The following is a 144,179-nucleotide window of genomic DNA, read 5'->3' on the forward strand; positions in this document are numbered from 1 at the left end:
CTGCAAAATTTTCAAACTGCTTTGGCTTTTCAAGACCAAGCTTATCATCAAACCTGATATTGATTGATTCTTCTACAACTAATGTTTCAGTATTGTATACTCTGTAGCCTTTAGAACGTTCAGAATATCCAAGAAGGAAACACTTTTGTGCTTTAGAATCAAACTTACCAAGATGATCTTTAGTATTCAGAATAAAACATACACATCCAAAAGGATGGAAATATGAAATGTTGGGCTTTCTGTTCTTCCACAATTCATAAGGAGTCTTATTTAGAATAGGTCTTATAGAGATTCTATTCTGAATATAACATGCAGTGTTTATTGCTTCTGCCTAGAAGTGCTTAGCCATATTGGTTTCGTTGATCATGGTTCTGGCCATTTCTTGTAGAGTCCTATTCTTTCGTTCTACAACTCCATTTTGTTGTGGAGTTTTAGGACAAGAGAAATCATGGGCAATACCATTTTCTTTGAAGAACTCCTCAAAGAATTTGTTCTCAAATTCACCACCATGATCACTTCTGACCTTTATGATTTTACACTCCTTCTCAGTTTGGGTCTGAGTGCAGAATTCAAAGAACACTGAATGAGACTCATCCTTGTGTTTCAAGAACTTTACCCATGTCCAGCGGCTATAATCATCAATGATGACCAATCCATATTTCTTCCCTTTGACAGATGCTGTTTTGACTGGGCCAAACAGATCAATGTGCAAGAGTTCTAACGGCCTTGAGGAAGAGACAACATTCTTAGACTTGAATGCAGGTCTGGAGAACTTGCCCTTCTGACATGCTTCACAAAGAGCATCTGATTTGTATTTCAGATTTGGGAGTCCTCTGACCAGATTTAGTTTGTTAATCTGAGAGATCTTTCTCAAACTAGCATGTCCTAATCTTCTGTGCCAGACCCATTGCTCCTCAGAAACAGACATAAGACAAGTCACCTTCTGATTCTTAAGATCTGAAAGATCAATCTTATAAATGTTGTTCTTTCTCTTGCCTGTAAATAGGATTGAGCCATCCTTCTGACTTACAGCCTTGCAAGACTTTTGATTGAAGATTATATCATAACCATTGTCACTTAATTGACTTATGGACAATAAGTTATGCGTTAATCCTTCTACAAGAAGTACATTAGTTATGGAAGGAGAGTTACCAAGACTTATGGTTCCAGAGCCAATGATTTTGCCCTTCTGGTCTCCTCCAAACTTGACTTCTCCACCTGGTTTAAGCACCAGGTCTTGGAATGTAGACCTTCTTCCCGTCACGTGTCGCGAGCACCCAGAGTCCAGGTACCATGACATTTTGCTTTTTGTCCTCTTTGCCGCCAAGGATATCTGCAACAGAAATTATCTTCTCCTTAGGTACCCACAATTTCTTGGGTCCTTTCTTGTTAGTTCTCCTCAAGTTCTGATTGAACTTGGGTTTAGCAAAATATTTAACAGGAGGAACAGCATGATATTCTTTAGGTTTGTCAGCATGATATTTCTTAGGATGTGTCACATGCTTCTTGGTGTGAACAGTGTTAAACTTCTGTGCATGTGAAGTAAGCCTAATATCATGAGCATGGCCATATTTGAACTGATCATACAATGGCTTGTATGTGATCTTCAGATCATCAACAGGTTCAAATTTATGTGAGGTATCACCCTCATAGCCAAAACCAAACCTTCTGTTTCCAGAAACACCATATATCATAGAAGCAAGATGACTTCTGCCAATACTTCTAGATAAGAACTTTCTGAAGCTCGAGTCATATTCTTTCAGAATATGATTCATGCTAGGAATGGATTTTTCTGTTTCAGAAGGAGATCCACTATCTTTGGATAGATTTAAAACTTTTTCCTTCAGTTCAGAATTTTCCAATTCCAGCTTCTTAGTTTCAAATTCAAACTGCTTTTTCAGCTTTTTGTATTTGATACTAAGATGAGCCTTGAGTTCCAGAAGTTCTGTTAAACTGGAAACTAACTCTTCTCTAGATAGTTCAGAAAATACCTCTTCAGAATCTGATTCTGATGTAGATTCTGATCCATCATCTTCTGTAGCCATCAGCGTGAAGTTGGCCTGCTCTCCTTCAGAGTCTGATTCTGATTCTGATTCAGAATCATCCCATGTTGCCATAAGACCTTTCTTCTTATGAAACTTCTTCTTGGGATTCTCCTTCTGAAGTTTTGGACACTCGTTCTTGTAATGTCCAGGCTCATTGCACTCATAGCAGACAACCTTCTTCTTGTCAGATCTTCTGTCACCAGAAGATTCTCCTCGTTCAAATCTCTTTGAACTTCTGAAGCCTCTGAACTTCCTTTGCTTGCTCTTCCAGAGTTGGTTTACCCTTCTGGAGATCATGGACAGTTCATCTTCTTCTTCAGATTCTGATTCTTCAGGATCTTCTTCTCTAGCCTGAAAAGCGTTAGTGCATTTTTTAACATTAGATTTTAATGCAATAGACTTACCTTTCTTCTGAGGCTCGTTTGCATCCAGCTCTATTTCATGGCTCCTCAAGGCACTGATAAGCTCTTCCAACGAAACTTCATTCAGATTCTTGGAAATCTTGAATGCAGTCACCATTGGAACCCATCTTCTGGGTAAGCTCCTGATGATCTTCTTTACATGATCAGCCTTGGTGTAGCCTTTATCCAGAACTCTCAATCCAACAGTTAGAGTTTGAAATCTTGAGAACATCTTCTCAATATCTTCATCATCCTCCATCTTGAAGGCTTCATATTTCTGGATTAGAGCAAGAGTTTTAGTCTCCTTGACTTGAGCATTTCCCTCATGGGTCATTTTCAATGACTCATATATATCATGGGTAGTTTCCCTGTTAGATATCTTCTCATACTCAACATGAGAGATAGCATTCAACAAAACAATCCTACATTTATGATGATTCTTGAAAAGCTTCTTTTGATCATCATCCATTTCTTGCCTTGTAAGCCTTACGCCACTGGCTTTCACTGGATGTTTGTAACCATCTTTCAGAAGATCCCATAATTCACCATCTAGACCAAGGAAGTAACTTTCCAGTTTATCTTTCCAGTATTCAAAGTTTTCACCATCAAAAACTAGTGGTCTAGTATAACCATTGTTACCATTGTATTGCTCAGCAGAGCCAGATGTAGATGCAGGTGGATCTGTTGGAATTTCACCAGCCATCTTTTACTGAAGCGTTTTTCTCTTCCTGAATCTTTTCTAAACACGGTTAAGTGCTTGCACCTTAGAACCGGCGCTCTGATGCCAATTGAAGGATAGAAAAACACTTAGAAAGGGGGGGGGGGTTGAATAAGTGTAGTCTAAAAACTTGAACGATAAAAACAATTTGCACAGTTATTTTTATCCTGGTTCGTTGTTAACTAAACTACTCCAGTCCACCCCCACGAAGTGATTTACCTCACCTGAGGATTTAATCCACTAATCGCAACAGATTACAATGGTTTTGCACTTAGCCCACGGCTAAGTCTTCTAGAGTATCCTGATCACAACCTGATCACTCTAGGAACAAATGCTTAGACACAAGCTAAGACTTTCTTAGAGTATCCTGATCACCACGTGATCACTCTAATTACAACTGCTTAGACACAAGCTAAGACTTCCTAGAGTATCCGGATCAACACTTGATCACTCTAGTTACTTACAAATTAATGTAATCAATTCTAAGAGTATTACAAATGCTTCTGAAAAGCTATAATCACAACAGTGATATTTCTCTTAACGTTTAAGCTTAATCTCACTAATATATTACAACAGCAATGTAGTGAGCTTTGATGAAGATGAAGTTTCTAAGCTTTGATTTGAACAGCATTTCAGCAAGTTTTTCAGAATAAGTTCGTTCAGGATTGGTTGACCTTGCTTCTCATCAGAACTTCATATTTATAGGCACTTGAGAAGATGACCGTTGGGAGCATTTAATGCTTTGCGTATTCCGTACAGCATTGTATTTAATGTTTCACGCTTTTGTCAACTACCTCGAGCCTTGTTCACGCTGTGTCTACTGACGTTGCCTTTAATAGCTTCCAACGTTCCTTTTGTCAGTCAGCGTAGCCTGCCACATGTACTTTCTTATGATCTGATGTTTGTGTATACAATGTTTGAATATCATCAGAGTCAAACAGCTTGGTGCATAGCATCTTCTTGTCTTCTGACCTTGAAGTGCTTCTGAGCGTGATACCATGAGAACTTCAGTGCTTCTGCTTCTGAACTCAAGTTCTTCTGATGCTTCCATAGACCCATGTTCTGATTCTGCTTTGACCATCTTCTGATGTCTTGCCAGACCATGTTCTGATGTTGCATGCTGAACCTTCTGAGACAAAGCTTCTGAGCGCTGATTTGTGCATACTCTTTATATATTTCCTGAAAGGGAAATTGCAATGTATTAGAGTACCACATTATCTCACACAAAATTCATATCCTTATTATCATCAAAACTAAGAATATTGATCAGAACAAATCTTGTTCTAACACATTCCTAATATATACTCATTTATAATCCAATCCTAATATATACTCATTTATAATCTAATCTGTTTTTCTCTCAATATAAAAACCACTAAATCCCAAAAGTGTTTGGAAGTACTTCTTTAATTTTAGATCACAACTAAAGATCTCATAGACTCTAAGAATTCCTATCTAATTTTGTTTCTCTAGAAAATAACAAATCCTTAACAGAATGATTAAAAAAAAAAAAACTTAAAGTTAGTTTATTCTTGGAGATATTTTTATATAAAAAAAAGGGTATAATAAGATATCATAGAAAAGAGAATCGTTTTTAACTTCATTTCATTTTTATTAAAATAAGTTTTTATAATCATAAGAAGTATAGGTAAATTTATAATCATTTTTTAAGTTGTTTTAGAAAAAAAAATATTAGTACAATATTGTTTTATACTAAAAAAAATTCTATTTAATCTTTATTATAAAATTAAAACTATTTTTTTAAATGCATTAAATAATTAATATATAAATCAGATATATTAATTATTTAATATATTTAAAAATAATTTATTTATAATAAAAATATGAGACAGTGCTGTTTTAAAAATATGAGCAAAATATATCAAAGTATCACCAAAGTATCACCGTACATTTACATTTTAAAAAATGTTTAATTATTATTAGGATAAAGCTAACATGTGCCCCAAAGACACATGTTAAGAAACTTAAATATAAAAATGTTGTATTAGAAAATGTAATAAACACATTAATTATCAACTTTTAATGAAAGTAATATATTATTTTCGAGAAAAAAATTGCACGTTTAGCTTTTTAACATGTGCCCTTAGCATTACCTTTATTATTATTATTATTATTCTATTATATCCAAATTGTATAGTAGTCTTTCAATCTCATATTAGATGTCCTCTCTTTGAGATTTTCATATTTTTTTTAAAAAATTATTAATTGTGATAATTTTAATGATAAACTGAATTTTATTTACTAAAACAACCTTATTAATAATAGATAATTGAAGTAGTTATTTAAATTAAAATATATTATATTTGTTTTTAATTATAAGATTCTCTTGAGTTTTTTTTTCTTGTCCCTTTTTTATAAGACGCTCTTCAACTTTTAAAGTGCATTAATTATTTTTCCGTAACACACCCATAATTATATCATTTTTTTACAATCAATAATACATATACATGTATGAAAATCAATTAATTCTCTCTCCCTAGAGATAAATTTATAAAATTGTACAAATAACATAATTTTATCTACATCTTATAGTAGTATTTAGGAATGGAGGTAGTAATAAATTAGTAGAAAAATAATAATAAATATTACATTAATATTCTAAAGGAACATAACACCTAAAAGTAGTGTTTTAAAATCGGACCGGTCATCAAACCGATGAGAATATTAGGTCACTGGTTCATTGGTTGAACCACTGAGTCATTGGTCGAACCGCATAACAAAATTGGATTAAACCGGATAACTCGGTTGAATAAACCGGTCTCTATTGCAATACTTTATACTATTTATTAAATTGGTCGAACAGGATGACTTAGTACCTAAAAAGTGTCACAACACCTACAAAATTTTAAAAATTTAAAATATCATAATTTTACATATTTATTCTTTACCTTCAAATTCTAAATATAATCCTCACTCATAACAAAATAATACAAAATATAATTTAAATAAATTTTAAATCAGGTCTAATTGCAAATCGGAGAAAATTTGTTCCAAATAAGGTTTGAATAAAATTTAATTATATTTTAATTATAAATTTTTTAAAAAAATCATGAAAACGGCGTCGTTTTGTGTGGAAAAAAACATGCATTTGAACCACCGATTTTTTAAAATCATCGGTTTACCGGTTTTTTCCAATTTTGATCGAGTTTGACCGGTTCTCACCTATTCAATAGCATACCTGATCCAACAATCAGACCAGACCAATGACCCCTCCAGTTTCCAGTCTAACAGACCGGTTCAGTCCAATTTTTATAACACTGCCTATAGGTACCGAGGAATAGAGTATTTTTTAATAGACATATTTAGGGTCCGTTTGTTTTGACTTTTTAAAAAAAATGATTTTTATAGTGTTACATAATTTTGTGAAAATTTTTTTACAAAGAAACTTTTTATAAAAACTTCAAATGAAAGTTTTGTTTAAATAGTTATTCTTAAAATGTGATTTTAGGTATTTCATCTATTTATAAGAAAAATATTGGATATCAAAATTTCAAAAAATCACTTAATTTTGAAGCTATTTCAAATAGATTTTCATGAAAATCATTTTTGAAATACAACTTTTCGAAAAAAATTTGCGATTTTAACTAAGTTTTGATCTTCTATAATGTATGTTTATGTTATAGGATGTCAAAATTAATGTTTTATTTTAGAAAATACTGTAATATTTTAAAAATAAAAAATCTATTTTCAAAAATAAAAAAAATTTATTTTTTTAATTGAAACAAACAGACCCTTACTTCAATGACAATGAACATTAAATGTAATAATGAAATTGATTTTAAAAAGTGTCAAGGTTTAATACAGAATTTAATTACGAACTACTATTACTCGATTTTTGTGAAATGGAGGGAGAATATTTTGTAATGAATAATCATAGGACATTTGGCAAGTTAGTTAGAATACCAATAAAATAAACATCAAGCTTCATAAAGCTGCAATAATTTCTCACCTGAGAGACCAAAAGCTGCTTAAGCCAGCTCCTATTAATCATAGCAATAATTTATTGATGAACTAAAAAGAAAAATAAACTAAGAGATTTGTATTGAAAAAAAAAATATGTAACCAAAAATAGAGATGAAAAAATTTAAATAACAATGTTTATAAAAAAAATTACATAAAAAACAAGGTTTTCAAAAAATTTACCAAAATGTCTAGGTTTTGCGGGACCCCGTAGAGTATACGCCAAACCATTTGGCGCATTAGTATAAAATTTTTTGAATTAGCCAATTCATTTGGCGTATGTGTTGTGAAAACTAAAAAAAAAAAAAATATCCACATTTGCGCCAAACCGTATGGCGCATACTCCTAATTTTTGTACTAATGCGCCAATTCATTTGGCGCATACTCCAGGGGGTCTTCAAAACCTAGACACTTTGGTAAATTTTTTGAAAAACTTGTTTTTTTGGTAATTTTTTTTTTAAACCTTGTTATTTAAAATTTTTTTTCAAAAATAGAACAAGAAAAAAAATAAATATTAACTTGAGAATAGAATTAAAATAAAATAATTAGTATTTACAGAAAACAATATAAAATAATGCTAGTACTATTTTATTTTATTTTTTCTAATAAAGAACAAACACACACCTATTTACGTAAAAAAAAAAAGAAAAAAAGCAAAAATGAATAAAGAGAAAAGAGAGAGAATAAATAAAAAAAACCATTCAACGCAAAATGCAATGATGACAGTCAATGTCAAAGTGTCAAGTCCAGACAGAATTTCTTTCACACTTTTTTTCACTTATCCATTATTATATTTTATTTATTTTCCACTTTCAAATTTTCTCATTTTCCCATAATTATTACTAATAATTAATTATTTATGATTAAATATCCTCATTAAGCATTAAAAAAAAGACAAAGTAGTTTGTGTCTGGTTTTTAACTATAACTACACAACACAACCAGCTTTCACTTGTTTTGTCAGAACAAGAAGAAGATATTAACCAAACAATGTGCGAGTTTCAGACACACACATTGTTTCATCAATGACTAATTATTCATTCATACTTTGGTGGAGGAGTTTTTCACTTCACTCTTAATAGGTTTGTTTATTTTCTGCTTTTATTTAATTTTGAGTTGATTTTTGTTCTTGTTTTATGTATTTTTCTAATCTGATCTATTACCTTTGATATTTTTTTGTTCTTCCCTTTAGATTTTGATAATTTTTTCTATTAGTAGTTTCATGTCACAGAAATTGAGCTCAGATATGAGTTAGATCTTGAAATATTAATAGATTTTATTTTCATTTTTAGCTTTGAGGTTGAACTTCTCATGTTGCTAAGTAGATTTAGGGTTGAAGTGATTCCGTTGCTTTTACTTTAATTTGTTCAAGAAGAAACAAATTTTGGTTAATTTGTGCAAATAATTAAATTTATTTTTCAATGTATCTATCTGCAGGTTGGAAATAGATAGATATTGAGTGGTTACTACTGGATTCATTCATAAAATGAAATCTGGATTTAAAAATGGATGGCCTTCGATCGTGCGGTTTCGTCTCAAACACAAATCAGTGACACCCTTTTGCATTTTCTCTAAATTGAAGTCAGATGGAAACAAACCTGGGAATACTCCTGTTTATCTCAATGTCTATGATTTGACCACTGTTAATGGCTATATGTATTGGGCTGGTGTTGGTATTTTCCACACTGGACTTGAAGGTTAGTTCATTTCATAATTAAGTGCTTATAGAAAAAGTGCTTATATGCATGTGTATATTACTTATATCTGTGACTATGGCGAAAAGTTATTAATTTTGACTCTAGTATTTTCTAAGATGAAGTTGTTATGTACTTGCAGTTTATGGAGTGGAATATGCTTTTGGAGCTCATGACTATCCAACAAGTGGTGTGTTTGAGGTTGAACCTAGGCAGTGTCCTGGATTTAAGTTTCGGAAGTCGATTTTTGTGGGGACTACTAGCTTAGATCCGTTCCAGATTCGAGAGTTCATGGAGAACATGTCTGCAAAATACAATGGTGATAGTTATCACTTGATTGTCAAGAACTGCAATCATTTCTGTGAAGATATTAGTTTCAAGCTAACCGGGAATTCTATACCGAAATGGGTCAATCGTCTTGCAAGAATAGGTACATTCTTTTGACTTCTGTTGTTGAAGAATAAGTGATTATGCTGCGCGTATATATGAATTCGCTTACTGATGTATCGTTTCTTGTTTTCGTTGTAGGTTCCTTTTGCAATTGCATACTTCCTGAAGCACTTAAAACTTCTACGGTTCAGCATGATTCGAACTTTCAAGAGAGTGATAGTGAAAAAAAGAGACTACGAACGGCCTTCAGTTGCTTGTCATCGATCTCGATGCCACAAATGGAAGTACCAATGTGTTCGTTGTTTCTGCATTCTCACTATAAAGGTTGCTTACCGCCGTGGCAGTTAAAGAAATCTAAAAAAGACTCACTAAAGCAAAAATGAAAAGAAGGAATTATTGTTTTCAGTCATTCAATCTTCTCTGTAAGAGCAAAATTTTCTGTCAATAGTTATTTTGATTCTCCAAGATGTTTCTATTTTTTTGTCTAGCTTTTTTCCTTGTAATCTTTGTCTGATTCTGAATTTCTGTAACATATATTGCCGCGGATGTTGCTTTTAACCAAAGACATCCCTTCTGGATTTATCATCGTTTACGCGCGAGTGTGTGTGAGTCGCCAGTTTAGGTCTAAATGACTATGTAGTTTGCGGTGCTGTGCAGCGACTGCAGATGATTGAAACTTGGTCAAGCATATACATATTTCATACCAAACAAATTGCAAGTAGGCCCTGAATTGTGTGTGGCAGGAACATTTCCTAGTCAATTAGATAGGCACCACTGACCAACACTAATAATGTCATTATTGTACAGATCATTTATGAATAACATTAGTTAACACATATGACAGCTCCTACACTTCCAAACCTATTTGGATTTCGAATTTTCGATGGGGAAATGAGGCGGCTGCTTACCAAACAAGAAAAATGAACAAACTTCTGCAGCAATAATTGTTAGAATTAAGGGCCAAGGCAAGGCCTAATCCTAAAAACAGAATAAATTCCAAAACTGATTTATCCAACAAAAGGTATAATGTTTCAAAATGAAGTTTTTTTATCTTAAATATTGATTACTATGATATTTCCGGTGTTTGATCACATGATGCTAACATGGGAACAAGGATGCTACTGCTACGTGTTTTATATATACTTTTTTACTTGAAAATTTGGACTCAGAATTTCTTCATTTGCTTGGGTTAATAATAAGATGGTTGAAAGTGATGTGCAACTCATTTGCATTAGACCCACAAAATTTGACCATGATCGTTAGTTGACTAGGATTTTCAACCAGCAGGTCATTTCAAAGGTCATTAGTCTTTGTCAGCAATATCAGCACTTAAAGACAAAGTCTTAATGTTTTTGAATATTAACTATTGTGAAAACTATAACAAACCAACGTTGTAAAAACCAGACTGATCATCAAATCGGTGAGGGTACTGAGTCATTGGTTCATTGGTCGAACCTCTAGGTTACTGGTCGAACCGCATGACTAAATCGGATTAAATCGGATAATACGGTTGAACAAATCAGTCTCTATTACAATACTATATATTTATTAAATCAGTCGAATCGGATGACTCAGTCTCTAAAAAACATCAAAACACCTACAAAATTTTAAAATTTCATAATATCATATTTCATGTTTATTCATTACATTTAAATTCTAAATATAATCATCATTCATAACAAAATATAAATTTAAATAAATTTTGAACTAGGTTTAATTGCAAAGAGAGAAAAAGTTGTTCTAAATAAAGTTTAATTAAAGTCTAATTATATTTTAAGTATTTTTTTTAAAAAAAAATCATGAAGACGAAGTTGTTTTGTGTGAGAAAAAAACATGCATTTGAACCGCCGGTTCACCGGTTTTTTTTCCAATTTTGACCGGTTTTAGCCGGTTCAATAGCATACCCAGTCCAGCAATCAAATTAGACCGATGACCCTTCCGATTCCTGGTTCGACCGATCCGACTGGCCGATTCGGTCTCAGTTTTTAAAATACTTTAACAAACTTTGAATTTTTTAAAAGCTTCGGACACACTATAAAATTTGATGTGTAAGAGAAAGAAGAATGACAACCAAAATAAATAGGTCACAAGCAATCCGCTACAATCAAGAAAAAGATAAAAGATAAAAACACAAAGAAACTTGTTTATTCAGTTTGATCAAACCAATCTACTCTAAGGATGAGAGTAGTTATCCAATTCACTATATTTTCAGAAGTTATTACAATAAATTACAAAAGAGTTACTAGCATGGTTGTTAGGATCGCACTTTAACTCCCAAAAGCGTATAATCTAAGGATTTGGGAACCATCCACCGGTCTTATTGGCATAAAGATCGTGAATATGGGAGGAGCGCTGAAAGCGCCAGGGCCGGCCCTATCAGTTTACAGGCCTAAAGCACGTTTTAAAATGAGGCATTTAAAATGTATTTTTGGAGTTGAACTCAAGACCAAAAGGAAAAGAGGCTTAAATATTACCAACTCAACTATAGTTATATATGTGACTAATGTGTCATTATATATTTTTATAACTAAATAAAAATTTTGAGGCCTTTTTTAAGCCCAAACTTTTGAGGCCTAAAGGCCTAGCCTTGGTGGCTTGGCCCTTGGGCCGGCCCTGTAAAGCGGAGAGGAAGAGCGTAATCGCGGGATCGTAAGATTCCAACGATTCAGGTTTTTTATTTTGACCTATTTTGGAACTTTTTGACCTAGCCCAAAAACTGGCTCGTTATTAAACCCTAATGACAACACTTATATTTTTAGGGTTTTGGGATTTGGAATATATTAAATATACTCTTGAGAACTGCAAACCAATTATCGTGAAAGCTGTCCAGCCACCAAAACCATTGGAACTCTATTACCTCACCATGATGATTGGGTTTCTTCTCTTCATCTATTTCCTCTATAAATTCAAATCAAGTCATCATGTTATTCTCATCTTTTCCATCTTTACTCCAATGCACCTTCCTTACAAAACAGAGTTTTTTAAAAAAAAAACACGATGTCTTCATTTCCAGTTGTTGGGGCCCCACCATCTGCATCCCCAAAGTTTATAATTTTGTCTATTTGTTGGGATCTTACAATCTGAGTTACGATCCTACGATTTACGCTTTTTCCATATCCTAACACTCTTTATTGAGATCTCAATTTTGACAACCATGGTTACTAAAAAATAGTCATCAAAATTCCCCAAAATAAACCTTATTTTATACTCAATTGTTTCTTAGTCTCTCAAATTCTCTATATATGAATCTCACAAAGTCAATGTGTTTAGAAGTGTTTTTCAATCCTCTTAGATACCTCCAAGGATTTTCCAAATTTCAATAACTCCAAAAATTTTCTTTCTGAAGTTTTCCAATAAAAACTCTCTCTCTCTCTCTCTCTCCCTCTCTCTCTCTCTCTCTCTCTCTCTCTCTCTCTCTCTCTCTCTCTCTCTCTCTCTCTCTCTCTCTCTCTCTCTCTCTCTCCCTCCCTCCCTCCCTGTATGTGGAGTTTTGAAAAATTTCGAGACAAAAATGATATATATATATATATAATGATTGCAACCTAACAAATCCTTAACAGGAAACACAACTCATTAACGAAAGGATCCAGGAACCAAAACGACAAAGCATGGTACACGTGAATCTCCTCATCTATACATGTTTCCTGATGACCATCGTCGACCCTCCTAGCTCCGCTAACTAGTCGACCTTCATTTCCCAAACCTCGTCGGTGCCATCGAATTCCCTGCTGCTTTTTGGCAAGTTTGATTCCTATAGATTTTGACAATTTTTAAACATATTTTTTTTCTTTGTTACGTGAGGACTTAAAACAAACTTATATGTAATGATATATTTGTAAAGGGCCTAGCAAAGGCGAGCGGGCTGTAGCCCTCAAGAGGGGCCATAAGAATCCCCCACATGATAATGACCCTATGGCCATCATTGTGCAACATCGCATATGGAATATCAAGCGAGTCTAGATAGATTCTGGGAGCTCTGATGATGTCCTATTTTGGGATGATTTCTATAAACTTCAACTTGATCCCAACGAGATCAAAACATTCAGGGGTTCACTAATAGGGTTGTTAGGCAACCAGGTACAAGTAAGGGGCCATGTGACCCTAGAGATGACATACGGTTAGGGAGCAGACGCTAAGGCAATTGAAGTCAGCTACCTCATTGTATACGCCTTGTCGCGCTACAATATCATCTTGGGCCGACCCGCAATCAATGCATTGGGGGAGACTATTTCCACCTGGTATCGGATCCTAAAGTACCCATGTTTGAAGGGCAAGTCGGGACAATTCGAGGAAACCAGCAGACCACTCAAGAGTGTTAGGAGAGCAGCCTGGAGATGGATATGGAATAGCTCGCCCTTATGAGTGCCCCTTCCTGAGGCGCTAGATGCAAACATCGATTTTTAGGATCCCAGACTGGGAGCGGACAACGAGAGACTCACACCCACCGAAGACTTGAAGGAAGTCAGAATAGGCCCATATCCCCATCAGGTGACAAAGATAAGTACTTCGTTTACCAAGGAAGAAAAACACGAGCTAGTTGACCAACTCATTAGAAACGTCGATTTGTTCACCTGGGCTCCCCTTGACATGTCTGGGATACACACTAAAGTGGTGTGTCATCATCTCGCTGTCAACCCTTATGCCAAGCCAGTGGCGCAGAGGAAGCAGAAAGTTGGCGAGGAGAAAATAATTGCCACTGACGAGGAAGTAGGCAAGCTATCAAGCGCCGAGTTCATTACGCAAATAAAATATCTTACCTGGTTGGCCAACGTGGTGTTGGTGAGGAAAACAACGAACAAGTGGCGCATGTGCGTGGACTTCAACGACCTGAAAATCGTCTGACCTAAGGACCTATATCCACTATCAGATTTTGTTTGCCTAATCAATGGGTCCTCCGACTACCACACATTGAGCTTCATAGATGCCTACTCTAGGTACAACCAGATTCGAATGGAACCCATGGACACCCCCAAGAACAACCTTCATGTCGAATCACAACAACTACTTCTACAATATCATGCCCTTCAGCCACAAAAATGTGTTAGACGAAGACTACGCTATAGAAAGGGGGTGAATAGATCCCAAATAAAGTTTTCTGATTAAAATTCTATTTTAAAATATTTTCTATGACAAACGAAAGCTAATCTGGATTTATACTCGTCTATTCTGAGCCGTAATTGAAAGAATCTGATACGCGTAGTAAACCGTAATGTTGTAATGTAAATGTAACATAAATGATGAGAAAACAAATCAATATGTTTTTCTAAAATACGTTTGAAATACTTTTGTCACAACTAATTTTATCATATGTCTAGCAATATAAATAGTTTCCTAATACTATTGGCTACAATCATGATATCTACCTTTAGTTCTAAAAAACAATTTAGAATTAAACAGCTCGTCAACAATTCATAATGTTAAAATCAAATGATATTTAATAATATAAAACTTATCATTACAATGAATTGTACTCAACGAATTACATGTCTCACACAAGTTTAGGACAAATTCATCTAAATGGGCATAATCTAATGAAACAAACCAATCATTTTAAGAGAAATCATGGCAAAAGAAATAAAAAGAAGCAAAATAACATTACAATCAACCAACAAGAATGACTCCTTTGATGAATTATCTTCAACTCCCAGGCCTACTTGTCAAACCCGCTCCTTTGAGTCCAAGGAACAAATACTTTCACAAAGGGTCTTTAAGTACACAATCTCTAATCTCCACTCTCACTACAACGAATTGGGCATTGGAGTGTTAACCATGCATGTACCCCCTTTGATCCATCTCACCAGAGATTAGCAACACTAATTCAAGATCAACGTCTCCAATTCAAGAGGCACCGCGATCGCAACCTCAAATCCACAGTGTTGCATCGCTGAATCGCTTAGGAAGTTTTTCCCGCCATAGTTTCCACAATCCTCTTTATTGATCGATTTTTTTACAATTCTTCAAAATTTTATTAAAAGATTAAAAAAATACACATGGATAGAAATAAGAGCTCTTACAAATAATGTAAAAAATATTTAAAAATATGCAATGATTGACCGTCATCACCCACCTTTTTTTAGAGTTAGGTAATGAATAAAACAATCTAGTTCAAGCAAAAATTTTAAATTTAAGATGTGTTATCGATAACAACATTTTAAGTTTGGGACGAGAGTCTTAAACTTCTTCTTTGTAAGTCTTTGTAATAGATAAATAAAGTCGATTCAAGAGATGAAGAAGAAGAGATTAATGAACATTTAATATATATATATTTTTTTAAAGTAACAAAGCAAAAGACTTGTGTCCTTTTCAAGTTGAAACTTGTCAAACAAATAAACCAAATACATTCCTTTTTCTTGTAAAACCCCAAAAGTCCAAAAGTGAAAGCATCAACATATACTAAACTGCTAACTGTTTAAGCTTAACCTATCATCATGGACCCTTCACCCTTTACTTAATATATTACTCAATCTTTTGCGCGTTAAACTCTGCACTTTCACAAACTAATATAAGCTTAAGAAACAAGGTGCATTCCTCCGCAAAACCCTCTTTTATTTATTTGTTCGTGCGTGCAAGTCATTGATTCATAAATCACAACATTGCTTCGTATCTCGCAAGTAACCACACTTTGTAACTTCCAATTCCATCCTTTTTTTAACTCACTTTCTATATTTCTCTTACTTTCCTTTTTTACTAAATGCTAATAAAATCGATTTTTGCTTTCAGCATTTCTCATTTTCTCTCCGGAAAGCTCTCAAAGGTATCAACTTTACTCAAATCTCTATCTGGGTCTGCTTCATTTCAATTGTTCATCAATTTTATTAAATAGGGTTTTCTTGTTCTTATTTATGGCAATTAGTTTGTTTTTTTTTTAATGAATTTGTTTTTGTAAATGTGTGTGAATGGCAATAGAGTGCATTGATTTGTTGAGTAGATCATAATTTAATTGCACTAATAAGTGATCATAATTTCAGCTTTCACTTTACCATTAGGTGAAACTTGTAGTTTCCATTCATAGTTTTAAATTACGGATGCGGATGTTGCGATTGCGATCGTTGCGATGCGCAATACGGCCGTTGTGGCGTGGATTTTGATTGAAAAGAGTTTGAATTACACGGTTAAAAAACACTTAAAGTTAAAATTTTTAGGAAGTAAATTGAGTTTTAGGGTTTTGAATTTTGAGTTTCGATAAAAATACTTGAAGAAATATGTGCGGAGTTGTGTGATGCGGTTCCTAATGTGGAAGGACGCGTAATTTCTAATCACACCATAATTGCGGTTTGATGTGGTTGCGGAGATTATTGCATCAGCAATATTGCGTCCGCAATTTAAAACCATGTTACGATTTCTCGAAATTCGGAAGTAAATTGAGTTTTAGGGTTTTGAAATTTGAGTTTCGACAAAAATACTTGAAGAAATATGAGCGAAGTTGTCTGATGCGGTTCCTGATGTGGAAGGACGCCTAATTTCTAATCACACCATAATTGCGGTTTGATGCGGTTGTGGAGATTACTGTATCAGCAATATTGCGTCCGCAATTTAAAACCAAGTTACGATTTCTCGAAATTCAGAAGTAAAGAGTTTTAGGGTTCTGAATTTTGAGTTTCGACAAAAATACTTGAAGAAACATGAGCAAAGTTGTCTGATGCGGTTCCTAATGTGAAAGGACGCATAATTTCTAGTCACACCATAATTGTGATTTGATGCGGTTGCGGATATTATTGCCCGCAATTTAAAACCCATGTTATGATTTCTCGAAAAAGTGGTTCTTATTTCTTTTTTGTTTTAGTCGTCTGGCTTTCGGGGAAAGAGGTCCTGGAAACTCGTTGTTCAGCTGGTAGCTAAGTAAAACTGGTCAAAGATTGTTTTAATCAGGATTTGTGGTGTTCAAAGTGGTTCTAATTTGAAATTGATTATGCTTTTTTTGCTTTATGTTGTAATCAGGTTATTTAATTTACAGCAATGGGAGGGCGTATGAGTAAGAAGACCCCTGGAACGCCGTCTGATATCAACCTTAATGCTGATATGGTAACTCAACTGAGGTCATATGAAGCTGCCTGCAAGCTTGACTCAGATTTGCAGTCATTCGACACTAACCTTCAAGCTCGAACGAATCAGGTCATCAATTCTCTTGCAGTTGGAGTTGAAGTTCGATCTCTTTCGTTTGATTCACTCAGACAAGTCACTGAATGTCTTCTTGAGATGAATCAGGAAGTTGTCAAGGTAATCTTAGACTGTAAGAAAGACATATGGGAGAGTCAAGAACTGTTTGAGCTTGTTGAGGAGTATTTCGATAATAGCTTGAAGACTCTAGATTTCTGCAACGCTTTAGACAAGTGCCTGAAGAGAGCTAGGGATAGTCAGTTGCTCATTCATCTCGCTCTTCAAAGGTTTGAAGAAGAATCTGTGTCGGGAGACAATTGCTATGCGAGGACACTAGAGGAGCTGAAGAATTTTAAGTCTGTCGGTGATCCTTTCACAGAAGAGTTCTTCCAAATATATCAAGCTGTTTATCATCAGCAAGTACTCATGCTTGAGAAGTTGCAACTCAGAAAAGGAAAGGTTGATAAGAAACTGAAACAAATTCGTACTTGGAAGAAGGTCTCGCTTATCATATTTGTTGCCACGGTTGCTTCTGTGTTAATCTGCTCGGTTGTAGCCGCAGCCGTTGCTTCGCCGCATGTTGCGGCTGCTCTAGCTGCTCTTACTGCTATACCAGTCGGTTCAATGGGAAAGTGGATTGATTCGTTGATGAAGAACTATGAAAATGCATTGAAAGGACATAAAGAAGTTACTATCGCATTGGAAGTTGGATCCTATGTAGCTATAAAGGATTTGGACAATATACGGATTCTAGTTAATCGACTTGAAGTTGAAATTGAATCCTTAAAGACGAATGTGGATTTTGCCATCGAGGAAGAAGAAGGGGTGAAAGTTGCAATAGAGGAAGTAAAGAAGAAGGTGGGAGTTTTTATGAAGAATGTCGAAGATTTAGGAGCTCAAGCTGATACATGTAGCCGTGACATTATAAGGGCAAGGACGGTGGTTCTACAAAAAATTGTTAAACTTCCGCACAAGTGAAGACGTTTTCCTGTATTGTCAACCAGTATTTGTTGTTGTGGATTTAATCTATTCCCGCATCTTGTGAAATTTATTGATCTTGAGTTATCATGGATCCATGCAAACTTGGGTTTTTCTGTTACAGTACAAAGCTGACTTTTATTTATTTGGAATGTGTTGGAAGCTAAAACTTTTCATTATTTTCAAGACTTTAGGGTGCTTCTGTTTGCAACTATATTTTGTAATATAACATCTATTTGTGTTTAGCTTCTTGTTTGTTTATAAAACTATCTCTTTCTCTTGTTTATTATGTGTTCTCATCTCTCATCTAAATGCCTCATCGATCTTCTTCATTTCTCTCCCCCTCTGTCGATAATTAACTATTTTGAAACTGAAAAGAAAAAGAAAAAATTGTCACACATTCTACTATTTTGAAACTGAAAAAAAAAAGGAAGAAAAGAAGAAAAAAAAAGTCGTGGACGGCAGGATTCGAACCTGCGCGGGCAAAGCCCACATGATTTCTAGTCATGCCCGATAACCACTCCGGCACGTCCACTGATGTGTAAAGATTCTCTACCGTTTCATATTTCTCCATATGATTCAGCTTAGTAAGTTAAAATGGCTTAATTAAGAGTTAGTTTGTTAAAATCTTCTCTCTGTTTTATGATTGTATACTGCAATATGAATAGGAGGCAACTGCATCAATTATTAGTAACTCCAACAGTTTTAGGAATCAAGAGATTTCAATAATACAGAATTCCCATAAATCATGATGTTATTTTGCTGTTTGAATTTTAGACCTTATTTAATAATTTCTCTAGGTGAATGCAAACTTGAGAACTCTTTGTGTGACCTGCCATCATGATGTTACTGCAGTACAATGTGCTGAACGATGCATTATAAGAGCTGGGACTGTTCAAAAAATCTATGAACCATAGCGAACTGCCAAACTGAAGTTAAAATAACCAAACCGAACCGAACGTTATTGTTGAAAACCAAAACACTGAACTACCGTTGAGAATCAAAACATGAAAATTGAACTCAAATTGTTGAAGCTCCAAAGATGAAGAACTCTAAATTCCCAAATCGTTGAAGTTCATCACCCTAATTCATATTTCATTCGCGACGTTCCTTTCCCTCTCTCAGTCGCATTTGCGTCTTCATTACCAAATCATAAGCTCCCCCCGTGCCGTTCCACTCCAGTTCAGCTTTTTCAGCCATCTCTGTACTGTGTTCATTTTCATCCTTCAAAGGTTCATAGCCGAAGACCGTGAACTCAAAATCAAAATTGAAGGTAATAAAAGGGTTTCTTTCTTTTGTGTTTGGATTCTCTTTTATTGGGTTAAGAGTGTATATTTTGTATCATATTTGTGTTTGGTTACTGTGATTTTGGAGGTGTTTTTCCACACCCAAACTTAGTTTATTTGTTTGGAGCTGTGAATTTTGGTTTGGTTTGTTCCATTATGATGAATTATTTGAGTTATATAGTTGTTGTGTGAATTTGATTTACAGTCCCGTTTGACATCTTGCCTTGCTATGATTGTGATTGTTTTGGACATCAATGTATGAATTAGGTTCTGGAGTACTATAGCATACATTCTATGAGATTTGGTATTGTTTGTTGTGGATAGCCTTCAATCAAATTAATATTTGACAGTAACTAATTTACTTCTATAGTGTTAGTTCATGCAGAAATATGAGATGGTAAATACAGTGTAATTTTATTTGTTCCCAAAACGATATCATGTACATTAAACTTCCTCTGTGCATATTTTTCATGAAATTGTTCCCGAAACGATATCATGTACATTAATCATTTTTATGTGGTCAGAGATTACAGGTTATTCTTCTTAGATTGTAGCGTATGTGATTTGATAAATGAAACTTAGTTAATGTGAAAATAGGAATTAATGAAAAAGTGTTTAAAAGAAGTGTGTTTCATTCTCAGCTAACATTTAATTGTATGATAAATCCAGATGCTATAAGTTTTAGTGCAGAAGGTTGCAATTATGAATTACATGTTTAGAAACAAACAATCTTTCCATTTTAAACATTATATCCTTTTGTACCTTGTTCATTCTTGCAATGATGAAATATTAGTCCTAATTTTGTTAATTGTATATTAGTTTACTGGAAGAGATTTCTAGGAAGAACACATTTTTAGCAGTAGCTCAAACTGGTGTTAAAATTTAGAAACATGCTAAAGCATGAGAAAGAAAAGAACAAATAGGCATGGTTTCAATTATTAGTAAATTTTTAACAACTGAAACATTAATGGGTTGTAATGATAATCCAAGAAAGAGGTGTAAAGAAATTGACAAACACAAACAAATACCTCAACAACAGGAACTTTGGACTCACCAGCTGACATTACACTGGAAGTAATGGCTATTTTTTCCCCTGACTCTTCAGCTATTTTCATAGGAAATTAAGAGACATTATCAAGCTTCTACCTAAGCCTTTCAACATAATTGTTTTGCTCTTGAAAGTCTCTTTCAGACTTATTACATTCATTCTGTAAATTAATTAATGTATAATTTCTTCTTATTTTTTCCTCTCTGCCACTTCTGTTTCAACTGAAATCTGAATGGTTTACCACCCTACATGATTAGTATTAATTATTGTACTCATTTGAAATATGATGCAATGAAAGTAGCCTCAACCTGCAAAGTATCCTTTGAGATAAATTAGTATTTAGTAACCATTTGACAAGCTTGTTTCTCAGCATTTGATATCAATTCATTTTCACGCTTCAAAATTAACAACTGATAAAGCACTACAATGAAAAATTCGAATAATCCATAATCTCCCTTTAATCTTGAAATCTCTTTCAATTGATGATTACCTGATGTTCATTTTATTTCTTAAAATTGTAGACACGCCACCGAATGAGGATGATGAAGATAATATTTTCCGCCACTATAGTCAAGAAACTGGGCATAAGTCTGATCCTAAGACTGAAATTGAATCATATCTACAAGAAACACGGGTACCATATGTTAAAGCAGTTGAGTTTGATATCTTAGGTTGGTGGAAAGTCAACTTAACTAATATCCTATTTTGGCAAGCATAGCTCGAGAAATGTTGGCCACTCCCGTCCCTAGTGTAGCTTTAGAATCTGCTTTCAGCATTGGTGGAAGGGTTGTTAGTAATTATAGCGTTTGTTTGCACGCAAGGTAAAACGAAAATCCATCTCCTTATTTTCTGAAGAGAACCTTGATGAGATCCATCAATTAGAGCAATGTAAATCAATTTTATAATCTTTTTTATATTTATAATTTTCCAACTTATTGAAGATGTGTTTTCTACTTTATACATTGAATAACTAATGCATAAAAAAGAAAATATTCTCTTTTTAGATACATTGAATAACTAATGTATCTGGACAACATACTGTCTCGATACATTATTTATTCAATGTATCTAAAAAGAAAATCTTTTCTTATAAATGGGACCGGAGGTAGTATTTAATTATATTTGTCATATTAATAAAAACCACACCTAAAGAATTATACCTGAATTTTGTTTTTTTAAGTACCCATTGGGGATAGGTAAAATCGCCATCCCTGTTCAATTACCATCACATAATTTATTTGATAAATTATAAATATATTATGATTAAAAATGACAGTATAGAATTATAATTAAAAATGACACCATGACAGTATAGAAGTATAATTAAAAATGATCACGTCATATACAAAATTGCAAAGAGGATCAAAGAGGATACATCAACACAAAAGGATTGGTCTACAGGTAGAGAGCAGCCATGGCTATGCAAGGGACCTCTCTTCTTGTTCCATCTGTTCAAGAGTTAGTAAAGCAACCCATAAACAGTGTTCCAGAACGATACCTTCAACCAAATCAAGACTCAATTATTGTATCAAACACAAATTCTTTACCACAAGTTCCTGTTATAGACCTATCTAAATTGTTGTCTGATGATGAATCTGAGCTACAAAATCTTGACCAAGCATGCAGAGAATGGGGTTTCTTCCAGGTTCATATTGCTTATCTATAATTTCTCTCTTAAAAAAATTAATTTATGAATTATAAGATATTTTTGAAAATTAATTTCAGCTGATTAATCATGGAGTGAGCCCTTCAATTGTTGAAAATATGAAGATAGGTGTTGAAGAATTGTTCAACCTTCCAAAGGAAGAGAAAAAGAAGTTACAACAGACACCAAATGATATGCAAGGGTTTGGTCAGTTGTTTGTTGTATCTGATGAACAAAAGCTTGAATGGGCAGACTTGTTTTACATTAACACTTTCCCATTGGAATCAAGGCATCCACATCTATTTCCTACTATTCCCAAACCATTCAGGTTTTCTAACTTTCTCAATTTATATATGTTTTAGCTTAATTACATATTATTATGATTGCTTAATTAATTATGTTTGTAATTAAAACAATTTGGTTGTTTCGTTATAGAGATCATCTCGAGACTTATTGCTTAGAACTGAAAAGAACAGTTGTGAAAATAATTGGTAGTATGGAGAAAACTCTGAAGATCAAAACGAACGAAATAGTAGAGTTATTTGAAGATGCAAGTCAAGGAATGAGAATGAATTACTACCCTCCATGTCCTCAACCAGAAAATGTTATTGGATTGAATCCGCATTCTGATTCGGGTGCCCTTACTATCCTTCTCCAAGTCAATGAAGTGGAAGGCCTTCAAATCAGAAAAGATGGAATGTGGATTCCTATCAAACCTCTCCCTAATGCCTTCGTCATCAACATCGGAGACATGTTGGAGGTAATAGACAATAAATTTTTCACAAAATACTACAAATTATCGGTCATCTCCTATAAGTTAACAGAGTCTTGTTGGGACTTGGGATTGAATTGGTGACTCTATTGTTGATATTTTAAATCCTTTTGCAGATATTAACCAATGGAATTTATAGAAGCATTGAGCATAGAGCAACCATTAATGCAAAGAATGAAAGGATATCTATTGCCGCGTTTAATAGACCTCAAATGAGCAAAGTTATAGGACCAACCCCAAGCCTTATAACTGCTGAAAGACCTGCTATGTTCAATAGAATTGGAGTAGTTGATTATCTTAACGGATTCATGTCACGCAAGCTACAAGGAAAATCATACTTAGATGTTGTAAGGATTCAAAGAGAGACTGGTAAATAAATAGTTAAATTTTAGAGGAGCTTGCAAGAAAAGAAAGAAAAATATGTATAACTAATCAATAAATAAAAGTGGCAATCATGCTTTAAGTTAGTTTTATGTTTGCAGGACATATGCTACGTGATAACACTGATAACATAGCGTGGAATAATATCAAAAGTGAAGTATCTGATAAAAACCAGCAACATCAAACAAAGAGAAAATATCTGGATGGTTTATGTTAATATTTGGGATGCTTAGCATACTTTGTAAACATAAAATAAATTTCTGTTACTTTAATATTTGGGATGCTTAGTCTGTAAGGCTTAAGAAAAGTTAGAGGGAATAATTTAATTCTTCACAAAGATAAAAGAGAGATGAGTAAAAATAACGCAGATCACAAATTTCATAAGAGAGTACTATTCAACTTATACTCTCTTACAAGTACACTACAATAGGATCAAGCAAGTATCAGAACAAATGACTCACTTTTTCTCTAAAGTTTATTATGTTTGATTTCTTTGCTAAGAAAAGAAGAAAAAAATGGTCAAAATAAAAACAAGAAAAATAAAACAAAAACAGCACCTTTAATTATTCGTGTTCAGCTAGCAATTTTTGATTGGTTTGATTCTCCTCACTTATTTCATAAAGAAACAGAATATAGCATATATAGATTCTAAGTTCTAACCACTATGAACACACCTCTCTCCATGACACACGTTGCAAGATATTCAAGAATTTATTTTCTTAAATTTAATTTTCATAATGGATTATTGGTATTCTAGATGAAGATGCAAGTAGATAAGGTCAAGCTAAAATTTCTCTGGGAAGATATATTGTACCTAAAAGGATTGAAGAAGGAAACTATAAATTAAGGCAAGGAATTTATTCCACATCCTTTAAAAATTTTATGGTGGCGTGCTAGTCACTCCATATTTATATCCTTGGTTTTGAGAATTTCATTCTTTGCGTCATTATATAGCAATTAAACTGTAATTTAGATTAATCATATATGAATTAATTAAAACTTATCTAGATAAAGAATAATGTATTATCTAAGTTAAAGAAGACTCGTATATATTCTTATGGGCCACAATATACTTTAGGACAAATATTCTATGATACCCCATTAATAAAAATAAGTTGTGAGAACTGGTATCTGTGACTTGATAATAAAAGAAAGAAAAATAGAAAGCAAAAGAGTTTTAATAGACCAGACAAGTGCATTTTAAAATTGTTAGTATGAGAATTAATATTTTTTAATATAACATATACTTTTCTTATATTATTATTTCTTTATAAGTTTCATTGAAATCTTGATATTTTTATTAAAACTTTTGAAATAAGATGAAAAAAAAACAGACACATTTGTTTTTAACGGCAAACAAATATATATATATATATATATATATATATATATATATATATATATATATATATATATATATATATATATATATATATATATATATATATACCCATACAATATTAAAAATCATAAATTGTTATGTAACTAACTTTTTTTCAATTAAGTAAGTGTTTTTTACAAGTCAATTAAATTAATTTCAAAGTTATGAAAAGTGAAAATTTTAAAATTTATTTTTATAGCAAAATTTAGTTTTAATCTTTAAAATTGTTTTAATTAAAATATTTGTTTAAATATCAGTTAACAATTTCTTACGAAAAAATATCACAGTAAAATAAATCAATGAAAATAAGATAAAATTATAAGTTAGTGTAAAAATTAGGAATTTATGCAATTGTATCGAACTACAATTATGATGTGATTTAAAATTAGTTGTCCTTCCATATTAGGAATTACAATTATGATGTGGCCTTACGGAGGAGGATGATTGGCATATATTTTTCGGGTGCTCGGAAACTATCTCATGTTGGAGGGCTGCAGGTTTGTTTGATTTTGTTGCACCTCTCCTTCATCGTCATAATGATATTAAATCCCTTATTTTCTATGTGTGTAGTAAGGAGGATAGGAAGGTGGCCGGGAGGTTTGCGTGTATGGTTGAGATGTTATGGAAGAATAGGAATGACTTCGTTTGGAACAATGAGAAGGCGTCTAGGCTTGGGTGGTTAGCCTATCATAAGTGGCAAGAATGGTTTTTAGCTCAAAATTCTCAAGTTAATGAGGCTGCCCCCCTATCAATCTTCATTGGATTCCGCCTTCATCTGGTTGGCTCAAGTGCAATGTCGACGCGGGTTTTAACCGCAATCAAGGAACTACTAATAGAGGTTGGTGTATCCGGGATAGTGTTGGAAACTTTGTTAATGCGGGTGTGGCTTGGGATTTTGGTTCTTTGTCCATTCTTGAAGCGGAGGCTTTGGCGTTGAAAGAAGCCATCCAAGGAGCCTCAACTCTTCATCTTGACCGGATTGTATTTGAGAGTGACTCACAACAAGTTGTACAAGCAATACACTCCAATATGTTGGAAGGTTCGGATTTTAGTTTTATTATTCGTTCTATTAAGAAATTGTTACTCGATTGTCCAAATTTCGAGGTAGAGTTTGTTAAGCGTCAAGCGAATATGGTTGCCCATTGTTTAACAAAGGCGGCCAATTCTTGGTCTCGACGTAGTTTTATTGATTATTTACCTCATTGTATTGCTACTATTTTATTGAATGAAAGAAGTTAAGTTTGCTTTGGTCCGAAAAAAAAAAACATTATCCAGGTTTCTTACTCAAAATTCAAAATTTATAGAACTCAAAACTCAGTTTCCTACTAAATCTTTTAACACTCAGAATATTGTCAAAAATGTATTTCAAACACCTCTCAATCCAAATTCAGTTGCAACAAACACAATGCACATTACAGTAAGTGTAATGACCACAATCACAACATTCGAAACCAAAATTGTGTCTGCGATCCTATTGCAATTCAGCGTTATGATTTATAATATAACTACACTGTGTAAATTTTAAATATATAGTCCTTTTTAAAATACAATTTAAAATCAAATTTTCATCCTACCATAATTTCTTTTAAACCGAATCTAAGTCCTATTTTTCAAGAGTACATTTCCTCTTTCCAATTGCTTGAGCCATAAGCTAAATTTGATTCACCACATCCTATATAATTCATATAACAAATTTTCTATTCTCCCACATCCAAATAAACAAATCCACACCATCCTCCCCTTCTTATCATCCAAAACAATGTATTCTATTGCCAAATTCTCTCACCATAAAGACACAACCATGAACACCACAAAAAGATACAACGAAATATCCCATTTCAGCCACTCAAAACACAAACTAACATTCCAATACTCCGATTTCCCATTCAAATGTGATGGCTGCAAAGAAATCGGCATAGGCTCACGTTACAGCTGCAACATTTGTGACTATGATCTTCACATGCATTGTTCCATACCTTCTCCTTCTCTTTTCCATCCTTTCTACCCTAAATGTTGCTTCCAATTCCTCTCAAAGCCCCCGGGCGACATACCCCGTTATTGCAACGCCTGTGAAAAGAGTGTCACTGGTTTTGTATATCACTGCTTTTCGTGCGGTTTTGATCTTCATCCTTGTTGCGCAAAGCTTCCAATGATACTCGATGATCATGGTGAAATGAAGTTGTATCTATATCGTAAAGTGAGTTCGTCGTGTCAGCGTTGTGGACAAAAAGGGCGAAGTTGGAGTTATAGGTAAGAATGAATCTGCTAAAAAACGCGTTAAATCTTTATTTATTTTTTTGCATTTGCAACATAATTTCTGGATCCGTCGCTGATTACAGGTCGTCGTGCAAGAAGTATAACCTGCATGTAGCATGTGTGAGGGAGATGATTGTGGAGAGTTGGCATCAGATATACGTTGGAAGGAGCAACGGAAGAACAACAGCAATGGTTGAGACAGGTATTCCTTTGAGTTTGAAGAATGGTCTGCACACTGCAAAAAATGGTGGCGGGAGAAGCAAAAGTAAGGCGAGGAAGTATGCTGAGATGGCTGGAATGGCTGTACAGATTGCTGTGTCTGCTGTTTTAGGAGATCCAACGGTTCTTATTGCTGGGATTATGGGGTCATTGATGTCAAGAACTTGATCTTGTGGTGGATAGATGTCTCAAGAATTCTCACTAAACTCTATGGAGAGTATGTATTGTAGACCTTTGAAAGTTATGAGTAGAAAAAGTGATTGTAATCATAGAGTATATATAACAATGACTGTGATTAGCACTCAAAGTATATATACCTTCAAGGCCTTGTCACTAAGTTTAATTTGATCTTAAGATAACTCGGTCGTTCTCATGAATCTACTCGGTCGTTTCAAAATGAGTGAGCTTTTATATGCATATTAAAGAATCTGGTTATCGACTCGTTGGCTATTGATTCTAAGCCAATTGAATCGATGACTTCCCGTTCTTGTTTGATCCGGCTTAGGGACGAATAGTAGCCACGATGCTAGATTGTATGGTCTATTACCAAATCATTAAGGTCATAGGGCAAACAAGTGGCTTTCCAACTTATTCTTCCACATAGAGCAAGATCCATCCGGTCCTGGTTGAACAACCAACTTCTAACTATCAAAACTAACTCTAAACTGTCAATGCAGCTAATTAAACTATGAACTTAGATTAATGAAGTTTACAAATAATACTAGTAGTACTCCGCCCTCAAGCTTAAGGTGGTTGCAAGCAAACCTTGAGTTTAACTATAAGGTCACCAAATGTTGCAGCTTCTAAAAACTTGGTAAGTGTATCAACTATCTGAAGTGACACGGGAACATGTTGGACAACAAGCATCTTGGATGATACTTTTTCTCTCACAAAATGGATGTCCAACTCAATGTGATTCGAATGAGAATGAAAGACAGGGTTATGTCACAGATGAACAACACTAAGATAAGGTAAAGAAAGAAATGCATGGCTTAGATAGGAAAAATTCTAGCCACAAAAATTCAGTAGTGTATGCTAGAGTTCGATATTCATCTTCTACACTGGATTTAGTAACTAGCTAGAGATTTCTTTTTGGAACTCCATGAGATTAGGTTTGGATTAAAGAAAATGCATGAGTGAGAAGTGAACTTTCTATCATCAATGTCACTGGTCCAATCACTATCACTATATGTTCTAAGAGAGAATTTGTTAGGAACATTAGAAGGAATCAAAGTGAAGCCATATTTGACTGTGCTACTAGGTATCTTAGAGTTCTTCAAACAACACTCAAATGTGTGGTAAGACGAGAGGCCATGAAGTGACATACCTTGTTTTAACTAAATGCAATATTAGGTATAGTTTAGGTAACATATTGTAGGCCACAACAATTGACCTTTAATCACTAATGGAAAAAGAACAATATAATTTTAAAATTTACACCCGATATACTAAAAACGGGTGTAAATGAGAAGCGAGGTGGCACTTTGTGTTATTTTAAATATTATCAGGTTACAATATACACCCTATTTTCTAAAAACGGGTTTAAATTAAAAATATTATCATAATCAAATCTCTATTACTCCTTTTAAACTAAAAAACGGGTGTAAATTATGTAAACTAAACAATTTATTTAATTTAAAACTCAAAATATTTAATATATATGACATACTAATAGATAATTTAAACATTATTAATAAATTAATGAAGAAATATTAATGGGTCATAATCTAAATATATTAATAACATAGTAACAAATAGTATAGTAACAAATAGTGTGAATAAAATAATCCAGATTCATCACTGTTCTAAACCTTGATTCATCGCACAATGTTCTAAACCCCATATTCATCGCATTTCACAGAAACCTTTTTCACCGAAACTCTTCTCACCAAAACTTTTCGCTCATTTCACAGTTCACCATCACCATCGTAGTTCACCACCGACAACGAAGCTGAGGAAGTAAGTTTGAGAAGAAACTATCGCTCATTTAACAGTGACGAAAACGAAGCTGAAGAAGTTTGAGAGGAAACCATATCTCATTTCACAGTGACGACGACGAAGCTGAAGCTGTTTGATCAAATTCCCCAACTAAATAACCCAAATCGAACTTCATCGTGACGGCGGCAATGTGGAATTGCTTCACGTTTCTGATGATCACTGAGTCGTGTGCGAAGTCGAAAGGATTTGTAGAAGGTGAAGAAGTTCATTGTTGTGCTACGAAGTGCTGTTTTAAGTCGAATTCCTTTATGGCTACTTCGTTGATTGATCTGAATTCGGCAAAGAGTTGTATTGAAGATGCTTTTAAAGTGTTTGGTGAAATGCGTGAGAGTAGTGTTGTTGGGGGAACCGTTAAAAAGTCTTATGACCTTAATGAATACTTTGAATTGTTTTCAATCTTATCAGATATATGGAGTGGAAACATGCAGCCCGTGTCCGTCGATTAATTCTTTCCATGAGTTCCGATTCAACTAGAAACTATAATTTGAGTTTGAAGATAAGATTATACCCGAGAAAGTAGTTTCAATTCAAGAGAGTATACCCGAGAAAGTAGTGAATGTTTTGTGTGGTAAAGAAGTTGTTGTTGTTGGAGATAAGATTATAGTGAGTGAGTGAGTGAGTGAAACTATGGCTTCTTCTTCAGCATCTATTTTCAAATCATCATCTCTTTATTAATTTAGGTTAATTCTTGTTTGATGATTTTGTGTAGATTGGAACAAAGCAGTGGTGTTATTATGATTTTGGTCCAAAAGCTGTACCTCCACTTATATGTCTTCCTGGAACTGCTGATGTATACTATAAACAGATTATGTCATTATCCATGAAGGTATACATCGCACTGCGCGACAAAATATTGTTGTCGGATACGCGAGTTAGCTAGAGTTCGGTTTATTTGTTGGTTGTATGGTTGTGTATGCTTTCAATGATTAACATTGCAGTGTGATTCTAGAAGGAGTTTCTAAATTGTTCATTAAATGCAGGGCTACCGTGTCATATCTGTAGATATACCTCGTGTATGGCATCATGCTGAGTGGATTCAAGCGTTTGAAAAGTTTTTGGATGCTATTGATGTACACCATGTATGAACTTCTTAAACTTCCTTTGTGCATTGTACTGCTAATTTTTCATGTGTAGACTCTTTCTAAATATATGCAAATTGTTTGCTTTTGGAGCCATTGTGCTTGATATGGTATAAACACTCATACCAGTACTCTTTTTGTTGAACAAATTGAGCATTTCATTTAATGAAAAATCTCTTTATTTCTAGTTTACAGCTAGTATACAGATTTATTTAGACTTCCCTTGAGCTTTTAACAAATTTTCAGTTATGTGCATCCTCTGATGTTCAAATATTAGGGGAAAAGATATTTTTCCTGGGCACTTTTATGATTTTGCAAGGAGTTTTAACATGTTATAACTTTGGATATTGAGTAGGATGTCTATATAACACCTTCGCCCTGTGGAGGGACTGACTCCTAGACATTTTAAAGATTTCTCATATGCTATAGAGGTTGAATTGTCCAAACAACCCAAGCCCAATTGAAAGTCTAACCTTAATCAAGTGACAATCTTGGAGAGTTAGCCCAAGTATGGAATTGTACAGAGTTTTAAGAGTTTCTCTGGATCCGCTACTTAAAATTGCACCATTAGTTAGGATTGGTCATCTATGTTTCAAAAATATTTGGCCCGGAAGCCAGGTTTGACTAGGTGTGTATTTATCGGTCTCTATGTTTCATTCAGCCATTAGTTAGGATTGGTCATCTATTCAATAGTGTATGAAGTGTATTTAAGGGTATTTTATTCTTCTAGACTTGATAATGGTTGTATTAATGTCTGAAGCTTTCTAAACCTGAACACTTTTTGATGTAGAATGACTGATGACGGAGTGCAGACACGTGCTCATTTGGAAGCTCAGTTGGCTTCTTCTTTGGCTTTGGGATCCCCCAATGAATATCGCCAATGCTTATTGTCGTATGTACGCCTTCTTGCAAGGTATTATTTCTTGTATTTTTTCTTTTATGAGTATTAAATTATTTTAATATCATGATAACCTCTTATGAGAGGGATGGTGCTCAACTCATTGTCATTAATCTTCAAGAATATTTATTTATCAAGAAGTGTGCATTTGTTCAAACTCAAGGCAAGGGATTGTAGTTAGCTAGATATAAATATAGTTGTATATATTTATTTTTTAACTATCGAATCACATTCTGTGGTCTGTACTCTGTATGATTTTGGACTATTAGCAAGCTAAACAAAGATTATAATGAAATAATTACAGAGAAGCGGATGAATCTTGATTACGAGAAGTCTGTGAAAGTTTCCTTGGACCTCCAACAGGCATGACTGAAGGAGCATCATCGGATAAGAATTTGGCATGGGATCCTGTTGTGCTTGTAAGACTATTTTTTATCCATACGCATAATGAATTCATATCCTATTTTCTGCTTAAAATAAGTCAACCTAAGAATGGTGGAATTGCGCAGCATTAGAGCTAAAGTTTTTCCTGCGTAAGCTGTGGGATTGCACATGAAATGGTTTATGAATATGCATTGTAGCAATGTAGAAATATCCATTGGCTGATCAAGTTTCGAATTTGGATGTTTACAGGGAATGAGGAAACACAAGCTCCTTATTGAAGACATTCTTCCAGCCATGGCATCAAATAGGAAAGTCCAGAGACTGCTGAACGAATTCATGGATCTCGTATCCGAATACGAAATTACTGATACTAATCACGATCAAAGAAATCCAGTATTACTCAAGACAGCTTCACCTATCACCAATCTAATAGAGAGTGGTCAATTACCGACATACGTAAACGATACTCCTGAGGATGCAATGAACAGCAAGGATAACAATGCTCGGATGGTAAAGAGTCGCAGAAATGAAGCAAATGAACATGATCAAATTGTTCAAGATACACCAGATCAGTAATGAGGTTCTTGAGTCTTTTTCTGGTTAATTATTTTGGAGTTTGTTATTCTTATATAGGATTTCACCAACATGGGGTGTTGTTAGAAGTGTCATGGTTGAACATTGAATCTACTTTAACATTTACATTCTGTTACATATATATTATTATGCTTTAGAAATTCTACTGTGTTGCTCAACACTTGAGTTCTACTCTATAGCTAAGTCCGTTTTACAGGCTACACTTGTAAGGTAGCAAAAGTTTATATAGTAGCTGAATTTATGTTATTCACATCATGGGTGTCTTTAAAGCTTTGGGTGATAATCGTTTTCTTTGTGATTTTTTCATAATATCTTCGTGATTTGTTACCCTCTCGTAGTGGCGCTTTTATCATAATATCTTTGTGATTTGTTACGTTTTTAAAACATGGCGTTTTTTGAGAATTATATGAATTTTTATCGAATTTTTGGAATTTTACGAGTTTTTACAGGATTTTTGAGGAATATGAGCTTCTTAATTACTAAAATAGGGGGTAATTAAGAACATATTTACACCTGATTTTTATTAAAATAGGGTGTAATTAAAACATAATTAAGCCCAATTACACCCGATCTTTATTAAAATAGGGTGTAATTAAAACGTAATTACGCCCAACTACACCCGATTTTTATTAAAATAGGGTGTAATTAAAACGTAATTACACCCGATTTTTATTAAAACAGGGTGTAATTAAAAACGTAATTACGCCCAATTACACCCGATTTTTGTTAAAACAGGGTGTAATTAAAAACGTAATTACGCTCAATTACACCCGATTTTTGTTAAAAATAACGGGTGTAAATTCGTTAGACATTTCTCACCCTGTGGATATACACCCGATTTTTATTAAAAATAATGGGTGTAAATTTAATAAAAAACGGGTGTAAATTAACATTTTTGTACTAGTGAATAATGAGGATCTAAGAAAGTATCAATACCATGTAAAGTTTGAGAATGTTGAGCATTGGTGTGGGAGCTCCATTAACATATGACATGCTGGCTCTTACTTGGAGGCCTTTAATGTACTTGGTCTTAGATAAGAGAAAGGAGTCTTGGTCATGATATCTAACTTCAATGCTTAAGAAGTATTCAGGTTTACCAAATTTTTTTAAGGCAAACTCGAGATAGAGTTGGTGAGATCTTGAACTAGCATGGAAAATGAACCAACAATTAAAATGTCATCTACATACACCAAAGCATAAATGATGATGCCTTGATGAGAGTAATTGAAAATAGAATGACAACATTTTCTTGACACAAAACCAAAGTGAAACAGGACTTAGTGAAGCTTGTCATACTATTGTCATGGTGCTTGTTTAAGACCATAAAGCGCCGTATGAAGTTTCTATGATCTTTTTTTCTAAAATCATCTTCTTTCTGTTTGTTCATCATTGCAATTATGATGACATCTCTTTGACTAGAGGATTTCATGGTGACACTTATGACAAGAGGAAGAACTCATAAATTAAAACATGTATGAGATGTAAGAAGTGAAGAGAGGTATACCTATTTATAGTGTGCCATTTAAGGATTTGAGCGTGTATTTCTGACAAACATTCAATGTAGATTGTGCTGATAAAAAAACAAATCACAGTTTTTCCTTTTTAAGACTCCCAATCGATTGGCTAAGTGATCTAATCAGTTAGATACTTAGATATATGATTTTCTCAGGATTTTATAAAATTTTCATTAATACTGAGATTTGATTTGCTTGAAGTGCAAGGTAAGCTTGAATTTGATCTGAAAAGTCTCTGTCTACTTTTTCAATCGGTTGTCATTACGTGCTAATCGATTAGATTTACATAATTCAACCTCCTTAGTGAATGTTAGACCTTAATTATGTTGATTTTTCTCTTTTCAACACTTTTGCTAAAAATACTCTAATACTCATCTTTATGAATTAGAAAATAAATCTATTTATATAAGCAAAATTTTAAAATTATTATTTTAAGTAGTTAATCGATTTTTTTTAATTATTTAAATCATAATTGCACATCAGAAAACTATAAGAAAACTACTTAGCTGTAGCTAAAGCTAGTTTTTCATAGCGAAATTGCACATCAAAAAACTATAAGAAAAGTTTTCCAAACATTACCCACATTTTATTTGTGGAAAGAGCTAAATTTGTTTATATTACTTGAACTAACCATTAAAATCGCCAATGGTAAAAAGTTTCTTTTCACATTTAGTCATAAAAAAGACATTATTTTAATTTTTTATAAAAATTGAAATTAAATAATAAATTTTTATTTAAACAAAAAATATAATTAGTTATTATTTTTATTTCACACATGAAGACAATATGCACAGCGAAAAAACATGATACTCTTCTTATATATCAACAAAATAAAGGAAAACTATGGATATTGTACCAAGGAATTTGTGCCATTAATTTGCCGTGTCCCACATAGTGTGTAATTAATGTTGCACGAAACATTAAGGCTAGCACAAGAAATTAAGTTGGAGTATATATAACCCGTGTGCGAGCTTCACAAAAAGATAAGGGGTAGGACTATAAACTTTTTTAATTTAATTTCTATCTTTTATCTAACAAGTTTCACATATTTTATAATTTTAGTCTTTCAAAAAAAATTATGTTTTATATTTGTCTTTACAATTATATTATTAAATACTTGAATCTTTATGTTTTATGAAGTGTATTTGGTGAGAAAAAATAATCTTATATGTAAGTGAGTGGAAATTTGAAGTTTTAAGTGAGGTAGTGATTTTAAGAATTTATGTGTGTTTGGTTTCAGAACCAAAGACTTTTATTTATAGGCACAATTTATGGTTTGAGGGGGAAAAATAAGACTATTTGGTGGATTCAAACTCAAGTTGTATAATTTTGCTTGTTTGTGAAGAAATGAGAAAGTTATGATCCCCATGGTGAAGCACAAGCTTTAAACATGACTTAGGGTGGTTGTTCTGCACATCAGGGAGTTTCTTGTTGGATTTGTGTTGCTTTTGGTGTAGAGCAAACAAGTTAGAGGCTCAAGACAAGTTGAATTTGTGATTAAAGCTTCTTTACAAGAATGGAAGTCAAGCCTTTATGCCTAAAATCAAATGATCTTGTGAACAAAGTCTTAATCACTTGAATAATGGCTCAAAAGTGTGTGTAATCTTCTGATCATAGGGAGATTTACAAGCAAGAAGGTCTACAATCAAGGATTATGCAGATTTGGATCTATTTGCAACTTAGTTCATGCCTTGCAAAATGACCTATAATTCAAGAATGGAAGTCCAACTTCATCCCTTCGAAACTCCTAGCTCACAAATATTATGGAGGAGTTCTAATATTTTTTAGAAAGCCTTAAACATCATCTACAACTTTCATATTTGGTATTTTCTCAAATTCTCAAAGGATCGTGATGAAAAGTGGTCTCAAAGTCACTTACTTTTAGAGTTCAAAACTGTTTTGTAAAATTTTCCAAGTGTTGGAGAAAAAGTAGGCAACTTCATGACTCCATAACTTAAAATTCATTCACTTCTGAAAAAATGCTCACATAGACAAAGTTGTAGATCTTGACTTTTTCTTTAAATGAGGCTTTAGAGCATAAAATTTGGCCAAGTATTGAGGAAGTTATGGTCTTTCAAAGTTGAGCAAAAACATGTGTTTTCTTCATGAAAAAGTCAAAACCCTAATTGTTGACTTTTGAATCTTTGATTATTTTTCTTGATCAAATGAATTTAATAATCATATATTCATGATTTTGATCCTCAAATGTCCATGGTTGACCAAATTTCTCAAAAGTCAAAGCTGATCTTGAATAGTTGACTTTTTCTAAATGAATTAATTTCTTCTAAGCATCAATGGAATCAAGATCTTCTAACCAAATGGATGTTATGGGTGGATTATAATGAGACATTGGAGATCCTTCTATCATGATTTTAGCCATGGAGCCATGCTTTAACCAAAAGTCAACTCCCTCAGAGAATTAGGTTAAAAACCCTAATTGTGTACCAGATGAATTTGAAAGGTGTTGATCTTGAATTGAAACACACTTGGGCTTGGATATTAATGAGAAGAATCACTTGAGCATACGAGAAATATTGAGCTCTTTTGTGAGCCTCAAAATCCTAATTTTCCCGAGTTTCTTAATCAATTACCTATCTTGGGAAACAAGCAACAAGCAAACACAATCTTTTTGTATATTTTCTGGTTAGTAAATGATGCATGAATAATTATGTATAATGATAATGATGATGATGATCACACTCTTGGTGCTCAATTCAAGATGAGGTGGGATCTCAGGGTCAAAAATTGGGGTACTGTTAGTTACCAAATTGTGTTAATATCTTGGGTAATTTTAGGCAACTTTCAAGTCTTTTTGTGATTAATCGTAGTATTTTATTATCATTTTATATATTTATAATCTTATATTTATATTATTGTCAAATAGTGCTTATCTTTGCAATTTGTGTAGGATTTTATAGTTTTTTTGCTAGATAAATGGAAGCTTGGACCATGGAAAATGAATGGAAGATACTCCAACACCAAAAGCCAAGGATTGCTGGAAAAAGGTACCGCGCTAAGCGCGGTTTTGAGGAAATTAGAGAAGTTTCTCATGGATAGCTAAATCTCTTTTGTATCAAGATAAGATGTAATCTTCCTAGCCTTTTTTATGTTTTTCTTGTGAATATACTATGTATGAACAAGTGATGATCAATATAGATGGTTTAGTTTGTTTATTAAAGCTTTTCTTTGGTATAAGTGTTTGAGACATCAATGTTTGTATCTAGACCTAACTTTATCATCTATCAAACTATAAATTGCAGACATGAATTTAGCGTTTGATGTTTACTTAGTATCGGTTTTAAAAACGTTATTTGTATTGTTTATACGGTGGAGAAATCGTCGGTTAAACAATACGGTAAATCTAACTATATCGTTGCGGACACGGACGATATAGGCGTCGATACGTAATTATATTGATCGTTACCAAGTTCATATACGTATATTTATAAGGAGACATACAAATTTAGGTCGATGAAATCGAATCTTGATACATTTTCTTTAACTTAGAACTTTCATTAATTTACTCTTTGCTACTAAAGTGATTGAATGATCTTTTGCAAACCCAAAACTAAAGTAACATTAACTCAAGACAAAATAGGCTATAGAACGGCGGTGATATCGCAATAATCCCTGTGGATACGATATAAACGAAAAGTACACCACAATACTCTTTCAACAGGTACAACAATTATCATGACAATCTTTGCTTCTTTCGTCTTTGTGCGATCAAGCAGATCATGAATATATTTGTGTTGACTTCGAAATTATCCTTGATTAGTGGGAATGACTTCAACACCAAGAAAAAATGAATGGATCGTAAGTCTTTGATGGAAAACTTAGTGGCTATTGTTGAAATACACTTAGTAATTTCTTGATCCAAGGTGTAGACTTTGACATCTCCGTTGAGGTAAATGAATAATGATGGATCAGATTTGGAGCTGGAAAATCCATAAGAGAGTAATAAAGAATATAAGGTGTTGAACCAAGCCCGAGGGGCCTGTTTTAAGTCATACAAGGATTTCTTTAACCGACAAATATGGTCAGGGTAATCTGGATGATGAAATACTAATGGTTGTTACATGTATATTGTTTCTAGAAGTTTACCATGCAAGAACACATTATTTATATCCAACTGTCGAGTGTGCCAATGTTGTTGAATGGCCAATGTGAGAACCAGTCGAACTGTCGAAGGTTTAACCACAGGACTGAATTTTCGATCATAATCTAGTCCAGGACGTTGATGAAATCCTTTCGCGACTAGGCATTCCTTGTATATATCAACGGAACCGTCTGAGCGGCGTTTTACTCAAAACACCCACTTACATCCAATGATCTTAAACACTGTGTTATTGGGAACTAGATCCCAAGTTCTCGGTTGCATTAATGCGTTGAATTTGGATGCCACGACAACACTCCATTCAGAGGAAGCCATTTCTTGTGATACACATGTGGGTTCATGCGGTGATAGTAAAGGATATTTTATGACCAATAAATATTTTTTGTTTGGCTTATGTATATTATGCATGGACCATGTGATGGGTCTTGAAGATTCAGAGGATGATGTTGATATGAGTTTCAATGGTGGTATAGTTTGTAGTGAGGATGTCGTTGTGGGTAAAGGTGATGGTTGGTGTTATTTGAGTTTGAAGGTGTAACTTAGTGTAATAGAAATGGCATGGTTAATATTAGAGCTTCTTTGATGGGATGAGTAGGAGTCATATGGTGCTGTAATGTGAGGGATCGGTAGCATGGAATTAGGAGTTATGGTTTTAGATGTGCTAGGTTGATATGGGTGAGCCAAGATATTAGGGAGTGAGAGCCCTGAATGTTGCAACAGTAATGAAGGTGAGAGTTGAGGGTTTGGGTGTGAGAAAGGGAATTGGTCTTCAACAAAAATAAAATGGCGGGATAGATGCATCCTTCGAGTGGCTCGATCTACACAAATGTAAGAGTGATATTGTGTAGAGTAACCAAGGAAGACACATGGTATACTACGTGGGAATAATTTGTTTGGAGCATATGGACGTAGCCAATGATAACAGAGACACCCAAACACTTTAAAAACTTTTTAGGATGGAAGTTTATTGTGAAGACATTCAAAAGGTGGTTTATCACAAATTAAAGGAGTGGATATTCTGTTAATGAGATATATAGAAGTTTGAAATGCATAACACCAATATTTTGATGGAATGGAAGCATGACTTAATAACGCAGGGGTTGTTTCAACAATGTGTCGATGTTTACGCTTGGCCAGTCTGATGTGTTCCGAGATGTATGAACTCAAGACCAAATATGCACGAAATCTAGTCCCTTTTACAATTGACTAGCTTTAAATATTATATAGGGTTTTGAAAACCCTCTTGAATCTCAATCTAAGGTGGGATTCTTCCGTAGCTTCTTGATCCACTTCTACATTATTTTTTTTACAAAGATTCCAAATATTATTGGGGTGTTACATTGATAAGTGACAGGGTCGACCTTACCCGTTTAGAGTTCTAAAGTAAATTTTAAAATGAGGTCTTTAAAATATGTTTTTTAATAATAGTTTTATGGTTGCTGAGTTGAACTCAAGACGAAAAAAAATAGATCTAAATTTTACCAACTCGATTACAATTATATATTTGACTAATGTGTCATTATATATTTTTATAACCAAATAGAAAAAAATTTAGGCCTTTTTTAAAACTCAATTTAAGGCTAAAGTTTTAGTCTTAGCGGCTTGGCCCTTGCGCCGGCCAATTCGAGATATATGACCGTTAAGTAAAGTAATCAACATTGATTAAGTGCGACATTTAATTGTATTTTATAATAGTCCATAGAGTTCAAAAACATAACCTACAAATAGAGGATTTTCCCCAACTAACCTTTATCTCTAAAGCCAGAGTGATACGTAAGTTTTGACATAGTCATATTCATTTTGATAAACAAATAAATACAAGGTGCATCCAGATGTTTTTTTATATCACCAATTTCACCACACAACTTAAGAAAGCTTGACGTAGTCGTTTTGACAAATTTCCATTCTGTAATCATACTCATTTAATTAGTATTGGTTCAACCATATAGTTGACTATGGTCACTTAATTTACTGGATTTTAATTTATTGTAATAGACGGCATCATAACATAACCCACCTAATATTAAATTTTGTTGCACCAATTCACAACTGCATGCATCCAATTTTCCACCTCAACTCAACTACTAAATCGTAATATTTCTTTTCATTTATAATTATCTGTTTTCTATTCAATATTTGATTTTTGCTTTTGTTTTTTCATTCACTTTTTCCAATCAATTGTTACCAACTTGTGAAAATTTTAATGTTTAAGAGTTTATGTAGTTTAATTAGTAAAAAGAAACCGGTGTATCCAGAATGAAAATATTTCTTTCTGGCCGGCATTTGGCTAAGATATTTTCATAAAATAAAATTAAACACAAATTAGGCACTTAACAAAAAACATATTCATCTTCATCAATACCATAACTGGTGAGTGGTGACAAATATTAGCTTGATATCATGCATGATTTAAGGGTGGATTATTGGGCAGCCAAGTGGCTTAACTTTCAACTGATAAAATTAATATTATTTATCAAAATATTATTATTAGATTTATTTAGTGAAATATTTCAGTGAGATAGAATTTAATAAATAATAAATATTATATGTAAAGAATAGAGATGTTAATTTACCTCTATTAGTGGGAATTCTCGTGGGAATTTTCTGTTTGGAGTATCAAAGACAGAGATTTTTTCTCTTACGGGGACTGAGATGGAGAACAAAGTCTCCTCGAAGGCACTTCGGAGACGGGGTGACGTAAATACCCCCACGTGGAGTTCCCGCCCGCCTAAAATAGCATAATGTCTTTAATTTATATATAATTTTAAATTATTATGTAAAGTATTATGTAAAGGTTATTTGTCATTTCATATAATTAATCTTATACATAAATTTAAAATATACATGTATTGTTGAGATCTAAATGGTTATTTCAAATTTTTTTAGTTTAAAATTTTGGTGATAATGACATTCAGTATTATAGATTAAGTATTATTAAAATAATATATTTATCACCAAGGAATTATTTCTAAATTTTTTTTGGATAGTTTTTGAAGCTTTTACTATTAATTTGGTTTAGAATAATACATAAAAAAAAATCATGTTTATGGATCTCCGCAAAAACCTTAGGGATTTGTGGGAACCCGCGGAGATCCGCGGAAACGAGGATGGGGGACAAAATCCTTCCGTATCAGGAATCCGAAACGAGAATGGAGAATAGATTCGAGGGCGGAGATTGTGATGAGAATGTATCTCCTGCCCCCAAATCTATTTTAAATGCAATATTAATTCTATTTTGTTACTTATAAATATTAACAATATAATTACTTATAAATATTAACAATATAATTAATAAATAATATTAAATTATATTGTTAATATTTATAAGTAACAAAATAGAATTAATATTGCATTTAAAATTAAAAAAAAAAAAAAGATAACATATTTTAAAATAGCTTACTCTTTCTAGAACAAAACCCATCCAAAAAGGAAAGAAGGCTCTTCTAATTAATGTTGGCACTTAAAGGGATGGACTAATTAATGATATCACTACTTTTGTTTATACTAATAATAATAATAAAAGAAGAACCAAAGTTTATTGACTTTATGTTTTTCATTTCTGTTTCTGATTTTGTCGTTAGCTTTTCAGCTTCACCAAACTTTTACAGCCCTTTTAAATGCTTAGAGACAGTTGAACATTGATCTGAAAAACATGCAAAATCAGTAAGAAAAATAGACACACAAACAGATGAAAAGCATATTAAAACAGCATTGAAAAAAACTACAAAAGTAGTCTTAGAATTTATTTCTCTGTCTCTACTCAACTACCTTTTATTTATTACTAGTACAACTACACAGAGATATAACTATAACCTCACTTGTGAGCTGTGACTTGAATCATAATCATCATCATCATCATCACAGTTCTGAAACATATACCTTTTGCTGCAGATTCTCTTTCACTTTGAGTTTTCACTATGTCAGAGGTTTACACTGTCAAGGTTGAGGAAGGAATGCCTGCTACATCTGATGGAAAGCCATCTGTAGGCCCTGTATATAGATGCATTTATGCTAAAGATGGTCTTTTGGAGTTGCCTTCTGGTTTAGAGTCCCCTTGGGATTTCTTCAGGTCACTGTCTACTTTGTTTTACTTGTTATTTATTGAGTTTGTAAGAAGCTAAGAGTTTCTGATATGCTAGTTTTATATATGGATTTTGAGCTTTTCTTAGAAGTTTTATGTTTACTTTGACAGGGATTCTGTTAAGAGGAACCCGGACAATCAAATGCTTGGAAGACGTCAAAAACTCGATTCTAAAGTACCTAATTCATCTTCATTGTATTTTCAATTCCACGAGTTATTTGTTATAGTTTCAAGAGTTCAAAATATTTAAATTGAATTTTCAGGCGGGACCATATTCATGGCTCACGTATAAAGAGGTCTATGATGCTTCCATCCAAATGGGATCAGCCATGAGAAGTCGTGGTGTCAATCCTGTGAGTTTTCACCGGTTCCCGCTCTGAACTTAAATATACGCAAAAATATAACGTGCATGTATTTAGCCGATATTGGGACACGTTAAATGTGAAATTTATGATCTGACTAATGATTTTATGTCACTAGGGAGATCATTGTGGCATATATGGTGCCAACTGTCCTGAATGGGTCATTGCAATGGAGGTATAGTACTTGGTTTGTAATTGAATCATCATTCTTATTATATTGATTGTTTTTGTTGATTAATAAGAACTAATCTGATTCAATTTTCCTATTTTGCAGGCTTGCAATTGCTCTGCAGTAACATATGTTCCATTGTATGACACCCTTGGTATGTGTTTTTTGCCTTCACGGTTGTTTGTTTAGATAACATATATATTATATTATAAGCATAATTTCTATAACAAAACATAAATAAAGTCAAAATGTTTTCATATACAAGTCATGAACAGTTTTCATAAGCTATCTTGGAGAGCTTGTGGAAATAAACCAAAAATAGCTTGTGAGACAAACAACATCATAGTTGTCATAACTTTAACCTGTGTTTATGCCCAACAGGTCCTAATGCTGTGGAGTTTATCATAAACCATGCTGAAGTTTCAATCGCTTTTGTTCAAGAAAATAAAATTCCATCTGTATGTTCTAGTTCTTTGATCTCAATGTTTTCACTATTGCAAGACGGAAAATCTAACACATTTAATTGTTCTACTGTTAAATCTTCTGAGAGAGACCAAAGAATCTGTCATATTTTTCCATTCCTAAACTAACTTTTGTTTCCACAGATTTTGTCATGTCTTGATCGATGTTCTTCAAATCTTAAAAGTAGGTCAAGCATTACTATCTTATTTACACTTAGTCAAGTTTTAAGGTTATTTTTTACGATATTTAATGCAAACTAACCTGTGTAAATTAATGTTGTAGCTATTGTGAGCTTCAGAAATGTTTCAGCCACACAAAAGAAGGAAGCTGAGGAATTTGGCACATCCTGCTTCTCCTGGGACGAGTTTCTCCAGTTGGTAAGATATTTTCAGCGTTTTAAATTATGGTTGCAGTCGCGCGCTTACTAGGAAAGTTCATGGTTCGATTCAAGAAGAAGCAAACTCTTACAACAGTTCGCTAAAACTGAACCGATAAGCTTGTTTACAACTGCCTATTGCTGTGCAAATAGTAGCATGAACAATTTTGACTGGACCAGTATTTTTCTTTCTTTCTTCAGGGAAGTTTAGAATGGGATCTACCACCAAAAAATAAGACTGACATTTGCACAATAATGTACACAAGTGGAACAACCGGAGAACCGAAAGGTGTCATTATTAAGAATGAGGCTTTCATGTCTGAAGTGTTGTCTATTGATCAAATTATCATGTTAACAGACAGAGTGGTAAGATAACCAGTTTTTTAAAACTTCAAGGATTTCAGATTAAACTTCTTCATATTATCTAAAGATTGATACAATGCATGAAAAAAACAAAGTTGAGTTTTCTTTAGTGATGAAACCATATAGTAGTGACAGGAAATATTCTACATTGTAATATTTGTAGGCTGCAGACGACGATATATACTTCTCCTTTCTTCCCCTGGCTCATGTATACGACCAGATAATGGCGACCTATTGTATATTCAAGGGCTCCTCAATAGGATTTTGGCAAGGCGTAAGACTTTGATTTCGTTTCCAGTTCATTCTTTCCAAGTCTTTTGTTTCAACTCCTAATATGTCTTATAAAATTTTCTATTTTAAATCATGCAGGATGTTAGATTCTTGATGGATGATGTTCAGGCATTGAAACCAACTATATTTTGTGGTGTTCCTAGAGTTTTTGATCGTATTTGCTCCGGTAAGACACCAATATATTCTTCTCATCTTTATAACTTTCTTATACTTGTGTAACTATATTATCCAAGAAGCACTAACTATATGCTTTTCACATGAAGGTATCAAAAGCAAAGTTTTATCTGCTGGATCAATCAAAAGTGCATTGTTTCATTATGCATACAACTAGTACGTTTACAACAATACTCTTTTGAGTGATTTAGTTATATGTTAGTGTGTAAACTAATCAAGAGTTCATTAACAGTAAGTTAAGTTACCTAGAAAAGGGTCTTCAACAGCATAAAGCAGCACCTCTGTTTGATAGGCTTGTGTTTGATAAGGTAAACTACCTGTTTTAGTGAATTCTTTTCGCTAAGTTTTTTTCAGTCGCAACTAAAAAATATCGGTTTTATTGGTAGACAAAACAAGCACTCGGTGGACGCGTTCGCATCCTATTATCAGGAGCTGCTCCATTGCCTATACATGTGGAAGAGTGTTTGAGAGTCACTAGTGGATCCACATTATCACAAGGATATGGTATATGAATAAATGAATCTTCTTCCTAGCAAAATGTTGTGACTTGTGATTGTGTGTGACATATTAATCTATTATTTTTTGCGTGTCAGGTCTTACTGAAAGCTGTGCTGGGTGTTTCACATCGATTGGCGATGTGTTTTCTATGATGGGAACAGTTGGAATCCCCATGACAACCATTGAGGCCAGACTTGAATCTGTACCAGAGATGGGATACGATGCACTTTCCAGTGAACCCCGCGGAGAAATTTGCCTGAGAGGAAATTCATTGTTCTCTGGTTACCACAAGCGACAAGATCTTACTCAAGAGGTTATTGTCGATGGTTGGTTTCATACAGGTATATTGATTTATCCCTAGTAACTAACTGAGGCACATATGAAACCCACACTGGCTCCAAATGCAGTATGTTAAGATATGATTTTGATATCGTTGCAGGCGATATCGGAGAATGGCAACCAAATGGAGCCATGAAAATTATTGATAGGAAAAAGAACATCTTTAAATTGTCTCAAGGAGAATACATTGCTGTAGAGAATATTGAAAGCAAGTATCTGCAATGCCCTCTTATAACATCGGTATGCTTCTATACCGAAGCAAGAATTCTATTGGATATAAGTGTTTAAGGAAAGTTCATTTATAATAAATAAAAACATTTCTGTGTTTTCAGATTTGGGTATATGGAAACAGTTTTGAGTCATTCTTGGTGGCTGTGGTGGTTCCTGAAAGAAAGGTTCTTGAGGATTGGGCAGTAGAGCATAACTTTACTGGCGACTTTAAATCTGTGTGCGAAAATTTAAAGGCAAGAAAATACATTTTGGATGAGCTCAGAAGCACTGGTCAGAAACTCCAAGTATGTATTATATATGATTTTCTTATGCTATGCTGCTTATTTTTGGTAGTATATGATGCATGATGAATGTGTGTGCTAGCTACATCTGACATGAATGAAACTCTTTCAGCTTAGGGGATTTGAGCTGCTCAAAGGTATTTATCTGGAACCATCTCCCTTTGACATAGAGAGAGATCTAGTAACTCCAACATTCAAATTGAAGAGACCTCAATTACTGAAATACTACAAGGTAACTTGTTTCATTTTCTATGATTAATATGTCATATTTATTAACTTACTATTGCACTTTATGCTTTTCTTAAATACACTAATGTTACTCTCTGCAAACATTACTTGGCAGGATCAAGTTGATGAACTTTACAAGGAAGCAAAAGGAACAATGGCATGAGCCATGTGATGCAAAATCTATTTGGTTTTATGTACATTTAATTATATTGATTAAAGTGATAATAATCTATTAATATAGTATAGTAGTATGTTAAAACAGCAATGTAATTCTTGTCAGTTTAATTAAGTAATAAGATCATTTCTATGAAATGTTAGAACCTTCTCCAACTTAAACAGCAATGAATGCACTTCCAGAAACACAATGGTGTATGATCACACAGCATAGAAGTACAATGATTTCCACATGTACAATATTCAATTCGTGAATACAAAAGAAGATAAGAACATACAGCAATATTAACCATTTTCTTAAGGATTAATGAAGCCAAAAAAGTATTCAGATAATATTTCACTTCATATTTATACACATACAAACTATAGGGACACGTGTCAGTCCCTAAAATCAGTTTCGATCAAATGAACAGCGTAGAAGCCAAATGGTTACACTTACATTGACTAAATACTAATTTTTCACTCTATCATTATCCCTATGTAGTGATATAGAGAACCAGTGTCCAGATGGGATAGACTAATAGAAGGATTATGCCAACTGTATTTGATATGCCATTAGCTTTTGTGAATGAATCTCTAAAACCACCAGAAGCCCGAATATGTTCTTGCATCAAATAACATGCAATGATAAGGCACACTACCACCCCAACTGCGTTGCTTCTAAAGGTGTTTGCAAATAGATCAGGCGCAACAACAAGAAGAAGAATCAAAGCAGCAGGCAATTCTAGCCAATCTGCGATAACCGTGACGAAAGATTAGAAATTATTCCGGGGAAAGTGTTTTGTAGTTTTCTTTCTTTTCCCATTTTTCAAGTTTGAAAGGATGTGGAACAGTTTGAACTGATAAGTTTCTACATAACAGCAAATATGCTGACATAGACACCATTATAATGTGCATCAAATAAAAAAGAGCAAGAATACTTTCTTTGAAATTGTACTATACCAGGAAAATGTTTTGGAACGAAAAGCCGTAATACAACAGCAATGAGAGCAATCCATCTCCCAATCTCTCCTCTGTGAAGTGAGGAAAATAAGTCACATGATATGATACCAAAATAAATTAAAAAGCAGAAAGTTTAGTATTGAAGAAATGTGAATGGTATTGGTAGGGAGTTAGTAATAGTAAAGCAAGAAAAGCTAACCACCTGAAGATGGTGAAAATCAATGAAGGCAGGCTGAAGAAAATGTAAGGAATGAGTAGTGATGTGAAAATGTTGGTCTTCCAGTTTGTACGATCCAAAATCAACAAATAACTGCAGTGCACAAATAAAAAATTACATCAATAACATAAAAAATAAAAAAAATCCCTCTTGAGCAAAACAGTTTCTAGCAACTTTACTCTAGACACAAACATCAAACCTAGCTTTGGAAGACAAAAAGGAAAGCTAAAGTAACCGTTAACATGGACTAAAATTGAACTCTGTTGAGGCATGACTCATATTCACTAATAAGTGGACATACGCTCGAACAAACCTGTAATTAAGACAGCATTGCATAACAAAAAAACTACATTATCTCTCTCATCGTCTCCGAGGATACATAGGCACATTGGGAAGAAATTTGTGATTAATTGTTCTGTTTGATTTAAAAGTTGTAGAATTCCTACATCCTCTCCCCCTTGGTGTCTCAAATTTGAGAGGAGGAAGGCAAGGAAGAAACTTTGCAAATCCATAGTAGTTGCATGCAAGACCACCCATTCATAACAAGATCAAAATTGGATTTTCTCTTGGAACTATCATCTTCTTCCTAAATTCTAAAGTTGTTACAAGAACTTGGAGAGGATTGAAGCATAGCAGAACAAGTTTGGAGTTAGGGTTGCAAGGAGCAAGAGAAGGAAGTCTTGACAAAATCTCAAGATGCATGGAACTAGAAATTAAACATACAAGTGAAGAACAACAATTGCAACCTCCTATTCTCTCCCTCCATTGACCTACATAGAGATTCGGTCACTATTTTGCTCATAACTCATGCTACATAAGTCTTTTAGGAGTGAAACTTAAACCATTAGATAATAGTAGACTGAATTTATCATAAACTATGAAGCACGGACACTTGGAAACACGTCATTGACCTTTACACATTGACACCGATACTAATTTGAAAAAATAAATAAATTAAATATAATCACAAGTGTTCGTGACGGTTCCGGAAACCGACACTAACAAACCAAAAGAAGTTGCCTAGTTCTACATTGGGATCTACAACTACAATTTTAGCCTCAATATAATGACAACAAATCAATTTAAAAAGTGAAATAAATAAAATGAATGAATCAAAGAGAAATGAGAGGAGTGCTGATTACATACATAGCAGAAATGGAAGCTATGAATTGGAGGACGGAGATTCCAGAACCAGAGACACCAAGCATGATGATGACATGTTGAGTGAGGTTATCAGCAGCCACAGCAAGGTCATTGAGATCAGAGGTAATCAATTTCGCTGTTGCTTCATCTTGAAAATCTGTCCTCATTGCCAAGTAGTTCTTCGTCTTCCACATTGGGAACTCAGCAATGGCAAAGATGGAAACTGTGGTTCATAACACAGGAAAGAGATCTAGTGTTTTGTTGTTTACTGTGAGGACTCATAGGATCACGACGTGGAAGTTATTAGATTATGAGCTGGCGTCTCTTATTTAATTTTGGGTTAAATATCTTTGTAGTAGCTATAAAATTATCAAAAATGTTTTTTAATTCTTATAAAAAAAATATTGACTTTTAGTCCTTGTAAAATTATTTTTGCACGCAATTTTAGTCCCTTTATAAGAACTAAAACTGAGTGCAAAAATAATTTTATAAGGGAGTAAATGTTAATATTTTTTTTATAAGAACTAAAAATCAAAATTGAGATATTTATAGAAAAAAATATATATTTAACCCTTTAATTTTACTTTTCTTAAATATTTATTTCATTTTTATATCTATAGTGTAACGATAAAAAAAAAAAAACTAGTACTAGAAGCCTGATTGGTTTCCTAAGGACAGAAAGAGTGGGAGAACTCAATTCTCATAAATTCAAGAAATTTTGTTAAGAGAAGGGAAAAAGAGACAACTCATTGCCTACTATTCTCAAAAAATGAAGTATCTGAAAGGAAGAATATATCATCATGAACATGACTAGAAGCATGTTAGTAGAGAAAGGAATACGTAAGATATTTTGGCCTCAAAATGTGCACTAAGCAAATTATGTTTTGAATAGAAGTCCTAGTGCAGCCATACCAAAGACAACTTGTGAGGAAGCTTAGCACAAGTCAAAACCATCAATTTAACAATTCAAAATCTTTATACTAGATGCCCAAAGAAGGAAGTTTGATGACAATAGCATGAAGTGCGTCTTCTTGGTAGGCAGTGATACATCCAAGGCAATATCTGCAAATACAAGCAGGGATGTGGTGTTTGCTAAAAATGAGAAGTGGACTTAGAATAAAGAGAAGGAAGTTGAAGGTGTGGAGTTTGGTATTGATGAAGATATAGTGAAAACAATTATCACTACTACAAAAAACACATCTAACGTCAAATGCGAAATATGTTTGATCTCGGCTACGCAAGCGAGGTAACGAAGGGCGTCATGAAAAGCTATCCCTTATCACCCCGGTTATTAAAACGCCGAGGGGTAAAGTTAACTGCACGTGAGTTTGATTTCCAGCATCAGCATTTTTATTATTTTTAAAATTAAACGGCGCGCCTAATATTAGCACTCGGTGTTTTGAAGAACCGAGGTAATAAATCAATATTCGTAACAAAAAGAGAACAACAACAACAGTAATAAAGAATAAGAACAACAACAATAACAACAACAACAACAACAAAAACAACAATAATGGAGAACAACAACAACAAGAACAAGAATAACATCAATGACACAATTCTATTATGAACCAAACAACCAACAATGTACACATCATTACATCAAATTATGCACAAGAAGGAGTGGGAGGAATATCAAAGAAGGGAAAAAGAAATTGATAAGTGCCAAAATATACTTATTTTGTGTATGTAAATAGTGGCACTTATCGATACTTTTGTTAATACCGTTTGAATAATTCCCCGTTTTGTGTATAAATACGTATACTTTGTGAATAGTTGTATTTTCATATACTTTTATACCATTTGATAGTTTTTCCTTTGTTTTTATAGGTATTCATGCTTATTGGAGCCTTGAGGAATAAAGTGTCAAAGGCACGGCTTCGATTTCGCAATTTTGGTGAAAGCCCGCTTAGCCACCATCAAGCGGACTTCCATAGGCTCAAAATAAGGATGATCAAAATCATCATTTTGGTTTCCACTCATTCATTATTGGATATAGCATTGAATAAGCTTTCCAACGCTTCGAACCGGGCGCAATTCGGAGTTACGGTTCTCAACTTATGGCAAAAACAAGATTTCACTTTTGCTGTCAGCCGCTAAGCGGGAGTACCTCCGCTGAGCGACCATGACAGATATCAGCTCGTTAAATAGGGGTAAAAATCATATTTTTAGGTTATGTTTTGGGGTAATTGTTCCCAAATCATCAAACCTTCATTCTTAGGGTAGATTAGCTTAGAAAACAACTTCAGAGGTTGCATTTGGATGATCGGAGGTGGATTGAGCGTCGAACGGAGCTGACAAACCGGGAGATTTTCGGTTCATTTCTCTTCTTCTTTGTGTATTTCTCTTTGGTTGGGTTTTGTTTGTATATTTACTTGAATCTTATGTATATTTACCGATTATAATGTTATATTTAACTTGCTTTACGAATCTGTGTTGATGTTATCCTGGATTTTTGCTCTATGCTGGGGATTTGGGGTGCTTTAGAGATAAACTTCTTGAATCCTTATCTAGGATGATAATCTGTTGGCTCTGAACTCTAGAGATAGATTTAGAGCTAGCATTCACCGATTGTATCTGTACTTAATGCTTTCGTGTTTGAGCGGCGCGCGAGAGATCGCTGATGCGAGAACACGGATGTTCTCGTGACTTCGCGTTAGAGATAACCTTAGTTGTGAGATGATCTCGTTTGTGCTCCAGAGATGGACGCTTATGTGAGAGATACGTGATAACATAGATGAGTATCGTAGGTTGAGTATAATGGGTTGGTAAGTGTATGTTTGTGAAGAGTGAATATATTTACATTCCTGATAAGTTATTTCTCTTCTAAGAATGTGTTTATTCTTTTCCTGTATATATCTTTGTTTACTTTTTGCTCATTCAATCCAAAGTTCGAAACCGTAGAAACTGTTGAATGGCATCTCTCCATCTCTGAGGACGATAAATCCTGGATCAATATTTCCAACTCTTTTCTGTTGCTTGCCTTATACTGCATTCAACAGAAATTTGAAAAGACAAAAAGATGTAATCATTCAACAACTCGAGGTAGTTAGTCAGCCAGAATATCTTTCCAACTTCCAAGATAAGAAAACATGGGGAATTAAAGAAGCAATAATTAGAAGGAAACTTGACATGCGTGAAATCTTTTGACTTTTAGACTTTCAAATATCAGAGAAGATGAAGAATCAGAAGAATCAATATAAAAGCGAAACAACGTCATCCAGAGAAATCAGAGAAGAGAAAGAATCAAAATGAGTATTTTTGCTGAAACTATATCCAAGAAAATCAAAGAAGAGGAAGAATCAAAACAGAAAATGAGTATTTCATCAAATGTTGAGAGAATAGAAGTTGTTGTGGCTATAGAGGTCCAAGTCGTTGAAAGAGACCCTGCTACCGAATCTTTCAGACCCAAGAGAGCTCTTAAGAAGAGGAGATCAAGAAGAAAAAAGGTGAAGAAGTCATTCATCATCGATTATGATGATGATGATGAAGCAGATTATACTTGGTCAAACTTTGTCTCACCCAGAGGATTTAGATGTGATTAATAAAAAAAATGACCTTTTTGTAATTTTATTTAATGAAAGTTTTACTCTATGGTTTTTTATCTGCCAGCTTAAGGTTACAACTAATTTAGGGCTTTCACTCTATGGTTTCATACACACTAATCTATCAGCTTTCATCCTGATGATATATCCTACTAAATCTGAATAAAACCAAAAATAGTTGCAGCAAAACAAAAATAAAGGAAATGCTTCATACACAAAATCTAAAACATAAAATGTTATCCTAATCTCACCCCCACTTAATTCCTTTGGTGGTTTCTTAACAGATACACAATCAACGATCCTTTGAGGGACAAAAGATCATTCTTCGATGGCTATCAATAGTTTTAAATCCAGAGACATAAGGTGTACGTACATGCAATTCTTCCAATATGCATAATTTCCATCATTGAAAATATGGGCTCTATTGTATGCTAAATTCAAATCATTTTGCACCATATTCAATAACTTTTTAAATTGTTAAACATTATTAAAAGAACCTACTCTCGATGCTAATTGTTGGTTTGAATATGGGTAATTTGTCTCGATGACAAAAAAATTCCCTTCTTTTTTGTTTTAGAAATTAGATTAAGCGAGCGAAAAAGAATATGGTGAAAATTTTGTTTTAAAGGTTATGTGCTATTAGAAGAATATTCTTGCAATACACCTACACCAATGATTTGAAATGAAGATATAGACAATATAATGAGTAAATATTGAAGCTTCAAACAAGATGTTTGATGAACTTAACAATTAATCAATTTAGAGCAATTCTAATTTCAATTCTTTTTTTTACAAAATAATCAATAACATGATTATTTAGAAATCCTATTCTAATCAAACCTAATCTTATACAAATTAAGACTATGAGTGCAATAAACCTACAAAGCATGTAATTCTAGATTAAGCGATAATTCTATAAACTAATGCAAGCATGCAAGAAATCTAAACGAGAGGGTGAGAGGAGAGAGTGCACAATGATTTATATTGGTTCATTGATGTTGTTCTCATAGAAACCTAATCCAGTCTATGATGGTAAACCATTAAAAATTTGTTCTTCCACTATATTCCTTGATTTACGTTTCAGTTAAAATAATTAAATTGAAAAAAAGATAACTCAGAACAATTCAATTTATCTTCTTTTTGCTTCTTGATTAACCTTGTCTACAACAAGCTCCTCAAGCACTCGTGATCTTCACTCGATCACCATTTTCAACCTTTGACAAACTTCAACTTTGAATGCTTACTGATCTTAACTCAATCCTAAGCATCAAACCTTGAGTTCTTTCCCTCAACCTTGACAACTTGTTGATCTTCACTCGATTTCAAATTTCAAGCCTTGAGTACTTCTTATTGAACAGGTTGACCGATGCACGAAGAAAAACTCCACACCTATGTAGAAAAGATTCCTTTTTTTTTCCTCAATAAAGTTCACCTCTTGAATTTCCTCAACATCAAACACCTGCTATGAAATCTACACAAAATCCAAAATGCACAATAAGAACACTAATGGATTCTCACCGTACCTTATCATACACACAAACAATATGATATGATAATTCTCCATGAAAATGTTAAAGATGGAGATTTGAGAGAGAAATGAAGTTTTAGTATCAAAGCTTTTTCGCACAGAAAAATATTTGATCTTGTTCTCATAAAAATATGAGAGATTCTTGATTTTCCAAATGAAAAAATTTATTTATCTGTGCATGAGATGATGCAAAAAATGAGCTAAATGAATCAATTCGAATGTGGAAAATGAATAGGATCAAATCCAATTTAAATCTATTCAAATCAGCATTTGAATCAAATCAAACCATTTTTGAATCGATTCATTTCTTCCTTTTGAGGCGGATCAAGCAAATGTATAAATTGATTCCTGCAAAAAGAACAAAAGAGACTTTTGAGGAACTTTAATGAATCAGATCAAGCCATATTTGAATCAATTCATCAAACCTTTTGAATCAAATCAAATCGTCCATGAAAATTTCTTTGTATCAATTTAAATCGTCTATGAATCAATTCAAAATTTTCATGAATCAATTCAAATCTTATATGAATCAATTCAAATTTTTCGTGAGTCAATTCAAATCGTCCATGAACCAATTCTAGTTTCTCGTTAATCAATTCAAAATTTCCATTTCAACCTTTAATCGATTCATCCAATCTTTGAATCCGATCATACAAGTTTGACTTATGTCAACACTTTATTATATGCATGAAAACCCTATTATTTGTATGTATGATGAGAGATTGAATGAGAAACTAAAAAGTCACGATAAAACTTAATATACAAAGGCACAAAACAAAGAAATAGCTAATAATGCGCTTGAAGTTAATTTCACTATACTCAAAGATATGGAGTTGATTACAAAGAAATGTTTACATATAATAAAGTGTCTCACCTAGCCACATATGTATATATAATAAAGTGGCTACATATGTGGCTAGGTGAGACACCATAAGAAGTGTTATAGCAGTGTCAACTATCAGAGAGGATGGAGTGTTTACCAACTAGATGTAGATGTAAATAGTGCTTTTCTCAGTGAAGAATTAAATGAAATAGTCTATGTTGAGCAACCTTTAAACTATGTAAAGAAAAGAGAAGAAGGCGGGGTCTATAGGCTACATAAGGCTCTATATGTGTTGGAGCAGCCTCTAAGAGTCTGGTACAACAAATTAGAGAAACATTTTGAAAATAAAGTATTTTTCAAGTGTTGTCATGATCACACATTGTTTGTGAAAGAAGACAATAATGAAAGTTGTTCATAATCACCCTATATGTGGAGGATCTTATATTCGTAGGAAATGGCAGCAACATGTTCAAAGAATTCAAACAATCCATGTTGAATACTTGGCAAGTTTGGTATGATCCAAAGAAATCTTATGTGCATTGTCGTCTTACCAAGACCTATGATATCAAAGCATGACAAAGGAAATAATATGGATCATGTTGAGTTCAAGCAAATTGTGGGAAGTCTAATGTATCTAACTACCACTAGGCCATATTTAATGTTTATAGTGAGCATGATAAGCAAATAAATGGAACATCACGTTGAACCCCACCTAATAATTGCCAAAAGGATTTTGAGGTATTTGAAAGGAACAATTGAGTTGTGAATAATGTACAAGAAAGGTGAGCATTCCGATTTAGTGGCTTACTCAGTCAGTGACTATGGAGGAGATGTAGATGACAAAAAAAATACTTCATGTTATGTGTTCATGCTAAAGTTTAGTGTTGTGTCTTGGTCATCAAGAAATTAAGGCCCTGTCTACAACTAAAAGCTGAAATCATATATGCAACTTATTGTGTGTCAAGGCATTTTGTTGCGTAGAGTTTTAGATAGCTTGAGTCTAAAGCACATTGATATAAGGTTTCACCTTCTAAAGAATCTAAGTAAAAAAAATATGAATTGATGTTCTGTACCTCACAAGACCAGATAGCTGATATAATGACAAAGCCTCTAAAGTTTGAATTATTCTAGAAGCTCAAGAAATTACTTGGAATTTGTAGGATTTCAAAGAGTGCTGATTCTTATTTTTGATGTTGTGTTGTGATTCTATTTGTAAACCACTTGTCTAAATAAGAGAGGGAATTTTAGTTGTAGACTTTGTTAAGTTTGTTAGAATAACTTAAAATCAGTTAGGATGGTTATAACTCATTTTCAGTTGGAAGTTTGTTAGGTGTATAAATCATATAAATGCCACTGGCCTTAATAATAAAATCATAAGTTGCCGTTAATGCATAGCTTCCTGTCTTAGCAAAAACTTGCATTCAACAAATGGAATATCATTTGTGTAGAACTCATAGTAAAACATGCACTTTTGAATGCATCATTGTAACTTAAAAGCATAATAACTTGTTCACAAATTATTTCATAAATATCAAACAAACTTTTACAACATTCCACTCATAATACTAAATTCAGAAGAAACAATCCAAAAGGAAAAGAAATAGGAAATAGAAGAATTACAAAACAAGAACATTAAATACAATGCAATAACACAATTTCAGATAGTAGAAGCCTTGGTGAGTGAAGTAATGGTAATAGAAACACCAACAACAGCTTCTTTAGTCTCAAAAGTAAAAGTATCATAACGCAAGAAAAACTCAACCAAGAACAATCTACACAAAAGCACAACAAGATTCTTCCCAGGACACTGTTTATTATCCACAGAAGGCTCATCTGTTTCTTTCCCATTCGACCACAAAACATACTTCAACAACTTTTCACCTTCTCCAACAAACCTCTTAGGAACAAAAACCTCAGCATCATCGAAAATCTTAGGATCCTTAGTAGCAAAAGATTGGTATCCAAATAACATCTCACCCTTCTTAACTTCAAAAGCAGCATCATGACTCTCCACAATCAAATCCTCTCTTGCTTTTGCATATTGATATCGAACAATCGGCTCAATCCTCATGGTTTCATAGACAACAGATTTTACTAAAGGCATTTTTTCCAATGCCTGAATTGTTACTCCTCCTTCTTGTTTTACGACGGTTCTTATCTCGGTTGCGAGTTCTTTGTGTAGCTCTTGGCCGCTTAAACCAACCAATTTGAAGAGTGTTGGGAATTGATTCTTGAATCCTCCGTATGAATTGAAACAAGCTATGAAAATGAGCTGGTGACATGCTTCGGATCTTTTCAATCCTGCTTTTTCTGCTTCGTTTAAAAGTGTTACAGCTGAAGAAGAAAATGCTTCGTAGAGCTTCTTGTAAGAGGAGCTGACCAAACACGTCGTAATATAGTTGATGTTAGGATGCAATATCTTTCAAATTTCAATATAATCAAAATAAAATTTAAATGTTATTTAATAGTCAATGATTATGATTAACTAACCGTTTAAACTATAATAAACGGTTAAAATCATTAAATTTTATGGATGTAAAAGTCATTGATTACAACGGTTAAATCATTAAAATATTTGATGAATCGACTATTATGGACAACATTTAGATTAGATGAATCAACCAAAATTATAAAATTTAATGAATACTATTTTTTTTTACTTTATACCACCGGTTTAGTCCGGTTCGGGGGCGAGTTCTGGCATCAAGTGGTTTCATCCCCCTCCCCCTCCCGATCACAGTTGCGGGGATCGAACCGCGATTCTCCCTACCAAATCCAGCGCCAATCACCACTGGACCAACTAACGATTGGTTTTAATGAATACTATTTAATAACAATAATATAGTTTCATTTGCTAATAACATTTATTTTAAAAAATTATCATTCATGAGAGATAATTATTTTATATTTCTTATTATAATATTTATTGCTTACTATAAGAGGTAAAATAATTAACAAATATGTTTTTATCTTTTTATTGCAATATTTTTGAAAAATAATTTTTACAAAATAAATCCTGTAAATTTAATTTGTTAATAATGAGATAATTATTGATATTTTAATGAAATGAAAAAAAAAGTTTTTTTTTTTATTATTTTCTAAAATCCACATCTTTAGTTGACATTTTCTCTTATCTCAATGACAATGATTCAATTTAAGAGATTACATATTTTTATTAACAAAACTAAAATTAAGAATCAATGTAATGTCAACCTCTTAAAAATGTTTAAAAGAAAGATCTTTATCGAATTTTATACATGCTCATCTCTGAAGCTGTGCAAGACGGACTATCATACATGGCCTCAAAATTTTCACAGTTAAAACGTAAATAAATAGGACCTCATAAATCTTTGTTACTAATAAATTGTGATTAAATAGGGCCTCTAATATTTTTGTCATAGCAGAACTATGATTAACCTACATAGGGCTTCTAAAAACTTGAGACGACTTTGATTTTATATATTTTGAAAAATATAAAATAAATGTAATATTTTATTAAAATATATTAAAAAATAGTAATATTTATTTATTGTGCCTGATCTATATTAAAAAGATAAAATAAACTATTTACCCGAAGGTCTTATGAAATGAACAAAAAAAAAATTGAGTAAAATTATATGTTAAAAAAAAAAGTAATAATCTCACCTTGTCAAACAAGCAGGAAAGGGAAGAGTACGTAGCAAGAGATCTTCAAGATAATTGAAAATCTTTGGAAGTTTTAGGGTTTCAATTGGAAAAAGTTGAAACAGAATCCATGTATCACTCATTTTAGGACCTTGAGAACCAAGTTTAGTTTCAGAAGGATCCTTATTATCACAAAAAAGCCGAAACATGAAGTTAAACGAAGCCACACTAAAAATAGTATTAAAATCCGCTTTACCACTTTTACCAGAAAGCCCTTCTTCAATCTCATTAAAAGCTTCAGAAAGTATGCTTCTAAAGAGAGGGACAAATGAGTCTTTTCTCAACAAAAGTTGATTAAGAAAGAAACCTTTGATAAGAGCATGGTTAGGTTCAGTCGTGTCTAACTGTGCACACACACGGTAGCCACCGGTGAAGTTTGTCGACGGCATGAAGGTACCGTCGAAGACGTTGTGTTTCTCGACTTTTTTGTTGTCGAAGAGGATCGGGAAGGAAGCTGCGTCCAAGAGTGCAATGACTCTTGGGTTAGAGGAAATGAATGGACCTGGTGGCATGTTGGTTCTGAAGATTGTTGAATTGTATTTTTGGATTCTTGTTGAGAAGAATTTGTCTCTTCCTTGGTTGTAGAAATAATCGTGGCGATCGAAGATCGGCCCGAAGAAGGGGAGGCCATAGCTGCCAGGGATTTGTTTTAGTGGGAGGTGGTTGTCGTTGTTCTTGGTGGTGGAAGATTGTTTTGGTTCTGATGATGCCATGTTGATGAAACTCTAAATATTTTTTTATATGTTAATTGGTTTGGTTATGCTATGACTTATGGGGTATAGTTGTTTTTTTTATATATAGTGGCAGTAGTAGAAGTATAATGATATTTTGTAGCTTATTTAAAAGAAACATGTTTGGCATGAGTCTATATATCATAAATATGTCATATCATTAAGTTTTTTTTTAAATAAAAAAATGGTTTAATTGGATATATGGGTGGTGATTGGTTGATAGTGTAAAAATATTTTACACTGTGAGTGCATCACTCCTTTTCTCATATCTTAATGAGAAAGATAATAATACGAAACATTAGGTATTAAGTGAAGTTTTAGGAAAAAAATATATAAAAGTAAAATAAATTTTTTATATAGTTTTTTAAATTTAAAGACAAATTAGAAATAACCAGAGATTCACATACACAACTGTGAATATTATAGAATATTATAATTAAAATTTTAATAATGACGTTGAACCTAGTAATATTGTTAACCTAGTAATATTGTTAGTAATATTGTCGGTTGAATTAAGATTTGTTGATCAATTTGTATATAGTTATAAGATAAACTAAGGGAGGAGTATTATAAGAGACGTGACTGTGTTATCAAGAGAGAATTTGTCCCCTCCATCAAGTAGTAGTATATTCAATATATGTATTGCAATTTGCAGTCCGGTGTCCGGTGAAAAATGGTTAATCAATTAGTATAATTGTAGGAAACGATATCCTTGTGTTGTCACCGTGTGGAAAACGATTTCCTCTCAAGTAGTATATTCAATATGTATTGCAATTTGACAATGTATCTGAAGACAAGTAAATATCCAAAGCTACACGTATAAATGAGAGGATTTGGAGTGCATGATAATGATATTTGTTGACAAAGCACAAGAAAAAAGAGAAATGACTAAGAAATACAAGAGTTGTGTATTATTAATTCAAATGATAAGATTATATTATTATAGATAGATAGATAGATAGATACACTTTATATTGTAACAATTGTCAACTAAGATTTTTTTATTAATTTTATAATAAAATTAACTAATTAATAATTATTTATAACAAATATAACAACTAATAAGGGATACTTATGAATAGGGGTGGAAATAGGCTAGGCTAGGCTAGGCTTTAGAAGGCCTGGGCCTGACCTACGATGAATTTAAAAGGCCTAAGTCTGGCCTAAGGCCTATCATAGGTTTAGTTTTTTGGCCTGGCCTGGCCTTTTTAAAAGCCTGGTCTGGCCTGAAAGCCTATTTAAAAAGTCTGTATCTCATTAAAGTTTTTCAATTAATCTATATAACTTAAAAAGTCTTGTAGGTCGGCCTATATATACATATATAAGTGAACCTATTTAGCATTTGTTTTATATATATATATATATATATATATATATATATATATATATATATATATATATATATATATATATATATATATATATATTAAGGTTTACTGTTTAGCTTATTTAGCTTTTTTTTTTCTAATATATGCATACGTGAACCAACTTATTTAACATATTTTTAATATATATGAAAATATAGGTCGGCCTATAAGGCTTTATAGGCTTTTTTAATAGCCTAAGCCTGACCTATTTAATAAAATAGGATTTTAAAAAAGCCTAACCTTGCCTCTTTATTAAATTGGCCTGGCCTGGCCTAGGCCTATGTAGGCTAGGCCGTAGGCCCCTGTAGGCCGGTCTGGCCTATTCCCACCCCTACTTATGAATAAGAATGGAGAGAAACTCTCCTTTCTCTCTAACACGTTTGGAGTATCAGCAAGTTCAACATGAACTCTTCTACAACATCCAGAAATTAAGAAGACAAGGATGGATGGAAGCAAGTTACTACACGAAAGCGACATCAAATTTCAAACAAAAGGCGTTGGGACAATGTAGGAAGACATCTGAAAGTTGTAGAAGAAGATGATAGGTGTACGTCAACATTCTTCTTTATGGCGTTCCCTGATGATCATAGGAAATGTACGAAGAGTTTCAATATTTTGGAGATATTTATGAGGTTGGCATCTCTTCAAAGCGTGATATTAGAGGAAACTACTATGGTTTTGTTAAGTTTTTTAATGTTAAGGATGAAAATCTTCGGGCGATTAAACTAGACAACATTTTCTTTGATAGGAGAAAGCTCTTTGCTAACCTTCCAAGTTTCCAAAAGAGACGGGAGAAGGTGCATAGATATAATAGGATACCGGTTGAGGAAGTCAGGAAAGTTCCTTTTCAGTATAAACATTTCAACAAGAAGGAAGGAAAATCCTTTGTAGAGGTAGTAAAAGTGGCCCATGCTCCAGTTGTTACACCATTGTTTACCCAGAAAAATGGTAAACAAGCGCTAGTTTCCTTTTTAAAGGTTACTTTTGCGGAATCAACTAGAATACTCCAGGACTAATTGCTTTATTTTGTTATATTATGTGTATCTGGTTTGTATTAAATGCAACAGTAACTTTAAAATAAAAGTAAACACTGAAATTAAAGGCTTTAAAGTAAATCAAAGCAATAAAAAAAAGCAGTAAATGTGCACTGAAAGATGAGATATAACGTAAAATGATTGCATTAATTAAACTGGTACGCATACGTACATTCCAAAGTTGCACTCGTTACTCATTTTTGCACAAAGATTTGAGTTTACTTGTGTTTATGTAGAAAATGCGAACCTCTAATTATTCCTATGGAACTTGCTTAAATAGTAAAAATAAAATAACTACTACTAACGGTCGACTGGTTATCAGTCAACACGTGTCTTCGACATGCAATATCTTCAATTGTAAGACCTCCACGCGTCCTGTAAGAACTGCCAGAAAACTGCTTGAAACTGCCTCTTAACTTCTAATACCTCTCGACTTCCACTTCAGTTTCTGCAGCAAAATTCTTAAGTCTTCGCATACTTCTGATCGAACGCTGAAGCCTCTGATCATCTTTCTAGTCGAACAGCTTCGACTACTAAGCATTACTTAGTCGAACCACTTCGACCCAAATGGCAATGTAATTATTTAATTGAGGCCCAATTACCAATTTAGGGCCTTTTTACCAAATTGAGGCCCAATTACCAATTTTGAGCCCCAGTTGCCCATTTGTTGGTAAGTCGAAAACCTAGGGTAACAAATTGCCCCCCAAGCGACTTCTTTCGACTGACTTTAGGAAAGAGAAAAGATGGCGTTTCAGTTCTTTCTTGGGTTTCGACTTTTGTTAATTCCCATTACGCCATGATTACATTTCATTTTCCCAGGCACTAATTATTACCTAAACACTAGGTTAGTGGGCTATAACTGCTCCCAGCTTGCTTGTGTCAGTTTCCAAGATATTTAATACGACCTTTGATTTTCTAACTTCCTTTCCCACGTTTGTCTTGCTGAAGTAACTACATATTCTCTATATATATAGCCTCATTCCTTCCATTTCCTTTTGCATTTCCCTACGCACAACATCTTAAACATTTTCATCCTTCAATCTTTGTCTTCACACCATGGCACAACCTTTAACAAATGCCAACATAAGATCCTGCATCAAGAAAGAATTTAAACTTTCTGAAGAAGAGTTTGATGCGAACCACATCAATGTTTGTGCTCTTTATGCTAGTCAGGGACTTGAATTTTATCCTGAAATTTTAGATGGTAACATCTATCCCTGCATGCTGATTGAATTCTGGAGATTTGCATCTTTGCGCATAGATCCAGAAGGGAGGACTACCATAACCTCTAACATTCGACGGGCTCATGTCATCATCACTCTCTCAACAATCTCTGATTTGTTGAAATGCAGCAATACCGGTGAAACTTTTGATGACAATATTTTCGACATGAACACTTCTAATATGTTAAGGGACCTCATGGACAATGATCCCTTTTGTGCCAAAGTAATTAAAATTTGGCACCAACGTTTGGTGGGCAACTTTCGTCCACGCAACCATGATGAAAATAGCATCATGGTGGAAGACTTGGAATTCATTTCCTACGCCCTTCAGGGGAAGAAAATCAACTTTCCTCTATTGATTTTTAAGCAACTTGTGGAGGCTGTCTCTTTGACTGCCTCCCGTCAAGGAATGGTGACTCATCTTCCTTATGGAAGATTTTTATCCTACCTATTTCTCAAGCAAGGTGTGGTGAGGAAAATGCGCAAGACTGGACGCATGGATATGTTCGAAGCCGAAAGTCTGCCTCTATTATCCTTGGAAGACATCGACCGAAGAGTTAACTAATATTGGATATTTTAGTGGCTTTGGGTTTTTTTTTTGTAATGACTGCGCATTTTATGAAGGAACTTTTTGTAATGACTGGCCAAGTTTTGGCCATTTAATATAATCTCTTAGTTTTTACTCTCTTATGTGAATTTCTTTAAGCATAGGTTTATATTTTTTCAAATATTTACCATTTATCCTCAAGATTCGACCATCTGAATTTAGTTCTTCAATTTCATATGCATTGTTTGAAAACACTTGCAAAATTTTAAACGGTCCTTCCCAACTTGGGGACCATTTACCCAATAACTTATTCCTTTGATCCATGGGCAGAATAACTTTCCATACATAATTACCTACCATGAATGTCTTCTCTTTGACTTTCTTGTTGTAAGCCTTCGCCACTTTTTCTTTTTGTCTTATTAACCTATCCAACGCTATTAGCCTTTCTTCGTCTAATTCTACTAATTCATCTAACATCATATTCCAGTATTCGTCAGACGAGAGACTATTTTGTCGTTGAATTCTTGTCGACTGTAGATGAATCTCTGCAGGCAATACAGCATCATGCCCAAAAGTCAAACGAAATGGGGTAGTATTTATTGCTTCCTTTGGTGACGTCCGACAAGCCCAAAGGATTTGGTCGAGCGTTTAATGCCAATTTCTTGGCTTTTTCCCCACATGCTTCTTTATCAAATTTATAATAACTTTATTAGCAGCCTCGACTTGACCATTAGCCTGAGCATAATACGGAGTGGATGTTAGCAATTTAAATCTTGTCTCTGCTGCAAAAGCTTGCATCTTTCGACCAACAAAAACTGATCCTTGATCAGTAGTAATAGTTTCTGGAATCCCATATCTATAGATAATGTGTTTTTGTATGAAACTAATCACTGCTTCTTGATCAGCATTAGTTAGTGGGATTGCCTCTATCCATTTAGTAAAATAATCTATTCCTACTAAAATGAATCTTTGTTGCTTAGAAGATGCAGGTTTGATTTCTCCTATTAAATCCAAAGCCCATCCTCTAAAAGGCCAAGGTTTGACAATGGCATTCAATCCACTGGCTGGAACATGTTGAATGCCTGAAAATTTCTGGCACTCTTGGCATCCTCTTGCATATTCAATACAATCTTTTAACATTGTTGGCCAATATAAACCTTGTCTAAACAACAACCACTTCATCTTATGGCCTGATTGATGAGCTCCACAAACACCACTATGAACTTCTGACACAGCCAAATATGCTTCAGCTTCACTTAAGCATTTCAACAATACACCCTCGGCTGTTTTCTTGTATAAATCATTTCCTAATATCACATAGTTTAGAGCTCTATATTTAATCTTTCGATCAGTTCCTCCGACTGGATTATTTAGGTATTGGACCAATGGGTTTCTCCAATCAGCATCAGTCATATTGTCGATGGCAAAAATTTCCAAGGCATACAAATCTTTACTTTCAACTTTACTTTCAACATTATCATCTACCCCCTCAAATTTTGACGTCGACAATTGACCTAACTGGTCTAATACTTCATGGGTTTCTTTATTCTTGATCTCGACCATATCTTCTAACTTGTCTTTAGAAACTCTATACCCAGAAGCAATTTGTGCCAATTCATTGGCAATGCAATTGTTAGATCTTGGTACATGCAAGATCTCAACATGTTCGAATTTTTCTAATAAGCGTATCACAATTGCATAATACATTATTAGATTTTCTTTGATGCATTTATACTCTTTTTTGATTTGTCGAATTATTAGCTCAGAATCACCTCGAATCTCAACTCGTTTTGCCCCTAAATCTATTAGGGCCTTCAAACCAGTTATCAAGGCTTCATATTCGACCTCATTGTTAGAGCATACTTCTTTCATTTTATAATGGAACTTTGTTGGAAGTCCTTTGGGAGAAATAATCAAGACTCCAATGCCTGATCCATTTTTGTGACTAGAACCGTCAAAAAACAGTTTCCAGTTAGTTCGTTCGACTTGATTTACAGACAATTCGACTAACCCATGGTCGACTATAAAATCAGCCACAACTTGTCCTTTCATAGCTTTTAAAGGGACATATGTCAAAGAAAATTCAGTTAGCGCTAAGGCCCACTTACCAATTCGACTATGCAAAATTGGTTTAGACAACATATGTTTAATAATATCAAAATGAGAAGACACATACACATCAACAGGCTTTATATATTGCTTAAGTTTGTTACATGAGAAATACAAGCATAAGCATAATTTTTCAATATCATTATACCTAGTTTCAGCATCTACTAGGGTTCGACTTAGATAATATATGGCTCTTTCGACGCCATTATCATCTTCTTGGGCCAACATACTCCCAATTGTCGAGCCTGATGCAGCTATGTATAACTTCATACTTTTTGTCCTATTGGGGGGTAACAAAATAGGAGGCTTAGTTAAATAAGCTTTTATTTGGTCGAATGCCTGTTGATGTTCTTGTTCCCATTTGAATTGATCTTGGTTCTTGAGTTTCACAAGTGGTGAAAATATCTTCGTTTTGCCACTTAGATTTGAGATGAATCTCCTCAAGAAATTAATCTTCCCCAACAATGACTGGAGTTGTTTCTTTATTTCTGGCGCCTTTAGTTCCAAGATTGCTTTCGTCTTATTTTGGTTTATCTCAATGCCTTTCTTGTGAACCACGAAGCCTAGGAAATCCCCTCGCAGTTCGAATAAACTTGCTTTTTAGCAATCTTTCAATTTCTATTTTGATTTTTTCCATAACCTCTGGCGCAAATCTTCTAGGAAGCTGCTTGATAGGTTTCTTCCCTGGGTTTAGTGGTAGTCGATGTTCCACCACATGTCGACTTAAACCAGACATTTCATTGTAATCCCATGCAAAACAATCTTTGTATTCTTTCAAAAGTCGAATCAACTTGGTCTTTAGGTCACTTGTAAGCCTTGTACTTACATAAGTAGGCCTTTTAATGACTCCATCACCTAAGTCAATTTCCTCAAGAGGATCTTGAGCTTGCATCCTTTTTACCGATCCTGATGGATCCATTTCGAAACCTAAAGGTTCGTCATCGTATATCCCGTCAAGTCGTTCGACTTGGTGATCGACTTCTTGATCGTTTTCATTTTTTACTATCATGGCCTCAATCGTCATATTTTTCTCTAGTTCGGCTTCTAAAGACGCTTTTTCTTTGTTTTCGGCCAAATAGACCGTTATTCGAGCCAGGTATTCTGACTTAGTGGTCATCGTCTTTGATTGTTGTCCTCTGCTCTGGAGGACTTTCATGGTTCAATGGTTCATTAGGATCTTCTTTATTCCAAATGAAACCATAATTTGGGTCTAAGTTCAGATACTTAGACACACTTTCATCAGAAGGATATACATCTTCTGCTTTGTAGCAAGGAGCTACATTTGACAAATGCTGGTCGAAGTGTCTGCGACCACTTTCAATTTTGTAATAACTTTGGTCGGCTTCAATATTCTCCACTATACCATCTGACCTCCAAATGGCCACACGCTGATGTAAGGTGGAAGGAACTGCCCCAATACCATGGATCCATTCTCGACCCAACAGCAGTTTAAAATTTGCCTGCGATGCAATCACCATAAAGACGGTTGACCTGACAGACGAACCAACAGCTAGTTTTACTTGAATTACTCCAAGTATTCCACTTGTCTTGCCCTCATAATTTGACAGTACCATATTATGGGGTCTTAAGTCTTTATCAGACTTTCCCACTTTCTGAAGTGAAGAATAGGGCATTAAGTTTACAGCAGCCCCACCATCGACAAACACTTTGTTTATTGGAACACCATCCACTTTCGCCCTTATGAATAAAGGCTTCAAATGATACATCATTCCTCGACCTGGCCTCTCGAACACAGCCTTTTGCTCTTCTACCACCCCTTTTCCCATTACATAGTAACAGACAGGTGTTTCTTCCACATTCTCGTCAGGAAGAAAATCATCTTCGTTCTCAGATACCTCAGATACTCTGTCGAACTCTGCTGGAAGTACAGAGACAATTCCACAGTCGATTAGCAACTCATCTGACTCTATGTCAAAGTTGTCGTCGACCTCTTCGTCCGACAGTGGAGAATATTCAGGCTCTTTCCCCGTATTGAGAGCCGGAGCATCATCATCAACTAGTTCTTTGATGAGTTTCTTTCCTAGGATCATCCCAGCAGCTAATCTTTCATTTGCTATTTTAGCCTGTTCTTCAGTCAACTTCCTGTGAAAAGGTTTTGACTGATAGTGAGAAAATCCTGCCTGCACCATTTTCGAACCTTCTTGTCCATTCTTGTGGCTTCTTTGGTAACGTCTCCACTGCGTTCGAGTCATGGGGTTCTTTCCTTTGTAGTTTGGAGATATGTAATCTTTTCTTTTAGATCCACTATCAGTCCAAGAACCTTCAGCATTGGTTCCATCGCCTTGAATCTGCCATTCTGGACGTTTACCTCTGAAGTTAATGGGTTTCACCCATTTGTCTTCAGGGACATCCGTCTTGGGACGGAAAGTCCTTGGTTTTTCAAACATCTTCCTGTATTCTCCAGCCCTACGACCACTGTTTTCTCCTGTATACATGAATTGACGATTCTTGCCTCGACGAGGGTCGAACCACACTTTGTTTGCAGCATCGACATTGAAAACAGCATCACACCTTGGGCATAATCCAACTTGGGAGTTGTTATTGTGGCATCTCTCAAGGAATTTCAAAAGACTTTCTTTTGGTTCAGGATAAACCAAGTTCAAAACTTTGCCATCAGTAGCGCCGTTTTGCTTTCTAACGAAACCATCAGTAGTCTCGACCATTATCACATCAGCAAGCTCAGTATAGTGAGCCTCTTCGACTTGCAAAGGATCAGTATCAACTTGCATTGATGACTTTGGCTTTTCTCCAAACTGTAACCTTCCTTCTTTCAAAGCTTTTTGCACTAAATCCCTGAAAAGGACACATTGAGAAGTTTTATGACCCAAGAAATTATGAAATTTACAAAATCCTCTTTTTTTCTTTTGTTCAAGAGGAGGATTTTTAAGTCGTAACCTTCCTTCTTTCAAAGCTTTTTGCACTAAATCCCTGAAAAGGACACATTGAGAAGTTTTATGACCCAAGAAATTATGAAATTTACAAAATCCTCTTTTTTTCTTTTGTTCAAGAGGAGGATTTTTAAGTCCCGGGGGTACTATGATTTGCCCATCAGAAACCAACAAATCAAATATTTCATCACATTTTGTTATATCAAATGAATACGTTTTACTAGAAAATTTTTTATTCTTACTTTCAACCAGATTTTTATCTTTTGAAGGTTTAAGCAATTTACAGATATATGGTGGCCCTGGCTTTAATTCAGCCACGTTGACCTCTCCCTCTTCGTATTCACTGTCGCTATTAGAGTCGAACTCACTTGTAGTAACATAAGCTATTTTTTCTTTCTTATGATATTTACTAGCTCTGGCTTTTTCAGCTTTTAGCCTTTCGACTTGGCGTACTCTATCTGCCAGTTGTGCCATATCTCTCAAATGTTGGGTGTCTAATTTCTTCCTTATGGAATAATCTAACCCACCTGCAGCCATTTCGACTAACTCATGTTCAGGAATTTGTGTAAAACATCTAGCTTTTAGTAACCTAAAACGGTTTAGATAGTCATCGACTGGTTCTGTACCCTTTCGTCTAACTCCAGCTAATTCTTTCAAGCTGATTTTCGACTGTCCCATATAAAATTGTTCATGAAACAATCGTTCTAATTGGTTCCATGAGAACAAAGATTGGGGAGATAAGGTCGTGAACCAAGTAAATGCATTTTTCGTTAAAGAACTTGGAAAATACTTCATCTTTAGATTTTCATTGTTTGCTATTTCTCCAGCCTCTGTCTGGAACCTAGCAATATGTTCGACCGTCGACTCGCCAGTCTCACCAGCAAATTTGGTGAATTTTGGGACTTTCCACCCCCTAGGCAATTCTGTTTGCCTTACATATTCTGACAACGGGGAAACAAAATTTGGTCTATGCAAACCTACATTTATTCCATTCTGAACTAAAATTTGTTCAACTACATTAGAGATATTATAGTGTCCAATATTGACATCTTGCTGGATGTTCCTAAGAACCTGGTCAGCATCTTGATGCCTTTGTACTATTCTAGGGATCTCTGGCTCAATTTGATCTCCTTGTCCTATAGGTTCGACCCCTCTCACATTCGACCCTTGAGTAGTCGAAAGGTTTGGTTGTGGGGGCGCTCCAAAGAAATCTGCAATTCTGGCCATTTGTCCCGCCAATATTTCATAAATTTGATTCGTGTTATTTATCATGGGAGTAAAAACAGTTCCCATTTGTTGAGTAAGGGCATTCACCATTTCATGATTACTTTCGTCCATTTGTTGTCGAATTGACAACATTGACGTAGTACTTAAAGATGGCAAAACCTGGTGATTATATCCTATGCCTATAGGTCGACCCCCTGGGTTTGATGTGCTTGTAGCCATCATGCTATCAGAATATAATGAAGGATTTGTATGCAAACCTTGCATCATAGACGTGGGCATTCCAAACTGAGGGTTAAAACCTGGTGGAGGCATCATTCCATGAAACGGCGGTCGTAATGGATTCAACGGTGACCGTACATTCGTTGGTGATGATACCATTATTGCTGCCGTCGATCCACCAGTATTTGTTGTTCCCACTGGGGATGAATCTGCGGCATTTTGCGGTGTTGCTCTGGTTAGAACACCTCCTTGATTTCCAGAAAGATCAGAATTATTTGTATTAACTTCAGCCATGTTAGTTAATTTCCGACCACTTCTTAATATCATACATAACTATTGTACTAACAAATATAAAACAAACAGCAATTGACGGGTCCTATTGGGCGTGTCAATTTGTTTACCCAGAAAAATGGTAAACAAGCGCTAGTTTCCTTTTTAAAGGTTACTTTTGCAGAATCAACTAGAATACTCCAGGACTAATTGCTTTATTTTGTTATATTATGTGTATCTGGTTTGTATTAAATGCAACAGTAACTTTAAAATAAAAGTAAACACTGAAATTAAAGGCTTTAAAGTAAATCAAAGCAATAAAAAAAAGCAGTAAATGTGCACTGAAAGATGAGATATAACGTAAAATGATTGCATTAATTAAACTGGTACACATACGTACATTCCAAAGTTGCACTCGTTACTCATTTTTGCACAGAGATTTGAGTTTACTTGTGTTTATGTAGAAAATGCGGACCTCTAACTATTCCTATGGAACTTGCTTAAATAGTAAAAATAAAATAACTGCTACTAACGGTCGACTGGTTATCAGTCAACACGTGTCTTCGACATGCAATATCTTCAATTGTGAGACCTCCACGCGTCCTGTAAGAACTGCCAGAAAACTGCTTGAAACTGCCTCTTAGCTTCTAATACCTCTCGACTTCCACTTCAGTTTCTGCAGCAAAATTCTTAAGTCTTCGCATACTTCTGATCGAACGCTGAAGCCTCTGATCATCTTTCTAGTCGAACAGCTTCGACTACTAAGCATTATTTAATTGAGGCCCAATTACCAATTTAGGGCCTTTTTACCAAATTGAGGCCCAATTACCAATTTTGAGCCCCAGTTGCCCATTTGTTGGTAAGTCGAAAACCTAGGGTAACAACCATCGAAAGTGATGAAGCGGAATCTAGTGTACCAAGTTCCAAAAAGTGAACTTGCCAGGTTTAGAAAAGCCTTCGTTGGTATTGTTGAAAAGGCAAACATAACAGATCTTTAACTCGGTGGGGATGTTTTCTATTCAGATGGCACCTTTGGTGCAAACTATAACACCATAAATCCCGAACATATGAATTATGTAATATGCGAAAAATACAAAGATACGAAGTGGAGCTACATCTCAACAAACATCTTCAAATTATCTCATTGTAATACGGTGAACTGACTTTTATAATCGAAATGTCGCGGATAGCAAGAGTCGCCACCGACTTTTATTTTATCCAAACAATATTCGGAAAGGCAAAAAGAAACAGAAAAAAAACCTTTTTAAAGAAATCTAAGTTCGGGGGGTAATTTATGCAAAGGGAAGGTGTAAGGCACCCTTTGCATCCATGGTTTTCCATGGGCTCTTAATTGCTTTGCTTGCTCGTTTTCAGAAAAAGTAGATATAGGGACTTTAGCTTGTGAGTAAGCGTTGCCCTTTTGAAAAATTATGAGAAAGAATATAATAAAAAGGTTTGAGCATTGCAAGGCAATTAGGGGCAATTACCTTAAACTCAGATGATAGGTCTCTTTTTAGCCTTTCAGAATGAAAAGGGTCTATCCTTGCCATAAGAGGGCAGGAAGCCTTTCGTTTGGAGGTTGAAGGGTCATCGAAGCATCCTTTGCCATAAGACTGTCCCATGCCATAGAGGGGCAGGTAGCCTAAGGCAAGGATCAGAATAAGCCATTTTCGTAGGCAGCCAGAAGATACCTCAGCCTTTTTCCGTAGGCAACATCCGAGGGTCGAGGTCATTTGTGTATCGAAGGCAGCATCATTAGGGACCATGACCTTTAATCGAGGCAACATGGCTGAGGTATCCTCATATTCGAGGGACGTGGCTTATTCTGCAAAAACACAAAGGCAACAGGCAACAAGGCAACAGAGAGGGTTACCCAAAAAAGCGTGCGTGGGTGAAACAATCACGTGATTCAATTCGGATATATTATCTTGTGTTTAGTTATTCTAATTGATTCAGAGTTGCACTCCCTAAATTACTAACCACGCAGTACATAATAATATAAAGCAATAAAGGGGGCGGGAAATTGTAACCAGCGGAGGAGAGGGGAATTGTAACCAGCGGATCCCTTAATAGGGTTTGACACAAGTAATAATAATAAAAGGCATAAAATAAAATGAGGTTTAGGGTTACCAATGACGTAGCTTTGGCAATTGATAAACCTGACAAGAAAGAAGAAACAGAAAATTGAAGGTGAGTGCATAATCGGCTCGAGGGCAGACTTCGTTAATTAAGAAAAATAAAATAATGAATTAAAGGTAAAACAGAGAGAATGCACTTAGCTTTGGTGTTTGCCCGATAGGGTTGAGGGCAAGGGTTTGTCAGAAACATTGACTCTAATCATTAGAACAGACAAGGAAACGGATAAGGCGTGAGTGTATTATTAATTCGAAGATAATCAGGGTTAACGTAAATAAAATGAAAGAAAAATAAATTAATAATGAATAAATAGGGAATACTTAGCTTCGATTCGAATTTGATCTGATATGGTTGTTAGGCGCCTTTAGGATTGACCCTGAAACAAAGCAGAAAATAGGTGAAGGCAAAGCAAACCCTAGAAGTAAATTAATTTAAGTATAATTAAAATTAAATAGAATAGAACACTTATCTTTGAGGTTTGTTGAAGGCGCGCACTCGGGGCGAATCATGTTGCTAACCCTGATCATACACAAAAGAAAAATAAAAATCAGTGTAGGGCGTGATCTTCACGAACCCTAATTAGGGTACGAAGTTGAATAAAAGAAAATAAATAATTTAATTAATTATTGGTCTCGCGACCTAATTAATTAAATCGGAATCAGGAAAATAATTTGAATGTAATAAATATTTTTTAGGAGATTTTTGGAATTAAAATAAGGAAAATATGAATTTTTGAAGTAATAAAAGTAATTGAATATAAATTAAAAATGATTTAAATAAATAATTTTTAAAATAAAATATTTAATTGTTATTATAATTATATTTTATAAATAAAATTTTTAAAATTAATTCAGGTAAACAAACAAATAAATATGTATAAATATAAATATATAAACATAAATATATAAATATAAATATATAAAAATAGAAAATTATGTAATTAAAACTAAAAAACATTAGAAAACACTCAGCTGGATCGTGTGTGGCAGGCGCTGAAGGACCATGGTGCACGCGCAGGTTCAGGCTCGTTGGATGGAGAGATGAAGAGATCTGATGGTCTGGATCGTGAGGATGCATGCTAACGCGTGTTGCGTATCGCACTGGATCCAATTCTGGGGGAAGTGGGAACGCGCCAAAATTGTTTCAAATGAGCCACTCACTTGACGACACGTCATCGTCCCTTCCACCCAAAACCTGCAACAAATTATTTTACACCGCTTTTGCAGGGGGCGCTGTAAAAAGCTTATTTTCTACACCTGCGAAAACAGCGAATAGGCCCAAAGACATACAAAAATATTTCGCGAGGGTACCATTGCATTCGTATGACCCTCACGAATCTAACTATGGTCCTGATTTATTCAAAAGATACCTGTATCAAAAAGCCCTAAAAATAGCTTCAAAACCCTAGTATGGCATATTGATCATAACGGCATAATAACGCACATAACTATCCAGAATCGATCATCACACATAATAGAACACAAATATGCAATTAAAGTTGACTAAAGATGCATGAATTGGCAAAATCGAACGAGTTTAGAGAAGTGCAAACCGAGTTGAATAGGGGACGATTCTGAGTGTGTTTCTTGCGTATGAGTGATGGAATCGACTCAGTGATGTCCAGGGAAGGTCCTTGAACGGTTGACTCCCTTTGAATTGCCTTGTCTCTCAAATTCGAATTTGAGATTTTCTTGGTTTTTTGGAAGCTCGGATTAGGGGTTCTTAAGCTGCCAAAATCTCCCCTAATGCTTTGTGTTTGTTGTGTATATATAGGTGAAGAGATTAGGTTAATAATTTTGAGGAGGATCTTGATGAATCCTTGATTGCCATTTAAGAAAATTTGATTGAAAATTTCGGAAAATATGTTTCTTGTTTTGTCCAAACTCAATCTTTTCTTCACATGCTTGCTTTGCACGAATTTTAAATGAAAATTGGAATATCTTGGTGATTAATGATGATTGAATTTGAAGAGAAAACCAATCTTTCCAATTTTTTCATTTAATTGATTAAATATATGATTTTAAATGAATAAAAATTCAAATAAAATCAAATATTTATCATATTTTCGTGGCAAATAGATTTTGGGCTCTAAATGAGTTATGGATCAAGATTGAATCAAAGTTACTTAGGCCTATTTGCAAAAATATTTGGATTTCTTCACATTTTTCCCTTCAAAATGGTTCAACTTTGACAAGGCCTATCTCCCTCAATTTTTGAGGTATGGAGGTGTTCTAAGACATTCTAGAAACCTTAGAGAGTCCTCTAACCAATGTCTTCGGTCTCATATCAAAATCATTTTCCATTTTTATTTTATGACCTTTTGAAAAACATGTCTTTTTGTTGACTTTTGAAAAGGACCTATAATGTATGAAGCCATATCTCTTAAACCATTGACCTATGGGCTTTGATTCTTGGACCATTGGATAGAGGAATGAATTCCCTTCAAAATGAGCTTTGGTGGGATTTTTTCTGATGAAATATGAACATTTGGTGAATTTTCAAAGTTTGGTTGACTTTTTCAGTTCATGCCCAAAATAGTAACTCTTGACTTTTGACTTCTCTGATCTTTCCTTGCATCATCATGATCAACCCTTGATCAAATGATGATTTTAGGGTTATGAGAATGTTGTTGACCAAATATCTTGAGTTTTGACTGTATAATGACTGTTTTGCCCTTGGGAGTCGACTGTTGACCTAATCAGGATTTGAGGGACTAAATTTGCTCTATTTGACTTGAAACTTTATATGGAGATACTTTGGGATGTTAGTGACCCTATGGAACCACCTTGAGCCATTGATTCAATGATTTTCCTCTGAATTATTCAAACCCTAGTTTAGAACTTCTGTGTGGGAGACTGTGTTTTGGAGCTTTGTCTTTTGATTTGGTTTTGTGTATGAAAAATAGCATGGGCAAATTTTGGGGTATGACAGCTGCCCCTGTTCAATTATCTTAAACCTGAAGATGTAGAGTGGTTTGCGCGCCAGTCGGTATCTGAAGGTGGAAGATGATTGAACATAAGAATACCAAGAAATTTGCCCTATTTGAAGTAGGGACTTTTGTCGGAGATGGGCTTGTGGATGCCATCTGGTGGTTGAATTTTGAGAAGATGTTGTTTGCGCGTTGACCGTGTCATTACCGTTCGTGGTAGATGAATTAGATCCTTGGGAATTGATCGTGTCAGTATCGTTCGTGATACTTGAATTAGATCTTGGAAAGATGATCGTGTCTTCATCGTTCGTGATGATAGAATTAGATCTGAGGAGATAATCGTGTCTTCATCGTTCGTGATGATAGAATTAGATTCTCTTGTCGTGTCAGCACCGTTCGTAGTGATTGAATTAGACTGGGAAGGCCAGTGATCGTGTCCACACCGTTCGTGATGATAGACTTAGACCTCTGAAATTTGATCGTGTCAGTACCGTTCGTAGTATCTGAATTAGATCTTCTGTCGTGTCAGTACCGTTCGTAGTAGCTGAATTAGACTTTGAAAGTGATCGTGTCATTACCGTTCGTGGTAAATGAATTAGATCTTCGAGCGTTGATCGTGTCAGTACCATTCGTAGTAGCTGAATTAGATCTTGGAAAGTTGGAGATTTCGTTCATTTGTCGGTACCTGTATTCTGAAAAAGGTAAGGTTAATCTTTATGCAATGTCATGATGCATGGGTTACATAATGAGTCTCTCAAAATAAATGAGAAACTTTGCATGTTATGTATGAATTTTTATGAGGTAATGCATGCAAAATATGTTTATGACATATGATATGTGAATATGATTTATGTTGTCTTGATTGAGAAAATAAATCTCTATGTCTTCGTGATTTTGATGTTTGATCTTATTTGAAGATGCTCAGCTGGGGATTTATGATTTCTGCTTTGGGATGATCAGTAGCTTGATATTTCCTGATTGGGGATAAAGAGAAAACAGGGATGTAAACCGTGTTGGGGAGCCATGCCTTTGTTGTTGGAAGACGTCTTCTTAGTGATTGCTCTGTGGGAATACGATCCTGTGAACCCGACTCTGTGGGGAGATGTGGGTGTCTTGAAAGTTGCCCCCAGTATTATAGTAACTACCATTTGATTTAGGACACACCACTGAGTATTGATCAAGATGTCAAACTGGACTTGCATAGATTTGCCCCAGTTAGTAGGAACTGTGGAAAGATTCGCCTCGCGAGGACTTTACGGGATATGAACTATGGGCGACATGCCCCCAGTAATCGTAGGCTCAAGACAGTGTCCCATGTTGATTGGGGACTAGCTTTAGATATACTTGGATGTATGCTCCTGATTGTTCGAGCATCCATGGGAGTTTCTCGGAATCTTGACTTGATTGCCCCAGATTGATCGGGAAATAGTTTGACGTCCACTTGGGATGAATGCCTTTGACTTTTGAGAGATTCTTCGAATCTTGACTTGATTGCCCCAGATTGATTGGGCAAAACATGTCATTCCCCTTGTATACGTAAGAGACATGGTTTCTTGGAGTGATTTTGTTTGTTGGGATAACTTTCAGTCATTAGCCATACCCTGTGCAAATTTATTCCGATGCTAACATTTGAAATTACGTAGCAGAATATGTTTAATAATGAATTCATGAGATGCAATGCATACGTTTGTCTTGAATTTTTGAAAAACCTTTAAAACATGAGATGCAAAAACACGACACTTGTAAAAAAAATGATATTTGTAATAATGTTTGTAAGAATGAAATACCGACTCCTCGTTTTTGGTAAACCTTAAGGAGTCAGGATACCTTTTTTTTGGTGACAGTATGCTTTCGAACTAACCATGCTTCAATTAGGACTTTCAAGGGTTGTAACGTGGCTTGGTTCACGGTTTAAGAAACAAAGGATAATGGCTCAAAATTTGATTGTACCCACCCCTCTTCGTGATGAACTTCAGTCCTAAGCTCAGTCAACTCAACTTATGCATTCAGGTTCCAAGAGACTTTTGGATTTGCGCTTTTGATAACGATGATGGTTCATAAGCAGAGAGAACTTTTGAGATGGCAGTCACTTCTTCCTTGTGGTAGTCGCAACTTTGAGTTGTTCAAGAATTTATTGACTTCTTTTTTTCATCTCTTTGATATCCCTAACTTTTGCCTGAACTGTCTCTTTGGAGCTTACAGTCAGCGGGACGCCTTGATTTTTGCCTAAGTCTTCTTTTTGATTTTTGACTTAGCAGGCTTTTCTTTGTATATATGTTTTTTCCATTTTTTTTTTTGAAAGATATTGACTGCCTTGTTTGATGATTGATGAACTGTCATTGTCTTTTGATTGACATTTCCGACACTTCTTTGATGTGTGCGGCTGAGCGCTTGTGATTGAAACCTTTGTTGAAAGATGTACTGAGTGATTCTCTTAAAATAGAATGCACAGCCAAAATAACTGAGAACTACCCTGCCCCAGGTTAAAAATGCGGGTGTTTCGTACAAAAAGAAACTTCTACTCCTTAGGCTCAAAGGGGTTGACGAGGGATTACCATCCTTATATCTCCACTGTTTAGGAATTGAAACAATGCCTGTACATCGTCAGCATAGTCCGTTCAAAAGCATATTGTATGAGGTTGCGGTATCATTTTCGTCATCCTCCCTCAAAAGGTATACAACTTTAGCAGGAGTTGAGTATCACAAAAACATATGCAGAATAAAGACATAATTTAAAATGAGTGATAACGAGATAATTTATTCAAGACAAATATATGCAATGCACTGATGATGATTATTAAAACAAATAATGTCTATCATAATTTGAATGTTTAAACAAACAGAATAGAAATTGCAAATGAAAGTAAATCTAATGATCTAAAGTTCATCCACTATGACATTAATCATTCTTGTCGTGATTGTGCCTGGGAGCAGGGATCACTATAGGAGTCTGGGGATGAGGGAATTCAATTTCACCAGCATCGATCATGTCTTGAATCTTGTTCTTCAATGGCCAACAATCATTTGTATCATGTCCAGGGCTATTGGAGTGGTATGCGCACCTCGCATTGGGCTTATAGCTGGGAGCGGAAGTGTTGGGCTTTACAGGAGGACCCCTCACAGTGATCAAGTTTGCTTTCAACAAATGTTGTAATGCCTGAGCCAGTGACATGTTGATCTTCGTGAACTGACGCCTAGGTGCTCCTGACTTGCATCTTTGTTGTGGAACCGGTGTAGAGATCAGAATTGTCCCTACAGATTGGTTGGGTTCATTGTGACCTTTCCGATTGTTCCCAGCATTAGCCACATGAGATTCCTCGGGTGAATTGAAATCAATCATCTTATCATCAATGAGGTCTTGGATTTTATTCTTCAGTAGCCAACAATCGTTAGTGTCATGTCCGATGCTGTCGGAGTGGTAAGCACATCTTGCATTAGGATTATACTGATGAGACGAAATATTAGGATTCCGAGGAGGATCCCTCAAAGTCATTAGCCCTTTCCTCAGCATCTGTTGCAACGCTTCAGCCAAAGTCATGTTGATCTTTGTGAATTGTCTTTTAGGCGCGTTATGCTTATGTTGTGGTTGTGATGCTGATGTGGAGATCAGAGCTTCCCCAACTTGTTGTTTACACATGGTATTAGCCATGTAAGGCCCCCCAGTTGAATTGAAGTCAATGATCTTGTTGTCAATTAAGTCTTGGATCTTATGCTTCAATGGTCCACAATCCTCTGTGTCATGGCCAGGGCTATTCGAATGATAAGCACATCTCGCATGGTACTTATACCCAGGAGCAGGATTTGTAGGGATTGAATATGAAGGTAATAAGGTTATCAAGTTCTGGTTGAGCAGTTGTTGCAGAACTTGAGACATCGGCATGTGCAACGGAGTGAATGATCGCTTAGGTTTGGATTTCCATTTATCTTGCACACCTTGCTCCCTTTGTTGGTCCTTCTCCTTCTCGGACAGAAGTGCCTTTAATTCTTCTTGCCCCTTGGCTAAGTGAAAGATTATTTTCTGGAACTGGTTATTCTGAGCCTGAAGATTTTTGACAGATTGTTCGAGATCCATCTTTCTTACTGAAATAAACAGCGGAAAGATGAGGTATTGGCTTTTATGAAACCTGTGATGCGATGTTTATGAATGATATGATTATGCATATGCAATGTTTTCAAGGACCTTAAAATTTAAATTTACTTTAAACAAGAAAGAAAGAACAAGCTTTATTAATAATAATAATAATTTAAATTGTATCTTAGTCTATGGTTCTTTGCCATTTTGGCTTACAAAAATAAATGTGTAAACAACTAGGAATAATAATAACAATAAACTAGAATTTCTTCAAGCTTCCCATGGACGCTTCCTCTTTGATCCGATGAAGTTGTTGACGTTCTGTTCTGCTTGAAGTAGCCTTGTGAGTTCTAACACTTGTTTCTCTTTGGCGCGGAATTGAGCCTCAAAAGTATCCCTTTCTCCTTTCAATTGAACCCATGACTTTTGTAATTCTTCTAGATCAGTGGGCATGTCTGGATGGAGAACAACCAAAGGAACCTTTTCTTCACATTCAGGTTCAACAATCACAGGTCTAACATAAGGATATGGCATGACAAAATGTTGAGCGCGAGTGCGTACCCATCTAAGATAGGGTTCCGAGGGAAGGGAGTTCTTTTGCCCCCAACTTTTGCTATCCACCCTGTACACCTTGTTCCAAGCGCGTATGAACTCTTGGCGTTGATTATGAACATCTTCTTCATAGTTGAAAACAACCCCTTCAATGAGCAAGTGATGAGGACCATCCCTTCGAGCATAACCAAATTGTCGTAGGGCTAATGAAGGATTGTAGGTGATTCCTCCTCTAATGCCAAGGAGAGGCACGTTAGGGAATTTCCCACAATGATCGATGATAGTGACGTACTCTTGAGACATAACATGCCAACGGATATCTGAGTGAGAAAGTGACATGATTCTTCGAGACCATTGCATCTTTTGATCGTTTCTGACTACTGAGCGTGGAAGGTGCGAAATAAACCACCTCGCCAGCAAGGGTGTGCAACACATAAGAGTCCCTCGCTTCTTCATGACACGAGAGTGAAGGGAATGTAGAATATCTCCAAGTAGCGTAGGCACGGGGTTGTGAGTCAGAAAAATCTTGATTGCGTGCACATCAATGAATTGATCAGGATTAGGAAACAAAACCAAACTATATATTAATAAAGCCAAAACATCTTCAAAAGCATGGTAGCTCATGGCCTTCAGAAATTGTCGAGCTTTTCCAAATAAGAATTTGGCTGAGAGACCTTCTACTCCATTCTTGGTGTCCCAGTTGGAGGCGATGTCTGATCTCTTTAGGTGAAGTGCAGCAGCAATAGTCTCGAGTTTCGGAGTGCTTTCCAATCCAGTAAAGGGCAGATGCTTAGATATAGGTACACCAAGTAAGTTTGAGAACTCCTCCAAAGTAGGTACCAACTGATAATCCGGAAAAGTGAAGCAATGATGTTCGGGATCAAAGAATTGGCATAAGACTCTCATCATATCTTCTTCAAATTGAGAGGTGACCAGTCGAAGAAGATAACCATGTCTTTCAGCAAACTTAGAGTCTCCAGGGACTTCCAAGGCGAGCTCCTTAAGCTCAGAAGGTATCCCTACAAAGTTGAGTCGTACATAATCTCTGGTAGAAAAAGCCATGTCCTACAAAATAGTGTAAATATAAATTTCTCGGTCCTTGAAATTTGTTAGTGGTTATGATATGTCATGATGTTATGATGTTATGATGTTATGATGCCAAGTAGATAACAAACACAAACAAGTCACACAATTGCCTTAAGGGTAGGCTTGCATGAAGTTCATAGGTATGTACCCTTCTTCCTTTCGTTTAGTTGGTTCAACCTGTCCTAAAAAGTAACCAGGTTCTATGGTGCTCATATCCCTGATCTTTCTCGTGGGCATTGTCTCAACATAGCACTCAATCGGCCAGCCAAAAGCATCCCTTGAGTCCAATCTCAATGAGTGTAGCATCGAGTATCAACCGGCTTCAGTCAGGAATCCGAAGCCAGCCATCTCACTACTTCTTATAAGCCAAAGTCAAGTTCGACTAAGGTTCTAAAGGCGAATTAGTGCTCATGACACCACGCGGTAGCCAAATGTCTCCTCGATCAGATTCAAGGGCCATCAGGACAAACCAAAGCGTCGCACTAACGGTGGCCACCAGTTCAACCATAACGATACATGTCGTATAGTCTCCCTGATCTCATGCCACATACCTAAGGTACTCAGATCCGGGTTAGGATCTTTCACACAACAGAATACCCAAAACAGCCCTGCAAAAGTAAAGCAAGCAAAACAAACAATAGAAAACATTTAAGTGAATCCTAAACTTTTAAGGTAACCCCTCTTAATCGGAAAATCCCCAGCAGAGTCGCCAGTTCTGTAATACGGTGAACTGACTTTTATAATCGAAATGTCGCGGATAGCAAGAGTCGCCACCGACTTTTATTTTATCCAAACAATATTCGGAAAGGCAAAAAGAAACAGAAAAAAAACCTTTTTAAAGAAATCTAAGTTCGGGGGGTAATTTATGCAAAGGGAAGGTGTAAGGCACCCTTTGCATCCATGGTTTTCCATGGGCTCTTAATTGCTTTGCTTGCTCGTTTTCAGAAAAAGTAGATATAGGGACTTTAGCTTGTGAGTAAGCGTTGCCCTTTTGAAAAATTATGAGAAAGAATATAATAAAAAGGTTTGAGCATTGCAAGGCAATTAGGGGCAATTACCTTAAACTCAGATGATAGGTCTCTTTTTAGCCTTTCAGAATGAAAAGGGTCTATCCTTGCCATAAGAGGGCAGGAAGCCTTTCGTTTGGAGGTTGAAGGGTCATCGAAGCATCCTTTGCCATAAGACTGTCCCATGCCATAGAGGGGCAGGTAGCCTAAGGCAAGGATCAGAATAAGCCATTTTCGTAGGCAGCCAGAAGATACCTCAGCCTTTTTCCGTAGGCAACATCCGAGGGTCGAGGTCATTTGTGTATCGAAGGCAGCATCATTAGGGACCATGACCTTTAATCGAGGCAACATGGCTGAGGTATCCTCGTATTCGAGGGACGTGGCTTATTCTGCAAAAACACAAAGGCAACAAGCAACAAGGCAACAGAGAGGGTTACCCAAAAAAGCGTGCGTGGGTGAAACAATCACGTGATTCAATTCGGATATATTATCTTGTGTTTAGTTATTCTAATTGATTCAGAGTTGCACTCCCTAAATTACTAACCACGCAGTACATAATAATATAAAGCAATAAAGGGGGCGGGAAATTGTAACCAGCGGAGGAGAGGGGAATTGTAACCAGCGGATCCCTTAATAGGGTTTGACACAAGTAATAATAATAAAAGGCATAAAATAAAATGAGGTTTAGGGTTACCAATGACGTAGCTTTGGCAATTGATAAACCTGACAAGAAAGAAGAAACAGAAAATTGAAGGTGAGTGCATAATCGGCTCGAGGGCAGACTTCGTTAATTAAGAAAAATAAAATAATGAATTAAAGGTAAAACAGAGAGAATGCACTTAGCTTTGGTGTTTGCCCGATAGGGTTGAGGGCAAGGGTTTGTCAGAAACATTGACTCTAATCATTAGAACAGACAAGGAAACGGATAAGGCGTGAGTGTATTATTAATTCGAAGATAATCAGGGTTAACGTAAATAAAATGAAAGAAAAATAAATTAATAATGAATAAATAGGGAATACTTAGCTTCGATTCGAATTTGATCTGATATGGTTGTTAGGCGCCTTTAGGATTGACCCTGAAACAAAGCAGAAAATAGGTGAAGGCAAAGCAAACCCTAGAAGTAAATTAATTTAAGTATAATTAAAATTAAATAGAATAGAACACTTATCTTTGAGGTTTGTTGAAGGCGCGCACTCGGGGCGAATCATGTTGCTAACCCTGATCATACACAAAAGAAAAATAAAAATCAGTGTAGGGCGTGATCTTCACGAACCCTAATTAGGGTACGAAGTTGAATAAAAGAAAATAAATAATTTAATTAATTATTGGTCTCGCGACCTAATTAATTAAATCGGAATCAGGAAAATAATTTGAATGTAATAAATATTTTTTAGGAGATTTTTGGAATTAAAATAAGGAAAATATGAATTTTTGAAGTAATAAAAGTAATTGAATATAAATTAAAAATGATTTAAATAAATAATTTTTAAAATAAAATATTTAATTGTTATTATAATTATATTTTATAAATAAAATTTTTAAAATTAATTCAGGTAAACAAACAAATAAATATGTATAAATATAAATATATAAACATAAATATATAAATATAAATATATAAAAATAGAAAATTATGTAATTAAAACTAAAAAACATTAGAAAACACTCAGCTGGATCGTGTGTGGCAGGCGCTGAAGGACCATGGTGCACGCGCAGGTTCAGGCTCGTTGGATGGAGAGATGAAGAGATCTGATGGTCTGGATCGTGAGGATGCATGCTAACGCGTGTTGCGTATCGCACTGGATCCAATTCTGGGGGAAGTGGGAACGCGCCAAAATTGTTTCAAATGAGCCACTCACTTGACGACACGTCATCGTCCCTTCCACCCAAAACCTGCAACAAATTATTTTACACCGCTTTTGCAGGGGGCGCTGTAAAAAGCTTATTTTCTACACCTGCGAAAACAGCGAATAGGCCCAAAGACATACAAAAATATTTCGCGAGGGTACCATTGCATTCGTATGACCCTCACGAATCTAACTATGGTCCTGATTTATTCAAAAGATACCTGTATCAAAAAGCCCTAAAAATAGCTTCAAAACCCTAGTATGGCATATTGATCATAACGGCATAATAACGCACATAACTATCCAGAATCGATCATCACACATAATAGAACACAAATATGCAATTAAAGTTGACTAAAGATGCATGAATTGGCAAAATCGAACGAGTTTAGAGAAGTGCAAACCGAGTTGAATAGGGGACGATTCTGAGTGTGTTTCTTGCGTATGAGTGATGGAATCGACTCAGTGATGTCCAGGGAAGGTCCTTGAACGGTTGACTCCCTTTGAATTGCCTTGTCTCTCAAATTCGAATTTGAGATTTTCTTGGTTTTTTGGAAGCTCGGATTAGGGGTTCTTAAGCTGCCAAAATCTCCCCTAATGCTTTGTGTTTGTTGTGTATATATAGGTGAAGAGATTAGGTTAATAATTTTGAGGAGGATCTTGATGAATCCTTGATTGCCATTTAAGAAAATTTGATTGAAAATTTCGGAAAATATGTTTCTTGTTTTGTCCAAACTCAATCTTTTCTTCACATGCTTGCTTTGCACGAATTTTAAATGAAAATTGGAATATCTTGGTGATTAATGATGATTGAATTTGAAGAGAAAACCAATCTTTCCAATTTTTTCATTTAATTGATTAAATATATGATTTTAAATGAATAAAAATTCAAATAAAATCAAATATTTATCATATTTTCGTGGCAAATAGATTTTGGGCTCTAAATGAGTTATGGATCAAGATTGAATCAAAGTTACTTAGGCCTATTTGCAAAAATATTTGGATTTCTTCACATTTTTCCCTTCAAAATGGTTCAACTTTGACAAGGCCTATCTCCCTCAATTTTTGAGGTATGGAGGTGTTCTAAGACATTCTAGAAACCTTAGAGAGTCCTCTAACCAATGTCTTCGGTCTCATATCAAAATCATTTTCCATTTTTATTTTATGACCTTTTGAAAAACATGTCTTTTTGTTGACTTTTGAAAAGGACCTATAATGTATGAAGTCATATCTCTTAAACCATTGACCTATGGGCTTTGATTCTTGGACCATTGGATAGAGGAATGAATTCCCTTCAAAATGAGCTTTGGTGGGATTTTTTCTGATGAAATATGAACATTTGGTGAATTTTCAAAGTTTGGTTGACTTTTTCAGTTCATGCCCAAAATAGTAACTCTTGACTTTTGACTTCTCTGATCTTTCCTTGCATCATCATGATCAACCCTTGATCAAATGATGATTTTAGGGTTATGAGAATGTTGTTGACCAAATATCTTGAGTTTTGACTGTATAATGACTGTTTTGCCCTTGGGAGTCGACTGTTGACCTAATCAGGATTTGAGGGACTAAATTTGCTCTGTTTGACTTGAAACTTTATATGGAGATACTTTGGGATGTTAGTGACCCTATGGAACCACCTTGAGCCATTGATTCAATGATTTTCCTCTGAATTATTCAAACCCTAGTTTAGAACTTCTGTGTGGGAGACTGTGTTTTGGAGCTTTGTCTTTTGATTTGGTTTTGTGTATGAAAAATAGCATGGGCAAATTTTGGGGTATGACACTCATAAATAAAAATCTACTTCATTTATATCATAAAACCTTAAATTAAATAACTCGCTGAAACAAATAAGGTATTCATATCCCAATGTTACACAATCAGAGTGACATAACAGAAAAACTAAACAACTGAAAAAAGGTACCAAAAAGATAGCAGAATATAAAAGTAGCGAAGAGGCCAACTATGGCATCTTCCAAAATAAGTAACAATTAATGCTCATCAGCCCCTACCTGAGTATATGTACAACAGGCGTATAGAACAACACGGAAACGAAAAGGGGGTGAGAACGTACATTCCATATATTGGGTCATTTATGTAATTTATTTTATGTCATATACATTCACACATGAAACTACTATAAACTCTTATATACTTTGAGTCTCCACCCACAATGCGTGATCGTCTGCAAAATGTGTATTGGGTCAATAAACGTTACAAGGAGGTTGTGGGATTCAACTACACTTCCTAGAGTTCAGGGAACCAACCACCCATTCCTTAATCATTATGGGTTGTTACTAGGGGTGGGAATAGGTCATACCAACTACCAAGGGCCTACGGCTTAGTCTACACAGGCCAAGGTTAGACCCGACTTTTCTTTAGTAGAAAAGGCATATGCTTTTTTATAAGTTTGTATAGTTAAAAAGGCTAGAACGCATGTGATAAAAAACTTTTTAAGCATATCAGACCGGCATATTTTAATAAATATGAATAAATTTATTATTTTTATAATGTATTTTGTACTTTATAATAAAAGACAAAAGTAAAGTTTAGTTATCTTGAAAGACTTGTGAAAATAAGTTGAAAAAACCTTATGAATAATATCATAAGTTGTTTTCTTAAGTTATTCCAAACAAATAATCTCACATAAAGGGAATGAATAATACTCTGTATTTTCATTCATACAATTGTTATTTTCTTTACAAAGTGCTATTGTACACTATATATACTCAGTATATTAATCCACTATTTATTATTCACTTCTACTTATATCTCTATTACTCCCCCACAAATTCAAGGTGGTTTGAGACACAAGACCTTGAGTTTGCTACGAGTGATTGAAATGCAGTTGTCCCAAGCGGTTTTGTCAACGTATCAACAATCTGAGCACGGGCTAGAATGTGTTTGATCAGGAGCTTCTGAGTGACAACTCTTTCGCGGAGAAAATGAATGTCAAGCTCTATATGTTTGGTGCGTGCGTGCAGAACGGGATTGTGTGAAAGTAAAACCGCACTGACATTGTCACACAATAGGGTAGTAGAAAGAAAGGGGATGTGTAGCTCTGTGAGCAGGGACTCAATCCATAGGACTTCAGAAGCGGTATGTGCTAAGTCACGATATTCCGCTTCTGCACTTGAGCGCGCCACAAGGGGCTATTTCTTCGAGCTCCATGCCACTAAGTTAGGACCAAAATAGACACATGAACCCGAAGTTCAGCGTCGGTCATCCAGATCACTTGCCCAATCGGAGTCGCTATAGGCGCGAAGGGTGAACTGTTGATCCAAGGAGGCAGGATTAAGGAGAAGGCCATAGGAGGCAGTCCCACTGAGATACCGTAGGATACATTTTATAGCCAGCCAATGACTCTTAAGAGGGACAGACATATATTGGCAAGCTTTGTTAACGGAAAACACAATGTCGGGCCTAGTTAGAGAGACATATTGCAGGGCCCCGACAATAGATCTATATAAACTGGGATCATGAAATACATCAGTACCATTCCTGCTTAGCTTACATTGACTCAACATAGGGGTGGGAACTCCCTTTGCCTCTGGCATGTGTGCTTTAACCAGTAAGTCATGCACATATTTCAACCGAGTAAAGAGTAAGGAGCCACTTGGTTGATACAGAAACTCAATTCCTAGGAAATAGGCTGGTCTTCCTAGATGCTTGAGAGCAAATTTCGCATGTAGTTTTTGTATAAGATCATGAACTAGTTTGGAGGAGGAACCAGTTACCAAAATATCATCTACATATACTAAAGCATACATGGTAATTCCTTGAGAGGAGTAAATGAATAGAGAGTGATCACACCTGCTGTGAGTGAAACCAAAAGTAAGAAGAGCTTGTGCCAATTTATCATAACAGGCTCGAGGGGCCTGTTTTAAACCATATAGTGCTTTATTGAGTTTACACACTAGATGTTTGTCCTGAGACACAAACCCTGGAGGTTGCTGCATGAAGACTTCCTCTTGCAAGTCACCATTTAGGAAGGCATTGTAAATGTCTATTTGTTGGAGTTCCCACTTATGGGTGATAGCAAGAGTGAGAAGGATTCTGATGGTGATGGGTTTCACCACAGGAGAAAACGTTTCACTATAGTCAAATCCCTGTTGTTGTAGGTATCCCTTAGCAACCAGCCTTGCTTTGAATTTATTGATGCTTCCATCTATATTTTTTTAATTTTGAATACCCCATTTGCAACCTACAGCTTTTCTATAAGGAGGTAGAGATGCGAGGGTCCAAGTGTTATTGGAAAGGAGAGCATGGTATTCAGCCTGCATAGCTTCTAGCCATTTAGGATTAGAAAGGGCTTGTTTAACTAAAGAGGGTTCAGCATAGGCTAGAAAAGCCTTGGGTTTTAAGTGACCAGTTTTACCTCTAGTTACCATAGGGTGATTGTTTGTAACAAGGGGGAATATAGTATTTGATTTGGAAAGATTTGAGGTAGAGAGAACTCACTTGCGGGTGTGGGGGCAAAAATATTAGGGTTATTATCCATAGGGTTTAAGGCTGAGTCAGGATGTGACTGGTCAGAGGGAGCAGGGATGGTGTCTTATCTAGGGCCAGATGCAAGGTCTGGACTGGTGGGCAGATGATAGAGATGTAATGATGTTTAAGACATGTCAGGATCAAGAAGTGGGGCATTGGTCTTAGTGACAGCTGGCTGAAACTGTGAGCCAGTTGTATCAAAAAGGGAAGTTGTAGAAGGTGGTACTGTGATGACAGGTGTGAGACTGTTTAGGCTATTGGCAGTATTTTGGAAACTGTTTGGAACTAGAAATGAGGGTAAACGCAAGCTGCTTGTGGCATTAGGAGTATTAATGCTAGGTTCTAGGGAGGAGGGGAACATGCTAGAAAAGGGAAAGGAGTGTTCATCAAAAACAACATCCTTAGATATGAAAATTCTGCCCTCTGCATTTAGGCATTTAAAGCCTTTGTGTTTAGGGGACACTCCTAGGAAAACACATTGAGAACTTCGAAATTGCAGCTTGTGTTGGTTATAGGGTCTCAGATGGGGGGAACAAGAACAACCAAAGGTTTTGAGGGACTTATAGTCAGGTAGAGATTTGTAAAGAGCATGAAAGGGAGATGAAAAATGCTTTAGATTCTTAGTAGGTAGTCTATTTATCAAATACACAGTAGTAGCAAAGCTGTGATCCTAAAAGGTAATTGGAATAGAGGCCTGAGCAAGTAATGTTAACCCCATTTCTACAATCTGTCTGTGCTTCCTTTCTACTTTCCCATTCTGATGAAATGTATATGGACAAGTTAGCCTATGTGTGATACCTAACTTAGTTAGGTGGTTAGTGAAAGTCTTATACTCTTCCCCATAATCAGACTGAATAGACTTCACATTGGCTTGAAACTGAGTTTTAACATGAGCACGAAACAACATGAAAGCATTAAGAGCATCGAATTTATTTTTCAGAAAATAGATCATGTATATCTAGTATATGTATCCACAAATGCAATATAGTATCTAAAACCTCCACTAGATGGCATTGGAGAGGGACCCCAAAGGTCTGTGTGAATTACTTCAAAAGGTTTGTGATAAACTGTGTGTGTCATAGGAGCAAACAGTTTGTGTGATTTCCCTAGGTAGCAAGAACTACAGAATTCTAGATTATCTTTGTGCGGTACAAAAATGTTACAAGTGTGTAAAATAAACCTAATTGCCTCAGACTGGGCGTGTCCAAGTCTGCGGTGCCAAACAAAAAGAGGAGAACTTGTACCAGCCACAACATTATTAACAGTAGGATGCAAGACTTGATTTCCAGCAGAAGTGGGAGACTGTGATCCACCTAAGTGCAAAGAGGAAAATCTGTATAAGCCATGAGAATCACGAACTCCTTCAAGCAGGGTAGCTTTAGATGCCTGGGATTTAATGTAGCAGTGATTAGGATAGAACTCAAAGAATGCATTGTTGTCCATAGAAAACTGAGAAACAAATAGTAGATTCCTAGTAATTTTAGGAACAAGAAGAATGTTACTAAGTCTCAGTGTAATGTGTGGCATGTTTGTAGAGCGACACTGTGAAGAGCCTGTGGCATGAATCTCTAGAAATTGACCATTTCCTACACATATTTTATTCAATCCTGTGTAACATTTACTAGAATGTAAAAGCTCAGAGTAAGATGTGAGATGATGCGAAGCACCTGAGTCGGCGAACCACGCATGAGAGTCAAGGTCTGAGGGTACATTCAGCTCCTGAGTTGCTCCGTAGGAATGATGCGTAGCCAGCAATGTTGTAGCATCCTGTGAAGTATCATGTTGAGGCGTGGAAGTTGGCTGCTCTGTAGTGGTTCCTTGGTGATTTTGGTGAGTAGCGGTATTGGGTACAAATGCTTCATCAAACCAATGCCAGCAATCATGAACGACATGTCCATACTTGCCACAAAGTTGGCAAGTTGGCCTATTTCCTGGGCTAGTTGGGTTCCCACGACCTCTGCTTCAGCCACGATAGCCATAGCCACAACCTCTACTGTTTGAATTACCTCTATTTGTAGGTGCATTTTCTTTGGAGTGCGATACCGCAAGATTAACAGAGATATTAGATAATGCAAGTTCTTGCCTAAATTTGTCTAACTGCGCTTCTTGGACATACAACAATGCTTCGACATCATACAGAGTTAGGGAATTAGATTTACCATACATTTGCATCACAAATGGACTGTATTCTTCAGGAAGACCATCTAAGATTGCATCAATTTGAGTTTCTTCAGTAATTATATCACCTACAGCAAGTAAAGAATCAGCAATCGATTTCATTTTTAGGACATACTCAGATACCATACGATTTGCCTTCTTCGTTGTCTTGAGTTCTGACCGCAACTGCTGAACTTTGGCTTTCATCATCGCATTAAAGTGTTTGTGAATTCGATCCCATACTTCGAACGAATGTGTGCAAGAAAGAACCCTCGGTAGAGCGAATTCGGAGATAGTAAAGAGGAGCCAGATGAACAGCGTTTGATCTTGCACCAACCGAGCTTCATACTCTTATGTTGTGACATGATTTTGTCGATCGAGCTCCGAATTGAATATCTGGGGAATTTGAGGACTCACCACAAATCAGTGCAACTTGTTGGAGAGGATTACACCTTCAACCTGTTGATTCCACAGAAGAAAATTGTTGTCATTGAGTTTGATGGATAATTTCGGACCAAATCCATTACCGCTTCATGAATTGGACCGAGTGGAGAGTGAATATAGGGTTTCCGAGATGCGAGGAGAATTTGGTGATGATGCCATGGATGCGAATTCTGCAACAGAGACTGCGAACGGAGATGATGAGGAACGAAGCTTCTCTGAAGCTTGACGTAACCAGGGAGGACGCTTCTCTGAAGCGTGGGTGAAGATTGATTGAAGCTTCTCAGAAGCTTACTTGACAAAGGATCGAAGCTTCTTTGAAGCTTTCTTGATTTTGAGCGGAATGGATCAAAAGGCGATTGATACCATATAGGGAATGAATAATACTCTGTATTTTCATTCATACAATTGTTATTTTCTTTACAAAGTGTTACTGTACACTATATATACTCAGTATATTAATCCACTATTTATTATTCACTTCTACTTATATCTCTATTATCACAAAACTTATGCTACAATGTAAGTTCAAATAAATCAATGTAAACAAATATTTAATCTCATTGTACATTTGATTCTCTAGTATATTTAAACATTAGTTGAATTGCTTATTTATATATGTTCAAATGATATAGATTTTTTAAGAAGGCTAATATGTTAATCATACTTTCGAAAAAATCAGGTTTAGGCTAAAAAAATAAGTCTATGATAGGACACATGTCAGATTTAAACTTTGAATTTTTTAGCATATCAGACACGGACTTGACAAAGCCTAACTTGAAACAACCTATTTCACCCTTAGCTGTCAAACATTATACTTTTGAATACAAATTGTATTTTTTAAAAATATATATTTTAGTCAATTCAATCTTTGTTTGTCTGTCTTCAACTCAATCAGAATTTATTTCACTCTTTTATTAACATCACTCTTCTTTTTTGATAACATAAATCATAAAGATGCATCACCAATAAACTCAAGTAAAAGTCATATAAGAGTATTACAGATTTTATATATAATTCATGCTTTACTATAGTTATATAATTTATATCACTTAGAAGTTTGTAAGTTTTCCATCCATTTTTAGTGGAAACTAGCAACTTATAACTATAAACTTTTTAAATACTATTAAAATATTATTTGTTAATTTAGACAAATTAGAAAGATTTATGACCAATCAACAAATTTTATAAAGATTTGATTATTTGTTCCAATTTTTATCTTTTAATAAAAATTACTAAAATTTATAAAATGATGCATTCAAGTGTAATTTGTTTATACTTATTTCATGTTCATAATGGTCTTTGTCATCCAAATTTTTAAACTTTAAAATATTTAAAATATTTATTTTAATCTTTTTTTCATTAAAATTTAAAGTTTTTTTTTAGAATAAAATATTTTTGAATAATAAATTTCAATTAATTTTAAAATTAAAATTTTTTCTTCTAATTGATATTTATAGCTCTCTAATAGTTTAAGCAAGATCCACCGGTGCATGTCACATTGTATTAGGATAAGAATTATCCTAATTGAGTTGATATATTGTATTAGTTTATTTATATGCCTCTTGTTTAAAATAATTATTTTTTTAATATAGTTAAACACGATTATATTTATATCTCCTGTTGAATTTTTTTTTTAACATAGTTAAACACGAGTAAAACGAAAATTATTTATTACTATTCTAAATTAAAACTCACCAGGTATCAATATCTGGTTAAAGATACTTGAAAGTGACTGGTAATCTAACCATGTACTATGCTTTAAAAGTATCTTCAATTCCACGTGATGACAGACACATGAATATGACTGTTCATTGATAAATTAAGTAATGTGTACGATGCATTTAATTTCAAATTTTTCATATACCAATGCAAACAGAGAATTTTTTCCCCCAAATGTCACACATGTGAAACACAATTCTCGATATGCCACTCTAAAAATTAATTCTCAGAATGCCACACTTTGAACCATGTCTCCAATCCAAATGGAGACATGATGGGTCTATTCTGACTTCAAAAGCATGTCGCCAATCCATATGGAGACATGCTGTTTTTTTATTTTTGTTATTTAAACTATTTTTGTTTAATATATATATATATATATATATATATATATATATATATATATATATATATATATATATATATATATATATATATATATATATATATATATTATAAAAACCCAATAAATAATTTAATTGATTTAAAATTAGTTTTAATTAATTTTAAATAATAAAAAAATTAATTAATTTTTTTAAACATAATTTATACTAGCTTTAATTATTTTTAATTAACTAAAATATAAAATAATTTTTTTAAACATAATAACAATCTTAATACAACTTGATATGAATAATAAATAAAAAAATAGTAATTTAAAAACAAATATTATTAAACTGAATAATATTAATACAACATATCTAAAGTTAACAATGCCTAACTAGTTAGAAGAGCCTGTTGTACTTGATCGATGCGGATATTTTTTGCGCATATGTAATTCACAAATTCCACCAGGGGCGGATGCAAGTACTGTCAGATGGGGGCTTAAGCCCCCACCAACTAATTTCCATTTTCTTTGACAATGTTAAATATTGTTTTTTGCCTTTATATTAAGTTTGGAGAAGCTTGCTTGCCCTCACAATTTTTCGATGTTTGTTTCAATCCCTCCCTCACATTATGTGTTGTGTCCAAAAATTATATTTTATTCTAGTGCCTTAATCTTGTATACTTTATAAAATTCAATGTTATTTGAATTATATAATTTTTTTTTTATTATTTGTAAAATAAAATCTTATATTTGTTTTCTTTTCATTACTTATCTTTTTCAAACACCAAAAAATATATAGCTATTTTATGATATTTATATCAAGATAATTATTCGTTAAAACTTATATATGTTTTATTGTTAATAAATTGAAAAACTTGTAACGATTCATATCATTGTATTTATTTTATGATAATTTTTGTTATAAAATTTGAGAAGAATTCGTATTTTAATTAAACTAATTTTAATTGTATTTTTACAACAATTATTGAATTTTTATTTTTAATTATAATATTTTAAAATCTTATTTTTGTTAAAAAATAGTTACTCAATTATTTTATGCCCCCATTACATAAAATGTCTGGATCCGCCACTGGATTCCACATCGTTTTTTTTACTTTCTCAACGGTGTCCATTTTAGTCCTAATGAGAGGGTTGTTCGGGCGACCTTTTTTGTTTCGTCGCATTCTTTTATTGTGTAAAAGAATATCGCATTGATATTGATTAATATTATTCAGTTTAATAATATTTGTTTTTAAATTACTATTTTTTTTATTATTCATATTAAGTTGTATTAATATTGTTATTATGTTTAAAAAAATTATTTTATATTTTTATTAGTTTAAAATAATTAAAAATAGTGTAAATTATGTTTAAAAAAATTAATTAATTTTTTTATTATTTAAAATTAATTAAAACTAATTTTAAATCAATTAAATTATTTATTAGATTTTTATATATATATATATATATATATATATATATATATATATATATATATATATATATATATATATAACAAAAATAGTTTAAATAATAAAAATAAAAAAAATAAAAAAATAGCATGTCTCCATATGAATTGGCGACATACTTTTGAAGTCTAAATGGGCCCACCATGTCTCCATTTGGATTGAAGACATGGTCCAAAGTGTGACATTCTAGGAATTAATTTTCAGAGTAAGACATATGGGAAATTGTGTTTCACATGTGTGGCATTGGGGAAAAAATTCGCAAATTGATTATGTGAATAAGAGATACTAACCAAGGAGGGAGCTGCCCCCACTTCAAATTTGAAATCAATATCAACTACTAGTACCATTCAACTATCAACTATCATAAATATTATTTTCTTTAAAAAAAAAAAATAGTATTACATAAAAAAAATCAATATAATCACACTTTCTATTAAATAAAGTGTAGACCCTTTGCAATACAAAATCATTTTCTCATTTCAAATTATATTTTTCTTTCATTTATAAATTAAACTATTTCTATCTTTTATTCTCTCTATTAAACACCCTACACACTTCACAATTTTTAAATTATATCGACTCACCTAAATTAAATTCATTTTCTTTTATATTTTTTCTCTCTTTTCATTTCATTTTTATCTCTTCTACCTAATTATTTTATTTTATACTAATTATTATTAATATATTAAAATATATAATTATATTATATGATTATTATTAACTATTTATTGGTGTATAAATGTATATAATGTTGACATTTAGTAAATAGCAATACACACAACTAAGTTTTCAACTTTAGAAAAGTATATATTTTATTTTAATTAATATTTTATTATTTGTGATAAAAAATTCTTATTTTCAAATGTCAAAATTTTTGTTTTTTTCTCAGAAGTCACTATCAGCAAAATATCTATTTTATTTTAATTAAAAATTGTTTTTATTTTAGACACAAAATTCTTATTTTTAAATGTCAAAATTTTCTCTTTTTCTCATGGGGCACTATTAGCAAAATACTTATTTTATTTTAATTAAAATTGTTTTTATCAGATACACAAAATTTAGATTTTCAAATGTCAAAATTTCTCTTTTTTTATGGGACACTATCAATAAAATACCTATTTTATTTTAATTAACAATTATCTTTATTTGAGACACAAAATTTTTATTTTTCAAATATTAAAATTTATTTTTCTTTCGCAGGTCACTATCAGCAAAATATCTATTTTATTTTAATTAATAGTTGCCTTTATTAGGACAAAAATACTTATTTTCAAATATCAATTTTTTTCTTTCATCCATTTTAGAAATAATTTTTTTATATAATTATTTAATACAATTATATTTATATTATGGTTATTTATTTTATAATTAAATAATTAATTTTAAATTTACATAAATATTTAAATAAAATTTATATCGTATTAAATAAATATAACCGGGTGCACAAAGATTTTGCTAGTTATAGTACAACGCTAACTAATCTAATTTCCAACTTGTAATCTTTTTATACATAAAAGAATATGATAACATTTAATAACTAATCATCAATACTAAGCTATTATATTTATTCTAAATTATTATAAATGCTAATTGTGGTTATTAACAAATCTTATTTCTAATTTGATAATTTTTCAAAAAAAAATATATGAAAAATTATTTAATTTCTAAATAACTAACTACTACTAATTATGTTTAAAAGATAACATACATGCATTCTCTCCATTCTCATTTATAAGACTCTTAAATAAATATTATACATATAAAAAATTTATTATAATTATTATGTATTTCTTGTGAATAGTTATTAGTAGATTATAAATCTATTTACTTTGACTTTTTAATTTTCAAATTAAATTAATATTTTTAATAAGGGATATATTTTAAAAAGTTCTAAAAAATTTGTAAAATAAATATATTAAAAGATAAAAAAATGTAAAGAGTCTTATAATTAAAGTTAAAGAGAGTAATAGTTTTTTTTATCAATTTATATAAAATTTTGTCAACACAAACTAAATTTTTTGGGTCCATCTCTGAATATAATTTAAAAGAAATTAATTATAAATTATAAATTTTTAATTAAAAATATTACACATTTTCAATAAAAATTTTCTACATTTAACTCTTAACATGTGTCCTAAGGACACATGTTTGCATTATCCTACAAAAATTAGTGAAATAGTGTACCTTTAAATAACTATGCTCTTTACGAAAGACATCAAATTTCCACCAAAAATTATAAAATATTAATATATAGCTTCTCTATTATAAATACAAAGGAATATCATGATGCCGAGCATACTAAAAACATAAGGATTGAACTTTTGGAGAAATCCGAAAAAATCAGAAGTACCAACGAGTGTCTCAATCTCTTATGTTCTTAGCATACTCGGCATCACGATGCCCCGAGGTTTTAACTTCATCTCTTTTCACTTATGTTTCAATCAAACTTTTTGGTCTCATTTCAACCTTTATGATAACATCATAAGGAACTCCATGATTGATTACTAGAAAGAATTCCTACTCTTCACATGCCTTGCCAATCTTTGAGATGAGGTTTTGTTGACTACTTTGTGAGAGGACGATGATTAATGGAATTTATTTGTAGATAACTCAGGAAGGTGTTTTGTGGATTGTATGTAAGATGGATGTAAGAGTCCCACGTTTTGATGTTTTTGTTTCTGGTTTTCTCACAACAGCTCCCATATATAGAATTTTGTAGGTATGTGAACAACAGATATTTTCCCCTGCTTTTTGGTTGTTTGTGGTCACGTTTTGCACACCTAATCATCGAAATGACCGCATATTTTTGTCACATCAAGTTGCAAAGATATTTTCGGAATTCAACTCAATTTATTTTCGGAATTCCACTCATAATTCTTAGCAAATTAATTTAGTGACATGCATTAGCTCTGATTAGTAAAATTAACTGGTAGCTGATGACTTGTAGCTGGTAGCTGATAGCTGATAAGTTAATTTGAGTGTTTGGTAAATTAGCTGTTATATTAACTGATAAATACAAAATAACATAAAAGCACATTCTTAATTAAGAAATTAATAGCTCATTATATTATATAATTAAATTAAACTTTATAAAATAAATATAAATATACTAGTAAACACATACAAAAAAATTAATATATATTAAAATTAAAAATAACATCAAAATATATCGAACAATTATATAAATTTTTAAATGAACTTATATAATAACATTTATATATAAATTTAATGAGATATATAAAATAACATCATTACGATTTTAAATTCAATTATATTAATCTAAAATAATAATAAAAATAATTTTATTGTCTATTTTACGAAAAAAACTCCAATATTATTACGAATATTCGTCGTCGTAATAATCTCTTAATGTTTCACAAATTTAAAAATTAGAAACACTATCTCTAAATTAATTACAAGTATGTAATTTTAATATCGTTAAAAATATTAAATATTAAAGTTTTTTTTGTTAATCAACACGAATATAATTATACAACGCAAAAACTATATTATATATATATATATATATATATATATATATATATATATGATAAATTATATTTTTGTTAAAATAATAAGGGTATAAATGAAATAAAAAGTCACAAGCTAAAAACTCAAAAGCTACTTAAAATAGCTTTTGAGAAAAAAGCTAAAAGCTAGTAAAAAAGTTACAAGCTAAAAGCTAAATGACAGTTATCAAACAGGGCTTTTTTTGTTGATATGAGCTGAAAAGTTAAAAGCCAAAAACTCTTTTTCTGGTGTTACCAAACAGAGCCTTATTATTACTCATCAGATCTCATAATAAATATCTCGTTTGCATTTTTTCTATATCTTAAAATAAATATATATTTTAGAATATTAATATAACATTTATTATTTTCTCTGTTATATCAATTTTTACGCCTTTCAACTACTTCAGTACCCAGCCCCGACCCAAGGAGTAAGCAAGCTAGGCGAGTGCCTAGGGCCTCAAGTTTTTTTTATCAATTAGTAGTATAACATTAATGCTTCAGATTACAATTGATGCTTTAAATGACGATTACTTTCATCTTCCTTTCCTATAAACTAGAAAAAATTTCATCCAACCCCATGAATTTCTTATACACCACAGGGATTTTTATTTTTGCCCCCAACTTCCATAGATGGATCTCCGGAAGCACCCCATATTTTGAAAAAATTTGATTTCTTCCGTAAAAGCATCTACGGAAGCGTTCAAAATCAAAGAAATCATGTTTAAACACAGCTTTTTTCCAATTTAAAAATACTTCCGTAGATGCATCTACGGAAGGTGGTGAAAACAGAGTGTTGCGTAGATTTCAAAATATGGGGTGCTTCCGGAGATCCATCTATGGAAGTTGGGGGCAAAAATAAAAATCCCTGTGGTGTATAAGAAATTCATGGGGTTGGATGTAATTTTTTCTAGTTTATAGGAAAGGAAGATGAAAGTAATCGTCATTTAAAGCATCAATTGTAATCTGAAGCATTAAGGAACAGACTGGTATTTTTTGAATTCTTTTCATTTTCATTTAAAAACTCCATTTTTTAAACACACATTTTTTAATTAAGAATTAAATATAAAGACAACAATGCGTCGACCAATAAAAAGACCATATATAAATAATGTGGGTCAAATACATAATCCAAACTCATAGTCGAGTACATCATCAAAAATTCATAAACAAATCAAATATAAATACATCATAAAAAAATTACTGAGTATGCCGGGTAGCATCCTGCGTACCGTCCTGGCCATGTCCTCCAGCTCCGTCTCCGCCTCCGAGTCCACCAAGGGCTTTGCTGGCTCTACCCCTGGCGTCAAGTGTCCCACGGGTCCTGGCCTGATGTCAACGATACAGAAATGCACTCTCTGTCATCCTGATCATATCGTCTAGCACACGCCTATGAGCAGTCCCCTCTGAGAAGAAACCATCTGCAATGGCTCTAAGGCCCCTGTAAGCTATCTGATGACACAGAGGAAGAAGATCCTGAGTGTGGTCAAATTGAGCCTGATGCGCATGGAGAATCTCCTCGTGGTCTGGGCGGACCTCCCGCGACAGCTAGAAGCATGTAGGGGTGTGAGACTCTATAGTACCAGGAGATGTATCCCTCGGCACAGCTCCAGTCGTGCTCTGATGGCGTCGCCCGTGCCTCATCAGGGACCACGTGTTGCTCCCAATCTGCGAAGACCTCCTCTAACTGCATACGGGTGATGGAGTAGGTCTGGCTGATGCAGGTGAAATAATGGGCCCGACTGAAGCGGGTGTGTTGGATGTAGAAGTAGAAGGTGGGTCAGGTACAACCACAGCTCCATCGGTCACTTGAGATACTGTGTGCAATGTCCGCTCTCGCTGAACGGATGTGTGCTGTGTTGTCCTACCATGTATGTCCATGTCCAAACCGTGAGTCATGATGTCTGCATTATGATACAAAAATGATCGGGTTAGAAACTGTGTATTTATAAATAAACATAAAAATAAAAACAGAAAAATACTCTTCCGTAGATCCATCTACGGAAGCACCGTTCTTCCAAAAATCCTAGGTGCTTCCGTAGATGGATCTACGGAAGGACCTTTCTTTCAAAAACTTTGGGTGTTTCTTTAGATGGATCTATGGAAGTTACTGAAAGCAGAGAACGCAACAATGACGTCTTTCCACTGTTTAATCACCAAAAAAACCATTTTTGTGCCTTGATCGTGCGTTTAAACCATAAAACATTACATACATTGTCTATAAACACTATTTCTAAACCTATCCAATCAACTATACACCTAAATATCGAATTCTAATTCGATTTCACAACTACTCTAAAATAACTCGAAATGTCGAAAACTTACTGATTAAATTGATATTTGAACTTGATGGAATGTGTAGGTTGTTGATGTTAACAATGCCGGCCGAACTCGAGAGAAAAAATGCAATGGAAGGAGTTGTTTTCTTTTTGGGTTAGGAGGATTTTTGAGAGAGAGCAAATGAAAACGGAAGAATGAGGAGAGGAAGAGTCTGGCGCGAACTGTAACATTAAACTCTTTCGTAGAAGAATCTATGGAATATTTCCGTAGATGCATCCATGGAACAAAGTAAACTTAAACAAAAAAGGGTGCTTCCGGAGATCTATTTACGAAAGCGCGAGGGCAAAATATTTATTAAATATTTCTAATCAATTCAGTTTAATATTTTTTTTAATGAACAATAAAATTAATTCATTTAATTTTTATTGTGACATTGTTGATATTAAAATAAAATTTTATTAACTTCAATATTTTTTTGGCATATACGATAATTATAAGAATTATTAATATTATTATATAGGTAATATATATTTAAGGAAATTAATATTTTATAAGAGAGAAGCTATAGAAAAATATTTAATTTCCTTAAATCTATATATTACCTATATAATAATATTAATAATTCTTATAATTATCGTATATACCAAAAAAATATTGAAGTTATTAAAATTTTATTTTAAAATCAACAATGTCACAATAAAAATTAAATGAATTAATTTTATTGTTCATTAAAAAAAATATTAAACTGAATTGATTAGAAATATTTAATAAATGTAGGCATAATTGTAGGTACGAATCTGTTTTGTTAAGGTACGAATGAGGCATAATTGTAACCCGGTTAATTTGAGCACCATAAACAAAAGCTTAACAATAACTCAACATGCCCATATTGAATGCACCATGTCATACCCCAAAATTTGCCCACACTTTTCAAAAATTCAAAACAAATTCAAATATTGGGTTTTATAAAAATCTTGGGTTCATTTACATTGACATCCTGAATTTTATAAATATTCGATTTAAAGTCTATTTTAAAATATAGTAGTTTACTCTTAAATTGCTTATATTTTAAGAAATAAAAGATGTTGGTCGATGCTTCATAGACTTTCAATTGGTTTTTTTATTTCAAATAAATAACATAGCTCAGTTGGTTAGAAAGTAAGGTTTGCAAACAGAAGATCTCAGGTACGAATCCCGTCAGATGCACTTTTAATCTTTTTTGCACTTGGACCTCTCATCTTCATTCTTCATCAACAATTCTCATCTTCTCCTGATCAAGAATTTTCTAAACAATCACTAATACAATTTTTGCATTTTTTACAAATCTTATTTTCATAAATTTTTTCAAAATCTTTTTTTTTTCCGGCCGATGATTAATCTATGAGGCCTCCACGTCCTTTAAAACTTTTTTTAAAGATGTTTTTGGCCGATGATTTATATATGAGGCCGCCCTCTTATTTTTTATTTAACCAAATGATGAATTTCTGATGGTTTCTCCCCTAACAATTTTCAATCCGACACTTTCACAAAGTTTTACTTAAACTTATAGTCACACATTTAAAATTGATACTCATACCTTACATGTTCTCCAAATTAAATTAAAATCTTGCTTTTTTTTAAACTAACATTTTCGTCTAACAATTGCATTTTTACATTACTAACTGGCAACTGCTGTTAATTTCTTATTGTTTACTAATATTTTACTAACTTATAATAATAATAATAATAATAATAATAATAATAATAATAATAATAATAATAATAATAATAATAATAATAATAATAATAATAATATTTATAATAATAATAATAATAATTTTTATTTCAACTATTTTGAAATCACTCTTTCTCTGTCACGAGAACCAACAAATTTTTCAACACTTTTCTAATCTACACAAAGCTTGCATCTACATCTAACGATCTCGCACCGGAATTCATCAAATACTATGATTCACAAACTAATCTTTTCTAAAATTCACCTGCAATTTTCATACATAATTTGCACGAAGAAAGCCTTTGTTTTACTTCAAAACCCATCCATGTACAAAGCCAAACCTCCACCAATAACAGTACTTTGAAAATAACAATACAAACAATCTGGAAAATAGAAGGAAGGACCACAAAACTGGAACAGATCCTCCACACCTCAGCCATCAATTCCTCCACGCGTGATCACAGTGATTCGCAAACACATTCAAATCGTTCAAAACCGAACACCGACGCGCCAGCATCTTCAATCAATTCAACTCCAATGCACCTACAATCACCACCCACGAACCGAGTCAACAGCTCCACGGATTCAACTTCAAATCAAGCTCATTCAAGCATCGCTCAAACAGCATCTTCGACGGCATCGCACAATCGGCCTTCTTCTCCTTTCAATATTCAGCAACCTTGCAATTCAGATCCATGTCAAAACGCAAAGCAAAGCAGATCGGGGAAGATATTCGAGCGTTGTTTCTGGATTCCAGTGAAAGCTTCTCCATTGAAGAAACCGAGATGGAACAACCGAACCAAACGCGCACCACGACATTCCCTCCGGAGACACGCAACCGCCTTCACGAACAACAACACGCTTCAGCTTGTATCAACGACATCAATCGGTAATCATTTCACTTAAATCCATCCTTTTCGGTTGATTTCGAATTGTTTCCTTTGCACGGTTGATTTCATGATTCTTGATTAGTGGTTGTTTGCCCAGTTTCGAGTATATTGCTTAGTATTTGTCGTCGCCACATTTGAACATGTATTCTTTCTTTGCTGTTTGATTTGAGTTTGATATCTATGACTCGTATGTGATGATGATTGTCTCTGTATGCATTTACCTTTGAACTATGTTGTTGTTGATGTTGTTCATTCTGAAAAATAGAGGAGACTGAAGAAGAAGAACAAGGGGGCGGACTTGGTCCCTCCACGTTAGGTTTTTTTAGTCAACTTGGGCTCAGAAGCTTTAAGGCCCAACCGAATTGCTGACCACCATCATTACCCAGCGATGCACCCCCTCTCTTGTTTTAGTTGGATTTTCAAGAGTGTATTTTGGGCCTGCCATCTCAGCCCAGTCCGATTTTCTGACTTATACACCCCCACTTTTAGCCCATTACTATTAATTGAGTGATTTATTTATTATTTTTCTTTTACAAATTTTGTTAATATATTATAATTATCCTTTTAATTTTAATTTCTACATAATGATAAAAATACAATAAATGTTTTGTTTGATTAAATTTTATTTTTCTTATATATTTTATTAGACTCTTAATTTCTCTAATAATATTAAAAAATACCAAAAACATATCAGTTTAATTTTTAATATATTTTTTTAGAATTTAGCATGCTTATTTCTATACTAACATTTTGTTTGGATTGCGAGGTACCATCTGGAGCCTTAGAACTATCTTGTGGACATTCACCATTTAGAATTCGTCAATTTTTGTATATACTTTACTTTTCCGCATACTATTATGATGTAACTGCAAAAGCCCTGTAATAGTTAATTAGGATTTTACTTTCCGCATTTTTTTATTTTTCGCATCCCCATTTTTGGTTATGTAATCTCCATCCCCGAAGCCATGTAATAGCGTAGGACCTTTACATTCCGCACCTTTACTTTTCTGTACATATTTAACTGCTAGTAATTAGGGTGTGTATGGCAAGATAACTTAATCAAACGCTAGCTAACCTAATTCAAGATTAAATATTCGAATCTAACACACTTTCACTCACTCACCCCTAGGGTACGCCCCTCTTTGGATGCCTTTGATTATAAGGTCGTGTCCCTCGAAATGTAGAGGTACCCATTAGCAAAGGTCCCTCAATACAAAATCGTCACTAAGTCCCTCTGTAACACCCCTCTAATAACCCACGCCAAATAGACAATTATTAAATCAGGGTAACATGTAGAGAGGCATCACAATTTCATAAATAATAAAACACGCGTCAGTATAAGTCATGCATTCACTGAAAACACCTGAGATCATAACTCATTAATCAATTCATACACAGCGGAAATACTTCGTCGAGTCAACATTTATCAACAATGTATCAGACTTCAAACATCATAAATAAATAGAGTTATAAACAAAACTCTAAAACAAAACAAAGCGTTCCCAGTGTTACATCTACCAGAGCATGACACCGACACAATACTAAAACCGACTTATGAGCTAATCCTCACCAAGTCACGCCGCTATCCTCAATCTGAAAATGACAACAAGTAAGGGTGAGTCTCATCACAGTTAACCAATGTTATTGCATCATAAATAATAACATATCATAGTTATATCATTCACCCATTTGTTTCATACTCAGACAAATCAATCATTCATACATCCACAGATAAACAAACAGTCAACATGTAACATCTATCATCATGCTATAAACAAATCATGCACATGTATGAAACTGACACTATGCATGTGGTACCAATCATCACCAGTGGAAATCATCCACCGATCGATCTATCATCATCCAGATACGGCCCTGCCAGCACAAATTCCACTCAATGGGAATTCTGCCCCTCGCTGAATCCTCTCATCATATAGGATTCAACCCATGTTTATGAATGCATGCAACATATATATAACATACTTTCATCATCACCATTCTATGAGTAGCATCATCTATACTCATTTCATCATCATCATCATCAATACTAAGCATGTTCATATATACATTACATCATTCAATACAATCAATCATCAGTAAACCACAAAATCACATCACAAGGTTTACACAGTCTAAAACAGCAATACAAACAGGCCTACAAATCGAAAGTTACACATCATCGAACTTTCCAGAAAAATCACAAAACAGAAATTTCACATACAGGAAGCCATACGCGTATCATAGGGTCCATACGCGTCCATACGCGTATCCCCTTGCCTCATACGCGTATCATACGCATTTCAACAGAACCAAATTTTGCCTACAATCAACCTCATGCGCGTATCAGTATAGCCATACGCGTATCACCAGAATAATTTTCCTCTTTCCAAATTCCCATACGCGTATGAGCATCCTCATACGCTCTCATACGCAAAACACCAGTACATGGTGTTTGGGACAGGGCAACTGCGTATCATACGCGTATAGCCCATTGGGAGTGTCCCCCATACGCGTATGACCTCATCCCATACGCGTATGGCACTGTTTCATACGCGAAACACCAGAAAATGCCCAGAACCTGCAAAATTCGTAACAGTCCAAAACCCATTCGTTTTTACTCATACCAGTCCACGATTTTAAGTCCAAAAACCAGAGAAAAGCACATCTAAACAGCATACGAATTCATCCATAACCATAGTATATGATTCCCTACCAATTCTATTCATCATACCCTAAATCTATCAGTTATTAGGGATTAACAGTTTAATTTTAATGATGAACACAGATGAATATTCAGAATATAGAATCAATGGATTAAATCATACTCCTAATCCATACTATCACCTATAATACGATAAAAGAGATTAAACGTAGAGTCTCCCCTTACCTCGGATAGAATCTTGGTTCTTGGTCTCTCCCTCTACGGTTCTCCTTCACGTTCCTTGTTCCAACTTCTGTTCTCTCACGTTCTTTCTTTCCCAATTCTCCAATTCTAATTATTTTATGAAAAATAATATTAAATTAGTAAGGGCTTTACTGCACCACACCCCCTCTTCTTACTAATCTCACACATGGCCCAAATGCCATTAACTATCATTTTCCTCTTATTTTCATAAAATCCATAATAATAATAATTATTAATCTAATATTCAAATTAAATTAAAAATTAAAATTATACGGGTGTTACAACTCTCCCCCACTAAAAGAGTTTTCGTCCTCGAAAACATACCTCAGGTAAAAAGTTCTGGATAAGAATCCTTCATTTGACTCTCTAGCTCCCATGTAACATTTCCCTCAGCAGGTCCTCCCCAAGCTACTCTGACCAAAGCTATTTCCTTGCCTCGCAATTGCTTCAGCCTTCGATCTTCAATCCTCACAGGTAAAGTCTCAACCGTCAAGTTATCTTTCACCTGTACATCATCTACTTGGATCACATGGGACGGATCCGAAATGTATTTCCTCAACTGAGATACATGAAACACATCATGCAAATTTGCAAGCATCGGCGGTAGAGCGATACGATAAGCCACTTCTCCCACTCTTTTAGAAATTTGGAATGGTCCAATAAAACGCGGAGTCAACTTCTTCGACTTCAATGCCCGACCAATCCCTGTCATAGGAGTAACTCTCATAAACACATGATCTCCCTCTTGAAACTCAAGTGTTTTCCTCCTTTTGTCGTGATAACTCTTCTGACGACTCTGAGAAGCCTTCATCTTCTCCTGAATCATTTTAATCTTCTCTGTAGTCTGTTGTACAATTTCTGGACCAATCACAGCACTCTCACCAGATTCGTACCAACACAACGGCGTCCTACACCTCCTACCATACAAAGCCTCAAACGGAGCCATACCGATACTCGAATGATAACTATTGTTGTAGGTAAACTCAATCAAAGGTAGATAACTATCCCAAGTACCTCCTTTTTCCAACACACAAGCCCGCAACAAATCCTCTAATGACTGAATCGTCCTCTCAGTCTGTCCATCAGTCTGCGGATGATAAGCAGAACTCAATCTTAGCTTAGTACCTAGAGCTTTCTGCAAACCTTCCCAGAACTTAGACGTAAACCTCGGATCTCTGTCTGACACGATACTTGAAGGAATACCATGCAGACTCATTATCTTCTCAATATACAATTGAGCCAGCTTCTCCATCGGATAATCCATTCTCACCGGTATAAAATGTGCAGACTTCGTCAACCTGTCCACCACGACCCAGATAGCTTCACAATTACTGACAGTTCTCGGCAAACCCGACACAAAATCCATTGAAATGTTGTCCCACTTCCACTCAGGAATAAACATCGGTTGCATCAACCCAGACGGTTTCTGATGCTCGATCTTTGACTTCTGGCAAGTCAAACAAGAATACACAAACTCAGCAATTTCCTTCTTCATTCCAGGCCACCAAAACAACTTTTTCAAATCATGATACATCTTGGTAGCACCAGGATGAATACTCAATCCACTACGGTGTCCTTCTTCCAAAATACGCTTTCAAAGTCCATCAATATCAGGAACACAAACTCGGTCACCAAACCTCAGTATACCATTCTCGTCGACTCTGAATTCACTACTCTTTCCTTGATTAATCAAAGTCAACTTATCAATCAATTCAACATCGGCTTTCTGACCTTCTCTGATCTCTTCAAGAATACCACTAGTCAGCTTCAGCATACCCAGTTTGACACTAATAGGAGTACCTTCACACACTAAACTCAAGTCTCTGAATTGCTCAATCAAATCCAATTCCTTCACCATTAGCATAGACATATGCAAGGTCTTCCTACTCAATGCATCAGCAACAACGTTTGCCTTACCCGGATGGTAATTCAAACCAAAATCATAATCCTTCAGAAATTCTAACCACCTTCTCTGCCTCATGTTCAACTCTTTCTGATCAAAGAGATACTTCAGGCCTTTATGATCACTGAATACCTCAAATCTCGAACCATACAAATAGTGTCGCCACAACTTCAAGACAAACACCACAGCTGCCAATTCCAAATCATGAGTCGGATAATTCCTCTCATGCACTTGGAGTTGTCTCGACGCATAAGCGACCACTTGTTGATTCTGCATCAATACACCACCTAAACCCATCAGTGATGCGTCACAATAAACCACAAATGATTCTGTCGGATTCGGCAAAATCAAAATAGGAGCACTAGTCAATCTCCTCTTCAGCTCTTGGAATCCTTCTTCACACTTTGCATCCCAAATAAAGGTTTGTCCCTTCCTGGTTAGTTTAGTTAACGGCAATGCTAACTTTGAAAATCCTTCAATGAACTTTCGGTAGTAACCTGCAAGACCAAGAAAACTACGAATCTCTGACACTGACTTCGGAGCTTCCCACTGAGACACAGCTTTTATCTTTGTAGGATCAACAGCAATACCATTCTTAGAAATCACATGTCCAAGAAAACTGACTTCCTCTAACCAGAATTCACACTTCGACAGTTTGGCAAAAAGTTGCTTCTCTTTCAACAGCTCTAACACAGTTCTGAGATGTTCCACATGTTCTTCTTCATTCTTAGAATATATCAGGATATCATCTATAAATACCACCACAAACTTGTCGAGATACGGATGAAAAATCCTGTTCATATATTCCATAAAAACACCAGGTGCATTAGTAACTCCAAACGGCATCACAGAATACTCATAATGTCCATACCTCGTTCTAAAAGCAGTCTTCTGAATATCGTCATCCTTCACACGTATCTGATGATACCCAGACCTCAGATCAATTTTACTAAACACACGTGCTCCAACCAGCTGATCCATCAAATCATCAATCCTCGGCAATGGATACCGATTCTTGATAGTGACCTTGTTCAATTGTCTGTAATCTACACACAGCCTTATTGAACCCTCTTTCTTCTTTACCAGCAACACAGGCGCACCCCACGGCGAAACACTAGGACGAATAAACTTCTTCTCAAGCAATTCCTCTAACTGCTTCTTCAGTTCAGCCAATTCAGACGGCGACATACGATAAGGCACCATTGACACTGGACTAGTTCCCGGAACCAAATCAATAGAAAACTCCACTTCTCTTTCCGGTGGCAATTCATTCACATCTTCTGGAAAAACTTCTGGAAATTCACACACCACAGGCAATTCGCCACTCGCCACTTTCTCCTTCATATTCATCAATGCGAACAACATAAACACTGTTGCACCATCTTCGATAACTTCATTCACCTGTCTAGCTGTTATTTCCAAACTATCAGAACTAACCTCTTCAGGAAAAACCACCATCTTCGCAAAACAGTTGATATGAACACGGTTGAATTCCAACCAGTTCATTCCCAGGATTACATCAAGTTGTTTCAACGGAAGGCACACTAAGTCCATCCCAAATTCTCTACCAAAAATGTCAACCGGACAATTCAAGCATGCAGACGAAGTAGTTACTGAACCCGACGCAGGAGTGTCAATAACCATACTTCCATTTATATCAGATATCTCAAGATTTAACCTCTCAGCACAATCCAAAGAAATAAAAGAGTGAGTTGCTCCAGTATCAATAATTGCAACTAAAGGTGTGCCATGAATGAAACACGTACCTTTAATCAACCTGTCTTCTGGAGTAGTCTCAGACCCAGTCAAAGCAAAAACCTTTCCTCCCGATTGGTTCTTCTTTGGCTTAGGACAATTAGGACTGATGTGACCCTCTTCACCACAGTTGTAGCAAGTCACAACCCTCTTCTTGCAGTCAGCAGCAATATGACCCACTTGGTCACACTTGTAACACTTCTTCTGATCAACCTTGCATTCATTCCTACGATGTCCCATCTCACCACAATTGTAACATCTGATACGAGCACTGGAATCTCCCCCACTGGGTTTCTTCCAATCAACAGGTTTACCTCTACCATATGGCTTACCTCGATCCATATGTTTCTTTCCTTTTCTGTCAACCAACTCGCGAGAGTGAGATGACCTCAGCTTGATGTTATCTTCCTCAAAAATCCTGCTACAATCTACCAGATCAACAAACCTCTGGATTCTCTGGTACCTGATACCCTGCTTGATCTCATCACGAAGACCATTCTCAAATTGGACACATTTTGAGAACTCACTGGCTTCATCATCATTGTAATGCACATAGTACCTTGCCAGTTCCACAAACTTAGCAGCATACTCCGGTACAGACATATTACCTTGAACCAGCGCCAGAAATTCAACTTCCTTTCTTCCCCTGACATCTTCAGGAAAATACCTCCTCAGAAATTCCCTCCTGAATACAGTCCAGGTAATTGCTGTACCACTAGCATCCAGCTCAGTTCTGGTTGACATCCATCAATCATCAGCTTCCTCTGATAACATGTGAGTGCCATATCTCACTTTGAGATCCTCAGCACAGTCAATGACTCTGAAAATCCTCTCGATCTCTTTAAGCCATTTCTGAGCACCTTCAGGATCATGCGTGCCCTTGAACAATGGAGGATTGTTCCTCTGGAAACTGTTCAGTTGTCTGTCAGCATCAATCGCAGCTCCATTGGCATTCCCTCCCAGCACACCAGCAATCATGCCCAGAGCCTCAGCGATAGCATCGTCGTTTCTTCCTCCTCTTCCAGCCATTTTTCTGCTTAACACAAACAATCCGGTCAGAACAAAAGTATCGACAAATAACTCGTATTAGTCGCATACACAGAAGGCTGACACTAAGACTCTGGTCACAACGACCGACTATGCTCTGATACCATTTGTAACGCCCCAGACTGCTTTCGGGATAATCGACTGACCCCACAAACCAACACGAGTCTTTTCAGCATGCTTTGACCTCACTCGCACGCTTTCTAGGAAACTTCCCAAAAGGTCACCCATCCCAATACTACTCCAAGTCAAGCACGCTTAACTGTAGAGTTCTTATGGAATGAGCTACCGAAAAGAAGATGCATCTTGTTGGTATAGGTAGTAACTATCAATCCTTATATGCAGTCCTTCAACCACGCAGTCCCATACCTGCACGGCCTTAGGATCCCTCTCATTCCGATGTGGCGACCACCCTAGCCCCCATTGGCCTCAGGTGTTACATGCGGTGCAACCACCCCTCGCCTTCTTCGGCCCCGGGTGTTACACGCCCACCAGCTTCCGCATGGTTCATCCTCGAACCACATCGTACTGGGAGAGGTCTGGCTCTGATACCACTATTGTAACACCCCTCTAATAACCCGCGGCAAATAGACAATTATTAAATCAGAGTAACATGTAGAGAGGCATCACAATTTCATAAATAATAAAACACACGTCAGTATAAGTCATGCATTCACTGAAAACACCTGAGATCATAACTCATTAATCAATTCATGTTTTACACAGCGGAAATACTTCGTCAAGTCAACATTTATCAACAATGTATCAGACTTCAAACATCATAAATAAATAGAGTTATAAACAAAACTCTAAAACAAAACAAAGCGTTCCCAGTGTTACATCTACCAGAGCATGACACCGACACAATACTAAAACCGACTTATGAGCTAATCCTCACCAAGTCACGCCGCTATCCTCAATCTGAAAATGACAACAAGTAAGGGTGAGTCTCATCACAGTTAACCAATGTTATTGCATCATAAATAATAACATATCATAGTTATATCATTCACCCATTTGTTTCATACTCAGACAAATCAATCATTCATACATCCACAGATAAACAAACAGTCAACATGTAACATCTATCATCATGCTATAAACAAATCATGCACATGTATGAAACTGACACTATGCATGTGGTACCTGTTAGAACAAGATTTGTTCTGATCAATTATCTTAGTTTTGATGATAACAATAATATGAATTTTGCTTAAGATAATATGGTACTCTAATCCAATGCAATTTCCTTTTCAGGAAATATATATAAAGAGTACGCATAATTCAGCGCTCAGAAGCTTTGTCTCAAAGGGTTCAGCATGCAACATCAGAACATGGTCTGGCAAGACATCAGAAGATGGTCGAAGCAGAATCAGAACATGGGTCTATGGAAGCATCAGAAGAACAAGAGAACAGAAGCACTGAAGTACTGATGGTATCACGCTCAGAAGCACTTCAAGGTCAGAAGATCAGAAGATGCTATGCACCAAGCTGTTTGACTCTGATGATATTCAAACGTTATATTCACAAACATCAGATCAGAAGGAAGTACAAGTGGCAAGCTACGCTGACTGACAAAAGGAACGTTAAAAGCTACTAAAGGCTACGTCAGTAGACACAGCGTGAACAAGGCTCGAGGTAGTTGACAAAAGCGTATAACATTAAATGCGATGCTGTACGGAACACGCAAAGCATTAAATGCACTCAACGGTCATCTTCTCCAAACGCCTATAAATATGAAGTTCTGATGAGAAGCAAGGTTAACGATTCTGCACCAAAACAACTCAAATCAACTTGCTTAAACTCTGTTAAAATCAAAGCTCAGAATCTTCATCTTCATCAAAGCTCACTACATTGCTGTTGTAATATATTAGTGAGATTAAGCTTAAACGTTAAGAGAAATATCACAGTTGTGATTATCGCTTTTAAGAAGCATTTGTAATACTCTTAGAATTGATTACATTAAGTTGTAAGGAACTAGAGTGATCGTGTGGATCAGAATACTCTAGGAAAGTCTTAGAGGTTATCTAAGCAGGTTGTAACTAGAGTGATCGTGTGGATCAGTAGACTCTAGGAAAGTCTTAGAGGGTATCTAAGCAGTTGTTCCTGGAGTGATCAGTGTGTGATCAGAAGACTCTGGAAGACTTAGTTGCTGACTAAGTGGAGAACCATTGTAATCCGTGCGATTAGTGGATTAAATCCTCAGTTGAGGTAAATCATCTCTGCGGGGGTGGACTGGAGTAGTTTAGTTAACAACGAACCAGGATAAATATAACTGTGCAATTTATTTTTATCTGTCAAGTTTTTAAAGCTACACTTATTCAAACCCCCCCTTTCTAAGTGTTTTTCTATCCTTCAATTGGCATCAGAGCGCCGGTTCTAAGGTGCAAGCACTTAACCGTGTTTAGAAAAGATTCAGGAAGAGAAAAACGCTTCAGTAAAAGATGGTTGATGAAAGTGAAAAGTCTACACCTGCATCTACATCTGGCTCTGCTGAGCAATACAACGGTAACAATGGTTATACTAGACCGCCGGTATTTGATGGTGAAAACTTTGAATACTGGAAAGATAAACTGGAAAGTTACTTTCTTGGTCTAGATGGTGATCTATGGGATCTTCTGATGGATGGTTACAAACATCCAGTAAATGCCAGAGGCGTAAAGCTGACAAGGCAAGAAATGAATGATGATCAGAAGAAGCTCTTCAAGAATCATCATAAATGCAGAACTGTTTTGCTGAATGCTATCTCTCATGCTGAGTATGAGAAGATATCTAACAGGGAAACGGCCTATGACATATATGAGTCCTTGAAAATGACTCATGAAGGAAATGCTCAAGTCAAGGAGACTAAAGCTCTAGCTTTAATCCAGAAGTATGAAGCCTTCAAGATGGAGGATGATGAAGACATTGAAAAGATGTTTTCAAGATTTCAAACTCTTACTGCTGGATTGAGAGTTCTTGACAAGGGATACACCAAGGCTGATCACGTAAAGAAGATCATCAGAAGCTTACCCAGAAGATGGGGTCCTATGGTGACTGCATTCAAGATTGCAAAGAATCTGAATGAAGTTTCTCTGGAAGAGCTTATCAGTGCCTTGAGGAGTCATGAAATAGAGCTGGACGCAAATGAGCCTCAAAAGAAAGGTAAGTCTATTGCATTAAAATCCAATATCAAGAAATGCACTAACGCTTTTCAGGCTAGAGAAGAAGATCCTGAAGAATCAGAATCTGAAGAAGAAGATGATCTGTCCTTGATCTCCAGAAGGCTAAATCAACTCTGGAAGACCAAGCAAAGGAAGTTCAGAGGCTTCAGAAGTTCAAGGAAATTTGAACGTGGAGAATCTTCTGATGAAAGAAGATTTGACAAGAAGAAGGTCATGTGCTATGAATGCAATGAGCCTGGACACTTCAAGAATGAATGTCCAAATCTTCAGAAGGAAAATCCCAAGAAGAAGTTTCATAAGAAGAAAAGCCTTATGGCAACCTGGGATGAGTCAGAAGATGATTCAGACTCTGAAGATGAGCAGGCTAACTGTGCGCTGATGGCGACAGAAGATGACGGATCAGAATCTACATCAGAATCAGATTCTGAAGAGGTATTTTCTGAACTTACTAGAGATGAGTTAGTTTCCGGTCTAACTGAACTTCTGGAACTCAAGTCTAAAATCAGTCTCAAATACAAAAAGCTGAAAAAGCTATTTGAATTTGAAACAAAGAAGCTTGAGTTGGAGAATTCTGAATTAAAAGAAAAACTTTTAAAATTATCCAATAATGTTGGATCTCCTTCTGATTCAGAAAAATCCACTCCTAGTCTAAACCATATTCTGAAAGAATATGATTTAAGTTTCAGGAAGTTCTTATCTAGAAGTATTGGCAGAAGTCAGCTAGCTTCTATGATATATGCTGTGTCTGGAAACAAAAGAGTTGGCATTGGTTTCGAGGGTGAAACCCCATACAAACTTGAACCTGTTGATGAAATGAAATTCACATACAAGCCATTGTATGATCAGTTCAAGTATGGCCACTCCCATGATATTAGGCACACTTCACATGCTCAAAGTTTTCACATAACACACACCAAAAAGCATGTGACACAACCTAGGAAATATCATGAAACTCACATTAAGAATTATCATGCTGTTCCTCCTATTGCTTACAATGTTAAACCCAAGTTCAATCAGAACTTGAGAAAATCTAACAAGAAAGGACCCAAAAAGATGTGGGTACCTAAGGATAAGATTATTCCTATTGCAGATATCCTTGACTGCAAAAAGGACAAAGCACAACATGTCATGGTACCTGGACTCTGGATGCTCACGACACATGACAGGAAGAAGGTCTATGTTCCAAGACCTGGTGCTTAAGTCTGGAGGAGAAGTCAAGTTTGGAGGAGATCAGAAGGGCAAGATAATTGGCTCTGGAACTATAAAGTCTGGTAACTCTCCCTCCATTTCTAATGTTCTTCTTGTAAAAGGATTAACACATAACCTCTTATCTATCAGTCAATTGAGTGACAATGGTTATGATATAATCTTTAATCAAGAGTCTTGCAAGGCTGTAAATCAGAAGGATGGCTCAATCCTATTTACAGGCAAGAGGAAGAACAACATTTATAAGACAGATCTGCAAGATCTTATGAGTCAGAAGGTGACTTGTCTTATGTCTTTTTCTGAAGAGCAGTGGGTCTGGCACAGAAGATTAGGTCATGCTAGTTTGAGAAAGATTTCTCAGATTAACAAACTGAATCTGGTCAGAGGACTCCCTAATCTGAAATTCAAATCAGATGCTCTTTGTGAAGCATGTCAGAAGGGCAAGTTCTCCAAACCTGCATTCAAGTCCAAGAATGTTGTTTCTACCTCAAGGCCATTAGAACTCTTGCACATTGATCTGTTTGGCCCAGTCAAAACAGCATCTGTCAGAGGGAAGAAATATGGATTAGTCATCGTAGATGATTATAGCCGCTGGACATGGGTAAAATTCTTGAAACACAAGGATGAGACTCATTCAGTGTTCTTTGATTTCTGCATTCAGATTCAATCTGAAAAAGAGTGTAAAATCATAAAGGTCAGAAGTGATCATGGTGGTGAATTTGAGAACAGATCCTTTGAAGAATTCTTCAAAGAAAATGGTATTGCCCATGATTTCTCTTGTCCTAGAACTCCACAGCAAAATGGGGTTGTAGAACGAAAGAATAGGACTCTGCAAGAAATGGCCAGAACCATGATCAATGAAACCAATATGGCTAAGCATTTCTGGGCAGAAGCAATAAACACTGCATGTTATATTCAGAATAGAATCTCTATCAGACCTATTCTAAATAAGACTCCTTATGAATTGTGGAAGAATAGAAAGCCCAACATTTCATATTTCCATCCTTTTGGATGTGTATGCTTTATTCTGAACACTAAAGATCATCTTGGTAAGTTTGATTCCAAAGCACAAAAGTGTTTCCTTCTTGGATATTCTGAACGCTCAAAAGGCTACAGGGTATACAATACTGAAACATTGACTGTAGAAGAATCAATCAATATCAGGTTTGATGATAAGCTTGGTTCTGAAAAACCAAAGCAGTTTGATAATTTTGCAGATTGTGATATTGATATATCAGAAGTTGTTGAGCCAAGAAGCAACGCATCAGAAGCAGAACCTCTCAGAAGCAAAGAATCGGAAGATCAAGTATCAGCTTCTCTGGAGAATCTAAGCATTTCTGAAAGACCATCTGTCAGGAGATCATCCAGACTCATCTCTGGTCATTCAGAAGATGTCATTCTTGGAAAGAAGGATGATCCAATCAGAACAAGAGCATTCCTTAAGAACAATGCAGATTGTCAATTAGGTCTTGTATCTTTGATCGAGCCAACGTCTGTTGATCATGCTCTAGAAGATCCAGACTGGATAATTGCTATGCAAGAAGAACTGAATCAGTTTACAAGGAATGATGTTTGGGATCCTGTTCCTAGACCTGATGGATTCAATATAATCGGAACAAAATGAGTCTTCAGAAACAAGCCCAGAATTAGAAGATGAGAAGTTCTTATATATGGGTATCTTCTGAAATGAAATCTTTTTTAAGAAGTTCTGATTAAAATCAATTAGAAATTGTGATTTAGTTACTACTAACGTTTCACTGTCTAAGTTAATTCAGAATCTCTTTAAAAGCAAAACAGCTGTAACTGGCTATCCAGATGGTAAACACGTGTTCACTATTCCTGGACAAGCGTGCGTGCAGTTGAGGGGACGTCTACTTAGGTAACTGTGCAAATCACGTCTTTTGTCTTTATTATCTCTCCTCATGTCACGTAACATTAAATGCTTTTCATCATTAACTCCCTTTCAGTTTTCTTTTTATATTCTTCAAACGTTTCTTTTCCCTCTTATATTTCTCTCACTTTGCATACAGTTTTTTTTTTCGTTCTCTCTCTTTGCATTCATATCATAAACCCTAGCAGTTTCAAATATCTGCAAATCCATCATGAATCCATTGTCAAGCTCTGGGAATCAAGATAATGATCGAAAACAAAAGAGAAAGGCAACTGCTGAATCAGAGACTAAACCAAAAAGAGTAAGGATCACCTATGACCCTCTCAAAGTGTATCAACCCCTTGACGGTACCCCTCAATCACCTCCCTCTTCAAAGACCTCCACCACCTCTTCCTCCTCATTCATCCTCTCGGAACCACCTTCTTCACCTTCTGATATCTCCTCTCCTTCAACCCTTCCATCAGATATTTCTTCATCTCTCTCACACCCTTTTCCCACCAGAACACCTAATCCCTATAGTGTTGTTCTTCCCGACTCCAGGTTCACCGTCAACCCTCCAACTCCTACCACTCAATCATATCTGGAGCTTTTACATTCTGATGTAAATGGCTGGTTGGAGATTCTAGGTGCTGCTCACCTTAACCATCTGGATGAGTATGCTACAAACAACCTTTGGAATACCTTTCGTCAGGATTTTCTGGATAAGGCTACAGACACTCAGAGAAGGATTATGTCTGAAGCTCCTGGTGTTCGTGGTCTCCGGTTGGAAGTTGGTGAGAGCAGCCATCACCATTTCATCAGGAACATAAGTGCTCTTGAAAGGAAGATACCAGCAGATGAGTTGGAAGAAGAAAATCTCTGCATAGACATCGTGGTGTGGAGACCATGGTTTCCTGTGCTGACTGGAGATTTTCAGTGGCTGTTCAACTGGTTCAGAATGAACCCTTCTGAAAAAGCACCTCACATGGTCTTTCCAGTAGTGGTTTATCCTGCTGAAGTTGCTGGTCCTACTCCTCCAACAAACCTAGCAGCTATTCTTCAAGCGTTGGAAGATGGAACTTCTGAGCTGCTTGAACCAGAATATGCTAAGGCTACTTCTGAGTCAGACTCAGATGAGGAAATGGAAGATGCACAAGCTGAAGATCTCCCAGAAGATCACCCTGCTGAGATTGCTGTCCCTTTTGGCAGAAATTCAGGTGCCTCCTCTTCTGGTGAAACCTCAGCTCTGATGGAGACCTTGGAAACTCTTCATCAGAATCAAGCTATGCTGGCTTCTCGTTTGGACGCGCAAGAAGCAGCCAATGCTGAGTTTCGCTCCTTCATGGCAAGGCAAGCTACAAGCACTGACGGGATTCATGATGTTCTGGCGCGGATTTTGCGTAGGCTAGGATCTTAGTCCTTTGGTCTTTGTAGTTTCTCTTTCCTTGTTGCATCTGTTTTCCTGCATTCCTCTCCTGTAATCTTTTTTGATTATCAATGAAAACCTTCCGTCATTTACATTCCAGTGTTTTTATTTGTCGTTTTCTTCATCTGAATCTTTTGAAATATTCTTTTTGATGTTATGACAAAAGGGGGAGAAGATAAATGATAAATGATTTGATCTATCAGTTGCTGGGTAAAGCTCCCACACATTTACTAACAAGAACTGCAAGTTCTATATGGTTTAAGTGTTTTGCAGGTATAAAGAAGTGAAGAGAATCTTCAAAGCAAACACAAGAAGCAAAACCATGGAAACTGAAGCAAGCTTAGTGCTGTCAAGCTTCAGAGATCAGAAGCACTGATAATAGAATTTGATCCATATTTGTCTATTTGATCTGACAAAATTCTATTTGCTCTGATACATTATTTTAGCCTATATGGCTCTGATACATATAATGTGTTCTAATATACATTTTATGTTCTGACTCGTTCATGCTGACTTTTGTCGTTTAGTCTTTGTTCTGTAACATTTCAGGATGTAGAGATGCTCAGATGATGCTCTGGTACATTCAACAATGTTCTGATACAAATCTAGCATGAAGTGATGTTGGTAGAAATTCAAAGCTCTGAAGCTATCCGAGGGAAGCAGAAATCAGAAGCTGCGAAGGTTCTAAAGATCCAGAAAACTCAAGTTCTGAAGCTGTCCTAAATGGAAGCAGAAATCAGAAGCTGTGAATGTTCAGAAGATCAAAGAAATTCAAGTTCTGAAGCTGTCCTAGATGGAAGCAGAAGTCAGAAGCTGTGAATGTTCAGAAGATCAAAGAAATTCAAGTTCTGAAGCTGTCCTAGATGGAAGCAGGAATCAGAAGCTGTGAGTGTTCTAGGAATCTAAAGAAATTCTAGTTCTGAAGCTGTCCTATGGAAGCAGAAGTCAGAAGCTATGAATTCTCTGAAGACAAGAAGCTTATATGATCGTCTCTACCGAAATAATCAGGGAAGTCTTTTATTAAAGTTCTTCGAGTATTTATTTCAGGGGGAGATTATTTATCTCAGGGGGAGATTGTTAATCTCAGGGGGAGACATATTCATATGCTTATGTTATAGCTGTGTAATTTGTCTTTTGCCGTCTGTTCTTTCTGATCGCAAATTCATATCATTTATATATGTTTTTGTCATCATCAAAAAGGGGGAGATTGTTAGAACAAGATTTGTTCTGATCAATTATCTTAGTTTTGATGATAACAATAATATGAATTTTGCTTAAGATAATATGGTACTCTAATCCAATGCAATTTCCTTTTTAGGAAATATATATAAAGAGTACGCATAATTCAGCGCTCAGAAGCTTTGTCTCAAAGGGTTCAGCATGCAACATCAGAACATGGTCTGGCAAGACATCAGAAGATGGTCGAAGCAGAATCAGAACATGGGTCTATGGAAGCATCAGAAGAACAAGAGAACAGAAGCACTGAAGTACTGATGGTATCACGCTCAGAAGCACTTCAAGGTCAGAAGATCAGAAGATGCTATGCACCAAGCTGTTTGACTCTGATGATATTCAAACGTTATATTCACAAACATCAGATCAGAAGGAAGTACAAGTGGCAAGCTACGCTGACTGACAAAAGGAACGTTAAAAGCTACTAAAGGCTACGTCAGTAGACACAGCGTGAACAAGGCTCGAGGTAGTTGACAAAAGCGTATAACATTAAATGCGATGCTGTACGGAACACGCAAAGCATTAAATGCACTCAACGGTCATCTTCTCCAAACGCCTATAAATATGAAGTTCTGATGAGAAGCAAGGTTAACGATTCTGCACCAAAACAACTCAAATCAACTTGCTTAAACTCTGTTAAAATCAAAGCTCAGAATCTTCATCTTCATCAAAGCTCACTACATTGCTGTTGTAATATATTAGTGAGATTAAGCTTAAACGTTAAGAGAAATATCACAGTTGTGATTATCGCTTTTAAGAAGCATTTGTAATACTCTTAGAATTGATTACATTAAGTTGTAAGGAACTAGAGTGATCGTGTGGATCAGAATACTCTAGGAAAGTCTTAGAGGTTATCTAAGCAGGTTGTAACTAGAGTGATCGTGTGGATCAGTAGACTCTAGGAAAGTCTTAGAGGGTATCTAAGCAGTTGTTCCTGGAGTGATCAGTGTGTGATCAGAAGACTCTGGAAGACTTAGTTGCTGACTAAGTGGAGAACCATTGTAATCCGTGCGATTAGTGGATTAAATCCTCAGTTGAGGTAAATCATCTCTGCGGGGGTGGACTGGAGTAGTTTAGTTAACAACGAACCAGGATAAAAATAACTGTGCAATTTATTTTTATCTGTCAAGTTTTTAAAGCTACACTTATTCAAACCCCCCCTTTCTAAGTGTTTTTCTATCCTTCAGTACCAATCATCACCAGTGGAAATCATCCACCGACCGATCTATCATCATCCAAATACGGCCCTGCCAGCACAAATTCCACACAATGGGAATTCTGCCCCTCGCTGAATCCTCTCATCATATAGGATTCAGCCCATGTTTATGAATGCATGCAACATATATATAACATACTTTCATCATCACCATTCTATGAGTAGCATCACCTATACTCATTTCATCATCATCATCATCAATACTAAGCATGTTCATATATACATTACATCATTCAATACAATCAATCATCAGTAAACCACAGAATCACATCACAAGGTTTACAGAGTCTAAAACAACAATACAAACAGGCCTACAAATCGAAAGTTACACATCATCGAACTTTCCAGAAAAATCACAAAACAGAAATTTCACATACAGGAAGCCATACGCGTATCATAGGGTCCATACGCGTCCATACGCGTATCCCCTTGCCTCATACGCGTATCAAACGCATTTCAACAGAACCAAATTTTGCCTAGAATCAACCTCATACGCGTATCAGTATAGCCATACGCGTATCACCAGAATAATTTTCCTCTTTCCAAATTCCCATACGCGTATGAGCATCCTCATACGCTCTCATACGCAAAACACCAGTACATGGTGTTTGGGACAGGGCAACTGCGTATCATACGCGTATAGCCCATTGGGAGTGTCCCCCATACGCATATGACCTCATCCCATACGCGTATGGCACTGTTTCATACGCGAAACACCAGAAAATGCCCAGAACCTGCAGAATTTGTAACAGTCCAAAACCCATTCGTTTTTACTCATACCAGTCCACGATTTTGAGTCCAAAAACCAGAGAAAAGCACATCTAAACAGCATACGAATTCATCCATAACCATAGTATATGATTCCCTACCAATTCTATTCATCATACCCTAAATCTATCAGTTATTAGGGATTAACAGTTCAATTTTAATGATGAACACAGATGAATATTCAGAATATAGAATCAATGGATCAAATCATACTCCTAATCCATACTATCACCTATAATACAATAAAAGAGATTAAACGGAGAGTCTCCCCTTACCTCGGATAGAATCTTGGTTCTTGGTCTCTCCCTCTACGGTTCTCCTTCACGTTCCTTGTTCCAACTTCTGTTCTCTCACGTTCTTTCTTTCCCAATTCTCCAATTCTAATTATTTTATGAAAAATAATATTAAATTAGTAAGGGCTTTACTGCACCACACCCCCCTCTTCTTACTAATCTCACACATGGCCCAAATGCCATTAACCATCATTTTCCTCTTATTTTCATAAAATCCATAATAATAATAATTATTAATCTAATATTCAAATTAAATTAAAAATTAAAATTATACGGGTGTTACACCCTCGATGACCCGCGACTGTTGCCTACGAAAAAGTGACGATCGTTCCTTCGAAATTGCTAAAGGTACCTCTACTTGTTGCCTTCAACGACCATACGATGACCCTTCGATAACCCGCACGTCCAATATAAACAAGGACTACCTACTTCTATATAGTATGGATAGTCCTAGGAACTTTAAAAAGCATAGAAAAAGACCAACTATTAGGGTAGTACTCTTAGATTGCTTGCTCAAATACAAAACTATTTTCACACTCTTTTCAAAAACAAAGGCTACGCTTTTTAAGCTAAAGTCATTTTATTCAAAAAACTCTTTTCAAACAAACGAAAACAAACATGAGCCAAGCAAACTAAGAGCCCGTAGATAACTACAGATGAAAAGGGTGCTTACACCTTCCCTTTCCATAACCTACCCCCCGAGCCCGTTTCTTTTTTTCAGGTCTTTTTCTGTACTTTTTACCTTTCCTAAAATTGGAAAAAATAAAAGTCGGTGGCGACTCTTGCTCACCGCAACATTGTTACTTAAAAATAAAAGTCGGTTCACCGTGTTACACACCCCATTCAAATGAGCGTTGAATATTTCTAACGACTTCTCAATCGCAGGTGGTTTATTTTAGGAGTTAGTAAGTAGATTGGACACACATAGTAGGAGATTTAGGGTTAGGGATAGGATAGTTCCCTTTACTCCGGTTGATGTTTGTTTCGCTCTTGGATTGTCGATTGTTGGTTAGACCCTCGTAGTAGAAGAAGACCAAAAATGTCAAACATTAAGCCTCTTTAAAGGGACTACGGTAATTGTGGCTAATATTTGCAAACAAATTCATTTCCACAAGAATATATTAGTTAATTTTTCTAGACTTTACATATTACTAGCATTTGCGGAGTTTTACTTTCCAAAAATCGGGACTAAGGTATTTATGGGATTTATTAAGCAATTGGATGATTTGGAATCACTTGATATTTATAGTTGGGATCTTTCTATTTATAACTTTGTGGTTTCTAGTTTATGCGAGTCTTCAATTGTGTTGAAAGAAGGAAAAAAATAAATCACAGAGATATTTAAATGGGCGTGTTGTCGTATTGCAGGTATATAGATTATATAACTTTAAGTGCCATCTTCTGTCTTGTAAATTTTAATTTACATCTTCTTATATTTGTTATAGATTTGGGCATTCAACCACTTATCTTTGGAGAAAACACCTTCTTTTCCAATTGCACGACGTTCTTTGTTAATATAATTTCTCACGTCTTTTTTACAAAAGGAAATATTTTCATGCCATCCTGCATCTTTAACTAGCGATTGAAAAGTCTTGTTGATCCTTACTCCCACATCATCATTGTTTTGGATTGTTCTCCTCACGTGTAAGTTCATTTTTTGGTTGGCCTTGAACAAACTTGCTTTCGTAGGGCTAGTTTCATAAGAATGGTTAGATTCAAATTGTGTAATGTACCACAAACTATCTTCTTTCATTTTAATATAAATATTGGTTGGAAATTTTTTTTCTCTAGATGGTAGTGTTTTTAACGTGCATGAAATTTTTGAAACAATAGACTCCTCTCTTAAACATGAAAGTATTAGGTAGTTCAGCTCCCCATCATCTCCCTTTTTTCGTTGATTTAACCTCCATCCAAAACCCTTTTTCAAAGCATGTTCTTAATAATATATTTTAACTTCCTCTACACAAGAAAAACACATCCCAATTTTAGGAACCCAACGTGAATCATCGTCATTTCCATCACCATCACCGTGATCAACTTCTATATCTTCCCTTTGATTACCTCCCCAATCTATCAAAATGTTTGAACTATCCATTAAGACACATAAACTGCACAAAATATGCCAATTAGATGTATAATATAAATTTATAACAAAGTTGGTTAATAGTGTGCAAAAAGATGATTAATGTTATGTATAACTTGGTTAATAAACCCCCAGACATGACTACAAGTTTATCACACTCGTTATGATAAAGTTGGTTAATACTGTGACACAAGTTGGTCAATACAAATCCAAAAATGGTTAATGAACTAACCTGAGTAAATACATGAAATCGTTTAACAGTAAGTAAATGTGGTTAACGATATGAACAAACTTGGTCAATACAGTCTAGAACATGGTTAATGAACAATCATGAATAAATAGGAAATTTGTAACATTCTTTATTCATATTTTATTATAAACAATACAAAATATGATTCAAAAGAAGAAAATTGATATTATTGATAATGATACCTAGAAGCTTAATGAGTTAAATCTTCATCTTCATTGTTTAATGATGTCAAATAATTTTTTTCTTGATACAACATGCATTAGATTGAGTATGTTGGAGATGGCAAAGAAAAGAATGGTGGGAGAAGAGTAAAACTGGTGCGGAAGAGTAAGAAGAAGAATGTATGGTTGTGTGTGGTTGATGTTAAGTGAGGGAAAAAATACATCAATGATATGGCACACATAAGAAGCAAAAGCATTATGATTATTTAACTATTTATTTAAGTATAAATGAACATGGTATTACAGTGTAGTGTATATAACAAGTGTAGGAATAGCAATTCTGAATTAATTATTGTATTTATTAATTTGTGTGAAATTACCAAAACGTCTTATAATTTAGAACTAAGGAAGTATTTACTAACACAACAAACATTTATGGAACTTCTGAATGAATTAATGATACTAATACACATTCCAATGAGAAATTAAACCATCATATATTGATGGAATATCATAAGTGGCCCCAAAACACTGTCAGTTATCTCCAACAAATTATGCATTTATAGCACATTGAGCCTCTTCAACAGGAGTGTCAAAGCCGAAGGAGTTATCGGTAATCTATTAATCAAGAAATAAAAGTATAATAAATTTACCAATTAGTGATGCAAATAGTTCATAATAAACGAATTCAAAACATATGAAGTGGAAACTATAATGTTATTTAAAAAATGACTCATCAAGACATCATTATAAATGGTTTTGGGAATTCCTACAACTGAACATTTCAGACTACGTCATCTGACTTCTTGTATCGATAATATAATTGAACTATTAATAAATTGTAAGTTCAATGCAACATTCCCTAAACCATAAACATAAAATTTTGATAGTCTCGTCTAAATCATTGATACCTCAAAAAATTACAAAAGTACCCTTCTAAGTTCCATATCCACAAATTATATAAACTTGAAACTCAAAGCAATATTAAAATCTGATATATTATACATACACAAAATATTGGTTACATAACCATCCATCACTACTACAAATAACGGATCTAATAACATCGGATGTGAAATGCGTTTTATCTCGGTCATAGAAGTAAGGTAACTAAGGTCGTCATAAAAAGTAAAGCCTTATCACCTCGGTGTTTAAAACACCAAGGTATAAAATTTTTAGCGCATGGGTTCGAACTTTGGATTTTGCACTTTTATTATTTATATAAACTAGCTCTTTTTATCCCAGTTTATCAAGAAAACAGAGGGGTTGTTAATTTTTTTAATAGAACTCATTACATTGTTACACAGAACATTAATAAAATAATTTGTTTTCAAACAAATTGATTGTCCATGAAGATCATATGATGGATCTTCAATTCCCTAATATTCTAGACAAGATCAAATGATGGGAAATTCTTTTCTCCCAACAAAAAAAGGATTAGGTAAATTAATTTCCCCATGATATAGATTTTAGATCTTAAAGTCATATTATTTTAGGGTAGATAAATGTTGAGTTTCAATATATTTTCAATTGCTTTTCCTTGCATTTGTTTTTGATATAAACAAAAAAAAAGGTTAGATAAATAAATAATTTTATGTTCAAATAAATATTTAAGAACACAAATCTTAAACCCAAATAATTTTGTGCTCGAGCAATCCATCATATAGAACTCTTCATGACAATGACTCTTTCAAATCTTAAAGCGGAGGATAGTTTCAAGCACTTCATGATGTTGTATTATCAATTTTTTATATTCATATTGCTTTTATAATGAAAGTTATTTAGGTTTCACGCGGATCACTAATGATAGTGTCTTGAGCATCAATAGTCATGAAATAGATATCAAGGATTTGATTAAGGACGGTGACAAATCTCCTCAATATTAACGCTAAAATATACCCTCGTTTTTTAGGAACACCGAGGTGCAAGATATATATATTTTTAAGTTACATTGTTTACAAAGAATATCAAAATAACAACAAGTATTAAGAACAAATTCTTAATAATCTTTAAAATAACAAAAAATATTAAAATAACAAGTTATTACAACGAATTCCCATTTCTGATTTGATGCTGTGAGAAAAATCTCTAAGCTGCATTAGGCTTAGTGAAATTAACAAAAGCATAGCCTTTATTCAGCCCAGTTCTTTTGAATGAATATCTTCACTGAAGGGAGCTTCCTTCATTCTCTCTTTGAAAGAAGCATGAATAAATAATTTACAACAAAAAGAGAAGGAAGCTTACTTCAATGTCTCCTTGAAGGAAGAATGATTTTTCTGCATTTGTAATCTATCAAATGAGCAAAAATACAACACCAACAACAACACCAACAAAAACAACATCATCAACACCATTATGTGAGATAGATTGCAAGAGCAAAAATACAACAACAACACCACCACCACCACCACCACCACCACCAACAATAGTTCTATAAGAAGATTGAGTGTTTTTCTGTCTTGCAATCCATCCCAGATAATTACGCTTGAGAGTTTGGGGCAGCTACAAATAAGTGAGGATTAGGCTAAAATATGTTGCTTTTATAGTGAAATCTAAATATTTGATCCCTCAACTATATCGAATTTGATCCTTCGGTTATATCGAGAAACTGAAGGGTTAGTTGTTTTAGTTTACAATTATATTCAAATAAAAACATAAACTACAAAAGCTGGGATTCGAAGCGTGTCCTGATTAAATTTATCCATCGAATATATTAGAAACTGAGGTAAGTTGTTACTTTTATTAATATAAAAAAAATAAAACATGGCGCGCATAGGCTTAGCACCTCGTTTTTTTCTGGTTGACGTGAAATTTTTGTCATGAAAAGCGTTATTTATTGTAGTGCATCTTAGTAGAAGGTCTCCTAATTCTATGGCCACGTCCCAATTGACTAAGTTTTATTCACCAATTGGGTTAGGTGTAACGTATGCTTCCATTGAATGAATGCCGACACCATAGGCTCAGGCGCAGGGTCTGTTGCATTTTCATCAGTTTTGCCTCTCGACTTCTTAAGCCAAATCAGATCTGAATTCTATAGAATTTGTCTTCTTCCATCAGAAGAGTGTTGACACTATACTGCTCATGTGATGTCTTTTGAGGTTGGAGCAGCGTTTGGGAATTCAAATTGGTAAGCTATTATGTATTCTAACTATATTTAACAAACTTGATTTGATGGTCTATTGTGCCAATTGTAACCAGGTTTGTGCTTGGCTGAGTTAACAAAATCATTTCTAATTTGTTTGTTAGTATCAAAAAGTCAAATAATCTAGACGAAGTGGTAATGACTAATAGAAAGTAGAAACTCACACACACAACCGTGAAATAGTAAGAAACACAAAAAAATTATATTGATAAATAAAAATAAATACAAATTCGATTAATTCTGCGATATTGAATACAACTAACACTTTTATTATTGTCATGTCCACATAAAACAAAATACACAATCATCAAAATGTCAAAAGTATAAAATGCTATCATTTTTCCCAATACCAAATCCAATCTCATATATCAAACAGTCCTTTGTACCTTGCCGAATTTGTAATAAGGTAATCGAATTGAAGTAACGAATTTTACAAATTATGTATTAATTTCAAATACATGATGAGTTCAACCAAAATTAACTTCAAATTTATTAAGTAAAAGTTAATTTTTGTGGTTTTCTTATCAGTGTAGTAGATAGGGACTATCAGACTCGGGGGAGGGGGGAGCTAACAAACATCAGAGCCTAAAGTCAACTAGTTAATTAAATTAACAACCATCGTTCTTAATACTTGTATTCGTCATCATCAAAAAGGGAGATATTGGTGGAACAAAATTAGTTTGTACCATATCTCTAAAGTTTTGATGATAACAAAGTATTTAAAGAACAATTGGGTATATTAATATATGTTCAAGTGTGCAGGACCATAGACTAAAAATTATGATATAAGCTTAGTACTGACATTGAAGGTGAACATTAAAAAGAAGCTAAAAGATCCAGAATCTGAAGGATCAGAACCTGAGAACCATACTTTGAAGACTCGTACTCTAGAGGAGGTCAACTTTCTCTAAAGTTCTCAGGCTATGAATAAGGTCAACGCAAGGATCATGAAGACTTGACAGGTTACTGTCATACCTTACTTTTGTCTGGCCTTTCTTAAATTCATCTGATACCTTTCATTTTGACAAGTTTAGCATCTTTGCACTTTGTCCATTAAATAAAGTCATCATAATCATACAGATATGCATTTCATTCAAACAAATTCAAAAGTCAACCAAAAGTCAACATTTCATAAGTAGGCCTAAAAATCATGCATCATTAACCATTATTGAAAATCATTTAAATCATCATATTATTCCATTTAGAATATTCACTAACCATTATCATGCATCATAATAAAAAGTCAAGGAAAGTCAATATTTTACATGTTGAAAATAATTGACTAATATTGCATTATGCATTTTTGAAATTTTCATATTCATGATCATTTGATTTTAAAATCAATAATATCCATTTGAATTTAATTAGTCATTTTCATACATCATAAAATAAAATAAAAAAGCTTCTAAAAGGTCCAAAAATATTCAAAATATCTCACATATATGACATCATTATTCATTTGATTTATTACATCATAATTCATGAGTTGATTAAATAACCTTCTAGAACCCACTCACCATGTGCCACCTATTTTATTTTAATTCCTAAAGCACCCTTGATGGAGCCTATAAATAAACTCACTCTTATTCTCAATTTTCACCACCAATCATTCAGAAAAACTAAGCCAAAACTTTATTCATTTTTCTACAAGTCATTTCTTTCTTTCTTGAATTTTATATTAGGTAGGCTTTTATGCTTGTCATTTATTTAATTCTATTGCATTTTTATTCTTACTTAATTTATTTGGTATCTTAATATTGAAGGAGTGAAAAACACTTAGAAAGGGGGGATATTGAATAAGGGTTCTTTCTCAAAAAAGGTAGATAAAAATAAATAACACAATTATTTTTATCCTGGTTCGTTGTTAACTAAACTACTCCAGTCCACCCCTGACAAGATGATTTACCTCAATTGAGGATTTAATCCACTAATCAAACTGATTACAATGGTTCTCCACTTAGATGCCCTCTAAGTCTTCTAGAGTCTCCAGATCACAACTTGATCACTCTAGGAAATCCTTTTACAATCAATGTAAAATAAATATTACAAGAGTTTAATTTGCTTCTAAGAAAGTTGTAATCACCAAGTGATATTTCTCTTAAGTTCTAGTTCGTAACACTCACTAAAATATTACAAAGTTGTGAGGTTGAAGATGAAGTTCTTCTTTGCTTTTCTTTGATTTCAGTTTGACAGCGTTTTGGTACTTTAACGTGAGAGAGTTGTTGCTACTTCTGAATCAGAACTTCTATTTATAGGCGCTGGAGGAAATGTGACCGTTGGGAGCATTTAATGCTTTGCGTGAATAGTACACTGCTGCATTTAATGTTTCACACTTTTGTCAACTACTTTGAGCCATGCTTTCACTGCTTTTACTGACTTTCCCTTTTGTAGCTTCTAACGTTCTTTTTGTCAGTCAGAGATTTGACGTTATAGCCTTTTTTACTTGTACTTGCTTCTGGACTCAGAATATGTAGAATGAACGTTTGAATATCAGAGTCTTCAGCTTTGGTGCAGATGCAACTTTTGTCTTCAGACTTGAGAAGTGCTTTGAGCGTGATACCATTAGATCTTCAGAGCTTTACTTCTGACTGCCATCTTCTAATGCTTTCCAGTTCATGTTCTGATTCTACAGGACCATCTTCTAATGTCTTGCCAGACCATGTTCTGATGAAGCCATCCATAACTTCTCTCAAGTTCCTTGTCTTTCTTAGAACCAAGGCTTATGGGATGATCATTAATCTGAGTCTTGGAACCGCCCTAGTCTATTGAGAGCTTCCCCTGACATACTACTTCAGACGTCCTTCTTGAATAAGTCGCTCAATTTCTTTCTTAGGTTAATAACACTCATTAGTGTGATGACCCCTCACCATGTGGTACTTACACCACCTAATTTGGGTCCTATTTTATCTGTCTTAGGGTTTGGTGGAGGTGGAATATCATGATTTTGGAGCTCTTCAAGCCAAATATGCTCCCTGTGAGTGTTAGGAGTTGTTAATTTGTCAGCATGCCTCCCACTCTGCTTGAAATTTGACATGCCTCTGACAAGCGAGATATAATGACTAATGTGTTGTTTTTGTGATAAGTCATATATGTTATAGGTGTGCTCCTTAATGTCTCTAACTTTCTGTGTGTTTATGGTAGTGATGTGTTATGAAGGGTAGATATTACCATCGAATGGAGCGCCCTGTATCTCATCTGAGAGAAGTTACGGGTCTAGGACTTATTCTTCTATCTAGAAATTGTCATGGTGTCTCTCTCGGAGGGTTAGGAAATTCTCATGGTGTCTCTCCCATGTTGAATGAGATGGTTAAAGCAGATGAAGACTTGATTGAGTGTAATCTAGGTAAGTTTTACTGACACCCCACGGTGAACGTCAATTGTATTTGTGATACACAATAAGGGTTTTCGAGAGTCAGCTCATATGTTGGATAACAAGAGACTTTGTATGCTAGGGTTTGATAGAATTATTGAATGAATCTCCAAACCATTAGGTTGAAGTATTTATTAAAGGTTTCTTGGGTTGAGCTAAAAGGAAAGAAATGATTTTCCTTAGCTATCCAACGAAGACGTGGGAGTAGGGGAAGACTGGTTCTTCCTCAAATCATGGAGAGACAATTTCCCCCTTTAATTATCATTCCAGGCCGTTATTTCTTTGACACCTCATAGTTAACGTGTGATGAGCAAGTGGAATATGGATCTTAATCCATGTTGGACGACCCATGCCCAATCAAGCCATTCAGAGTGCGCTCGCTGAACATTTCAACACCTTATTTTGCCTGCTTTGCCATGGGCTTGCTTTTATGGGCCAAATAAAATTATTCTAGCTCAGTAATTTTAATAAAATAATTTATTACTACTATAACAATGTTTTTAAATATTTTTGAAATTTATAGTGTAATTTATAAAAGTGAATGTTGTAATTTAAAAAGTTATGAATCAGAAGTGTCTTTCAAAACATGCAAACAGATTATCACACGTGGTTTAAAATTTAACATAGTTAAACCATAATTAAACATAATCTCATAAAATATTTGTCATAAATCTCTAATTTGTTTTATCATAGTCAAGCCGTAGTTAAACTAAAAGCTTAAGACATTCTATTAGGAATGATAAATATATTTTTTCAAAACTGTTAAAGAAGGAATCTAGTCTTTTTCTTTTAGGGAGATGAATTGAATCAGTCTAAAAGTTGAGATATAATTAATTGTAGTAGTAACCACCAACCATGCCTCTTCCACGGTGCAAAAGTAACCACCAATGCATAACATATCCTCAAAATTCAAAGTCAAGATTATGGATGCTCATAATCTTGTTAGACTTGGACATAGGGAAGGAGATGGCTTGTGGGAGGATGCCTATCCTGTCATGCTCTCTGATGAGAGAGGACCTGTATCAGACTATGTTTCTGTTTCTGCTTGAATGAAATCTCTTTTTCCATCAAAAAAAAAAAAAAAGACTATGTCTTCCTATCTTTCTAACTACCTTCCTTCTTAATTTCATTCTAACTTGTCTTTTAAAATTCTAAAATTAGTGACTATTTTCATTTTTTAATAATGTTCTAAAATAGTAACTTAACAGCTTCTTCCAATATGATTGGCAATTGGTTACTCATGTGACCTGCGACAATTTTGCTCACATTTTCACTTCTCACTTTGACAAATTGACAACTATGAATGACTATGACATTGCCGTCTGAGAATAAATAAACACGGTTATATTGAATTGTTTTTCATACCAAAGTACATAATAAACCATTCTAAACAAACATCAACTTGATATCATGAAAATAACCTTTCTATTAACAAAATTTAGTGCCACGTAACTAGAACAACCCAATATAGAAATGGTCTTTGTATAAGGTATTGCTAAATTTAAGACCAATTGAAAAAATTTATTGCCTCTTTATACTTATTCCGTTACTTTTTAATTGCGATATTTTGATTTTTTAAGAAAATTAATAATGATCGTTACTTTTTAAATAATAATTTTTCTTTTGTTTATAATACCTTTAACTTTTAATTATTTCAATATATTTTTTTCTCTCATAATAATTAGTTATGAACAATTTTGACAAAACTATAATAATAACTACATTGAAATTTGAAAGAGACAATTAAATTGAAATAATTTTTTTTATAAAAATGACACTTATAAAGAAACTGAGGTAATATCATTTAATTTTTATTGCCTCTTTACATCGCTTAATTTTAATAAAACTTTTATTTAGAACAATTAGCAATGTTTGTATAATTTATCTATTTGAATATTTTAAAAATATTTCATTAAAATATTAAATGCATCTGAATAGAATTATGTTTTAAAAAAATTTAAAATGTTAGTCCCTTTATTTTTAAAAGATGAAATTTCAGTCATTAAACTATTATAAAAAAATAGAAATACTTAAGAACGAACCTTCACAATTTTTTTGAGAATTTTTTAAAATTATTATGAGCAATCATAAAACCTAAATAATTAATATAAATTTTAGTTTTTTTAATAAATCTTTCGTATATAGTTAAGTACATATATGCATAAAGATAAAAGTAGTTACAAATAAGTAGTTTAAAATAGGCTTAAATGTTGTTTTGGCCCTCAGATTTCTCAATTGTTTGATTTTAGTCTTCATATTTCAATTGTTTAATTTTAGTCCCCAAGTTTTATAATTGCTTGATTTTGACCCCCAAATTCCAATTGCTTGATTTTGACCCCTGTTGCATTTGATAGTCACCTAATGACATATAGACTAAATTTTTCTTTTTTGCTTTTTCTCATTTCTTTTATTTTTTTTAAATTTTCTTCTCTACAATTTTATTTTTTTTCTTTTTAATTGTTAAACTTCGAATGTAATATTTAAAAAATCTTAAATATTTCATTCAACTTATGCGTAATGGCAAATTATTTTAACAAAATAAAATAGACCACTACCTAATTAAAATAACAAACTCTTTGGTCAATAACTCCTTGATAGTTAAGCATAAGGTCCCGAAGTCCAGCAATCCTATTAGTCATATATAATTTCAATTTTTTATAATGGATATTGCATGTTTGTCAATATATTCTAAGTTGAATGAAATATTTAAGATTTTTTAAATATTACATTCAAAGTTTAACTATTAAAAAGAGAAGAAAATTTTAAAAAAGAAAAGAAAAGAGAAAAAGCAACAAAGAAAGAAAAATTTAGTCTACATGCCATTAGGAGACTATCAAATGCAAAGGGAGACAAACTTGAGAGGCCAAAATCAAGCAATTGGAACTTGGGGGGCCAAAATCAAGCAATTGGAACTTGGGGGCCAAAATCAAGCGATTACAAAACTTGGGGACCAAAATCAAGCAATTAAAACATGTAAAACCAAAATCAAGCAATTGAGAAATTTGGGAGGCCAAAACTGCATTTATTTAAAATATAATCATGGTAAATCAATCTTTTTATCTTCTTTTCTTTCTTTTTGTCTTTATTCTTTTGTTTGGTATTTTTGTCATTAAAAAAAAACACTAAATAGATTTTATAATATTTAAAAGTTAATATTTTATACAAATGATGATAATTTTAATATAAAACGTAGAAAATTATAAAAAATTTAAATGATTACAAAAATAAATATTTTTTTTAAAAAAAATTAAGATTTTCTTTAATGTGATTTTCAATGTTTAGGGATGTCAATTTGGCTCATACTCTTTAGGTATCCGCAAAAAAGTCGACAATAGATAGGGTAAAAAACCCTCAAAATGAGCACGAGTACGGGCACAGATAATTATCTATTAAAATAAGCGGGTATGGGTGCATACACGGATATCTTACTACCCACCCTGCCTTATACCCGCACTACATATTTATATCATTTCATTTATATTATTATATAAAAATTCATGTTTATCCATTTTAAAAATTATAGGGTTAAATAAGTTTTTGGTCCCTATAAATATCTCAATTTTGGTTTTTAGTCGCTATAAAAAAAAAGTTGACTTTTAGTCCCTATAAAATTACTTTTGCACTCACTTTTAGTCCCTCTACAGAGACTAAAAGTGAGTGCAAAAGTAATTTTATAGGGACTAAAAGTCAACTTTTTTTTATAGCGACTAATAGTAATTTTTGGTAATTTTATAGGGACTAAAAACATATTTTACCCAAAATTATATATTCCAATTAAACTATTACGCATTTTAATAAAAGTGTTTATTTATTTCTAAACTCAACAATAACATCTATAATTTTTTTAATATTGTTAAAAAACCTTAAAATTGATTATATGATATTTCATAATTAATCGATTTAATTTTACCACAAACGCGGATAAACAGGCACGGGACGCATATTGATGTACCCATAGAGTACGAGTACATGTATGAACATTCATGCACGTGCAGGTAAGGGCTCGAGTACGGGATTTTTTAAACCGTGGTATGGGGACGGATACTATAGTACCCTATCCAAATCCTGTCCATTCTCATCCTTATCAATGTTGCACGGTAAATTAATAATATTGAACTATTAATGTTTTTATACCTAATTACAATCATATTGTTATCATGTTTTAAAGATTCTTAAAAAATAAGTAAAGTAAATAACCCGAAGCAACACAAATTTCACATATTTTTGACTAAAATTATAATTTATCAAAATTATGAATTTTATTCAAATAATAATTATATTTTCTTATTGAACAAAAAAACATATAAATATATTATAATAAAACCAATGCATTATACAAGTTATATCTAGCATCAAAATACTAAAAATTTAACTTTTAAAAATTTTTATAAAAAAATTCTTAAAATTAATATTAAAATTTTATATTATTATACTAAAAAAATTATGAATGATTATTTTTTATAGTAAATAAAAGATGAAATTACATAAGAAAATAATATTAATAAACAATATTACGATGTGATTTAATTGTTAAATGTTAACACTCATAATATATTTTAACTTGTTAATAATAATAAATTAAATATTTATTTTTAATAAATATTTAAATTTTAATTCTTAAATACCTGTGTATCACACGGATTTACGATCTAGTAACAAACAAAACAATACAAAATTGAAATTAAGTTTTTTTATATTCAAAAGTACTTATAAAATAACAAAGTTTAAATCTTTAGTTAAATAAATATTTGTTTAAAAAGACTTAAATGTAGTTTTGACCCTCAATTTTCTCAATTGCTTGATTTTGGTCCCTTATGTTTTAATTGTTTGATTTTGGTCCCTCAAGTTTTGTAATTGCTCGATTTTAGCCCCTCAATTTCAATTGCTTGATTTTGGCCCTTCAAGTTTGTCCCATTTTACATTCGACAGTCTCCTAATAACATGTAGACTAAATTTTTCTTTTTTTTGGTTGCTTTTTCTCTTTTCTTTTTTATTTTTTTAAATTTTCTTCTCTACATTTTTATTTCTCTTTCTCTTTTTAATAGTTAAACTTTGAATATATTATTTAAAAATCTTAAATATTCCATTCAACTTAGAATGTACGGACAAACTTGCAATATCCTTTATAAATTAATGAAATTCTATATAACTAATAGGATTGCTAGACTTTGGGACTTTATACCTAACTATCAGGGTGTTATTGGCCAAAGAATTTATTATTTTAATTAGGTAGTGGTCTATTTTATTTTGTTAAAATTATTTGCCATTACGCATAAGTTGAATAATATTTAAGATTTTTTAAATATTACATTCAAAGTTTAACTATTAAAAAGAGAAGGAAATAAAATTATAGAGAAGAACATTTAAAAAAAGAAAAGAGAAAAAGCAACAAAAAAAAATTAGTCTACATGTCATTAGAGGATTATCAAATGCAAAATGAGACAAACTTGAGGGGCTAAAATCGAGCAATTGGAACTTGGGGGGTCAAAATCAAGCAATTACAAAATTTGGGGACCAAAATCAAGCAATTGAAACATGAGGGACCAAAATCAAGCAATTGAGAAATTTGGAAGGGCAAAACTGTATTTAAGCCTTAAAAAAATGAAGAGTACATGGCACTTGCTCAAAGAAAATTGAAAAAGAGTACTAATTAACTTATTTTAAATTATGATTAAGAAATATGGTTTGGCCTAACTCGTAGGGTAACGATTGTCCGTGAAAATAATTGGTGGGTGACTCGATAGTGAAAACTTGATAGTAGGTGAACCACCAGATCTTAAACGAGACTCTGATATCATGTTAAGAAATGTGATTTGGTCTAACTCAACCCTACAAAACCGGTTTCAAAACCAATTTGTAAGGTAAGAATTGCCCCACTTATAAACACATGTTTAAGTCATATATTGTCCGATACGAGACTCTTAACGATTATCATAAAATTCTTAACGAAGATAGGAGTTGAAAATATTGCTGCTGCTTTGGAGGCTATGGCTCAAGCTCTGGAACATCAACCTAATGCTGGTGAGAATGCTGGATCTCGGAGTTTGGCTACCTTCCAGAGGGAGAACCCGCCGGTCTTTAAGGGCAAGCATGACCCCGATGGAGCATTAGAGTGGTTGAAGGAGATCGAGAGAATCTTCCGTGTAATGGATTGTACTCAGGCACATAAAGTTCGCTATGGGACACATATGCTAGCAGTCGAAGCTGACGATTGGTGGCTAGCAACACGTCAGAGACTAGAAGCTGCAGGTGAAGAGATCACTTGGGATGTGTTCCGAAGGGAATTTCTGAGGAAGTACTACCCTGAGAGTGTCCGTTGTAAGAAGGAAATTGAGTTCCACGAACTGAAACAAGGGAACATGTCAGTGACCGATTATGCTGCGAAGTTCACTGAATTAGCCAAATTTTACCCATACTATGATGGAGAAGGTGCAGAGTTTTCAAAGTGCGTTAAGTTTGAAAATGGGTTACGCTATGAGATCTAGAAGGCTATAGGGTATCAACAGATTCGCATTTTTCCTAACTTGGTAGATAGCTGTAGAATTTTTGAGGAAGATAATGTTGCTCACTATAAGATTGTCAGTGATAGAAGAGGTAGGCAGAATCAGCAACGTGGCAAGCCTTATGACGCTCCAGCTGGCATGGGCAAACAGAGAGCTGCTCCGGGCCATAGAGCAAGTGGGGGAGGTGCTCCTGCTCCGATTGTGTGTTTTAAGTGTGGAAAGGCTGGTCACAAGAGTACTTACTGCACTGATGAAGTTAAGAAATGTTTCCGTTGCGGCAAGACTGGTCATATGATGTCTGAATGTAGACATAAAGAAGTGGTTTGTTTTAATTGCGGCGAAGAAGGACACATTGGAAGTCAATGTCAGAAACCAAAGAAAGCACAAGCTAGTGGTAAGGTGTTCGCGTTGGCTGGTACTCAAACAAACACCGAAGACAGACTCATTAGAGGTACTTGTTTCATCAATAGTGTGCCTTTAATTACTATTATCGATACTGGTGCTACTCATTGTTTTATTGCTGCTGAATGTGTTGAAAGATTGGGTCTTGTGTTATCTTTGATGAATGGCGAGATGGTAATTGAGGTTCCAGCTAAAGGGTCTGTGACTACATCTCTTGTTTGTTTAAAGTGTCCGTTGTTGATCTTCGATAGGGACTTTGCTGTTGATTTAGTGTGTCTACCGTTAGCCGGGCTAGACGTAATTTTGGGAATGAACTGGTTAGAATATAACTATGCTCACATAAATTGTTATAACAAGACTGTGAGATTTTCAACTGCCGAAGAGGAAGAAGCTGGTTTAGTGTCCTCTAAGCAGGTACGACAGTTGTTGAAAGAAGAAGTAGAGATGTTCTCGTTAATGGCAACATTGTCAATCAAAAATCAGAATATCATCGATGAGTTACCGGTAGTACGTGAATTTCCTGAGGTTTTTCCTGATGAAATTCCTGACGTGCCTCCAAAAAGAGGAATTGAGTTTACGATTGATCTTGTACCGGGTACCAGACCTGTCTCTATGGCACCGTACAGGATGTCTGCATCTGAATTGACGGAACTGAAGAAGCAATTAGAGGACTTACTTGAGAAGAAGTTTGTCAGACCAAGTGTATCACCGTGGGTAGCTCCAGTGCTGTTAGTAAAGAAAAAGGATGGAAGCATGAGACTTTGTGTAGATTATAGACAGCTGAATAAAGTAACCATTAAGAATAAATACCCGCTACCGAGAATAGATGATTTGATGGACCAATTGGTGGGTGCGAGTGTTTTTAGCAAGATTGATCTGAGATCGGGTTACCATCAGATTAAGGTTAAAGATGAAGATGTTCAGAAAACAGCGTTCATAACAAGATATGGACATTATGAATATTCGGTGATTCCCTTTGGTGTTACGAACGCGCCAGGAGTATTCATGGAGTATATGAACCGTATCTTCCATGAGTATTTAGATCAGTTTGTCATGGTGTTCATAGACGACATCTTGATATATTCTAAATCAGAGCAAGAGCATTCAAATCATTTGAGGACGGTATTGCGAGTGTTGAAAGAAAGGAAGTTGTATGCGAAGTTGTCCAAGTGTGAATTTTGGTTGCGAGAGGTCAGTTTTCTGGGACATGTCATATCTGGTAGTGGCATTGCTGTAGATCCATCTAAGGTAGATGCTGTGTTACAACGGGATACTCCAAAGTCAGCTACTGAGATCAGAAGTTTCTTGGGTTTAGCCGGTTACTACAGGCGATTCATTGAAGGGTTTTCTAAGTTGGCACTTCCGTTAACTAAGTTGACGTGTAAGGGTAAAGTGTTCATATGGGATGCACAATGTGAAGAAAGTTTTGTAGAATTGAAGAAGAGATTGACGACAGCTCCGGTTTTGACATTACCAAACCCAGGAGAACCTTTTGTGGTTTATTGCGATGCTTCTCTGATGGGCTTAGGTGGTGTACTTATGCAGAACGGTAAGGTGATTGCTTATGCGTCGAGGCAACTGAGAATTCATGAAAAGAACTACACTACACATGATTTGGAACTCGCTGCTGTTGTTTTCGTACTAAAGATTTGGAGGCATCATCTCTATGGTTCTAGATTTGAAGTTTATAGTGACCATAAGAGTTTGAAGTACCTGTTTGACCAGAAGGAGCTGAACATGAGACAACGGAGATGGTTAGAATTGCTGAAGGATTATGATTTCGGGTTGAACTATCATCCCGGTAAGGCAAATGTTGTGGCTGATGCTTTAAGCCGAAAGACCTTGCACATGTCAGCTATGATGGTTAAAGAGTTAGAATTGATCGAGCAGTTCCGAGATATGAGCTTGATTTGTGAAGTGACACCGCAGAGTGTTAAGTTGGGAATGCTTAAAATTGATAACGACTTCCTGAACAGTATCAAAGAGGCTCAGAAATTGGATGTGAAACTAGTACAAATTATCGTTGGTTGTGGCAAATCCGAAAGGAGTGATTTTAAGGTGGACGCGCAAGGGGTGTTGAGATTACAGGATCAAATCTCTATCCCTGATGACGATAACATGAAGAGGATGATTTTAGAAGAGGGTCATCGGAGTAACTTGAGTATTCATCCTGGGGCTACTAAAATGTATCAAGACTTGAAAAAGATATTTTGGTGGCCAAGAATGAAAGAAGGCGTGGCACGGTTTGTGTATGCTTGTTTAACTTGTCAGAGATCGAAGATTGAAGACCAGAAGCCTGCAGGGTTGATGCAACCGTTAGAAATTCCAGATTGGAAGTGGGACAGCATTTCGATGGATTTCGTGACGGGGTTGCCTAATACCGCGAGTGGACACGATTCGATTTGGGTGATTGTTGATAGGCTTACAAAATTAGCTCATTTCATACCTATTAACATCACGTATCCAGTGGCAAAGTTAGCCGAGATCTACGTCAAGGTGATTGTGAAGTTGCATGGTATTCCTTTGTGCATTGTGTCGGATAGAGATCCGAGATTTACTTCTGAATTTTGGAAGAGCTTGCAAGAAAGTTTGGGTTCTAAGTTGAGGTTGAGTTTGGCGTATCATCCTCAGACGGATGGTCAAACTGAAAGAACTATTCGGTCTCTAGAGGACTTGTTGAGAGCATGTGTTCTCGAACAAGGAGGTTCGTGGAGCGCTCATCTTCCGTTGATCGAGTTTACTTATAATAACAGTCATCATTCTAGTATCGGGATGGCACCTTTTGAAGCGTTGTACGGTCGGAGGTGTAGAACTCCGCTATGTTGGCACGAATCCGGCGAAGGCGTAGTACTTGGACCGAAGATTGTACGAGAAACTACAGATAAGGTAAAGTTAATCCGGGAAAAGATGAAGGCTTCACAGAGTAGACAGAAAAGCTATCATGATAAGCGAAGGAAGGAGTTAGAATTTGGATCGGGTGACCATGTGTTTCTAAGAGTCACGCATGTGACTGGTGTTGGTCGTGCCCTGAAGTCTAAAAAGTTGACTCCACGATTTATTGGTCCTTATCAAATTACGGAGAGAGTTGGGACTGTTTCTTATAGGGTGGCATTACCGCCTAACCTGTCAAATTTGCACGATGTGTTTCATGTGTCACAACTTTGGAAGTATGTTCCAGACCCATCTCACGTGATTCATATGGATGATGTGCAAGTGAGAGAGAATCTTACGGTAGAGACGATGCCGATTCGGATCATAGATCGTGAGGTAAAGTCCCTGGGGGGTAAAGATATTCCGTTGGTGAAAGTAGTCTAGACGGGGACTACCGGAGAAAGCATGACGTGGGAAATGGAGAGCAAGATGAGGGAATCCTATCCCGAGTTGTTTGAGCGAGGTAAGATTTTTGAGGACGAAAATATCGTAAGTGGGGGAGAGTTGTAACGCCCCGTTTTCGATATTTATTTTTATTACGCAGTTATTTGGTGTATTTGGTGCTTAAACTGTTATTTTAATTATTATTATATTAGTTTAGTAATTAACTATAGTGTAGTAAAATGGTTAATTAATTATTTGGGCCAAGTAGGTGATTAGTAATTGGGAGGGTGTTACAGTAGCCAGTGGTGGATCTGCGTGTATCAGGGCAGGTGGCCCAGTCAGAGTCTGAAAAAGCTTTGATTTGTAAGGGATGGTCGTTGGGGAAGAACAGGCCTTGAGCAGGTGCAGCTTTGAGATATCGTAGGACACGTAAAGTAGCTTCATAATGGATGTCAGTAGGAGATTGTATATGTTAGCTTAATTGTTGGACATCATATGCAATGTCTGGTCGTGTGTTGAGAAGGTAGATTAATTGACCAACAAGTTTCCTGAATTTTGTTGGATCAGTCATAGGTGTGCCTTTATCTGCAGCCAGTCTTGTGTCACGAGCCATGGGTGTTTTAGACGGTTTACAAGCAAGCAGTCCTGTTGTGGAGAGCAAGTCTAGTGTATATTTCCTCTAGTTGATGTTGATTCCTTTGCTGTTCCTTGCAATTTCCAGGCCCAAGAAGTACTTCAATGGTCCTAAGTCTTTTAGTTTGAAATGTTGATGCAGCAAGTGTTTGGTTTGGTTGATTATATGGAGATTATTACCTGCAATGAGCAAGTCATCAACATAAACCAGAATAGGAGTGAATGATTGTGGAGAATTGTGTAAAAAAAGAGAGTGATCACAAGAGCATTGTCTAAAGTTATTATTAAGAAGAACTTGTGACAGTTTCTCAAACCACTGCCTGCTGGACTGTTTTAGACCATAGAGTGTGATCGGTCACCATTTTACACTTAATTTCATCATGAATTCGACACACGATCGTCATGTTTGGTAACACTTTGTGTTTGTTTTCTAATATTTTCTTTAAATTTATCTAGTTGTATTTTATTTGTTTGCAATTTGTTTTTGTGAATTTTTATTGTCAATTAGGTGCTTTTGATCTCGTTTGGTAATGGTTTCAGGTTAGCTTCGGATTGATGAAAGATCGCATGTCCAAGAGGTGCGCAAAAGGGAAGCAAGAAACAAAAATGAGCAACGAGGCAGAGGCGGACACGGTCTGACCGTGTCACCTGACACGGCCGTGTCAGGCCTCCTGAAGAACTTTCCTCCCAAGACCAGAAGCTGACACGGTCTGCCCGTGTCAAGTGACACGGCCGTGTCAGGCCTCCTGAAGAACTTTCCTCCCAAGACCAGAAGCTGACACGGTCTGCCCGTGTCAAGTGACACGGCCGTGTCAGCTGTACTGCGGACAGAATTTCTGATTTTTACGTTTTTACAAATTTTAAGTCCCGGGGCATTTTTGGTATTCTGGCTGAGATCTGAAAACCTAGAGGGATTAAAAGAGAATTGAGAGACAAGGAGAAGGCACTTTTTGCAACATACGATAGAATTCCAACAAGGAAAGAAGATAGCTTCATCAAGGGTTTGGAAGACGAAGAGATTCAACGGTGGACACCATTGAAGATCAAAGTTTTCATTAATCTTTGTAATGTCTAAACTCTTTAATTTGTGTTTCTTGAATACTATGAGAGGCTAAACCCCCCAATGCTAGGGGGTGTCCCTGATTTGATTTGTAATGACTCTGAATATCGTATTGCTTTAATCTTATGTTTGTGTTATGCAATTTGATTGTTTAATGTTTTTATTCTTTCTTTGTCGGCAAAACAAGGATTGATCTCTGGTTAACAATCTGTAGGACTACGGTTGTTAAGGTTTTTAAACAATTAAATCTTATAGTTATCACCTAGGACTAGGGATACCGTAAGGTTATTTGAATATTCTTGATTAATTACAGATTTGGTTTAATCCTTTGTTTCTAAGGACTTAGGCAATAGGATTGTAAACCAAAAGGTTTTCACTAAGGACTTAGGAAAACACCCTTAAGAACAAATAGTTGCAGTATATGAACTTGTTAAAGAGATCTTTATTCAGAGGAGTTATAAAGCAAATCATACACCTACCTTGACATTACTCTAAAAGTTATCAAAAAATTCATTTTACTTTCAGCTTATTTATTTTAATTCACTTATTTCATTATAACAAAAACACCCATATGCCATTTTGTTTAATTGACTAGTTACAATAATTTATATTTACTACACAATCCTCGTGATCGATACTTGGGGTGAAACCCATTATAACTACACCGGTGAAAATAGTACACTTGCTATTTTACCGATCAGAGTGATTTGAGAATTTTGCAAACCTGATTGGGAATAGAAGAGTTGCCTTTAGGTAAAGTCATGTAAACTTCTTCATCCAAGTCACCATGCAAAAAAGCATTGTGAATATCCAATTGAAACAAGTAAAAATTAAAGGAAGCAGCCATGGCAAAGATGATTCTTACTGTAGTTAACTTTGCAACAGGGGAAAAGGTGTTAAAGAAATCAATACCTTCGATTTGTTTGAAACCTTGGGCTACAAGTCTGGCCTTATGCCTTTCTAAACTACCATCAGAATTGTATTTTGTTTTATAGACCCATTTACATCCTATGGGTTTCTTACCTGGAGGAAGTGTGGTTAAAATCCATGTTTTGTTCAAAGTGAGTGCCTTGAGCTCATCATTCATTGCTTGAACCCAGTGTGGATGAGCAGTGGCTTCTTTGAATGTCACAGGATCAGATGCAGTGGTGATGGCAACAATGTATGCATGATGTGCAGATGAAATGTGATTGTATGAGATGTAATTGGAAATTTCATATATGGGAGATGATTTTGAAACATGGCATATGAAGTCTTTAAGGTATGCAGGGGTGGATTTAATCCTAGTAGATTGTCTAATATTATCTTCAAGGTTATGCAAATCCTGGGAATTATTGGAACTGTCAGTGGTGATTAGCTGAGCAAGGGTGGTTGTAGTGGGATCTTGAGGATCATTACTGGTTGGAAGGTCCAGATTAGGTGGAGAATTGGCTATGGGAGAGATGTTAAGGGAATCATGTTGTTCAGGGGAAGTGGATATTGGAGTATCAGTGGAGGGATTGGGATCTATGTCAAATAAAAAAGGTATGGTGGAATCATCAAGGAGGGAAGGCTGGTTAATAGCAGGTTGAAAAGATGTTGTGAATGGGAATTGATCCTCATAAAATAAAGTGTTTCTAGATGTAAACAGATTTCTTGTGTGTAGGTCAAAGAGTAAGTATCCTTTGATGCCTAATGTGAAGCCTAAGAAAATACATTTGGCAGCCCTAGGATCAAGCTTATCCCTATTTCTGGTAAGAGTAGATGCATAGGCTAAACAACCAAAGGTTTTGAGATTTTCAAAAGACGGTGGTGTGTGAAACAGCAGCTCATAGGGTGTTTTATTTTGAATGGTAAGGCTGCAAGTTCTGTTTATGAGGAATGTGGCATGGCACAGAGCAAAGGACCAAAAAGGTTTTGAGAGTTTGGAATGAAAAAGGAGAGCTCTAGTGACTTGCAAAATATGCCTATGTTTTCTTTCTACAAGGGAATTCTGTTGAGGTGTCTCAACACAGCTTTTCTGATGCAAAATGCCTAGGGATGCATAGTATGATGACATGAGAAATTCAGGCCCATTGTCAGATCTTATAACTTTAACAGTACAAGTAAATTGAGTTTTACAAAAATTGATGAAATTCTGTATAAGTTGTCTTGTTTCAGATTTATGATGCATTAAAAATGTCCATGTATATCTAGAAAAGTCATCAACTATAGTCAAGAAGTATTTGTATCCATCTAAAGAAGGTATAGGAAAAGGGCCCCAAATATCCATGTGAACTAAGTCAAAGCATGCATTAGAAGTAGTGTTACTTGTGGGGAAAGCAAGCTTGCATTGTTTGGATATATGACAAGTATGACAAGTATATTATTTCTTGAATGCAATAACAGGAAAAAATTGGACATATTAGTTAAAACATCATGAGAGGGGTGTCCCAATCTATGGTGCCA

The 144,179-nt window shown here is 34.8% G+C and overlaps 8 protein-coding genes and 1 non-coding gene across 13 annotated transcripts; 6 read left to right on the top strand and 3 right to left on the bottom strand.

The window, feature by feature from the left end:
• The first annotated feature begins 8,055 nt into the window (after positions 1 to 8,055).
• LOC131634802 (deSI-like protein At4g17486) lies at positions 8,056 to 10,522 on the top strand. The gene is made up of 4 exons (XM_058905425.1): positions 8,056 to 8,226; positions 8,582 to 8,841; positions 8,981 to 9,268; positions 9,367 to 10,522. Exons 2-4 carry the CDS (start codon positions 8,631 to 8,633, stop codon positions 9,609 to 9,611), a joined length of 744 nt encoding a protein of 247 aa, XP_058761408.1. The 5' UTR covers positions 8,056 to 8,226; positions 8,582 to 8,630; the 3' UTR covers positions 9,612 to 10,522.
• Positions 10,523 to 15,620: 5,098 nt separating this feature from the next.
• On the top strand, positions 15,621 to 18,548 carry LOC131634801 (UPF0496 protein At4g34320-like). 4 transcript variants are annotated; one of them, XM_058905423.1, is made up of 3 exons: positions 15,621 to 15,852; positions 15,949 to 15,982; positions 17,183 to 18,548. In XM_058905423.1, exon 3 carries the CDS (start codon positions 17,185 to 17,187, stop codon positions 18,301 to 18,303), a length of 1,119 nt encoding a protein of 372 aa, XP_058761406.1. In that variant the 5' UTR covers positions 15,621 to 15,852; positions 15,949 to 15,982; positions 17,183 to 17,184; the 3' UTR covers positions 18,304 to 18,548. The 4 variants fall into 4 exon arrangements, with proteins under 4 accessions (XP_058761406.1, XP_058761407.1, XP_058761404.1 ...); XM_058905424.1 differs by having other exon boundaries at positions 15,621 to 15,839; XM_058905421.1 differs by having other exon boundaries at positions 15,622 to 15,852; positions 17,167 to 18,548.
• A 208-nt stretch (positions 18,549 to 18,756) lies between these two features.
• On the bottom strand, positions 18,757 to 18,838 carry TRNAS-AGA (transfer RNA serine (anticodon AGA)). Its single transcript has one exon. It is a non-coding gene; the product is annotated as a tRNA-Ser (tRNA).
• Positions 18,839 to 21,969: 3,131 nt separating this feature from the next.
• Positions 21,970 to 23,753, top strand: LOC131634813 (protein SRG1-like). The gene is made up of 4 exons (XM_058905437.1): positions 21,970 to 22,282; positions 22,363 to 22,610; positions 22,718 to 23,042; positions 23,171 to 23,753. The coding sequence occupies exons 1-4, from the start codon at positions 22,052 to 22,054 to the stop codon at positions 23,429 to 23,431; spliced, it is 1,065 nt and encodes a 354-aa protein (XP_058761420.1). The 5' UTR covers positions 21,970 to 22,051; the 3' UTR covers positions 23,432 to 23,753.
• A 2,748-nt stretch (positions 23,754 to 26,501) lies between these two features.
• Positions 26,502 to 27,668, top strand: LOC131634808 (protein VACUOLELESS GAMETOPHYTES-like). The gene is made up of 2 exons (XM_058905431.1): positions 26,502 to 27,066; positions 27,156 to 27,668. The coding sequence occupies exons 1-2, from the start codon at positions 26,576 to 26,578 to the stop codon at positions 27,457 to 27,459; spliced, it is 795 nt and encodes a 264-aa protein (XP_058761414.1). The 5' UTR covers positions 26,502 to 26,575; the 3' UTR covers positions 27,460 to 27,668.
• A 3,291-nt stretch (positions 27,669 to 30,959) lies between these two features.
• Positions 30,960 to 32,513, top strand: LOC131634819 (protein HIRA-like). Of its 2 annotated transcripts, XM_058905445.1 has the most exons (4): positions 30,960 to 30,996; positions 31,159 to 31,281; positions 31,571 to 31,685; positions 31,900 to 32,513. In XM_058905445.1, exons 3-4 carry the CDS (start codon positions 31,632 to 31,634, stop codon positions 32,224 to 32,226), a joined length of 381 nt encoding a protein of 126 aa, XP_058761428.1. In that variant the 5' UTR covers positions 30,960 to 30,996; positions 31,159 to 31,281; positions 31,571 to 31,631; the 3' UTR covers positions 32,227 to 32,513. The 2 variants fall into 2 exon arrangements, with proteins under 2 accessions (XP_058761428.1, XP_058761427.1); XM_058905444.1 differs by having other exon boundaries at positions 31,159 to 31,685.
• A 9,021-nt stretch (positions 32,514 to 41,534) lies between these two features.
• LOC131634809 (probable CoA ligase CCL6) lies at positions 41,535 to 46,091 on the top strand. The gene is made up of 19 exons (XM_058905432.1): positions 41,535 to 41,944; positions 42,068 to 42,131; positions 42,220 to 42,309; positions 42,437 to 42,493; positions 42,593 to 42,641; positions 42,869 to 42,945; positions 43,093 to 43,132; positions 43,232 to 43,326; positions 43,527 to 43,691; positions 43,852 to 43,962; positions 44,058 to 44,145; positions 44,243 to 44,309; positions 44,386 to 44,461; positions 44,540 to 44,657; positions 44,747 to 44,992; positions 45,091 to 45,230; positions 45,323 to 45,505; positions 45,615 to 45,734; positions 45,846 to 46,091. The coding sequence occupies exons 1-19, from the start codon at positions 41,793 to 41,795 to the stop codon at positions 45,891 to 45,893; spliced, it is 1,986 nt and encodes a 661-aa protein (XP_058761415.1). The 5' UTR covers positions 41,535 to 41,792; the 3' UTR covers positions 45,894 to 46,091.
• An 80-nt stretch (positions 46,092 to 46,171) lies between these two features.
• LOC131634810 (cold-regulated 413 plasma membrane protein 1-like) lies at positions 46,172 to 48,483 on the bottom strand. The gene is made up of 4 exons (XM_058905433.1): positions 48,210 to 48,483; positions 47,049 to 47,156; positions 46,847 to 46,917; positions 46,172 to 46,637 (listed from the first exon to the last, which is right to left on the bottom strand). Exons 1-4 carry the CDS (start codon positions 48,398 to 48,400, stop codon positions 46,381 to 46,383), a joined length of 627 nt encoding a protein of 208 aa, XP_058761416.1. The 5' UTR covers positions 48,401 to 48,483; the 3' UTR covers positions 46,172 to 46,380.
• A 7,107-nt stretch (positions 48,484 to 55,590) lies between these two features.
• LOC131634800 (allene oxide synthase 3-like) lies at positions 55,591 to 58,592 on the bottom strand. The gene is made up of 2 exons (XM_058905420.1): positions 57,748 to 58,592; positions 55,591 to 56,477 (listed from the first exon to the last, which is right to left on the bottom strand). The coding sequence occupies exons 1-2, from the start codon at positions 58,497 to 58,499 to the stop codon at positions 55,760 to 55,762; spliced, it is 1,470 nt and encodes a 489-aa protein (XP_058761403.1). The 5' UTR covers positions 58,500 to 58,592; the 3' UTR covers positions 55,591 to 55,759.
• Positions 58,593 to 144,179: the final 85,587 nt, after the last annotated feature.

Source organism: Vicia villosa, unplaced genomic scaffold (genome assembly GCF_029867415.1).
Source record: "Vicia villosa cultivar HV-30 ecotype Madison, WI unplaced genomic scaffold, Vvil1.0 ctg.001359F_1_1, whole genome shotgun sequence".
NCBI lineage: Eukaryota > Viridiplantae > Streptophyta > Magnoliopsida > Fabales > Fabaceae > Vicia > Vicia villosa.

Bases quoted from the DNA above. Each gene is read 5' to 3' on its own strand.
- LOC131634808 (XM_058905431.1), top strand. From the start codon at position 26,576: ATGTATTCTATTGCCAAATTCTCTCACCATAAAGACACAACCATGAAC. The intron at 27,067-27,155 runs GTAAGAATGAAT...CGCTGATTACAG, and splicing joins GGGCGAAGTTGGAGTTATAG to GTCGTCGTGCAAGAAGTATA.
- LOC131634809 (XM_058905432.1), top strand. From the start codon at position 41,793: ATGTCAGAGGTTTACACTGTCAAGGTTGAGGAAGGAATGCCTGCTACA. The intron at 42,310-42,436 runs GTGAGTTTTCAC...TTATGTCACTAG, and splicing joins GAAGTCGTGGTGTCAATCCT to GGAGATCATTGTGGCATATA. The intron at 43,692-43,851 runs GTAAGATAACCA...TAATATTTGTAG, and splicing joins TCATGTTAACAGACAGAGTG to GCTGCAGACGACGATATATA.
- LOC131634802 (XM_058905425.1), top strand. From the start codon at position 8,631: ATGAAATCTGGATTTAAAAATGGATGGCCTTCGATCGTGCGGTTTCGT. The intron at 8,842-8,980 runs GTTAGTTCATTT...ATGTACTTGCAG, and splicing joins TTTCCACACTGGACTTGAAG to TTTATGGAGTGGAATATGCT. The intron at 9,269-9,366 runs GTACATTCTTTT...TTTTCGTTGTAG, and splicing joins CAATCGTCTTGCAAGAATAG to GTTCCTTTTGCAATTGCATA.
- LOC131634801 (XM_058905423.1), top strand. From the start codon at position 17,185: ATGGGAGGGCGTATGAGTAAGAAGACCCCTGGAACGCCGTCTGATATC.
- LOC131634819 (XM_058905444.1), top strand. From the start codon at position 31,632: ATGACTGAAGGAGCATCATCGGATAAGAATTTGGCATGGGATCCTGTT. The intron at 31,686-31,899 runs GTAAGACTATTT...GGATGTTTACAG, and splicing joins CATGGGATCCTGTTGTGCTT to GGAATGAGGAAACACAAGCT.
- LOC131634813 (XM_058905437.1), top strand. From the start codon at position 22,052: ATGGCTATGCAAGGGACCTCTCTTCTTGTTCCATCTGTTCAAGAGTTA. The intron at 22,611-22,717 runs GTTTTCTAACTT...GTTTCGTTATAG, and splicing joins ACTATTCCCAAACCATTCAG to AGATCATCTCGAGACTTATT. The intron at 23,043-23,170 runs GTAATAGACAAT...ATCCTTTTGCAG, and splicing joins ACATCGGAGACATGTTGGAG to ATATTAACCAATGGAATTTA.
- LOC131634800 (XM_058905420.1), bottom strand. From the start codon at position 58,499: ATGGCATCATCAGAACCAAAACAATCTTCCACCACCAAGAACAACGAC. The intron at 56,478-57,747 runs GTGAGATTATTA...GTGTTTGGTCAG, and splicing joins TTTCCTGCTTGTTTGACAAG to CTCCTCTTACAAGAAGCTCT.
- LOC131634810 (XM_058905433.1), bottom strand. From the start codon at position 48,400: ATGTGGAAGACGAAGAACTACTTGGCAATGAGGACAGATTTTCAAGAT. The intron at 46,918-47,048 runs GTGGTTAGCTTT...CTCACTTCACAG, and splicing joins TTGATTTTCACCATCTTCAG to AGGAGAGATTGGGAGATGGA. The intron at 46,638-46,846 runs GTATAGTACAAT...CGGTTATCGCAG, and splicing joins CGTTCCAAAACATTTTCCTG to ATTGGCTAGAATTGCCTGCT.